At 41.4% G+C, this 117878-nt stretch overlaps 6 protein-coding genes, 1 long non-coding RNA gene and 6 other non-coding genes across 17 annotated transcripts; 6 read left to right on the top strand and 7 right to left on the bottom strand.

Moving 5' to 3' along the window:
* Positions 1-3726: 3726 nt before the first annotated feature.
* LOC136753699 (leukocyte immunoglobulin-like receptor subfamily B member 4A) lies at positions 3727-21890 on the bottom strand. The gene is made up of 8 exons (XM_066710020.1): positions 21528-21890; positions 15193-15225; positions 14366-14680; positions 12495-12527; positions 9687-11982; positions 6569-6871; positions 6088-6219; positions 3727-5581 (listed from the first exon to the last, which is right to left on the bottom strand). The coding sequence occupies exons 5-8, from the start codon at positions 10144-10146 to the stop codon at positions 5343-5345; spliced, it is 1134 nt and encodes a 377-aa protein (XP_066566117.1). The 5' UTR covers positions 10147-11982; positions 12495-12527; positions 14366-14680; positions 15193-15225; positions 21528-21890; the 3' UTR covers positions 3727-5342.
* Positions 21891-54250: 32360 nt separating this feature from the next.
* Positions 54251-74546, bottom strand: LOC136753693 (deleted in malignant brain tumors 1 protein). The gene is made up of 14 exons (XM_066710008.1): positions 74043-74546; positions 66671-66709; positions 65319-65633; positions 63498-63800; positions 62631-62942; positions 61651-61959; positions 60672-60980; positions 59972-60277; positions 59591-59887; positions 57526-57834; positions 56790-57095; positions 55703-55996; positions 55268-55396; positions 54251-54769 (listed from the first exon to the last, which is right to left on the bottom strand). The coding sequence occupies exons 1-14, from the start codon at positions 74071-74073 to the stop codon at positions 54636-54638; spliced, it is 3393 nt and encodes a 1130-aa protein (XP_066566105.1). The 5' UTR covers positions 74074-74546; the 3' UTR covers positions 54251-54635.
* Positions 74547-76430: 1884 nt separating this feature from the next.
* On the bottom strand, positions 76431-76503 carry trnav-cac (transfer RNA valine (anticodon CAC)). The gene has a single exon. It is a non-coding gene; the product is annotated as a tRNA-Val (tRNA).
* A 2375-nt stretch (positions 76504-78878) lies between these two features.
* Positions 78879-78952, bottom strand: trnan-guu (transfer RNA asparagine (anticodon GUU)). The gene has a single exon. It is a non-coding gene; the product is annotated as a tRNA-Asn (tRNA).
* A 217-nt stretch (positions 78953-79169) lies between these two features.
* Positions 79170-79242, top strand: trnaf-gaa (transfer RNA phenylalanine (anticodon GAA)). The gene has a single exon. It is a non-coding gene; the product is annotated as a tRNA-Phe (tRNA).
* A 1377-nt stretch (positions 79243-80619) lies between these two features.
* Positions 80620-80692, top strand: trnaf-gaa (transfer RNA phenylalanine (anticodon GAA)). The gene has a single exon. It is a non-coding gene; the product is annotated as a tRNA-Phe (tRNA).
* A 242-nt stretch (positions 80693-80934) lies between these two features.
* Positions 80935-81007, bottom strand: trnav-cac (transfer RNA valine (anticodon CAC)). Its single transcript has one exon. It is a non-coding gene; the product is annotated as a tRNA-Val (tRNA).
* A 214-nt stretch (positions 81008-81221) lies between these two features.
* On the top strand, positions 81222-81294 carry trnav-aac (transfer RNA valine (anticodon AAC)). The gene has a single exon. It is a non-coding gene; the product is annotated as a tRNA-Val (tRNA).
* Positions 81295-81721: 427 nt separating this feature from the next.
* Positions 81722-90133, bottom strand: LOC136753688 (uncharacterized). Of its 2 annotated transcripts, XM_066709998.1 has the most exons (6): positions 89650-90133; positions 86613-86885; positions 86151-86414; positions 84584-84700; positions 83669-83789; positions 82433-82517 (listed from the first exon to the last, which is right to left on the bottom strand). In XM_066709998.1, the coding sequence occupies exons 1-6, from the start codon at positions 89687-89689 to the stop codon at positions 82484-82486; spliced, it is 849 nt and encodes a 282-aa protein (XP_066566095.1). In that variant the 5' UTR covers positions 89690-90133; the 3' UTR covers positions 82433-82483. The 2 variants fall into 2 exon arrangements, with proteins under 2 accessions (XP_066566094.1, XP_066566095.1); XM_066709997.1 differs by lacking the exon at positions 83669-83789 and having other exon boundaries at positions 81722-82517.
* A 168-nt stretch (positions 90134-90301) lies between these two features.
* LOC136753687 (leucine-rich repeat-containing protein 23) lies at positions 90302-96662 on the bottom strand. The gene is made up of 8 exons (XM_066709996.1): positions 96580-96662; positions 95289-95463; positions 94967-95076; positions 94490-94752; positions 94116-94246; positions 93834-93970; positions 91851-92055; positions 90302-90652 (listed from the first exon to the last, which is right to left on the bottom strand). Exons 2-8 carry the CDS (start codon positions 95436-95438, stop codon positions 90611-90613), a joined length of 1038 nt encoding a protein of 345 aa, XP_066566093.1. The 5' UTR covers positions 95439-95463; positions 96580-96662; the 3' UTR covers positions 90302-90610.
* Positions 96663-96771: 109 nt separating this feature from the next.
* Positions 96772-106363, top strand: usp21 (ubiquitin specific peptidase 21). Of its 4 annotated transcripts, none has more exons than XM_066709995.1 (13): positions 96772-97249; positions 97757-97970; positions 99540-99599; positions 99999-100116; positions 100782-100893; positions 101681-101803; positions 102334-102398; positions 103093-103196; positions 103673-103759; positions 104230-104308; positions 104653-104760; positions 104943-105057; positions 105451-106363. In XM_066709995.1, exons 2-13 carry the CDS (start codon positions 97815-97817, stop codon positions 105569-105571), a joined length of 1248 nt encoding a protein of 415 aa, XP_066566092.1. In that variant the 5' UTR covers positions 96772-97249; positions 97757-97814; the 3' UTR covers positions 105572-106363. The 4 variants fall into 4 exon arrangements, with proteins under 4 accessions (XP_066566092.1, XP_066566090.1, XP_066566091.1 ...); XM_066709993.1 differs by having other exon boundaries at positions 102277-102398; XM_066709994.1 differs by having other exon boundaries at positions 101630-101803.
* Positions 106364-107880: 1517 nt separating this feature from the next.
* Positions 107881-112181, top strand: LOC136753980 (butyrophilin subfamily 3 member A2). The gene is made up of 7 exons (XM_066710359.1): positions 107881-108044; positions 108668-108758; positions 109750-110088; positions 110659-110943; positions 111456-111566; positions 111849-111896; positions 112141-112181. Exons 2-7 carry the CDS (start codon positions 108698-108700, stop codon positions 112179-112181), a joined length of 885 nt encoding a protein of 294 aa, XP_066566456.1. The 5' UTR covers positions 107881-108044; positions 108668-108697.
* Positions 112182-112727: 546 nt separating this feature from the next.
* On the top strand, positions 112728-114015 carry LOC136753685 (uncharacterized). Its single transcript, XR_010817460.1, has 2 exons — positions 112728-112759; positions 113134-114015. It is a non-coding gene; the product is annotated as an uncharacterized LOC136753685 (long non-coding RNA).
* The last annotated feature ends 3863 nt before the right edge of the window (positions 114016-117878 follow it).

The following is a 117878-nucleotide window of genomic DNA, read 5'->3' as shown; positions in this document are numbered from 1 at the left end:
TTAAAAATGGGAAGGGAGGACCGGGGAGGGAGTGGTACACTGGTACCAGAATTGCTAATTGTACAAAAGAAGGATTTTTTTTTCATTTCAGTGCATTCTGTGATTTATTTTTAGAGGACTGATTGAACGCGTTGAATCATAAGTGGAATTTATAAATTAACTCCGACGTCATCAAACTCTCTTCCTGTCAAAGCGCATACATACCCCGTCATCACGCACACCCCAGCGCGTCATTCAAGCGCGCCGTCCACACCTGGCAGCCCGTCGCTCTATTCGCGTCGTTTCTTTCGCTCTCCTGCCTTTCATCCGGACGATTGCTCACGCCGATGCATTCTTCACCGTGGATCGTCGCATCTCTCATTTCCCGGTTCTTCCCCGCTGTCCTGGCGTCTTTCTCCTGACCTCGGACCGCCGCTGTCCCCCTCCGGCTTCTACTTCCTCGGCTCCAGAGGACGGGATCATCGCTCGCCTGCCCAGGTTTTTGCGGTTCACGCCAATCATTCTCGCCGTGTTCCTCTGCTCTGGGTCTTTTCCTCCACAGGTACACTGTGACGCCGCGCCTGCGCACCACCCCCGCCACCTGGACGCCAGCCGTCCCCTCCTGATGACGTCTCCGTCCTTACTCCCCGCCCTCGCCCCGCCCACTTAATAATACCACCAACAACAACCGCACTACCAAAAAAAATAAAAACCTCACTTCCCTCCTCCCTTGGTGGCTCCTGCCCACTGTCCCCCACCACCGCTGTTTACATGCTTTTGCTTTCTTTGTTCCTGTCCAGCATCCTTGAGTTCCCCCCCCCTCGCTCCACCCCCACCTTTCCACTCCCGTTCTCCCTCCACTCCCCCGGGCCCAGCGCCGTCCTCCATGTCTACTCTACGTCCTTTTCCACTATCCTGCCTTCTGTCCGGACAGGTGTGCCACTTGGCATGGGCCGCGACCCATCCTAGGCCCCCGATGCCCCCGTCACTTTCCTTGCCATGCATGATCGGCTCATGCCCCGCAGTGCTGGCAGTGGGCCACACCCTCCCAAACCCCTCTTTCGCTGCCGCCCTCCCTTCAGCCCCGGGCAGCTGCTTCTCTGCTTCACCCCTAACCTCGTTTGGTGACCCCTGGCCCTCCATGCAGCCCTTGCAGCTCGTGCCCCTCCCCCATCCACCGCATGGTCATCCTGCAGCCGCACGGCTCCTTCCATTCCCCCCCGCTGCACCGCATGTTAAATCCCCGTTTCCCCGTAGCACTCCCTGCAGCCCTCGCGGCTTCTTCCAGTCCCCCTCACTGCACCGTATGGTTACATCCCTGTCTTCCCCCGCAGCGCGGTGCGGCTTCCCACAGTCTCCCTGCAACAGTTATTCCACCTACGGCTCCTCCTCTGGCTCCCTTCCTCATCCCCACTCCTCTTCTTCGTCCTACAAGCCCTTTTCTGCTTTCCCATGCACCCTCCTCGTGACGTTTCACCAAGGGCCCTCTTCGCCTACGGCCCCCTTTGTCTGCAGTAATCATAGGCTGTGGCCTCGTGCTGCCCCCCATCACCTGCTGCCTCCTCACCCGTGGCACTCTTCGCCCGTGGCCCCATGCAGACCATTGACAACCCCCCCCCCGCAACCCCATGCTGCAGCCCGTTTTAGCTTCCGCTGTCTACCTACCCTCCTGCAGCCCTGCTCAGTGCTCCCCCCCGCCCCCACTTTGCCCTGCCCGCCATCGCACGTGGCCCTCATGCGGCCCACATCACCAGCAGCTGCCACATCGCATGCGGCCCCTTTCCCCCATTGACCCTTGGGGTCCTTTCTGCCCGTGGCCCTTATAGCCACAACCCTCTGCACCGTTGGCCCCCATGTGGCCCTCCCTCTCTTCCCCTCACCTGCAGCCCTGTTTTCCGTAGCCCTACTTGGTGCTCTAACCCCCCCGCACCGCCTGCCTGTTCTCTCCTCCTCGCAGCAAAACCGTTTGGCTTCCTCGGTTCCCCTACGTCCCCCAAAGCCCCCTCCTCGCAGGTGCTCGAGCAACATAACGTCCGCTCTGGTCGTCTCGAACCATGTGATGCAACATGAGACTTGTTTTCATGCTGCCCTCCTACTCCTCTTTGCCCGTCCTCTGAGATGCCGATCTCTGCCGCTTCCCTTGCAGGACCTCTGAGCAGCCGCCAGTGTGTTCCTACAGACCCATCTAACCCTTTCCTCCAACAGGTGTCCCTCTGTTGCGCGGTGCTGCCAACCGATCTCCTGTGATCTTCTAAGCAACCCGGTTGTGCAGGACCTCTTCGCAGCCAGCAGCGTGTTTTCTGCAGACCAGTCTAACCCTTCCTCCAACCGGTGTCCCCATGCTGTGTGCCGCCACCGTGCGGTTTCCGTGCTTTCCTTGGCGACCCTGTCACCACTTTGTCCTCTATTCCTCCACTCCGTCATTCTTGCTAGGGCTGCTCTCCGCCTGCCAGCCCATCCGTCCGCCTGTCCGTCATGCCACCTTTTCGTCCCATCACTTGTCGTGCCCTTGACAGCATCCTTGTCCCTCGCCCCCCCCCAAACCCCGCCCTGTTCCAGATGCTACATTGCTCACGTCTCCAGGTCATGACGCATGTCCTTCTGAATCGCTCCCACCTACCGTGCTCTCTTCGGCCACCCTGTCACAACTCCACCCCCTCCTCAGTTCTGCTTGGACCCAGGGCCACCCCTCCGATCCGTACTACTGCCATTTTATTTCAACCCTTGGCTTCAAGCCTGGCTCAGTTTAGTCTCGTACCTCCTTCTGCCCTCCATTGCATCCACCTTGCGCTGGCTGGGTCCATGCTCGCCGCCCTGAGCCAGGTTCCCCTGAACCGCTCTCTTGTTCTTCTCTCCCTCACACTCCATGCTGCCCCTCGCGCTCATTACCTCAATGTGTAGTGCGGTCTTCTTTCACCATCTCGCTTTTTGGGGTTTTACCAGAACAATTGGCAAGTATCATAAACCATCACTCTGGCCACCTCACACTTCCATAAATGGATACTTTAACCAGTCTGCTGCGCTTCATCTCACAATTGAGATTCATCACCATCCACTCCACAACTCTGCGCTTTACTCCATCATTACATACCAGTCTGTTTCCTTCAAGTCTCTCTGTTCCCGAGAGTCTCCCCTTTTAACACTCAATCGTATTTCAGCCCCTTCTTCGCCTTCATCTTCCAGGCTTCCTTCCTCGCCTAACAGATTAACAATCTTGCCTTTAACACCCTAAACTACCCATCAGAAATTATTTCAAACCAGCTCGCCTCATTCCCATTAACTCTCGCCCTGCCATGCAACTCTATTACTCCAATGATAAATCAGAGGCATTATAATTCAACACTCATTCATCTAATCAATATCCATCTTCTTCCACGGCACATGGAGTCTCATGGATGTTGGTCTTCCGATGCTAAAAAATCGCATTCCTTCCAACATTCAGGAGATTCAACTAGCCAAGCTAGACCTTGCTCTTAAAAACCTGCATAGGCGGTACAGGGAGCCACATTACTTTTTGGGGTTTGTATAATAATGCATACATGCATATACTGTAAATTACTGAGATTAATGCTCTTTAAGTATTATTTAGTCTTAATTGTGTGCTATACACAAAAGATCATAAACAGTATAGGCTACTAACTCAATACTTATCCAATGACATTTTAAATCACAAACACAATCATTCTGGAAAACATCTGTGAAAAAGCAACTCACCGTTTCGCTTTAATCAAAGTCCATGCATCCAGATATTATTTACATCATCTTTATTTACACATTTTCTTCAAAAAAAGGTACAGATGGTTGAAAACCAGTTTGTGATTTAACAACACTCCATCTATCCCCCATCCTGTCCAGTTTCCTGAACTATTTCACTCCTTCCCCATTCTCACTCAATTACATTAATTATCACGTTATCAAATGAATAATAATTGAATTATTTATACTCAATGCAACATACAGAAATATAAGTTAAATAAAACATATAATATTATAAATGTTTATGAATACATACATTGGCTCCTACAAATATTATTATCTGAAGATCAGGAATATGGATCATGTACAAACACAGAATGTCGATCAAATTGAACCTGGAATAACACACATTCTACCGAGACAACTGTAAAAATGTAATAACTTAAGAATAGAAAATACTCAATATGAATTATTCTCAACAAATGCACAGTATTTAGATCGTCAGACTATCGTTTTAGCCTGGGTGGAAACATCTGGGTGGAAAGACTCCCCAAGCTTATTTGTAACATTCACACATTATTATCTTGAGTAAAACACACAAACATAGACACACACAAAACATGCCTATGCACATGCTGAACTTAATATGTGTATTTTCTAAATATTGTAATAGTATAATAATATAATAATAACGGTATAATCAGTATTTTAACATAGTGAAAATGCAGTATTATGGGATTTAGTTTATAAGACAGCTTTGTTGAAAAACTTAAATTAAAATGTGAAACATCGCACAATAAACATTTACTATAATGTACGTGTTGTTTAATTTAAGTTGAGCATTTTGCTAAATAATTGTTGTTTCTTAAGGATATGCCTGAGTGTCCTAATGCTTATTATGACATGGTGTACATGAGCCAAATACTGTAACATTTCCCTGGGGCTAAATCCCAACCTAAAATATTTTCGTACAAAATCCTCAACGTCTGACATCGTTGTTTTGTCTCCTGTATTCTAGTTCAGTTTGTTATTATGTGACAATTCCTTAACACGTAATAACGTGATTGTTATAACGTAATTACGTGATATATATATATATTTTTTTTTATGTGGCAGCAATACGCTTCTGTAGTGCATGACACATAAATGTAAAAAGTAAAAAATGCCTTCATAATTCTGTATATTTTTGCAATAGTAAATACATTAATGATAAAATATTTTTCTATATAATACATTTGAAAAGTGAATACAAAATTAGAAAATCTATACTCAAAATATAAAACATTTCAGAACATATAATAAAAAAATGAATGAAAAAAGCATTCCTGCCAAATGAGACTCAATCTCGGCCAAAGCCCCATTCAAATGTCACTATCGTGTGTACTTTGTTTAGTTGAATAAAGAGTGTTACTTAAACCGTGCCGTACTTATCAATGGCCTCTTTCCAGATTTGGCCTGGAGAAAACGTATGAGACTCCTGTTGATTCGACCCAGTTAAGACGGGTGTGTAAAGTTCGCACTGTCGCTCTGGTGGTCGGAAAGCTTAAACATCACATCGTTAACCCAATTCAAATAAGTGACACCTTTACAGCTTGTACATTATCACAGTATATTCCAGCTTGACCAACACATTACCAGGTTCGACCTAAACATTACAACTCAAGCACTTAGCCATAGTTTTGGTATATATTCTCTTCTTCCTCCTCTATATCTCTGCAAGCCTGTGCCTTCATGTATGAGGGGTCTGAGTTCTCATAGTCATCGCTGTCCTCATCTTCCTCTGCGTAATCAGGCTTCCCTTTGAAGACCTCTGCGTTCACGTAATCATCCTCATCCTCATCATCCTCAAACTCGTCCTCATCCTCACTGTGCCTGGACTGGTTGCATGTGTAGGTGTTCATGGCCACTACAAATGGAAGGGGGGAAATACATTGCAAGGGTGGACCAAAGGAGCCTGATCATGTTCAGCATTCTCGGGTGGAGGTGGGGTATGACAATGACAAAACTGTGCAATCTATAGGATGCAATTTATCCTACAAACGGTGGATGGTGGATCCAGCCTTAATAATTGTATTGAATCTGTTGGCATCATCCTTTGTAATCTTACCTCCTCCCAACAGATAACACCACAATACAGGACACTAGCCACAACACATTTGCAGCATTTTTGAGCAGGCATTGAAGGATCTGAGCTTCCTTCATAGCCTTTGCTGGGCCTTTTTTAAAACCATGGACTAATATTCACTACCAACAACAGTCTTATTCATGAGTTGACTTATCTAAGCTTTGCCTCTTGAATGGACATATCATCCTTGGCCTTGTTCAGTTTAGCACATGCTTGATTACCACCCGGTCTGTCCCACAGTGTCCTGTTGGCAGTGGAGCTGCATCATCACCCTAAGCGTTACTCACGTATTATGCTCTCTCTCTTCAGCTCTGTGGCTTTCCTCCTTTTCTTACGCATCACAAGGATGATGACAAGGAATATCACCACCACCAACAGCACCGAGGTCACCCCGGACACGACTGGGAGGAGCAGAGAGGCTGCAATACACACAACACACAGGCTCTCTCACTGGGAGGTTTCATCTTTCAGTACAGCTTACAGGTCAACTGAATAGTATTTCATGAAAAACAACAACAAAGCACCATTTCATTAAGTTTGTCGTGTTTCTGTGGGGAGGGATGGTGTTAACTATTCTACATGTCTATGTCCGAGGAGGGTGGACAAGCACAACTTTTGAGTAGATGTAAGATACCCAACCCCATAGGAGCTCTGCCAGATAAGAACAACCTCTGGAATTTCAGGCCACATAATAGCAGAGTCATATTGCATTAATATGACCTGTCCTTGTATTTAGACTATAAATGACTGATCTTGTGGACATAGTACCTCTCACTGTGATGACCAGCACATCACTTTCAGGAGAGGAGAAGTTACGAGTGGACACTCTTGTGTTGTAGCGGCAGCTGTAATTCCCCTGGTGGGAATACTCAGCAGCAGGAAAGGAGAAGGTGGCAGAGTGATTGACAGCTGGTGTTGACTGGATGGTGGTTCCATTGGGCTCAATCCTCATCAGGTGAAAGGTGCCCCCTGCGTACTGTGGCTCTGTGGAGCAGGTGATGCTGAAGCTCGTGCCCCTGGTCACTTCTGCAGCAGGGAGGCTGAGGGAGATGTTGGGCTGCTGAAGGACCACTGGAAATGAGGAGATGCTAATGAACAAACAGAAATCAACTGTAAAACCAAGTTGGAAAACATCATCCCATCCTGTAGAGAAAACTAGAGCAGATGGAGCTCAATTAGATGAAGGGTGTAGGACTGTAGGGGATTGTCCCCAGGTGTCCTCTGACTGAAGACTCAGCCTGGTGAGTGTAGCGTTATGATGGGGTATTTTGATAAGAGCATTTTAGCTCGTGAGCTGAAGCACTGAGCCAAAGAAGACCTCTCCCCCCAAAGTTATCAGATTTCCTTAAAGCGTGGGACTGGTTTACATCAAAGTGACAATCTGGGAGGATGGCACCGAGAATAGGCCAAATAGTTTGGAATCCTGCTGTGAGATATCTGGGGAAGGGGGCCTGTAGGTAATAAAAACTCTTTGAAATGGACGAGAGCCGAAATCCCGACACAGAGCTATGAACCCGGGCCAACCGGCATTTCCAAAAGATGGCATGGATTGACATCAGTCATAAATCAAGCCCCCTCCAATAGGACACTGGGGGCTGAAACCGAAATCCAATCTCACAAACTCAAGAACCAATCACCTATTGATCTGACAGACGTATAAAGGACAGCGCACGGTCTCTCTCTCTCTCTCTCTCTCTCACCTGAACCAGTAACTCGCTGCCACAGCTCAACCTGTAGCTCTGTTGCCAGAACCGGAACCAGAAACCAACCAAGTCTTTGCCAGAAACTGAAGAGTTAAACTGGGAGAAGGAGATTGAGCCTTACGAAGAATTCTTTTAAAGGACTTTATTAAATAAAGAACTTTACAGACTGCGCTGCCCGCCTGTGCCCACCTGATCAGTGGAGTTTTACAGCTGGACAATTGACTAAGTCGACTGAATACGAAAGTGTCAGTCATTTAAATAGCTATTGAGTCTTAAGAAACTCTACCCTTGGAACGAACAGGGCCCTGCTTTCCTCAAAGACTTTGTCTTCAAGTAACTACGGTGGAAACCCTGCTTACAAAGAAGATTTTGTGCACAACCTTGGAGCCTTCAAACCAGTGGAAAATCTGTTTGGAAACGACTCTACTTTCGCAAAACCCCAACTTCCAGGTGCATCGACTGAGTGGAAGTTCTTGGACAAAGCCGAACCGGACTGCCTTTGTTCCAAACCACACGGACCTCGTGCCGTGTGCTGTTATCTGAGCCCGAAGCCAGAGAGGCCTCTCTGCGACGAAGTTCAGATAAGTTTAACAGTTTGGAGTTTGTGATTCATGACATTTGAGAAATCAATTAGAAATGTTAATCTGTGATTCATAACTCTAGAATGTGTAATATCATTTAGTTTTCTTAAATATAAATGTGTGTTGCATTAAACTGTTTTGTTGATAATTTTAGAAATAAAATCTGTCAACACCGAGAAATATCTTCTCATTCCTGTTTAACTGTTTAGTCTGAAATTGACACAAGTTAATAGACATTAGATTATTGGTGGCCCTGCCTATCCTTAATCATTGAATAATAATCAGTTAAGGGAAATTGTGGTAACAAGTAATGATAGGATCTTTCTCGGCACCTAAACGTAAATGAAACTGATATATATATAACAAGAAGTTACCTGACATAAATACTAACCTGCGTAGTTAGTTAATGTCTGACTAACAATACTAATGACAGACTCACCTTCGTCTTACTAACCGGTATTGTAGTCAATGTGTTTATAACCATTTTTGTTTAACAATTTGTGTGATATCATATGCGATCCCATGGTCTTTGATTTGGTCACGGAAGTGATTTGTCTTTGATTTGTTGATCTAGAGTTGAATTTTAATTAGTTTTTCCCTTTTGTATAATTAGTGTAGTGCTACATTTAGTCTTTGTTTTTGAATAAATTTGACAATTTATATCTTTGGAATTGGTGTCTGCGTCCAATTATTACAGAAATTGAGTTCTGCAAGATTCCAGGATTCGTGATAAGGTGATACTATAAATTCACTTCTTTAATTGAAATTTATAAGTGTACCTTACACTACATGAGCATGGCCTAATTTTCTGTACCTATCACAGCCAGACTGACAGAATTGCTCTCTGGGGATCTGAAAGTGCGACTGGACACTTGTGTCTGATACTGACAGTGGTAATTGCCCTCGTGGACAAAGTCCAGTGCAGGAAAGGTGAAGGTGGTCAGGTGAAGGTGGTCGTGCCAGAGCTGTCTCTCTGTGATTGGCTCAGTGACCCAGAGAGGTGCTGGAGGGAAAGTGTGCCTCCTGAGTGCGGTGTGGAGATGGAGCAGGTGATGCCAACACTGTGCCCCCAGGTAACCTCTCCAGTTCGAGCACTGAGAGAGATCTGTGGCTTTGGGAGAAGCATTGGAGGAGAAATGCATGGATTGTATAGTTAACATACCACTCGTTCAACAGTTCAAATCTATTATACTTCACTTCTGCCATACTTCTTACCTTAGGAAAAACTGTAAAACTAAAGGAAAAACATTAAAAAGGAAGAGCAAGTATTTCTAAATTTACTGAAATTGATATTTTCTCTTTCATTAAAAATATATATTGTTTTGATAAAGGCAATGTTGCTGATCTAATTACATGGTAAGAACATTGCTAAACCTAACTTGCATAAATGAGCTGGGTCAAAATAAAACAAGACAAGTGTCGGTGTCAATAATTGTATGTTGGTAACATGAATATACATAGTACAGAAAACAAAAAAATCAAAGATTAATGTTTAGCCCTGAGGAGGATTTTGACAACCTGTCATGTTTCTGCATTTTTCTTATAATTGGACTTTTTTGTATAACATTTAGAAATGAAAGAGAATTAAAGTCCTCAACTCACCCATGGTGATGGTTATAGAGTTGCTGTGAGGTGACCTGTAGGCCTCTGCGCCCCCCTGGACTCTGTACCGACAGCTGTAGCTGCCCTGGTGCGACGGCTCCACATTAGACACATTCAGCTCCACTGTGGTCTGTGGAAATTCAGCCCTCTGGGTCACAATGGGGTTTCCGGCCGTGTCCTGGTACAGGTCAAAGTCAATGCTGGTGTAGAGCAGGGAGGGAGCAGTGCAGCGGAAATGGACTGTCTCTCCGGGAGCAAACACAGAGAACAGGGATAGCAGAGAGATGGTGGGCTTCTCAAAATCAGCTATAAAAAATGGTTCAAAGTCATGAATGTCATGTGAGTGTGCAAAGAGAAATAGGTTTGTGCTGCACACAAAGTGAACATACACAGGTTGGGCACTAATTGTTTTTACAATACTCAAAATCTCACTTAATTTGCAATTCATAATCAGTTTCATAAATAGTAGATTAAACTTAAATTACATCCCTTCTTACTTAGTCACTTGTTAATCAGTTACCAAATTACCATGGTGTGATGTTTAAAGTTCAAATCTGTCTTTCCTGCCCTGTTCAGTCAGACAATTGTCCACTCAACCTTCCTGCATGACTTTACAGAAAGGTAAATGCCTACCATTTTACATTTAAAAATGACATCTCTCCCAATAACTACAGAGTTAAAGATACCAAAAATAGATTGATATTAGCAAATGTCTGGACAGGTTTTAGTGTCAACATTTAGAGGTAGACTCACACCCAAAAAATAGCAGAGGTGCCAGCCAATGGGATTAAATCTGAGAAAATAAAAAGATGAACTTTAAGCACTCCAAGATTAAAAATACATTGTATTAGGCAGAAAAAGAGAACAAGCAATCCGCCAACATTTCAGCTTCATCAGAAACATGCTTATAAAGTGTTTGGCAATTGGCAATTCATCCCCATGACAATTCGCCCCCATCATATGCATAAGCCTTTTTTAACCCAGAGTGCATTAACATATTGTAGAGCCATAGAACATATGTATATATACACTACCGGTCAAAACTTTTAGAACACCTCAGTTTTTCCAGTTTTTATTGAAATGTATGCAGTTTAATGTCTCACTGTACTCTGAAATTAAAGCATAGAACAAAAACAATTGGAGATACAAAATAAATCATGGAATCATTTTGTGTAACAAAATGTAACCCCTTAAGCTGACAAACCCCTCTGGTCCCTTAAAAGGCACCACATCCGTGTGCTTCTCTTTAATCCCATGTGCACTCTTCACTGTTGTGTTGCTTGCCAAGTGTTTGGTATCCCAATTTTGGAAACCTAATTTTTATTTATTTATTTATTTAAATCTCTGGCAGTTCACCGCTTTGTAACATTTCAGGTTATTCACTGGACTTGAACTGCTTACATTTCAATATAAACTGGAAAAATTGGGATGTTCTAAATCCTTTGACTAGTAGTGTATATACACTTTTTATAATGTATTTATATCTTTATAAATGTGTTTTTGAGACTAACTCCAATAATTCAGTCTTCTACAACTAACCAATTACAACAGTTGGCTGCAGTGTATTGACTATTTAAAACAAGTTTGACATTAAAGTTTGCATCTCCGCTGGCAAGGTGGCTAACAAACACTGCTGTTGATGATATGGGTTCGATTTCAGACGTGGGGAAGTTAATGCACTCATGGTTACAAATGCTCGTGATGAGAACGTATGATGGGGACAAACTGTCATAGGGATGAATTGTCATGCAAACAAATTGTTCCGGAGATTGATGCGGGACCAGTTGACAGGGAAGAATTGTCACGGAACCCAATAACAGAGGGTATTGGGTGAGTGTGGAAGATTCACAAATTCAATTATATTTATAAGGCTAAGTACACTGCTTTATCCTGTATCCTGTGTTTTCTGAGAAGCAAAAGTCCAGTTCATCCCTATGTTCAGTAGTGACATTTCTGGAGACCTGAATAAAGTGACTCTTGCCTGAACACTCCACACCAGCGTCTTCACTGTGACCACAGTTATGTGTTCCAAATGGTTGGTGTGTACACTGTGTCAGAGAGGCCTCACTGCCTGAACAGCCCACGTCATCCAGCCAGATCTGTCCACTCCCCTGTCCAAACTTGGCTTTTCCTGGAGCAGACACAGCGCCTCCACAGCCCAGCTGTCGACACACCACTGCAGCATCATTCAGGTCCCAGCCATCATCACACACTGTCCCCCACTGGCCACTGTGATAGACCTCCACTCTCCCAGAGCAGCAGCTGCTCCCACTGACCAGTCTGATCTGGTCACCACCTAACAACAACACACAGGACTGTACTTTCAGGTAGGGCTTGGGACTGATAAGAGACAGAGAACTATAGGTTCAAATACAGTAACAAACAATACATTTGATTTAACAGACACAATTAGAGGCCTTTTTTTCCTGGGACCTTAAGAGAATGGAAAAAGAACTGTGTAGTGCATTGTAATGAAGTATGAAACGAATATAACAGAAAAAACTGAAGACATTATATGAAAAGACTAACAGAAGTTATTGGATCTGTATGTCTTTCTTGGTTTTTTTAAAGTTATTTTTAATGTGGTTAGAGTTGGCTATATTATATTGGAGAAAGGGAAGCATGCTTGATGGATTATCTGAATCAAGCCCAGTGATCAGGCTCTCCATCACCCGTGTCCTCCTCCTAACTGTACAAATCAACTGTAAAAAGGATTTTGAGTTGCATTCTATACATTTAAAAAATCATCTCCTGAACTTTGTGAAGGTTAAACTGGTAAGAAAACCACTAAACTGCAGAGACACTTACCTGCCACCGGGACATTAAATCCAAAGAGGCCACCTGGGAGGAGACAGAAGCAGAGCATCAGTCCCTCTGTCTGCCGCCACAGAGGAAACAGAAACCCCTCTGTGTGAAAAGCACTGTGCACTGCTGTCTTAAACACATATCCTCTCACAATAAACAAGCTGCATTAAACACACATTGAACACTCACAATGATACATCTCCTGTAAAACTGACTTCAGCTTCTCTAAAATCAGCTTCACGGTGGAGAGTACATGCTTAAAGTCTGAAATGAGGAACCTTGGTCTCTCGCTTTGAGTCAGAATTCAACATCAGTAAAGATGTTCAGAGTTGTAGTTAACTGCATCCAGTGTCATGGTTTCCTAACATGCAAAACAGGCAATTGCATCACAATTGGACCCCAAGGGGCCCCCTGATGCCTAGTAACAGTGTTGCAATACAAGTTGAATTGTAACTTACAACAAATTCCTTATTTTAAAAAAATGAAAATGAATGTATTGTTAATACCACTTTTTATTTTTAATGTAGCCATTCTAAAGCCTTTCTGTTTAGTGATGCAATAAGGTCCCTGCAATGTGATGCCGTAGATCTTTGTTCAAATCCCGCAATCAGAATAAAGTTTTATTTTAAGTTAGAATCGTCATAACCTATAAACCAGAAAGTTAAAAAAAAACTTTGTGGGCTATTTTTGTTTCAGTATTCAGTATTGTTATGCTAGGAAGTGTGTTTGTATTCATAGCTCTGAAGTCACAGGAATCATGCCTACACCCCGTGTAAACAAGTCGAGAATGATGTCTGGTATTTCCATAGTTTCTATAGGAAGCCTGCTTAGTTACAAAATGTACCCGGAGATATCGATAAAAAGTAGTGAGATTAAAGAGTTGAAAAGACTATAGCTGCAGTGGCTAACTATGATTTAATGAAAGGCTGTTTTGGAACTGTTGTAGGACATTAAGAAGTATTCGATCTAAATTAAACGAGACAGTAAGTGATCAGGTTTTATTTATGTAGCTACTGAATTGAAGACTTACTGTATCTGTCATATAAATATTAAAGCGCTATTTGTTTTAGCACCGCTTAAGCAGTGATTTCCAAAATAGAACTTGTTGATGACAATCTTTTGTCAGTGACCTTATTGATTGTGAATAAAAACTCGTGATGAAAAGTGTGTGGCAAGTTGACGGGATATCTAGGCTTCATTAATTGTTTATAAAACGAATAGTGTACATTGCAGCTCCGATGCAATCATCGTTAAAGCCAGACAGTCATGTTGGTATTTTTGGCAGGAACCTCACATCACTGAAATCACTGGAAAAATTGGGATGTTCTAAATCCTTTGACTAGTAGTGTATATACACTTTTTATAATGTATTTATATCTTTATAAATGTGTTTTTGAGACTAACTCCAATAATTCAGTCTTCTACAACTAACCAATTACAACAGTTGGCTGCAGTGTATTGACTATTTAAAACAAGTTTGACATTAAAGTTTGCATCTCCGCTGGCAAGGTGGCTAACAAACACTGCTGTTGATGATATGGGTTCGATTTCAGACGTGGGGAAGTTAATGCACTCATGGTTACAAATGCTCGTGATGAGAACGTATGATGGGGACAAACTGTCATAGGGATGAATTGTCATGCAAACAAATTGTTCCGGAGATTGATGCGGGACCAGTTGACAGGGAAGAATTGTCACGGAACCCAATAACAGAGGGTATTGGGTGAGTGTGGAAGATTCACAAATTCAGTTATATTTATAAGGCTAAGTACACTGCTTTATCCTGTATCCTGTGTTTTCTGAGAAGCAAAAGTCCAGTTCATCCCTATGTTCAGTAGTGACATTTCTGGAGACCTGAATAAAGTGACTCTTGCCTGAACACTCCACACCAGCGTCTTCACTGTGACCACAGTTATGTGTTCCAAATGGTTGGTGTGTGCACTGTGTCAGAGAGGCCTCACTGCCTGAACAGCCCACGTCATCCAGCCAGATCTGTCCACTCCCCTGTCCAAACTTGGCTTTTCCTGGAGCAGACACAGCGCCTCCACAGCCCAGCTGTCGACACACCACTGCAGCATCATTCAGGTCCCAGCCATCATCACACACTGTCCCCCACTGGCCACTGTGATAGACCTCCACTCTCCCAGAGCAGCAGCTGCTCCCACTGACCAGTCTGATCTGGTCACCACCTAACAACAACACACAGGACTGTACTTTCAGGTAGGGCTTGGGACTGATAAGAGACAGAGAACTATAGGTTCAAATACAGTAACAAACAATACATTTGATTTAACAGACACAATTAGAGGCCTTTTTTTCCTGGGACCTTAAGAGAATGGAAAAAGAACTGTGTAGTGCATTGTAATGAAGTATGAAACGAATATAACAGAAAAAACTGAAGACATTATATGAAAAGACTAACAGAAGTTATTGGATCTGTATGTCTTTCTTGGTTTTTTTAAAGTTATTTTTAATGTGGTTAGAGTTGGCTATATTATATTGGAGAAAGGGAAGCATGCTTGATGGATTATCTGAATCAAGCCCAGTGATCAGGCTCTCCATCACCCGTGTCCTCCTCCTAACTGTACAAATCAACTGTAAAAAGGATTTTGAGTTGCATTCTATACATTTAAAAAATCATCTCCTGAACTTTGTGAAGGTTAAACTGGTAAGAAAACCACTAAACTGCAGAGACACTTACCTGCCACCGGGACATTAAATCCAAAGAGGCCACCTGGGAGGAGACAGAAGCAGAGCATCAGTCCCTCTGTCTGCCGCCACAGAGGAAACAGAAACCCCTCTGTGTGAAAAGCACTGTGCACTGCTGTCTTAAACACACATCCTCTCACAATAAACAAGCTGCATTAAACACACATTGAACACTCACAATGATACATCTCCTGTAAAACTGACTTCAGCTTCTCTAAAATCAGCTTCACGGTGGAGAGTACATGCTTAAAGTCTGAAATGAGGAACCTTGGTCTCTCGCTTTGAGTCAGAATTCAACATCAGTAAAGATGTTCAGAGTTGTAGTTAACTGCATCCAATGTCATGGTTTCCTAACATGCAAAACAGGCAATTGCATCACAATTGGACCCCAAGGGGCCCCCTGATGCCTAGTAACAGTGTTGCAATACAAGTTGAATTGTAACTTACAACAAATTCCTTATTTAAAAAAAATGAAAATGAATGTATTGTTAATACCACTTTTTATTTTTAATGTAGCCATTCGTTAAAGCCAGACAGTCATGTTGGTATTTTTGGCAGGAACCTCACATCACTGAAATCACACGTTGTAACACGTGAAAACAACATCGCAATGGATTGAAACGAAACTTGTCCTAGTAATGTTGTGTAACTGGATTTGACAGAGCGTGTTGTTGTCACCACCATTGTTTTACCGGGACGGTACATTTTGTAAATTGGAAGTTGTAAAATGTATTGTTTTGAATTGCTCTGTTTAATGTAAATTTGAACTTGTAATGTTTGATGCCTTGTACTGAACTGTATTCTTGCACTTTGTATTGCGATTATATTTTGTAAGTCGCCCTGGATAAGGGCATCTGCCAAGAAATAAATCATACTAATAAAGGGGTCGAGTTGTAGAGCGGCTACATCGCTGCAGTATTGTGGGAGTTATGATAGTCTTGAGGAGGCAACTGGGGTGAGAATAATCTGATCCGGGAGTTTGTCTGCGGTACCACGGATATTGTAGTCCCGTCGGCAGTGGACGGGTGTCTCTGGGTTCGCAAGCCCCGTTGTGGGCTGGGTTTCTGACTATACATTTATATTGTATTGATGGGGAATATGTGGATGGGTTTTTATTAAGCATATAGCCATTTAATTAGTATTAGATAAGAGTTCAAACTGCAGTTTCTTAAGAGGTTGTATTGGGAAAATGTTTATAATGGTGTGATTTATTCTTATTTTTATTTTTTGGCAGACGCCCTTATTCCAGGGCGACTTACAACATGAATGCAAAACAAAGGGCAAAAATACAGTTCAGTAAAGGCATCTTTATTGTGACAGATTATTGGTGTGATTTATTTATTGAGGTGAAATTATTATTGTTCTCTTCACTATATGAATTAGTTTGGGTTAAGTACAATATCACAGTGCATGTATAGTATGGTTGAGTTAAGGACTCTTTGAATGAAGTTTGTGTTCCCAATTGTGTGTTAGTGTTGCTGATTTTAATTACTAATTACTTTGTAAAATAAAATGCCTTAACTTATGCTGGTTGCTGGTGTCTTTGGGATATATCCCATTTAAGCACTATAGAAAATGAATCTGTGGCCTAGCCTAATAAGAGCTGATTGAATATCTCAGGTGTTAATTGTCAGCATAGCCTGACTGGCATAGTTGGAAGGAGGTTTAGATTAATTGATTACAGCTGGTTTGTGTGCCTGGTTGGCAGCAGTCCTACAAAATAACCCTGACAGCTGGAGGTAGTTATGGAAGAGGGAAGAGGGAAATGCCAGGAGCTTTTTACTAAACAAATTAAATAGAAGCTGGGTACACTGTACAATTTAGGCAATGGAATACAATCGCAGTATCACTTGACAATCCATAAAAAAGTCAATATCCATTAAATAGTTCAGTTAATTTCAATCAAATCAGTCCTCATATTTGAAGCAATTGTTATGATCTAACAACTTATTGCCTTCACACAAATACTAAAATAAACAACAATGTAGGCTAAGTGAAAAATAACTACAATATAAATATCAAATAAACCAACCAATACAGGACTGCAATTCCAACTATAAAAACCAATGTAAACTCTTCAATATAAACCCAGGATTCACATTAAACCAAAAATAGGTTAATTGCTGTTATAGATCAGTTGATTGGAATAATGTAATTAATAGGATCCAGCACTGTTCAATCACTTGGCCCTATTACACAGATTGATTAACAGCAGTATGTTTTTAAGTTTAATTCAAAAGTTCATGAGTTAGTTAAAAAAAAACACGTATGAACAAGGACTAGCATAAAACCATATTAAAACAATGAAAGCATTCAAACAATTGCACAAACTCCCACAAACAATGTAAACGTATAGATTTAAAATGGAGCCAGAGAATTTCCCTTCACTTGGACAGCTTCTCTCCCAGGATTTGGCACAGAGTTTAGTCAAAACAGGCAGCCCCAACCTAAACTGAGCTTGGGCTGATTGGGGCACCAAAATTTGACAAACACACCCCTGACTGCATCTATAGCTGAGAAAGATATCAAGCCTAATGATTAACCACATTCATCTTTAGTCTACACTGGCCCACACTTTTCTCATGTGTAGCTTTGTTGTATTTGAAAGCCAAATGTTTGCCAATAAATAATTATATATAAACTGACCAAAGATTTACACATGGACATATTGAAAAGTGTGGCCAGTTTATGTATAATTGTACAGGAAAACATTGAATGTCTAGGTTAACAAGAACAATTAAATGGTCATGTGGTCATGTGGTCATGTGGTCCTATACCTTTACATATCTGCATTGTGAAGCAACATAATGCATTGCTAAGATGTATGCTGTTCAGGATGCCCAATAGTCTGCATCATAGTACAATGTTATTATTGCGACCCTGACTTTGTTTCTCTTGATTTGGAGTCCCTGGCATCTCATGAAACATGATATGTATAGTAAAACAGTGACATCAAATGCTCTATTAAAAATCAATTCAACAGAAATGGCACTGTGTTCTTGTACACAGAAGTTTGGCTCATTGTATTTGAGAGGCTTCATGTGAAGAGACTATGTGAGTTTCTTAGCTTTTTTCCCCTCCTCATTCAGAACGAGATACGATGTCTTTGCTGTTCCATCTCAACAGCATCTTTTAGGCAACGAGAGAAGCAACAGCTGTTGGAGACCTCTGTGCTGAACTGAAATGTTAAGGCTGGGTCACAATTGCTAGGAAAACCACTAAGCTGAATGCCAAAAAAGTTGCTTGCTCAGCAGACGGAAGGACATTTTTATACAGAAGTAATCCATGTTTAATAAGAAAAAAACTGTGAAATGCAACTCAAGGGACAAATTAAATGTATAATTAAGGGATAAACATTATAAAAATATCCTCTAATTTAAATATGTCAATATGAGTTTACTTGACTATGTTGCATAATCCTTACTTACAGAGATGAGGGTTAATGTATATAAGATGAGGGTGTTTAATGGGATATTAAGTGAGAATGAAAGGACAAATGTAAAAACAAAGCACCCAGACATAAATACTATGAGGAACACCAATCTTCCGAAACCATATTTGAGTTCAATTAACGTGCAGCAGACACTGCCCACAACAGTGTGGCAGTTACAATTATGTTACAATAAATAATTATTTTAAACAGAGTTCCAGCACTGAGTCACAAAGGTGACGACACGATCTACACACTGTCGAATCAGCACGGGGCTTCCTATTGTAGCACCAGTTAAAAACAATTGGGTCCAGTACAAAAACGGTAAACCTGCAGTCACATCTCAAACAATAAATATAAATGTAATTAAGCATTGATAGAAGGTGACCTCCCCCATTTTCCATCAGGCTTCTTCTGCAAAGCAAGCCTCCTCTATACACCAATCTTACGGTAGCGTAGCTGAGACACTTATCAGCACCTCAACCCAGGCAACTGTGTGCAGAGCATTGCAAGACAGATGGGTATCTCTTATTACTCTTATTACAATTGCTCTTAAATTGGCCAACTGAGAAATAACAAGCATGTGACATGAATGATCTTGTCTCCTTGGGTGCTTTTCAAAATTCATCACATAATTCAACACTGCCTGGTAAATTAGCCATAGGATTAGCCTGGTAAATTAACATGGAGTGACTGGTTTTATTTGTTTTGCAGTACTTTCCTATGCCGTTAGAAAGTCTTCACTGGCCTTTACTACACTCTACAATGAATACACTATGATCTACGGTAATACAGGAAACCACTGTATATTTCTGAGAGTCATGTTGAATGTGCAAATCTCTAACTGTAAATTGAGCAGAGCAGACATTCATATTGGCTGAGCAGTGACCAGTGTCCCTTATTTGAGTTGGGAAAACTCATGCGCTTTATGACATGAATGGAAATCGGTGAATACTTTTAAGAGCCACTGAATGTGCTGACAATCACTAAAAGAATATGCATTTTCTTCCTGTAAACGGAGAATCTTCCCTTTTCTTAGCAGCCCTGAGAATTACTTTAAGTAATTTCACAAAAAGAGCAAAGTGTTGAACATGAAAGTTACTAAGAATACTTCCTCTTAAGCATTAAAGACACACTGCTTCTTACAACATACATGCATATAGATTAACAACACAATCTTTTCTCTCATAGGTATGAAGAAAACGTAATTTGTTGGCTTTATCCTGTACCATAGCTCCTGATTTGAGACTCTCTCTGCCTGCACTCAAATCCGTCATCGTAGCACCCTGATCTGTTCCTCCATGCCATTGTGGATGTTTCTGTCTTCCTATCTTTCAAAGGATATCCTATCACCAATCCACACTAAACCTATCCTGGCCAACAACAACAACAACAACAAAAATGGCTGACTTTCAAACTAAAAATGGAGAAATACAATGGCCTAAAACAAGCACATCAGAATCAAGAGCTTAGATTTTGGACTGTGTTGCAGATATGGGAGTCTGCTTGTTTCTTTGTGGGGGTCCGGCGGTCCCGCCCTTTCAGCCAGACTGTCGTTCCCCTAAGGCATGCAAGTAAAGCCACATGCCATGGCTGTAAAAGTGTAATTTTCTCATTTCTAAATATGACCCCACATTTAGAGACAGTAGATGCAGCACACATGAACCACATAGCTGAGTTAATAAAGACTTCCTTTCACCAGTATTCAGACCAGTTCCTGTCAGCACTTTTATTTTTAATTTGCTTTAAATGATGAATGCACCACACCTGATTCATTTGTTGAGAAAGTCGGGACCTTTGTTTGAACTCGCAAAGCTGGATTGTGTTTATTCAGGTATTTATTTACTACTGATCAGCTTTCTTTCAGGTTTCTAGTTTCCTGGTGAATGGTGGCATTGCTTATATGTTTAGTCATTGCCTACATGCATACAATCGTTGCTATATTGCACTGGTGCCAAAGAATGGGAGACCCTCATAGCTCTACATCCCTCAGAACAACCTTTCAGCTCTGATGTACGTCTAACTCCTAACATTTTCCTGAGCAAAATCAGGCAGACAGATTGTGCTTTGTATTTAACTCTGTTGTTTAACTGCACACTGAATAGATCTTAGGATTTGTCTACGCAGGGCATGTCTCTGTCTCTGCGGATATTCATTCCAGCTCAGCTCTGATAGTCTGCTGTTGCTGACCTTTTCTGCATTTTTTCAGCACCTTGAAACATCTTGAAATTGTTCAAGATCTGTAAGCAATATCAACAAGTTTCTAATTAAGTAAATAACTGCAAATAAGGGTACAATTGAGGGACAGAGAAAATCATCCTCACGGAGCAGGGCTTTGTAAAAAGGGCTTACTGACAGAATTAAAAATGACAGTGTAAAGCTTTGTTTCCAATACAAGGTGACCATATAGTCCTATATCCCAAGGAAGCTTGGAGACATATTGGGATTTTAAAACCACATTGAAACTAATAGGGATTACAGTTTAAATGAAGCAGTACAATAATCTTTGTATTGGTGCTCAATTACCCTGCATAGTAAATCGTAACAGCAGAATGTAATACATTGATATTAAAGTACATGGATTAATTACTCAATTTTCTTTTCTTCTTGTTAGCAGTTAGCAGCACTGCATTAGAGTCACTCTTTGTCTGTCAATCATTAACACAATGTATTTAAAACCTAAGGTGCATTTCAAATCAGAAACAATTTCCAGCTGGTCAGTGTCAACTTATTATATCAATATTGATCTCTATGAAAATGTAGTGCTTAGTTTGCATATTCAGTTCTTTCCATTCAAGATCACCTTGAAAATGTAGTTTCCTATTTAAAATCCACGTCTCATTAAAGTCGTTTCTCAGACACACACAAAATAGCTTTGAAAAGAAAGGGCAACTCACCGAGCAGGAGAATGAGGAGAACCTTCATCATCCTGGTCTTCAATGACAATCCTAATAGAAGATAACTGCCACTACAAAATTGACACTAAGACTGGAGGTCACAGTTCTACAAAACCAATACAAAGACAGGTCACAGTACTACAACACTGACACAAAGACAAAGGTCACATTGCTACAGCACTGACCCACACACACTGAGAATAAAACCCTAGATGCAAAGAACACTTTTCCCTCCACAAAACTACAAACTGCATGGTGTACATACAGCTATGAGAAAGAAAGAGAAAGAAAACACTTTCCTATTAATTTATTTTAAAGACTACACTGTGTTCCTCTTTTACACAAACTTCACGCATCAGCAGAACACATGAACACTGCAACCGAAACTGAAGAACAACTGTTTCCTATATAGGCCACTCCCTGTGGTCTCTCTGTAATTCTCTTCCAATGAGCATCATGTATAACATCTCTCGTTGAAGTCAGAGAGTCTGTTCTGTGTCAAGATGGTCTTATGATATCGACACCATGAAAAACTGTCTCTCCCATGCATTTGGACATCTTACTCTCATGTCACTCAAATATGCATAATGGCTGATGCATTAAACTTGAATGGCATTCACATTAAACCATCACTTTAATATGTTCCTTTCAGATATATTCTACATCCTGAAGCTCTTGAAACAGAAATGTCGGTCTTTTGGGTTTCATGTGGATATCATGATGTCTTTGGAGCATAATTCAAGATATAAGTAGGTTGCATAAATCCTTGTACCCTTAAGTTTCGCATTTTCTTACAATCCCTTCAGTGCACAGTGATTTATGAATTTGTTCGTCCTTTGGTGAAGACGACAGCTGGAGAATTCAACCTTACAGCGTACAGTCAGAAACTACTGGAAGGGAAAAGGGGTGGACTCCAATCTTGTTAATCACTGCTTGTTAATCAGGACACAGCCTCTGATTTGCCTTGCGATCAGATCTTTATAGGGAATATCTTTTGTGGCCTATGATTCCAGGTGGTGATCATTCTGTGTGCTCTGCATTAACAAGACACCTCTGTGTTGGCAGTGCCTCTGCATGCCTGACCATTTATTAGTTTGGTGGGCCACTCGACTCCCGTGTGGGCTGGTCATCCTTTGTGGAATTCCGGGCCGCAATTCACCAGCACCCCCCACTTTGCCAGCCCCCAGCCAAGCTGTTTATTGGTTTCCTGCCATTCTCCCCTCTCTTTCTCCTTCCGTCTTTGAAAGCTTCTGGAGAAAGAGACTGGACGTATTGGATATATGCTCTGTTTTGAGTTTTGAACTTACTAACTTTGTTGCCGTTTACTGTGGTGCCCCTCTGTGTGGTCGGGAGTGTGTCCCGGAAACCTGGAAGTGGACAATCAAAATGCGATGAACATTGATTCCCTTGTGTGCACCTTATCTAAAGACCATTACCACTCACCTGATGGGGAGCTCCCACAATAGCGGCCATAAAGAAGAAAAGACAAGGTATTCCTGTGGTAACAACAGAATTTATTCTAGATAAAGCAAAGCACTACTATAGCATTCAGATTAAATGAATTACAGTGATTGTGTATTTCTGCCTGTGAAAAAACATATTGGATTATTAGCATATTGATAGACCATGTGGAGCATTGATATGTAATTTTTTACTAGATTTTTTTATTATTATTATTGTATATTTGCACTGTTTTCTCTATTTTACGGATTATAAATAAATATTTGAACTTACCTACGTCTATTGTGGTGTTCCAGTCCTGGTCCGAGCCTGTGCGGGGTGTAGTGGCATGAGTTCCCTCCCTCGCAAAACAAAGGGTGGCGTGGTCGATCAGGTATGCCAGCTAAATTGGCCACCATTAGCTGATGACAAATGCACACCTTGTTTGTTTTGACATGAAATCGTCATTTGCCACATTTGGCAAAGATACTAGCAGCTGCAGCGGTTCTTGTGGATAGGCGTAATTTTAGTGGTAGTAGTGCCAGTAGGTCATATTTAACCTGATAACTCTTACACCCTGCTCCATGTGATTACAGTTAAACTGAATAGCATACAAATACAAATTTTAACAAATATCATTAAAATAATTATGGCGTGCCAAATATGAAACAGCACACTTTTTTTTCGAGTGTGTTTTTTCACAGATTTAACTTAAATCTTGAGTTTTTTTTCCAGATTTAGTAAATACTACAGCTGTTTCCTCATTTATAAATATTTAGTTAAAAAAAAACTTAAATACTAAATCTTATTTGACAAAATAGATATTTAACTTAAATCTTAAATCACAAAATAAATATATAGATTTAAAATTTGTAATGTTATATTATAAATATAAATGCTAAATCTAAATCTAAATGTTAAATCTAAAAGTTAAATTTAAATGTTTAATGTGGAGTCAAATATGTAGCTAACATGCAAATACAGGCCCGCCCCTCTGGTTAGGTCAGCCTCTCACAGCAGTGGGGCAGGATATGATCTCTGTAAATGGGATGACAGCGAGTGGAATGTATAATTGTTTCTGTTATTCCGTGAAACAAAATCCCATAAATCCATAAACACCACATTTTATTTATTTGTGGAATCAGGTCTTAAAGCCTCAAGAGAAAAAAACAGCAAACTTTCCAGCTTTCATCAGTACTTAGGAAGCGCAGCTCGCAAAGCTTAGTTTTTATGTTATTAAATTAACTTTGGGGAAATTAAAAACATGTTGAAACGTCATTCATTCATATCTTATGAGGCATTCGAAATTAAACTTGTCAGAATCTCACGATCTTTTGTATATTGAGTGTTTTATACATGTGTTTCCCACAATGCATCTGGTTACAGGCATGACTGGCCACTCTCACAGTGCGCTGGTTCAGTGAGTGACCACTGATGACCAGGACTGTATGTTATTTATTATAAATACAATAAGAGTGACCACTGATGACGTGGACTGTGTGTTATTTATTATAAATACAATATGCTGGTGTGATTGTGGGCCAGTGTCTCAAAGGGGGAAACGATTCTCTGCGAGTTTATACTTCACACCCTGGTCAATGGTCCACTGGCCACTCACTGTATATAAAGCCCAGCCCTGTTATTTAAAAAGTTGATGTATTTATAAATGTGGAAAAAACTGATTTTTTTTTTTTTTTTTAAAGTGTGCACTGTTTTACATTTGGAGCCCCATAAATAAATGCATTAAAATGACAAGATAGGTACTACTACATATAATCATTGATTATTGTATTCTAATAGGACCTAATATATATCCAACATGTAGTGAACTATAGGAGCTACATAACATGCTATCGTTTCTTAGTGCCATAGAGATGTATTTTATTAGAACATCATAGCTTCAATCGATGATGTGTTAATAAAGTGCTATGGGATGGCATGGTAATCACAATTAAAACAAAAACATCTGTATGTAAAAACAACAATAACAGTCAGTCAGTGTATAAATAAGTCACTTACACTGAAGTTTAAAACCAAAAGGTTGTGAGTAGCAGTAGTTTTATGAAGACTACAGTTTCTTCTCTCAAATGCACAACTTAAATCGTCAATATTCAAAAACTTACCCCGCTTCTTCTGCCAGTAATGACATTCAGCCTAGTTTGGAAAAAATAACACAACATTTATTTATTTAGAGTAACAATGGGATTGATTGGGCATTAACACTGTGGTTCAGTTAAGTAGTTCAGTCAACTGAAGTAGTCTGGTGTATTAAACAAAGTGTGAAAATGCTCCATTGTTCTGCATACAAAAGTGAAAAGAAAATATGATATTGCCAGCCTCCCAGATCTGAGACATCAATAGGAAGTGCAGTTCCTCTTCCGCTCTTCCTCTCAGTCCTCTCTTTCTCGGCAGGTGTCCCTCTCTACCGCTAACATAACTGCATAGTCCAGTGGATCTATATGGCTCTGTCAACCAAAGAATAATCCTGGAGGATCGCAATGTCTTTAGGGACCCAAATGCCTAGCTAACGCACAATGTTGCCACAACGTTGTATCTACGAAATTTATCAATTTACACAAACGCTGTGTGTTAGCTGGGTGGAGCAGTAAGTATTTTATTTACCCCGGTTACAGTGGATAGGAAGAATTCTCCCCCTCTGCCTTTTTCACATTTTGTGGTCTTACAAACTGACATTTGTGTGCATTTAAATGGATGTTCCCCCTTTATTTTCCAAAATGTCAGGTTGCAACACAAGCGAATACTATACTTCCTATTGCCACTGTATGGTTTCCATTTGGCATACATGGGCTAATATTGTTAAAAGGCCTTTTGCAGCATAACCACGGCTATTTGTATCATGTTTACACATGTTCTATTGGTTGCTTGTGGTCATCCAGCATATTACACAAGGAAATCCTTGTATGCTAAGGCAGTTAGTGGCAGTCAAAGCCAGACGGAACCTGAGGTACAAAAAAGACCAACGATATAGCCCCATCGTTGGCAAAGATAGGATTGGCATAATGGCATTACAATACGTGTCTGTATGTGAATTCCTACAAGTTAAAAATGTTAAACTTAAAATGGTAAAGACAGAGTGGGATCCTGACTGGACCCCCAGGTAAAAACAAGATCAAAACCGACAAAGTTTGTATAATTCTTTGTCTGAATAATAAGAATATAGAGAAGAAATTGATCATAATGGATCAAGAAAACACCAAAGCAGTGAAATAATTGAAAGAGATTATTTTACATCTTATTTTAAATAATAATAACATAGTAAATAAATACATGATAAGGACTGTTTGAGACACTGCAGGGTCAACAAAACATGCCACTAATATAATATTCGAATTATCTTTGGATTTCAATGTGGATGTGCTTTGTGTGTTTATGTACATATATAGTCTGAAGGTTATGCAAGGTAAATGTCTGTTTTGTATGTATTGTATTTTTAATATTGTACATAGTCCAGAATAAGACTGAGAATGGAAGTAACCAATAATTTCAGAGTTATATTTAAAATTATGCAGTTATTGATGTTTTAACAACAGATTAATGAGGATCTAAACATTTAAATGTATACAGAGTGCATAAGGCATCAGAAATGAGAAATAAAAAATATATTATATTATAAGAATAATGTTAAAGTAATACAAAATATACACTAAATAAATAGATTAATAATAATAATAAAAGTAAATAAGTAGTCACTGTGTCCTCTAAGACTCATAAGGAGAAGAATTTGTTTGTTAAAAATCATATTATGGACACATTCTCTAAAGTCAAATTAAAGGAAAATGAAAGGCTGAAATACACATGAGCAGCACTCTGGTGCAGCCCTGACAGCCTGATGTAAAATCCAGGCAGGAGAATGTAAACAATATAGTGACATATGCCTAGCATAAAATACCTGAAATAAAATTTAAAATTAGACCTTTTATGTAAGATGAGTGAATTAGTTAAAGAGTAAGAATTTTAAGGATCCTGTAGAAATCCTGTAGAGAGAGAAGAGAGCTGCCTTGTAACTAAATGCAAGTGTACTACTATAAACCAAGCAACATTGTCAACAAACAGTAATGCACTGGGAAATCAATAATAGTTACATTACTAATGCTAATAATATTGATGTTGATACAGATGAATGGGAAAATAACTACTATTATCTGTCTTCACATGAACCAGCAACAATGAATTTTCTCACATTTATTCCACAGGTTCTCTACCCACAAGCCATGACACATCAGTGCATAGTCTCCCCTCTCACATTGGCCTCCACTCTTAGTGCTGTGGCCCATAATCCGTCCTCATGGCCACTGATGCCAGTGTGTGTGGACAGACAGGAGGGAGGGGGATGGTGGAAGCATACAATGTGTAGCGCCCGGGACCTCGGCGGGGCGGCTACGGGTGCGAATGAGGGCAGCGGCATTGTGGGAGAGAGCAGCCAGACAGTCCATTTCAAAATACATTGTTTTATTAATTAAAATGTACACGTTTTTGTTTAATTAAAATCAATTAAAATACAAGGTTTAAAATGGTTTAAAATACACGAAACACAAACACAAACAACCAGCGAACAGTGCAGGCGAAAGAATCAGCAGTGGGGATTATAAAATCAAAGCTGCTCGCCCGTCCTCTCTCCTGCACTGTTTACCTAACAACTATTAACTATGTTGTTGAAGGAGCTGCTGTAATAATTATTAAAATGGTCTCACATATTTAAGTTAGATAAAACAAAAGAGATAAGCACATTGTTTTGAAAATTTGACAGCTCCACACAGAAGATATGATGCAGCTGACGACAGCTGAGTGCTGTACTGAAATAATTTGTGATACATTGGAATCAATATTATTATTATTTTTGAATTGTTCTTATACTGGAAACCTTATAGATTGTGTGAATGTCAACTACTGTCCATGTGATAGAGATGCCTTTTATAAGGAGGATCTCTGATGTTGTGCGAACCACACATTGTGTCTTCAGATGACCGATTTATTCCACATGGCAGATATGCACATTTTGAGCCATGTCCTGAAGGAACCGATGTGTGACCCGTAGTGGCAGAGGTGCATATGGAGAAGACACTGGTGTTCTCGTTGAGACACAGTAGGCCGAGGGCGCGGCTTTAAAGACAGCCTCACGGCATCTTGAACAGACCGATGTTGAGGTCCCCAGCGCTGAAGTGATGCTTGACTTAATGGAGAAATAAGTTAACATACTATGAATAAAGGCTTTCCAGATTATAGGAATCTGCAATATATTGTGAAACAGCTCAGATGACGTCCGGAGTAGCATATATTCTTGTATTGATAGTTTAATTTATAATGTACTTTTGGTGGAGATGTCAAATTATTCAAATTAATAGAATAAAAGCCATGAAGTAAGAATAAGTCCATTGCCCTTCTCTTGAGATTTGTAGAATGTATAATGTTTATAAATTAAAACAGAAACATATGTAAACTGAATTTGTAAAAGTAACATTTTGCTGACTTTTGGATTCTCTTAGAAGCAAAAAATGTATGTATTATGTATTTAGTTCCTGGGGATTGACCTTTATGACCTGGGGCAGGATGAAACATAATGTGAGATGCATGGTGAAGCTCCAGGAAATTGTAGGTGGCCACTGCAATTTCCATAAGAGAGCTCAATATTCGATAAGGTGTAGTTATGACATCATTGTTTGCCTGACCAGGCAAAGAAAAATACATTCCTATCCCGATTATTTGAATACCTCGCCGTACATACATACACACCTCGTAGGTGGCAGACTGGGATGGATGGGAGCTGAAAATGCAGCACTATACCACCTGCCCCTCAGGAGAAAGAACTGACAAACATGATTCTTTGGCTTCTTTTCGCTTCACTTTATTGCCAACAGGTGGAATTGTAGAGCCGTTATTAATGTTTTATATAAACTGTATTATGTTTTATATTGATAATAATACGCAGACTGAGCAAAGTAGATTGATCAAGCTAGCAACAGGCAGTTGTTTAAGGGCCTATCCTCTGGACATTCTCCTTTCCACTTTGACTTCTGTTTACTATGATAAGAGAAATGGCCCACGAATGTATCCCCATGGGTTTATCCGAATGTATCGCCCATGGGTTTGATCGTTTGTGAATTTCCTGTTTCTCCTCTCAAAGCTAAAGATGTTACCTCATTGTTAAGAAAACCACAAGATCGTACAGTTTGTATTCTGTAACAGGACCAGACATCTGCCTCCATGATGGCCTCCTCCCTCGGGAAGGGCAGCCTACAAACTTTGCAGAGCTTGCATCTTTTGAAACTTTTGATTGGATGAACAGCCACAACATTCTATGTCATTTTCCTATAAAGCTTCACTCATGTTTGTAAACATTAAGTTCTCACTGAAGGAATTCCTGACGTGGTGCTTCCAAGCCGGCTTGATAAAAGTCCTATTTGCTTTATCTCAATGACTTTTCCACTTATTTCCGAGACGGGTTCTTCAGTAATACTTGGCTTTAAGAAAGAATAAGGTGGTGGAGTGACTGTCTGTGTTAGTTGACTGAACAGTGGTCCTAAACAGTGCCAGGTGAAAAGTACCCCCTTGGTTAAGCAGCTCGCTGGAGCAAGTGATACTGAAGCTGTAGCCCCTGGTTGCAGAAGAGGGACTGAGGGAGATGTTGGGCTGGTGAAGGTTGCCTGGAAAAAATCTGTGGTCACTGTGAGACAGGAGAGGTCGAGACAGAGATGTACTTTCTCCTGACGTGTGAAAAATACTCCCAAACACGGGACAATTTTATCAATAAAATCACTCTCTCCATCCATTGAATTTGAATTTGAGAGAGGAAGGTATATGCACATTATACAAGCAAAAAAGCCAGTAGTCTTATTATTCTCCACTTTTTAGTTATTTTTTATTAAAATAGCTTAATTTACAGTAATATTCTTAATTCCTGCAGTTACAAGAGACCAGGTTTGATTAAAAAAGTACATTACCTTCAATGTAAGAATGAGATTAGCGATAGTATGATACACGTTTCACAGACTGGAAAGTATACAACTGGAACGTAATTCATTGTGAATCAATAGCTACCTTTTGGAAATGACTGTGGAGGGAGTTTGCATATTGAAATGTTTTTCTTTGTTTATGGAAATAATTACACGTGTGCAACACCTGTTGTGTGAAGAGCACTGACTGACAGAAGGAAAAAATATATATTTTGAGCCTGCCAGTTGGAATAAGTAACTAAATAAACAAATAAATATATAATTACAACATAGTTAAATAAAAGCCACCACTTCCATCTGCGAGAAATGCATTTTGGAAACTGAACATTAATCATTGTTCCACCTTTATAGATAGAGACAGAGCTGTGCTGATGCAAATATTTTATTATATCGTTTTGTCACACAAGCTGCCTTAACAAATGGGAAGGCATTGGAATAAAATCTGCTCACAGTTTCCAACCTCCCACAGCATCAAAAATATTTTCTGTGGTTTTCTAAATAAATATACAAGCACATTTTGAACCAGTTCCATTACACACACACATAAATGATAGTTCTCTCCACCTCTCTCTTAGCACAAGCCCTGAAGAGCTTCAACCAATCCCTTGTTCCTCCAGCCTGATGGTCACTCATGGATCCTTTCCTCATCAACTCAACATCTGTTCTCAACACCACCTACAATACGGCAAAGGACAGAGATATCTGCAAGGACAAAACTGCTGGTTACATGTTCTTCATGATAGTGGAGTCCATCAGCACCATTGTGGGTATTCCAGCCAACCTGAGGACCCTGCAGGTGCTATGGGGGAGGGTGGCCGAGTCCTCCACTTCAGGTGTCTTCATTGGCCACCTTGCAGTCCTGGACACTCTGTTTTGCCTGTTCACTGTTTCAACCTAAACAACCCATACATCTTGGGAGCTGTGATTTTTTTCTTTGTGCTCAATGAAATCGGAGCTCCATTGTTCCTCTGCTGCATTTGCCTTGACCGCTATGTAGCCGTGCTTCAACCTATCTATTTCTTGTGCTACAAAGATCTCGCATACAGAGCCGGCTGCTCAGTTGCCGTTTGGTTCATTACTGTGGCCATCTCCATCTACTTGACCTACCAGTCAGGTAAACAGGGTTCTTACATCACAATTGGCATGCTCTGGAGTGCCTTTGCATTGATGATCTTCTGTAACCTCTCCATACTGTGGGCTCTTTGACGGTATGACCTTTTTTTAAATGTAACGTGAAATAAATTTTAATTCTCTGCTCTTCATTAGTGAATATTTGTATTTCCCTCTGGAATGCAGTTAAATACATTTATAATGTGCCTTTACTATGTTTTGACAAAATCTTCTGAAGTCTACACATTTGTGCCAATAGTTGATATCAGTGGGAGACTTGTAGACTTTGAACCAACTTAAAAATGTAGCTTCTCTGTATCATTTGAGGTGAGTAAAGTTTATAGTGCTTTCTGAAAAGCCTTAGCATAGGAGAGTTTAAAAAATTTATGACTGCATTGGATCGATGGTATCACTCTGTTGGGTGAGACTTTTTTTTGTACCCTCCCCCCACCTGCAGTGGATTCTCGTTTGACAATTAAAATAAATAAATAAATGCTTTAAATCCATTGTAAAGACACACAGACTCCTGGTGGAATGACTGGTCATGGTCCACATTGGAAACAATGACATAGGAAAGGGTGGGCTCCAAGATTGTGACAATCGAGCTTCCTTTCCTTTCTGATGCTGGGGATCAAATAGAAAGTGATGAGGATTATTAAAGCATACTCTGAATCAAGATGCTGTATACCTGAGACACTGACACTTGTTCTTAAGTTACTATATATATGACAAATCTGTTGTATTATAAATATGTAGGAAATAAAATGTTGTTAAGGACAAATGTTACAGTTCTTGTTTATTACTGCCATTACAATTTTATTACCTTTGTTATACTTTTTTTTTTCCCTTTTGTTCATGAGACGGGTCACATGACCATCTAAAAAGTATATACACCCATCAGCCATAACATTATGAGCACTGACAGGTGAAGTGAATAACACTGATAATCTCGTTATCATGGCACCTGTCAGTGGGTGGGATATATTAGGCAGCAACACCTTTTGACACTACTGTGTTATCATCAGGGCTATAAATATCTAATATGCGAGAGTGCGGCTACAAAATTATTTTTTCATTATATATATAATACATTTGAAATGGACATGATTTCGGGACCTTTTCTCATATACAACTGTATTTAAATCATAAAGTGAATAATACAATTAATATGTAAAATAAAAATCAAATGTAATTATTATTTGTTAATACTGTATATGTTACGCACAGCTGTCATTAAAGTCGAGCTGCTGTGATGTTGATCCACACAATGTATTTGAATGGATCTGTTTGTCTTTAATGTGCAATGATGCAGTCATGCATATTGCGGAGTCATTCATTCTCTTCTGATTGGTCAGATTGTTTCCAGTCGCGGCGCAATAATCAAGACAGGAGACCGTTTCCATCTGAGCGATGCTAGATCTCCTTAAAGCATGTGGAGCTCCTACTGAAATACAGCAGCTCTGCGATTTGCGCTGAAACACCAACACACTTTATATTCATGTCTGACGCAGGACGAGCCTTTAGAAGGATGCGACTGTTAAGGGCGGAGACATGATCCAAATGAGGGAGAGTGCAGCTGATCTCATTCAACCCCACAGCCTCTGAATGCTCAAAAACAGCCTTTGTTGCCGAATGCATCAATCAGAACAATCAATAACTCGCTCTGCTGGTCCTTCAGCAAACAGAGACCCTGATCTGAGAGGTTATACCGTGTGTCTCAGTGCGGGTGTCCGGTCCGGTCCGGTCCGGTCGCGGGTTCGAGTCCGTCTTTGATCAGGAAAAAAAAAAAAAAAAAAGAGCTGATGCGCTAATGACGAGAGAGGGGCGGGTCTGTGCCGCGGATCCGGCTCACTGATTGGCTCACTGCAGCGCTGCTCATTATGTTACAGTGTGATTGGTCACAAGTATCTAGCAAACCTGAAACATGTTCATTCCACGTATATGTATGTAATTCCTCTCTCCAATTATACCCCGTTTTCACTGTCCTTGTTCAGCTGCCAGCAGCGTTTCCACTCATTGTCGTGGGTCCAGCTGCCCTAGGAAGGGACTGTGAGATACGAAAGGTCAAACAGCAGTCTGGGAGACTGGGATTTAGTGTTTTAAACTGGAGGCTGAAATAACGCTAACATTATTATTATTATTATTTCTGGGCAGACGCCCTTATCCAGGGCGACTTACAACATAAATGCAATACAAAGTGCAAAAATACAGTGAAGTACAAGGCATCAATCATTACAAATTCAATTTACATTAAACATAGCAATTCAAAATATAATACATTTTGCAACTTCCAATTTACACAGGTAAGTACAGTAATTGAGGTCCTACATCCTGGATGGTGAAAGCTGTCAAGATGTAGGGTCACAGTCAAGGGCTACAGGAAAGGGAGCAAGGAGGAAAACCAATCAATGATTGAGAACTGCAGATGGAACAAAAACACTAGACTATAATTAGTCCTTCTTACTCTTCAAGTTTCTTTTCCCACACAGTGACTTATTGTGCAGGAGTGCATTACTGTATGGATTAATACAAAGTGTTACCAATTTTTTATTGTAACACCAGCCAGTCTGTGCATAATCTCTGTGGACTTTTTTCTGTGCATAGAAACAACACGCATAGATTTTCAGGAATACCTACATTTGCCTCCATACATTAAGATTATTTCAATATTAGACTCCCCATTAATTTGCGTGATATTAGAAAAAGTGTGTTTCCCCCAAACATAGAATTCTGTTTGAAAATATTCCTGCCCTTCAGTTTAGACATTGTTAGTCAGTGATTCCTTCACAGTGGCAGTCAAACGCTCACCCACACCCTCCAACTAAGCTCAGTCAGCCTGTTATCCCAGGGCTGAATCAGTGTCCAGCAAGCACTGAAAGATACAATTGATAAATGCAAGTTTCATATACACCTTAAGCTTATATATAGTGCCTCCAAACACTGGATACTTCAGGTTGATTCAGAAAATGCCTCTGTCAGCTTCATAGAGACACTCAGAGTCCTTGTTGGGAAATTGACAAAACCTCTGGCATTTAATCTGAATTATCTCTCATCCTTCAATAGAAAACTAGCCAGAATGTCATTCAACTGGATTATTAGTACAGTCTCTTTTGCAGTGCTCTGCAATCAGCTTGAAGCTGATTTATTTTAATTCTTATCTCACATTCTTATCCTTTCGTGATCTGTTAATAACAGGATGGATAAAAGAGGCTGCAAAGTCAAGATAAAGTCTAACCATTATGCATGTGTTAAAGTCAATGATGTCACTGTTGAGTACAGAGTCTGAGTAATCTGAATAAACAGAAAAAAATAAAAAGAAACGGGTGTCCCATACATATAATCTTACCCCAGCTAGCTATGTGTCTTTTATGATGGCATCTTATGGTTTGGATTGTATTGGCATCCATCACACAACTGATCTCTGCCCCTGATCTCTGTCATGAGTAATAGATATAGCATTTGTGAATATCTATGCTAATGGTCTCAGTTCCTGGCTGATCACAGTATCTTATGTTTTTAGATCAAACTTGACCTCTCAATGATTCTATTAACCCAGTTATTGGATTGATTAGATATATTCAACACTGTTCTGGGGTCTGTCGCTGCAGATCACAACAAATATTGTTCTGATTCAAGGAGGTGATACCTATGAAACATCCTAAAATACTGTAACATTTACCTTTTCTCTCGGCTCTGTTACGTGTCCACGACTCTGAAGAGAAATGAGAACGGAGGTGCAGGATGCAACAAACAAGAACTTTATTTGCATTCAGGCTGGAGTGACGCTCTCTCTCCTCTACCACAACTAAATTCTGGAGTGGGAACCGGGGAACCCCTCTTTATTAGTTTGGCCCTGTGACCGGCTCCCCCAATCACGCCGCCCCCGTGTTCCCGCGCGGGGTCGACCCCTGAACTGACCCCCACAGTATCTAAACAGTTACATAAACACAACAAAATGAACATAAATACATACGCACATACTGCACAAAAGGCCCCCTCCAGTCGTGGATTGTTACAATACTATAATTGTAAAATATTAAATTGATCCACAATATTGGTTAATCAGAGAAGAGACATCACTGGGATCTGGGATGCAAGAAAAACATCATCAGCTCTCCAAACTGTGGATCTATGGATTATTTACCTATTCCTCTAATAATAGAGCCACCATAATTGGAAAATTTCAAATATCCATTCACCTGACTTGGGCTACATCTCAAACTGACAACAAAGTTAAACAAAAGATTGTGTCTGATATGACAGTGCAGGGTTGAATTATTGAATTACACATCCTCTTACTGCAATATTGATACAGATCATTGCATGTCCTAGTATGTCAAGACAGTGATCAACATGATAGTATTGAAATATACAGAAGTTGAAACCAATGGTAAGCAGGCTAATGGTCTCATGGTTCACACATTATTCTGCAGATACTCGCAGGTTACAAGTTTTCATGAGGTTTCTTCAGCATCTCTAGACACACACAGAAGCAAGTGGTGTCAGCCACTCACACCAAGAGCCCCAACGCTGAGCAGCGAGTGTTAGAAAATGTCATGCACCATTTTTCACTGCACTTCCACTTCCATCTCCTCCTGCGGCCCACAGGGTTATATCTCTCAGTTGCTTGACATCAGCTGACACTAGGTGTTGATACTGAGACAACAACTGCGTTTGGGAGAAGAATAAATGACTCGGAGGAACTGAATATTCAATATTTATATATAAATGTAATTTAATTATTGATCCACTGCTCTGGCATATATATATATATATATATATATATATATATATATATATATATATATATATATATATATATATATAAACAAATCAATTTGTACCTATTTGTTTTTCATTGTGTGCCTTTGTTCTGTTTTTAAACCATCACAGTCATCGCAACCATCAACCCAACACCCCCGATTTTAGCCTTTTGTTTTGAAACACTGCAACGTTGCATTATGTACATATTATGGATACATAACATTAACAGAGCTAACTTACTTTATTAATGAGATAGACATCAATTGTTTTGTTTTGATTATTTTGCACGTTATATTTTGCAAATGATACGTCAACAGCCGGCGTGACTGGCCTTAATCACTTTATTATTGTTATTGGTTTCTTTCACTATTATTTTCCTTAATTACTTTTGAAATGGTTTGTGGTTTGCTCGTGCGTTTAATTAAGTTCATGGCCAAGTGCACATTCGGACACATTCTCACACGGACTCACCCGTATTGCGCTGCCTGATTATCTGCACTATATAAGCTGCCAGATCCGCATCTGTAGAAGAAGAGAAAGACAAAAGTGACATTAATGCATAGTCCTCAATGTTTTACATGAAACCCAGCTCTGCTGTATTTATGTATTCATTAATTTAACTTGTAAATGGACACTGACTGTCTCTGGATTGTCCTGCACACATTCACACAACACAGCCTGAACACCGGCCAGCTGTTCATACAATATAATACCATCGGCTGCTGCGATCCGATTATTATCCTTCAGTTTATTGTAACTAGTCAGGCGCTGCACCGGTCCTGTGAAATCACAGTGTTTAATGCAATCGGATATTAACTGTAAGCACTACAACATTTCAGTGTTTCTGTACGTGGATTTCACTCCATGCTGCTAATAAATTTGTGATTACGGACGCGTCCAGCACCAGCAAGTTAACCGGCGCTAAACACGGCGCGTCCGGACGCTCAGCCAGTGGAAACAGCCGTTTAAGCGTCCGGGGCCGCCAGTGGAAACGGGGCAAATATGTGTTCTACACACACTCACAGATTATTTTGATCGGGTTGGTGTTCACAATTTCCTCACAATAAAACCCAAGACATACAATTCAAATATAAAATAATTGTATTAAAAGAAACAAGTTAAAACAAAAAGTTAAATTCTCCTTAATATCTCAAATAGCAATAATTAAACCATCAGGGACACCAAGGGAAGAACTAGGAGGACAGCAATAGCCTGATATATATATATATATATATATATATATATATATATATATATATATATATATATATAGATAGATAGATAGATAGATAGATAGATAGATAGATATTTAAATATATATATATGATATACATTTAAAAGTTGCTTATGTGATGTAATTGATGTGGAAGAATGGTATGCATCTCACCACAACAACACATGACGCATAAAAGGAAGTTAGTTTTTTTTACAATTGCTAGGACCCATTTCTCAATACTTAGGTCACTTTTTCAAAACTCCTCACACAGTTCCCCTAACCAACTTTTAGCTTCGCACAGCAGTTAATTTCACATCCAAAATGCACTACAACAACCAAAACACTTCATACATATCTCAAATCAACTCATTCTTCCATAACACTAGCAAAGGTTGTCACCCAACAAGCACACTTTGTCACTCATAAAACAATGACCTAAAAAACACTAACAGGTAGCATTACACAATGTAGTAAATTGGCTGGTTTATTCAATTTTGTGTTGTTAGGTTTTGAACTTAAGTTTAACAGTTTTGAAAAGAGTATGTAAACATGTACAAATTGGCCTCTTGTAGGTACATAGAGTTTGATGGTGGTTGTGTCTGAGTGAGAAAATAATGTGATTTGAAAGTCATTGAATGCATTTTGTGCCAAAGCAATGCACAATGATCCACAGTTCAGCCCACATAGACTGCTGTTGTGCTCCCTGTATGAAGAGTTTTGAAAAAGTGACCTAGTATTGAGAAATGGGTCCTAGCGGTTGTAAAAAACTGTAAATGAGTTTGACTTGTTCACAGTTTTTCTTGATTGCTTAAACACATTTGGCCACTCTGACACCACATTTTCAAAACGGCTAACACACAGGCTAAAATTGAAGCTCACTGGCCAAAATGACTAAATGTTGTTTGCAAAATGCTCTAATATTATAGGGTGGTAGATTTAAAGATACTCACCCTTGTTTTGGTCCCGGGAGCAAGTTCAGATCCTCATTCGTGACACTAAGTGAAGAACCCGTCTCGGAAATAACTGGAAAAGTCAGGACCACGTCAGGAATTCCTTCAGTGAGAACTTAATGTTTACAAACATGAGTGCAGCTTTATAGGAAAATGACGTAGAATGTTGTGGCCGTTCATCCAATCAAAAGCTTCAAAAAATGCAAGCTCTGCAAAGTTTGTAGGCTGCCCTTCCCGAGGGAGGAGGCCATGATGGAGGCAGATGTCTGGTCCTGTTACAGCATACAACTGTACGATCTTGTGGTTTTCTTAACAATGAGGTAACATCTTTAGCTTTGAGAGGAGAAACAGGAAATCCACAAATGGACAAACCAATGGGCGATACATTCGGATAAACCCATGGGGATACATTCGTAGACCATTTCTCTTATCATCTTCTCTTGTCCAGAGGATATGCCCTAAACAATTGCCTGTTGCTAGCTTGATCAATCTACTTTGCTCAGTCTGCATATTATTATCAATATAAAACATAATACAGTTTATATAAAACATTAATAACACCAGGGGAGTTACAGCTGCCACTATGAGGTGACCGTGTACACTCGTAACGTCTCCTCTCCGGAAAGCGGTATACTGGTCGTTACGGTGAAAGGTAAGAGGAATATTTGTTATGGTAAAAATCCAGCAAGAGCACTAACTACTCTTGGCTGCTGTCAGACTTCACCCTCTGCTCCTGGAGAGCCTCAATCCATCCAGGGTGATACAGTGATATGTGTCTTCAATGGACCTTGATCTTTATGACTTATTTCCCAGTTGTGATGAGTTCTAGTCCAGCTAGCTGCAGGGAAGAGGAGGAACTGGAAGACATCTATGAGAACGTGGATGTGCTCTCTTACTCTCCATATTACGAGGATATCCTCAGCGAGCCTGATTACCTGAACCCCGATTTCATCAAAGCAGCAGAGAGTCCTAGCAAATGGGCAGAGAAGATGGAAGAAAACCCATAAAAACACAGGAAAACCTGCATGTGAGAAATGAGCCTAACAACAGGGAGTCTTCCATTGTGCCCTGCCAAAACCAGCCAACCACACTAAAAACACAGTGAAGTGTTCCTGCTATCTAGGATATGTACACCTGTTGTCTGTTGTGTGTTGAGGTACCGATAGAAGTACATATATTTAACACAATCATTACTCAAGAGCCACTTTTGAAAGTGTGTGTGGAGATGGATTCTAAACATCTTTCCACACGGCATGTGTCACTTCAACACCTCCGTGTTAAATGGTTTTTGACGCTGTAAGTTGCTTATACATGGAACATGTTAAAAAAGTAGACCACAAACGCCAAAGCTATTAATGCAAAAGCAGAGATAGTGGACAGTGAAAACTAAATCCTTATACTCATTGCATTTAATTATTATAAATCAGATCTCATCAACAAAACTCATATATATTTCATTATTTTCATGCTTTTTTGTGGCTTTCAGATGCCTGAAACCTCCACGGCCACTGTGAAAGCTTCAATAGGAAGTACTGTAATCTAAAAAAATTATTGACACCCAGCTTTCACAACTGTTTATGCCACCCATCCAGTGTGAAGACTAAAACTGCTGTTCATAAGAATTTGAGAAGTTATCAAGAAGGAAACTGTCATTCTAAACAGGGCTCTGTGATGTTAAAGGCAACATTAATCAACCGACTGCTTTGAATTTCATTGTCAATCCTCTGAATGTGTTTTTAAAGCATCAGTGTTACTGTTAAAAAATTATATTAAAGAATGGTGTGCTTTTCAAACTCTCACACAACTGGGTTTATATTTGACAACAGGTGCCATCGCTTTTTCATTATCATAGTTTTATTACTGTTGTTACATAGATACATAAATGGCTTTTAGTTACATTAGCACCCAAATGACGAAAATGGATTAGAATGGAGTTAAACAATGACACTATTCCTCATCTTGTGTGTCAGTTTTGGTATTACAACAGACATTGGTTACCACTGAGCTAAAGGGTATTCTAAATCTTTATTCTGGACCAGTTCAATTGAATCAGTCTGCCAATTATTGAATCAATGAATGAGTCAATATTCACATGACTTTTAGCCACTGACTGAGACTGCCAGTTAAACCTGAAGGGATGGAATTCACTGAAGTTGTTTGGAAAGTTGTCCAAGAACATACTCCTGTAACATAACAAGACACACTTGATGGAGACAGGTATGTAGCAATCCTTTCTTTTTTTTCCTTTCCTCTTTCATGTCTCTTTCAGACAGATAAGACGCAAAATCTCCAGGCTGATGCAGGACACGAAGTCTGTACACCTAACCAGAGACAACAGCAATACTAAAGCTTGTCATTAAAATACAATATTCAATAATCCTAGAACCCCTTAAATTGTTGAAGCCGCATGGAATAAAATCCGAAAATCACAAACTATACCATAGAAAGCCAAATTAGTAAAAAGAAAATAAACTTCAGAAGAGTTAAGAAGAGTGGTAGTAATGACAGTTTCACTAACACAGAACATATGTTGTGGGGAATACATGTCGAAAATGTATAATGTATAAATGTCCATTTTAATATAGATCTTCGGTACTACTGTAGCAGTGAAATATAGTGGAAAGCAAAGTGGTCTGCAAAGAAAAGGGAAGAAACTGCAAATTCTTTCAGTGATGTCAGAGATAATTCAGACCGGAAACTCACTTGAATTCAACAGTGTCATCAACAACACTCTGACCTTCCCATGGCCTTTAGGTCAGCTCACTGCAGAGACTTCAGCACAGGTTCAACTCAAGCATGCACTTGATTAATACACACAATAAATCAACAGCAATAAAGAGACATTCCAATCAGCCAACTATCAAAATAAGGAATGAAAAGGCATAAACAAAGGTGTCATGTTGTGCAATTGCTTTCACATCCTTTTCCCCAGACTCCACCTGAGAACAATTATATGTAAGAAGATCATGCATCACGTCACATCTGTTTATCCATCACTTAATTCCTTTGTTGCATTTACTTTGAATATCCTCTTCAATGTTTAACAAGGGTCCTCAATTTAGACTAAGAATTTATGCTCCACTGTGGAGTTGATTTTTATAGCAGTTGAAGCCACTGTTTGACAGGCGATGCATAATTGTGAGTGACCTGTGTTTAATGCAGCTTGTTTATTGTGAGAGGATGTGTTTAAGATAGCAGTGCACAGTGCTTTTCACACAGAGGGGTTTGTTTTCTCTGTGACGGCAGACAGATGGACTGATGCTCTGCTTCTGTCTCCTCCCAGGCGGCCCCTTCGGATTTCATGTCCTGGTGCAAGGTAAAAAATGCAAGGGAAGGATTCATTTACAACTCTGCTTCGCTAATGATGATGTCTAAATTTTATATTAATGTTTACATATATTTTTTTATGTTTTCTTTAATTTGATTTATCGAAGGCCTTGAAGGCCTAGATGGTATGCCACTGAATATAACCAAGTCTGATCACATTATGACTAATTTAAACATATGAAACCAAGAATGACATACAGATCCAAGGACTTCTGCTATTCCCCTACAATGTCTACAGTGTTTTTCCATTATATTTCATACTTCATAGTTTTCCTTTTCCATTCTCCTTAAAAAATTGTTTATGGTCGGGACCAATAAGGCACTTTGGGGGGGGGGAAAGTGCAGCGGCTCATACCACACCCTGACATCCAGCTTTCTGCTCTCTGTCTCTTAATAATTCCAAGACATTGACCCTACCTCAAAGTACAGTCCTGTGTGTGTTGTTGTTGTTAGGTGGTGACCAGATCAGACTGGTCAGTGGGAACGGCTGCTGTTCTGGGAGAGTGGAGGTCTATCACAGTGGCCAGTGGGGGACAGTGTGTGATGATGGCTGGGACCTGAATGATGCTGCAGTGGTGTGTCGACAGCTGGGCTGTGGGGGCGCTGTGTCTGCCCCAGAAAGTGCCAGATTTGGACAGGGGAGTGGACAGATCTGGCTGGATGACGTGGGCTGTTCAGGCAGTGAGGCCTCTCTGACACAGTGCACACACCAACCATTTGGAACACATAACTGTGGTCACAGTGAAGACGCTGGTGTGGAGTGTTCAGGTAAGAGAGTCACTTCTTTTGATCTCCGATATTCCCTGTCTATCACACAGAGGTAAAATAAACTCTCACAGTTGACTAAATCCTTAATACATAATCTTTTTTTAATCTAGCTTTCTTTTTTATTGCAAATTTCATAGAAAATGCAAAATGGTGCTGTATAGATGTAAGCAAAAATCTAAATCAAAGAATGCATTTATTGCATAGGTACAGTAAAGCTTCTGATAAAAGAGTGTAAACCCCTTGTTTCTCTTATCAATCAGAAGGTATATGAAAAGCAGTTAGGAACATTGGAGTTGTTCCTTTCTATAAAGGAACGATGAATGGTCCACAATGGCTGGGGTACAGTTGTTTAACACCGTGTTAAACAACAAAGAAAAATATTTTGAGTGAATCCATTCGCATACACACATACAGTACTGTGCAAAACATTTAGGCAGGTGTGAAAAAATGCTGTAAAGTAAGTGCTTTCAAAAATAGACATGTTAATACATTATATTTATCAATTAACTAAATGCAAAGTGAGTGAACAGAAGAAAAATCTAAATCAAATCCATATTTCGTGTGACCACCCTTTGCCTTCAAAACCGCATCAATTCTTCTAGGTTCACTTGCACACAGTCATGGATTTTGTAGACATATTGTCAGGTGTATGATTAAACAATTATACCCGGTGCTAATGATCATCAATTCAATATGTAGGTTGAAACTCAATCATTAACTGAAACAGAAACAGCTGTGTAGGAGGAATAAAACTGGGTGAGGAACAGCCCAGCTCAGTTAACAGGGCAGTTGTACTGCATCAGCAAGGTCTCTCCCAGGCAGACAGGGGTTTCCCCGATGTGCTGTCCAAGCTCTTTTGAAGAAGCACAAAGAAATGGGCAACATTGAGGACCGTAGACGCAGTGGTCGTCAAAGGAAACTTCCTGCAGCAGATGAAAGACGCATCATGCTTACTTCCCTTTGCAATCGGAAGATGTCCAGCAGTGCCATCAGAATTGGCAGAAAACAGTGGGACCCTGGTACACCCATCTACTGTCGGGAGAAATCTGGTCAGAAGTCTGGTCCATCAGGGAGGCATCTGATTGGCCCCAAATGTATTGTGCAGCATGACAACAACCCCTAACATACAGGAAAAGTCATTAGGAACTAGAAGTCCTGAAAGTGATGGTATGGCCCCCACAGAGCCCTGATCTCAACATCATAGTCTGTCTGGGATTACATGAAGAGAGAGAAGCAGCTGAGGCTGCCTAAATCCACAGGAGAACTGTGGTTAGTTCTCCAAGAAGTTTGGGCCGAACTACCTGCCGAGTTCCTTCACAAAATGTGGCAAGTGAACCTAGAAGAATTGATGCTGTTTTGAAGGCAAAGGGTGATCACACCCAAAATTGATTTGATGTAGATTTTTCGTCTGTTCACTCACTTTGCATATAATCTATTAACATGTCTATTTTTGAAAGCATTTTTACTTTACAGCATTTTTTCACACCTGCCTAAAACTTTTGCACAGTACTGTATATATAAAACTTGCAATTGGAATTAAAAACCACAAACTAAACACAAGCAGATAAACTAAAACCGTGATAATTGAGTCTGCAAAACAAAACCAGCGTTAATAAGCCAAACCATGTGACAGCCAGTTCTACACGTCACAGAAATAAAATTTAAAAAATGCACGTTTCCCAAAACTGCTTCAGTTAGACACAATACACATTAAACCTAATCAGTTTAATATAAAAAATAAAACAAATAGTTAAAATCTATTTAAAAGCAGATAAAATAGTCAACTAGAACTCAAAAAGTCCACTTGGTGCAGCCGGTACTGAAATGCACGTTTCACACAGTTACAGAGAAACGTTGCTGTTGCCGTTACCTTTTCTACATTAAAATGATATACACTAGTGAGAAGCCAGTGTTTAAAAGCAGACCAGTGAACAGAAGCTTAAAATGAAAATAAACCATTACAAACTGCTGGCCGACACTGGCGTTCAAACCTTCCCGTAATAGTGAACCACAAGATCCCAGAAACGGGCTTTTCTTCCCTTTTTACACAGGGGCTCCAGCATCATCAGTGGTTAACCCTTCCCCTCCCACCGCACCATCGGTACTGCTACACACCGAACTGCCATTTTTAAATGTACGAGGTAGCCTGTTAACAGTAGCAATAGTGTGTGCTTTCATTAATGACAGAGGCAAGCAATTTGAATTGCGGACTCCTAAAGTAAAAATGTTCAGCATCCGAGTGTACTAGGGACTTGGATATGTAATTGAATTAGTAGTGAGCCAGTCAACTGAGAGCATTTTACATCTATAAGTTACATTTAAAATCGAATCATATATGGTGTATTTTCAGTACTTAATTCTCATTAATCACAGTTATTCAATCAATGTTACTGTTTATTATTATTAATAATAATATTTTAATTTCTTGGCAGACACCCTTATCCAGGGTGACAACATAAGTGCAATACAAGAATACAGTTCAGTACAAGACATCAAACATTACAAATTCAAATTTACATTATACAAAGCAATTCAAAGTATAATACACTTTACAACTTCCAATTTACACAGGTAAGTACAGTAAGTGAGGTCATACATCCTGGAAAGTGCTGTCAAGATATAGGGTCCTCTTTCAAGAGCTACAGGAAAGGGAGCAAGGAGGAAAACCATCAATATCAGTATTAGTAACGCAAGAAGCATGATAAAATGCTGTGAAGTGCTGTCTTACAGGGGATTAAAAGGACTAATATTACTAGTACTGTCTGAAAAGATGTGTCTTGAGTAAGCGCCGGAATGAGGTCAAGGACTCTGCTGTTTTGATTTCGGTTGGAAAGGCGTTCCATCATTTATGGGCCAGGGATGAGAAGAAGCGGCTCTGAAGGAAGGAGAATGGAGAGGAGGTAGAGTTAGTCTTCTGGCACTGGAGGAGCGCAGTGGTCTGGAGGGGATGTATGGAGAGACGAGTGCCTGAAGGTAACTTGGTGCAGTGTGGTGGAGACAGCGGTAGGTGAGGGTCAAAGTCTTGAACTGAATGCGTCAAAGTCTTGAACTGAATGCGTGCTGGTATCGGGAGCCAGTGGAGGGAGCGGAGCAGTGGAGTAGTGTGTGAATCGGGGCAGAGAGACACCAGACGAGCCGCAGAGTTCTGGATGAGCTGGACCGGCAGGTACTAGTTGCAGGCAAGGCTGGCCAGGAGGAAGTTGCAGTAGTCCAGGCAGGAGAGGACCAGTGACTGGATGAGCAGCTGAGTCGAGTAGTAGGGGAGGAAGGGACGGATCCGGCGTATGTTGCTCAGGAAGAATCTGAAGGTGCGTGTCAGCGTGGTGATGTGCTGGGTGTAGGAGAGTGCAGGATCGAGGGTGACTCCTAGATGTTTAGCGGAAGAAGGAGGAGAGCGTGTGGTGGATTCCAAGGGGATCTAGATGAGAGATCAGCAGAAGGTGAGGAAGAGTGGGGGAAAAACAGGAGATCTGATTTGGAGAGGTTGAGCTTGAAGTGGTGCAAGTGCATCCAGGTGGAAATAGCAGACAAGCAGGAAGAGATGAGAGAGGGGATGAGAGGGTCAGAAGAGGGAAAAGACCGGAAGATCTGGGCATCATCAGCATAGAAGTGTATGGAGAAACCATGGGATGCAATGAAGGGGTCCAGGGAGTGAGTGTAGAATGAGAACGGGAGGGGACCCAGGACGGAGCCTTGGGGTATGCCTGTTAGGAGAGGTTTTGGGGTGGATGAGGAGCCTCGCCATGTCATTTGGTAGGTCCGGTCGCTGAGGTAGCAGGAGAACCAGGTGAGAGCAGTCCCAGAGATTCCAAGGTCAGCGGGGCAGGAGAGGAGGATGGAGTGATCGACGGTGTCAAATGCTGCGGTGAGATCAAGGAGGATGAGGACTGAGGAGAGGGAGGCGCCCGAGCACAGCTGAGGGAGTCAGTGACAGCCAGGAGAGCCGTCTCAGTGGAGTGAGCTGTGCAGAAGCCAGATTGTAGAGGATCGAGGAGTGAGTGTTGGGACAGAAAGTCAGAGAGCTGATGGTGGACAGCATGCTCAAGGGTCTTTGAGAGGAATGGGAGTAGGGAGAAAGGGCAGTAGCTCTGAGGAGAGGTGGCTTTAAGGGTTGGTTTCTTGAGGAGTGGGATTACAGCAGCTTGTTTAAATTCAGAGGGGGAAACAGCCAGATAGGAATGAAGAGTTGAGGAGGGATTTATATACCTTGATTTATACTGACAGGTATCTTAAATATAAGTAATCCACTTTCTCTACTTCAGAAGTTAGTAGCATTTGTACATTTTGTAACAAAATAGTTTGGTTTATATATTTATTTTTAACTTTAATGTACCCACAGTGTAAAACACATCCAGATTCATCTAGGGATCTGAATGATATGGAATACATGTGATAACTCTCACATTTAACCTGCACAATTCCCACATTCACCCAAATATTAGTTGTGCCTGTTCCCATTTACCTCATTATTATTATTATTGTTCCTTGTTATCCACTCAATAAGCACAACTGTCCCTTGTCTTATTGCCTCACCTGCTCCCTGTATGTATGCCCCTCTGTTTGCATTTGTTCTCTGTGCAGTCTTGACTACTCTTAGTGTTATCACTGAGCGTTTCCAGTTTCCAGTTTGTTGTCTCTGTGATTGACCTGTGCCTATTTTCCCTGTTGTTCGACTCCTGGACTCCAGTTTGTATGCCAGTTCGATAGACCTTCTGCTTGAAACCTCGACCATGATTCTTGTCTAGTCTACATTGTTCCCTTTGCTTGCTCTTGACCGCTTGTGAGTCTGACCTTCTTTCTGCACCGCGCACCTGGGTCCTCAAACCCTACTGTGGACCTTCATCACAATAATCCACTATTACATATTTTCTGTCTGTGTTCAGAACTTATATTTTTAGAATGGCTGCTGATTGGATGGCAGTTTGGGCCCCATAATGCAAAGATTGTTTGAATCTGGTCTGTGTGAGATTGTTGCCTCCTAATGAGAAAGTTTCCACAGTTTGGGAGGGCTCCCGTCTTGGCTTAACTGTGAATTCCCCCCCAGTTCACCACCAGATGGTGCCCTTGCTCCAGTTCTATAAAATTCTTTAATCTCTCTTCAATCACTCAATTATTGAATTATCCTGCCTAAGTCATTGTTACGAGCTCCCCCCCCCCCCCCCTTTTTGGTCTAGGATCTAGGGGTAGAAAGTGTTGGGGGGGAAAACACAACATAACGTACTTGCACAAGCGACTGGGGAAAGTTTGGTGAGAGAAGCTAGCAGTGGGGAGACAGATGGAGCAATGGACAATGGTGTAAGATAATAAATATTGTTGGGACAACAATAACTTAAGACCGGGGCATGACAAATACCCTGGATAAAACAAAATAATTAACAAATACACAGATACAAAGGGAGTACGAACACACGGGTGTCAAATCAAAGAAATAATGAAAATCCCAACCTATTTAAGCCCTTACGGCAGCACCCTCCTAGTCTAGCCCCAAAAATACACATTGCGGCACGCTGCGACAGACAAACCTAGTGTGTTTCAACAAAACCCACTCCTCTGTGATGTGAATGTAAGCCCTGAGGCATCTTATCTACCTACCTCGCCCTCCCCAGGCTTACAACAGGGATGGTTGACAGTGGGATTGACCCAAATAAGATGTACACAAAACAATACAAACGAAACCCACAGGTATAACAATAGCAGACGCACAGAGGTCTGGACAGCATAGACAACACCTTCAGAATGATGAGCCTCCTGCGGGACGAAACGGGAGGGCTCAAGTAGTCACAGAGCCTCCTCTGATTGGATGACCAAGGACAGCACGGGAAACAAACGGACCAATGATGAGTGATGAGGGAGAAGCCAAGACCTGAGAGAGATGGGGAGAAACACAGTGCCAACAAGAAAAAAATGACACCGCTCAGACTGCACAAGTGCGGGGTCATAACAGTAATTTATCAATTACCTCACCTGTATCTCATCTCCCAGCTAATCTGCTCCTTCATATTATACCCCACTGCTGCCTTACTCCTTTGTGATGTTTTGTTCTGCCTTCTCCGACATTTCTGAGCCTTTATTCCTGAGTTTTGCCTACCTGTGTTCCTGACCTTTGCTTTCTCCTTTGACACCTGATACTTGGATTTCCTGTACCTGCCCGATAGCCTGATCTCTTGACCTCACACCTGTTTCCTTGACTCCAAGTACTGCCTTGCCCTAAATACTCCTGTTTGCTGGTTCCTGACCTTTTTATTGATCCATCCCCTGTGCTCTGCACCGGGGTCCACTTCCCCAGTCATTCCAGCTGTTACAGCTCCTTGGTCAGCCATAAAACAACTGATGACTTGCTAAGTGTCTTTGAGTCTGCACTGCTGTCATCGAGAACTGTCCCAAATCTGCTGCTTGTATGCTTTAGCCCTCCTGGTTGTAGCGGGAAGGAAAGCTCTTGGTCTGACAATGCAGGTCTTACATGACACATTGTGTGCATGTGATGATTTTAGTGCTTAGGTGATTATATATACTATTTTGCATAAAAATGTATGGGTTTGCAAATCTTTTTCATTTCAGTTCTTTCAGGAGTAATATACATTTAAATATTACATATTATTTCACTTCAGATCATTTCCGGATCAGACTGGTCAATGGGAATGATCAATGCTCTGGGAGAGTGGAGGTCTATCACAGTGGCCAGTGGGGGACAGTGTGTGATGACAGCTGGGACCTGAAGGATGCTGCAGTGGTGTGTCGACAGCTGGGGTGTGGGAGTGCAGTGTCTGCCCCAGCCAGTGCCACATTTGGACAGGGGAGTGAGCCCACTTGGCTGGATGATGTGGAGTGTTCAGATACTGAGGGCTGCCTTACTTTTTGTAAACACAGAGGATTTGGAAAAGAAGACTGCAGTCACAGTGAAGATGCTGGAGTTGTGTGTTCCGGTAGGAATGCCACTTTTACTTGGTCTAAGGTCTAAAGAAATTTATATAGATTCATTGTAGTATTCAATTTTAGCATTATTTCGACAGGAATGCTACACTGCAGTTAACTGAAACCTGTAGTCATTGATGTTTGTAACAAAAGTCCCCCTTTAGTTGGGGAAAAATACCTGATTTATTAATGACTGCATACTGTGGACCAACTCTCTGTTTTCAATCTAATGTCCACTGCGTATAAATCATCCTAATAAAATACCTGAAGAATCGCAAAGTGTATCTGAATCCAGAACCACAGCAAACTCCTGACAAGTTGTGTCCTGTTGACAGATGCCATGAGGAAGCCTTCTCTCTCCTTGGTCACGTCATATTCTGTATTTGCACCTGGAGAGACAGTCTGTTTCCGCTGCACTGCTCGCTCCCCCCTCTACACCAGCATTGACTTTGACCTGTACCAGGACATGGCCAGAAACCCCACTGTGACCCAGAAGTCTGGATCTTCACAGATTCAAGTGGAGCTGAATGTGTCTAAAGTGGAGCCGTCACACCAGGGCAGCTACAGCTGTCGGTACAGAGTCCAGGGAAGCTCGGGGACCAAGCAGCTCAGCTCGCAGCGACTCTGTTCAGATTTCCATTGGTGAGTGAGACCATACATTATAATTTTTCCCATAGATATGGTCTCAGTTTAAATTACATTTTGTATGATTTTTTGGCAAAGTACTTAGATATTAAAAACAATACTAGTAAGAGATATGACGGTAGAAATAAAATACTTCAGACCTTGTCTACTTGTTTACTATTTTAATCCAGAGTCTTAATATTAAACAAACTTAAGCAGAGATTATATACATTTGCTATATGTTATCCATTAGATGTTCAGTGGTGTTAACAGCTCTGTATACAGTATGTATTAATAAGAGCTATAGAATGAAGCATCACGTTTCTCCTCCAGTGCTTCTCCCAAAGCCACACATCTCTCTCAGTGCTCGTACTGGAGAGGTTGCCTGGGGGGACAGTGTTGGCATCACCTGCTTCATCTCCACGACCACCTTCACCTTTCCTGCACTGGACTTTGTCCACAAGGGCGATTACCACTGTCACTATCAGACACAAGTGTCCAGTCGCACTTTCAGCTACCCAGAGAGCGATTCTGTGATAGGTACGGAAAATTAGGCCATCCTCATGAGTCTTCAGTCAGAGGACACCTGGGGACAATCCCCTACAGTCCTACACCCTTCATCTACTTGAGCTCCATCTGCTCTAGTTTTCTCTACAGGATGGGATGATGTTTTCCATCTTGGATTTGATTTATGTTTATTCATTAGGATCTCCTCTTTTCCAGTGGTCCTTCAGCAGCCCAACATCTCCCTCAGCCTCCCTGCTGCAGAAGTGACCAGGGGCACCAGTTTCAGCATCACCTGCTCCACAGAGCCACAGTACGCAGGTGGCACCTTTCACCTGATGAGGATTGAGCCGAATGGAACCACCATCCAGTCAACACCAGCTGTCAATCACTCCGCCACCTTCTCCTTTCCTGCTGCCGAGTATTCCCACCAGGGGAATTACAGCTGCCGCTACGACACAAGAGTGTCCACTCGTAACTTCTCCTCTCCTGAAAGTGATGTGCTGGTCATCACAATGAGAGGTACACAAGATCAGTCATTTATAGTCTAAATACATGGACAGGTTATATTAATGCAATATAACTCTGCTATAATGTGGCCTGGAATTCCAGACGTTGTTCTTATCTGGCAGAGCTCCTATGGGATTGGATATGTTACATCATCTATTATTATTATTTTATTTTATTTTTCATGGCAGGGCGACTTACAACATGAGTGCAAAACAAATTGCAAAAATACAGTTCAGTAAAGGCATCAATAACTACTAATTCAATTTACATAAAACATAGCAATTAAAAATATAATACATTTTACAACTTACAATTTACAATTTACACAGGCAAGTACAGTAAGTTAGGTCCTACATCCTGGACGGTAAAAGCTAATTGCTGTCAAGATGTAGTCACAGTCAAGGGCTACAGGAACATCTACTCAACAGCTGTGCTTGTCCACCTACATTACACCGAAGTAGACATCTAGAACATCATACCTCCCTACACAAAAACACTACATAAACTGAAGTAAATAGTGTGTTGTTGCTGATGCTGATTAAATACTATTCAGTTGACCTGTAAACTGTATTGGAATGAAACCTCCCAGCCCAGTGAGAGAGCCTGTGTGTTGTGTGTATTGCAGCGTCTCTATTCCTCCCAGTCGTGTCCGGGGTGACCTCGGTGCTGTTGGTGGTGGTGACACTCCTTGTCATCATCCTTGTGATGTGTAAGAAAAGGAAGAAAGCCACAAAACTGAAGAGAGAGAGCATAATACGTGAGTAATGTTTAGGGTGAAGACGTGGATCCACTGCTGCCAGGACACTGTGGCACATGATGGGAATGCAAAATTTAATCTGAAAAGACATGGTGGTAATCAAGCAAACTGAGCAAGGCCAAGGAAAAATATGTCCATTCAAGAGGCATAGCCTAGATAAGTTGACTCATGAATAAGACTGTTGTTGAAGTATATCAACGCATACACTATGTGATCCAGAAGAGTGTAGGAGAGATGGGCCAAAAATATTTACCTAAGTAACTGTTTGGGTACAATATTGATGGGATTTTTGGACAACCAATAGAACTTTTCACTGCTGGGAAAACTAAAACCTCAATTTCAGTTTTCTTTTCACACTTTTTCCCCTTCCCGTTTGCACTGGCAATGAACACCAATGCATCTTCCCAGTCCAAACACTGTGAGGATGAAGAGGAAGAAGACAAGTATGTGAACACAGAAATCTTCAAGAAGAAGAAGCCTGATCATAAAGGCATGGCGAGGACAGCGATGACTATGAGAACATAGACCCCACATACACAAAATCACAGGCTTGTAGAGATATAGAGGAGGAAGAAGAGAATATATAGGAAAACCAGTAACGTGCTCAGTACATTAAGAGGGCAGGACATAGGCAGAGTCCAGTAGATACTGTACATATCCACTAGATTACAATGCTTAGAATTGCCGAACATCTTGAAAGAAAAAACATACAGGGGGTCAAAGTACATAAAAATACAAGACAATTTGGTTAAATAACAGCCTGGTGGCAACAATAGGCAGGGGGCTTAATATGTTTTGTCTTGACTTCTTGCATTGTGTATAATTAAATGTTCTATGCAATTGCACTTTTCCCCTGTAGGCTCGCACGCCACCTGGCCAGGAGAATGACAGGGGAAATACTGAATACTTAAGTTTCTATCTTCTGAATGTACCACTTGTTAGTATAGTTACAATGTTAGTGTACTTTAAATAATGAATGTAAAACATTTGTGATTTAATTACCCTTAAGTGATTTGATTTGACATATTTACCAGCTACCTTACCTACATTAGCATAACATTTGTTTTTTAAATAAATGAAACCGAGCACTTTATAAATAATGTCTCCCTAGTGTAACGCTTACATACGTCTTTATATATAAATACTGATCTCACCATAATGCAATGTAATCCAGCATTAACTCATTCGCCAGTGTGAGGTAACTTTCACAAAACAAAATATCCATATTTGCTAGTCTTTAGATATGTCCAACAATGTATGACTTGAAGTTTTAATTTTAAAAGCATTATAGTTCACTCTCATGTATTACAATCGAACTTGGCATCAAAAATCCAAAACAGGAATGTCGCATAATGTTGCGACTGAGGGGCCATTGTGTTCCGGTTTGCTTTTCCCCCTCACGTTAGGAATCGCGGGTGCACAAAATATAATAATTTAATCTTAATTGTAAACTACTGAAAATAAATTAATAAACATATCCAGTTTGGGGTTGTTAAGCCCCCTGTACTACCCCCAAACTCCAAATAGCAATTTTATTAAAGCAATAAGAAAACTATAGTGAATAAGTCGAATAAAAAGGCAAATGTTTAGTAAATTAAACCCTTTTCATAACAAATATGCTATAGGCCTATCATGTTTAAAGTAACTGTTAAAATCGTGTGAAATGGAAAGAGGGTATTACTGTATATTTTTTTAACTGTAGGTTGATTGGGAACCTTTTTTCTACCACTAACCCTCTGTTCACAACTCAAGTGGGGAAAACATGAACCACGTTTATCCATCTCAAGCATAAAGCCCAGAATAGAAATGCTGTTTCAACATCAGACTCACCCGTCTCATTAATCTGAGTGAGTAGTAGATGGAATAAGAATAGCTTTATGCATGGAGAGATTCAGGTATGTAAATGTAAATGTAAATGGACAAATAAAAGTGTATGAAGTTAAATGCAAATATGTCAGTGTATACATCATTAAGCGTTAGGGTTTCCCAAATGTATAGGGGAAGGCGCCAGCCAAAAGGTGGTCATGTCCTGAGCCTAACCTACCCTCTAGATGTTGCACTTGCTCCGTCTATTTTCGTGATTCTCCCTTCTACTCATGATTCAATCAGTGTCCTCACCTGACCCTCTTCTCTCCTATTTAAACCCTATGCTCCCAACACACCTCATGTAGTCTTGCTCGCATTACAACCCTGAGCCTTATTTAGTGTTATTCTAGTCCTGTGTGCCAGACACGGCCTAGTTCTTTGTTATTGTTTGTTGGGTTTCCCTTACTGACCTGTTTGCCTGATCGACTGACCTTTTGCCTGCCCTTTTGACCACGACTACCGGACACTCCTTTTTCCTTGACAGATGCCACAACAGCATTGTTATTTTTGGGTGTTAACACTTTAGTTTTTTTAATTGGGGTTGATAATGTCACTTTTTATAAACCGATCTATTAGCTTAGAATAATACATTTTTCTAGTGTGAACATATGGACACATCATACAGTATATTGTCCCATTAATGAAGGAGCTTTTTTGTGTTAATGCAGCAGAAATGGTTTGAGGGTTAAAAATGTTCACATATATTCTAACCAACTCCAAAGCTGGGTACCTGCATGTGCGATTGAGTTTTCAAACAAGGAGCTGCAAAAAATGACAGATTAAAAGACACCGAGAACAATCAGTGCACATGTATCAACACGGTTTGCAGGCCCTGAAGGTCATTTTACAGTCCATGCATTTTTGCTTATACATTTAATTCTGTTTGTCTTGTATATTACAAACATGTAAATGCTCCCCATTTCATTCCTCCTTTGTTCCTTTGGCCAGATTAAGTTAGATTGTTAATCAGCGCTTTACTTTGAGAATCATAAATACCCATCAAACATTATTATTATTTTTATTTCTTGGCAGATGCCCATATCCAGGGTGACTTACAACATAAGTGCAATACAAATGTGCTGTAACTAATTAATCATAGCTAGAAACTATTCCCAGACACAGGCAGGGATTTTGTGCAACATTTTTACAATTTGCATTTTTGACCGTTGATGTTGATCTTCCAGTTGGTTATGTTTATATTTAAGACACTCAAAATACTGTTGTGTTCCACTGAAAACCTCAAAGGGGACAGAAGACAACTTTTTTGGGGGGTTTTTGTTCTGCAGTATTTTGTCACACGAGCCCATTGCTGTGGCACCGTGTGGCCATGTGTTCCTGTCAGGCAGGCGTCTGCTCTCCTCCTGTTCTCTGCTAAACCCCTTGCGTGCCTCACATTCTGTCTTCCCCTAGTGGTTGTGTCTCGTCGGTCTTCTCAGAGACAACCTCTGTGTTCCCGGGACCCACTGCCAGTTCCTCATACTCATTGGAGCTGGCCGCTTGCGGTGTGTACGTTGTCAGCACACCTGGAGACACAGAGCGAGAGTTTACGCTGGTTGGGAGTAAATACACACCGGCACTAAACTTCTGTTCCAATCTTTCTCTTTCTCACTCGGGGGTAGAACTACACAGACAGTGCCTTTCTACAAATGTATTCCAAATGCAGCTGCCTGTAAGTGAATGAAAGAATAAAAGTGCAAATAAACAAATACTGGTTCCTTCAATTCTTCTATGTGTACTACTACTGCTAATGTCTTGTATTTTTTTTTCTTTTCACTTTCCTTTTTTCCTGTCCTGCTGGGCTGGAATTAACTGTTGCTGGTTATCCTCCATAATAACAAACACAGTAACAACTAAACTAACACACTGTTCCAATACATTTCCATTCAAAAATCTAATTAAACTCATTCCACCTCCTTCAAAAAACTTCACCTGCTCTACATAGACCTGGACCAAATTAGAGTGAGACCTGAAGATGACTTGAGACTTAAAAGCAGAGAGAGGAGTGGCATGGAGCTACTTACATACTCCCCTGGCCCTCTGTTCCTGTTCTTTCCTCCTCTTCCTGCACACCAGACAGACCAGGATAAGGAGGATCAAACAAATCAGGAAGACTATCAGCATCCAAGTGACTATAGGCTTCACCAGCGACTCTAGAATAAAATCATTTTATTTTAATCATAATGAGGGCACTTATAGTGTGGTGCACTCCATTGCAGAACAGAGTCCATCTAGATGTGGCATCATGGCACTGAAACAGGGCTGGCAATGCATCACCTCATACTGGATCACAACATTTTTCATCGTTTCATAAAGAAGCCTATTCTCTCCCAAGTTAGGACTGACTGGTAAGGGTTTTTGAAAATGAACACCTGTATAATACTGTATTTAATCAACAAAACAAAATGTTTATAAAGAACACACTATGAACATGTGGCACAATTTTAACACCAGCTCACCTCTAACAGAGACGGACTTATGTTCACTTTCCAAGGAGCTGAACTGGCGACCGGACACTTGGGTGTCATAGAGGCAACTGTATTTCCCCGCATGCATGAAGTCCGCAGTAGGAAAGGAGAAGCTGGCCGAGGAGCCGTCGGTGTTGGCTGAACGAATCACTTTTCCATTGATCAACAGATGAAAGGTTCCACCTGGGAAGTGCTGCCTGGTGGAGCATGTGATGACATAGCTGTAACCTCTGGTCACCTCTCCGTTATGGTCGCTAAGGCTAATTCTGGGTTTCTGAAGGTCCACTGGAAGAGAACAGAGTTCATGGTCAATCAGTGCTCTCTGGAAGGCAACAGAGAGAAGAACCAATGGGGTGGAACTGGAGAAACGTTCCACTGGAAACCAATGGGAAAGGAAATTGGGTTAGACAATAGGAGGGTGGAGGGTAGGAGTAGTCTACCTGTAGAGGGTGCTCTTGAGAAAAGACCAGTCTTGTATGTGTAATTGACTGCATATAAGGCTGTTTTCACTGGGAGTCCAGTAAAACCCAGTGTATCGAGTCATTTGTATCTATTGAGGCTGAAGAAATCTGTCTAGTTTTAAGAATCACATGGGAGCATGTCGACCGAACTTTGTCTTGACCTCCCTCTAGACTATTTTCTTCGTGGGTTAATCGGAAAAATATAAAATATAAATTTGTAATGTACATCTTTTTCACAGGAAGCAACAATGATAGCAGGATGGGAAGGTGATTTATTTCTCTTCAGGTTCCCTTTGGAGAGCTTCTGAACTGTTACACAAGTCAGCTCGGCCTGCTAGATTAATACCAGTTTTGGGGGTGCAGGGGAATCTTGTGCTTACATTAGGGTAATACTTTCACCCGGCTTTGTCTGAAACACAGATAGGTCCCTTTTTAAAAAGAAGTCCATGCATTGTACTCCTCCAGCTGGCTTTGGGGATCCTGTTTTACAGTTTGGGTGTGGTATAGATAGAGAGTTGGGTGAATTGGAACGGTGGCTTGATGATGCATGTCTGATCACAGGAACACAGAGAAGTCCCCACAATGTGGCAGCTTAGTATGAATGGTCTTCAACTTACCCACAGTGATGTTAATGGAGTGGCTGTGATTTGAGCTGATGTTCCCTGAGCTCCCCTGGACTCTGTACCGACAGCTGTAGCTGCCCTGGTGTGACAGGTCCACATTAGACACAGTCAGCTCCACTGTGGTCTGTGGAGATTCAGCCCTCTGGGTCACAATGGGGTGTCCAGCAGTGCTCCTGTACCAGTCAAAGTCAATGCTGGCGTAAAGATTGGTGGGGGCAGTGCAGGTCAGAGTGATATTTTCTCCAGGGAGGAGGGCAGTCACAGGGGAAAGCAGGGAGATTAAAGGCTTATGAATGACACCTGGAAATCAGATATCAGAGTCAGTTGTTGATACAGGCCGGGTTACAGAAGTGTGCATTTATATGTATACATTCACATGCTTTTAGAAATCAGTATAGTCTCAAAATCTGTTCCAGTTAATATTCAAAATCTGTTGAATATGTTCTGTATGACGTTGTGAGAATAAATCTGCCAGAACCTAAATCCTGATTTTGAGGAATATGTTTTTGTTATAGATGAATACTTTCTATCTCCTTTATGAGATTCCTACTCATTTTATATACAACGCAGGTATTTTGTAGGGAGAATGTCTTAAGTGTTTTGTCGTAATAATTCATGATTCTAGCATTCTAGAATCAGCTGAGTCATTCTAGAGTCAGCTGAAGCACCAAGCACTTAAAACAACCACCGCTTACTCTGTCAAACGTTAGCAGTGCCAGTTGAAACCTACCAGAACCAAAGCAGATCACAGAGGCCTCCTTCCCATGGTTGCAGTTATGACTCCTCCAGCCCCTAGGAGGACACTGAGAGAGCACAGTCTCCCCCCCATCGCACTCCACGTCACTCAGTAAGATGGGTCCACTGCCCCGCCCATAGACAGCTCCACCAGGGGCAGACACAGCAGCCCCACACCCCAGCTGTCTGCACACCACATCTGCATCTGGCAATCCCCAGCCATCCTCACAGACAGTGCCCCAGTCTCCACTGTGATACACCTCCACTCTCCCAGCGCAGGAGCCACCCCCTGCCAGCCTCACATCTGTGACCAAACACAAACCCCACAGTGCCATCAACAGATATCCTGCCATCTCCGTGACTCCCGTTCACCATCCCTTTAAAATGAGAAATAAAAGAGGATGGAACCCATCCAAATCATCTTCTTAATATACACCAATCAGCCATAACATTATGACCACCTGCCTAATATTGTGTAGGTCCCCCTTTTGCCGCCAAAACAGCCCTGACCCGTCGAGGCATGGAATCCACTAGACTTCTGAAGGTGTGCTGTGATATCTGGCACCAAGACGATAAGTCCCGTAAGTGGCGAGGTGGGGCCTCCATTGATCAGACTTGTTTGTCCAGCACATCCCACAGATGCTCGATTGGATTGAGATCTGGGGAATTTGGAGGCCAAGTCAACACCTTGAACTCGTGATTCATCAGACCAGGCCACCTTCTTCCATTGCTCCGTGGTCCAGTTCTGATGCTCACGTGCCCATTGTAGGCGCTTTCGGCAGTGGACAGGGGTCAGCATGGGCAGCTTGACTGGTCTGCGGCTACGCAGCCCCATACGCAACAAACTGCAATTCACTGTGTGTTCTGACATCTTTCTATCAGAACCAGCATTAACTTTTTCAGCAATTTGAGCTACAGTAGCTCGTCTGTTGGATCGGACTACACGGGCCAGCCTTTGCTCCCCACATGCATCAATGAGCCTTGGCCTCCCATGACCCTGTCGCCAGTTCACCGCTTTTCCTTCCTTGGACCACTTTTGATAGCTACTGACCACTGCAGACCGGGATCACCCCACAAGAGCTGCAGTTTTGGAGATGCTCTGACCCAGTCGTCTAGCCATCACAGTTTGGCCCTTGTCAAAGTTGCTCAGATCCTTACGCTTGCCCATTTTTCCTGCTTCTAACACATCAACTTTGAGGACAAAATGTTCACTTGCTGCCTAATATATCCCACCCACTGACAGGTGTCATGATAATGAGATTATCAGTGTTATTCACTTCACCTGTCAGTGGTCATAATGTTATGGCTGATCGGTGTATATATATTGGGCAAGACGTGGGGATAAAGCCCAGTGAGGCTCTGCCCCTCCCCAGACCCCAAGGGATGTGAACTAGCAGGGGAGCACCTGAACCTGGCCTGCTGTTTCCCCACAACCAGCTCCCCGACTTGATAAAGAAGACAGACATGACAGAAGTAACGGGTTGATTTATTAACTTTGATTATGGTTGGATTGGTTGCTGTTTGTCGTGTTTGTTTATTTCTCTGTGTAGAGTGGGATCTGCGCAGTATGTGAAGTTAGGCATTTAATTGCTTTTGTGTAGGTCTCTTTTGTTCAGCCCACTGAGCACTGTATATATAATAACTCACCTATCTGCATCCAAACTCGGTTACGTGTTTCCTAGACCCCTCCTGACGTAGCCCCGGTACCGTGTCCAACCCTACACAGTGCCACAATATTTCTACACACACACACTTGTTTGGTACAGGTGTGTCAACCCAGATAGCACATTCATGCTATCAAAACAAGTCACAAACAACAATGCTATCCTACCCCCCAGAGAGTTTACTGCACTGAATCTACAATGGTTATCCCATGGTTTTTCCCATAGCGATACCACACACATACTTTGCTGTGTCTGTGGTTTTCCATGTGTTGTATTGTGGCTTGCCATACCTCACTGTGCTTGTACGTGACTTTACTTGCCATTTCTTGATTTTGCCACAATGTTTTCCATGGTGTGTTACAGAGACGAGTAAAGACAAGCCTTAGGATTCCTCACCTGTCACTGTGACGCTCTCAGTTCTGCTGACTGAAGAGTTGAAGGTGCGACCAGACACCTGGGTGCTGTACTGACAGGAGTAATTCCCATCGTGGGAATAGGTAACAGCATGGATCTTGAAGACTGCAATGTGGTTTGTGGCTGGCAACCACTGACTCCCTGACAATGACGAGTGGAGGAGTTTGAAGGTGCCTCCTGGGTACTGCGGTGCAGTGGAGCAGTTGATATTAAGGCTCTGTCCCTTGGTCAGGTGTCCAGTAGGTTCACTTATGTGGATTTGTGGAATGGATAGATCCACTGGGTGAGAAAGCCGGCATATGTTATCACACCAGGTTTTGATCAGTGCACACTTAAGACTTATCTGTGTTTTGGTCTACTCACCCACAGTGATGTTAATGGAGTGGCTGTGATTTGAGCTGATGTTCCCTGAGCTCCCCTGGACTCTGTACTGACAGCTGTAGCTGCCCTGGTGTGACGGGTCCACATTAGACACATTCAGCTTCATAGTGGTCTGTGGAGATACAGCCTTCTGAGTCATAATGGGGTTTCTAGCAGCGCCCCTGTACCAGTCAAACTCAATGCTGGTGTAGAGGGCATAGGGGGCAGTGCAGGTGAAAGTAATCTGCTCTCTCAGAGTGAAGGAAGGAGACGGGGACAGCAGGGAGAGGATGGGCTCTGCTATTGCACCTGTGAGAGAGGTAGAAGAACAGTAATTCTGGGGTATCAAAGACTATAAAAGTGAATTATATTAGTAGGATAGTGGATGATTGCAGTTTGGGTTCCAACCAATATACCAGGAGACAGTCCAGGCTGCAATAAATTCAATATGAAAAAATAAATAAACAAGTGTATAACAGTATAACATCCATGCATGCTTCAGGTCTCACCCGTTCTATCCATCCACCTATCCATCCACAGCATGCTGCTGTATGTGTCATGGAGAAGAGTTGTTCCATCTTAGGGAATCCACTCCATGTTTCCCAGAAACATTTCAAATCAGCTGGAAGCAACCAGCAACTGTCCTCATTAAAACAACAACCGCTTACTCTGTCAAACGTTAGCAGTGCCAGTGGAGACCTACCAGAACCGAAGCAGATCACAGAGGCCTCCTTCCCATGGTTGCAGTTATGACCCCTCCAGCCCCTAGAAGGACACTGAGAGAGCACAGTCTCTCCCCCATCGCATTCCACGTCACTCAGTAAGTTGGGTCCACTGCCCTGCCCATAGACAGCTCCACCAGGGGCAGACACAGCAGCCCCACACCCCAGCTGTCTGCACACCACATCTGCATCAGGCAATCCCCAGCCATCCTCACAGACAGTGCCCCAGTCTCCACTGTGATACACCTCCACTCTCCCAGCACAGGAGCCACCCCCTGCCAGCCTCACATCTGCAAACACAGCCAATAAACAGACTCTTGATTCAGCCAGTGGCAACCCTGTCCCTTAACCCTATCACTAGCAACTAGTTCAATGAGGAGACCCACCCAAGTAACATTCATTATCACAAGATCAGAAGATAATGCATCCCCAGATGTGGTGAATTTCATCACCATTATCCCAAAATCACTAGATATTTGATGCTGCGATTTTGAGAAAAGCCATCGTCACTTTCATTCTCCCAGAGGTTTTGATAGCTGTGAATTTAGACATCTGCAGGGCTTCCCATTTCCAGTCCTTGGGGGCCACAGCTTATTGTGGTTGTCTTTCCAACTGAGCATCTGATTTTATAGCTTAGCTCATAAGTTGCTTTATTGCTGTTAGCAATACATAAAAGGAAATATACTTTGTAAACTGCTTTTGCTTTGATTCTAGCTGAACTGCAGATACTGCAAACATAAAATAATATAAAGAAAAGATCTGAAGATGTTTTTGAACATTTAATGTGTCTTATAATGTAATATTAATGAGGCAAAACATGTCAATCTTATGTGTGAACCAATATGGGGTCAGAGAAAATGTTGCCAGTGTTTCAGTAGTGTCTGGCTGAGTAAAAGCCCTCCTCTTGAGACTCACAGGCCTCAGTCTGAGTTTTGCTTCTATAGACAGTCTCCAACCCACCTGTCACTGTGATGACAGCTGTGTTGAGTGAAGTGGTTCTGACTGTATGACCAGACACCTGAGTCTCATACTCGCATCTGTAGTTCCCATCGTTGGAGAAATTTGCAGAGGGAAACGTGAAATTGACAGAAAGCTCCACTTGCACAGACTGAGAAGCCACCTTCACCTCAGTGCCCCCTGTGGACTGGAGGAGATTCAGCTTCCCATCGGAGTGCTTGGAGGCAGAGCGGCAGGTGATGGAGAAGCTCTGTCCCTTGGTCAAGTCTCCTGTAGAGGGGCTGCTAGAGATGGTGGGTTTCTGCACATTCACTGGGAGAGGGGGTATGTGGGGGTGGGACACACAAAAAGCGAAATGCATGAGAGGGGAATGTGTCTATGAATCAAGTGTAAAGGAGTCAGGCAATCAAGAGGTTATAAGTCAGGCATCTGATAAAAGGAGAATCTAATATGGTCTGAATTTCCTCGATGACATGACTTAATCGGACATATGAATTATCAGGCTGTTTTGAAAGTGTAATTGGCCCCCAGCTAGGATCCTTTAGTCTTGGGTCATAGCATGTAAGATGCTTTTATATATTTAACTATTTTCTCTTAAGGCAGTTAATACAATGTGAAACAATGTGTCCTATTTTTATTATTAGTAGCATTAGGATTTTTAGTTGTCTGTTTCAGAATGGCCACTTCAGGTTTGCAGTGACTGTTCGTTGGACTATGGCTTGAAACCTTGAACCCTGATGACTTGAGATTGTAAAGTCTTATGATGAGGCTTTGGCTGAAACACAGATGGATCCCTTTAAAAAACAAATGCCCATGCATTGTGTTCCTCCAGCTGGCTTTGGGGATCCTGTTTTACAGTTTCGGTGTGGTATAGATATGGGGAATTGGGGAATTTGGGGCGGGTTGATGATTCATGTCTCATAATAGAAAAACAGGGAAGTCCCCACAGTGTGGCAGCTTAGTATGAATAATCCTCAACTCACCCACAGTGATGTTAATGGAGTTGCTGTGATTTGAGCTGAACGTCTGATTGCTCCCCTGGACTCTGTAACGGCATCTGTAGCTGCCCTGGTGTGACGGCTCCACATTAGACACAGTCAGCTCCACTGTGGTCTGTGGAGATTCAGCCCTCTGGGTCACAATGGGGTGCTGGTATCCAACAGTGTCCTGGTATAGTTCAAAGTCAAGGCTGGTGTAGAGGGGGTTGGGGGCAGTGCAGCGGAAAGTCACTTGGTCTCCAGAGATGACGACAGGAGAAGGGGGCAGCATGGAGAGGGTGGGCTCTACAATCAGACCTGCAGTAGAGTTAAAAGAAAAAAAAGAATACATAGCAAGTCAACGAGTTTTCCCCACTCAAACTGAGTATGATTGACATGTGTTTGGTTTGTGTCTGCAGTAGAATAAGGAAGGATAGTAGTGTGAGGGTTGAAGTAACCGAAAAAGAAATCCATATAACAGTGCCTTTGTATGTTTTTTAAAAGTCACCTACATGCATTTACTGCAATAATTATAGTGGATGTCTTTTTCAATTTACATTCCTATATCTCTTTGTGAAATAATCACTTTTTGGTGTGTTTTTTCCAATGTTAAGCACTTATTTTGAAAGCTCATTCTGCAAATACAATGCATTCTTTAAAACTGCATGGATAAAAATTAAACTGAAAATACACTTTGTAAGAAATTTTAATATATATATACGAAACGTGGGTCGAGATATATCTCGGACACAGGCTGACAGGTGTGTGTGTGAAAATAGTACATGTAAACATTTGATTTCTGCTTCTTATTGAATTCCAGCCCATGTGTTCTTTCAGAATAGGCTGCTTTAAGTGGCTTTCTTGCCACCTCACCTGAGTTGACACAGATTACAGCTGAGTCCTCCCCACTTCTACAGGCCTGACTGCTCAAGTCTTCAGAAACACAATGACACAGTCTCTTCTCACTCCCAGCACAGTCCATAGCTCCCAGTGTCATATTCACACTGGCCTGTCCATAGGCAGACACAGCAGCCCCGCACTGCAGCTGACTGCACACCACGTCAGCTTCTCTCAGGCCCCAGGAGTCAGCGCAGACCGAACCCCACTCTCCTGGGTTGTTCACTTCCACCCGCCCATCGCACTGGCTCCCTCCGCTGAGCCTTAGCTGGATCGATCCTGCAGAGAGCGAGAGAGACAGAGAAAGAGAGAAACAGAGAGAGAGAAAAAATGAGACACAGAGAGAGAAGGAGGGAGAGAGAGAGGGGGGGAGGGAGACAGAAAGAGAAAGAGAAGGATCAGGGGGAGACAGATGGGGGAGATTGAGGGTTTCAGCTCTCAGGATCAAGATGTTGCTTTGAAGTTGTTTTCTTATTGTTTTTTGTTTTAAACAGGAAAATAAATCAAAGCTGATTGCATTTTGGTGCCTCTAAACATAAAGTGAACAGATTTATAGATTTGTATTGTTGTTGCTGTTGTTAGAAAACATCTCCTTACTTCCAATGTAGTGCTAATGAGTTAGTTAATGATAGGATAAGTTCTAATAAAAGTCTGAAAATAAATTGCTGCAAGGCTAAAACTGCCCTTACTAATATGCCTTCCCTGTCTGTGACTGTGCATGATGAGTCCTAGCATAAGAGCCTGCCACCTGTGCCTACAGCATTTGTGTTATTCACACAAGGTGGCAAATATCCCGGTTTAATGTGTAATGTTTGTAGTTCGTCAGCAGGGGGCAGACTGCTCAGAAACAGCTTTGACTTGCCCTCACATTTCTTAACTGATCTTGTATGGAAGCATATAGAGGACTTATTTCAAATGTTAATGCAAAATGGAACATGATTATGCAATCCCACTATTGCGTAATCATGTTCCATAAAAGCACACATTATGTGGGACAATATCCATTTGCATTTTCATTTCCATATACTAGTACACACATTCACAGACAATACTAAAACGTAAATGCAAAAGCCAATTGCAATTGCATTTTCAAAAACTTCCCCCGCTTTATGGTGGATTTTATTCAAATTATAATGTATTTGTGAAAATAGGAAAACAGCACCCCTCTTTGCAGATACATGTCAAAGCTCTTATGCCGTTTTCTGGATTAAATGAAAATGCAAATGACAAACGCTATTGTAAATGCATGGTCAAAGACTGCTATTACAAAAGCATGATCAACCCACTTCAAGATGTACTTTATTCAATTGATAATGCCATTGTGAAATGAGAGAAACAGCACCCCTCTTTGCAAATGCATGTCATAGCTCTTACGCCGTTTTCCGGACAAAATGTAAATGTAATGTCAAATATAACCTTTTGCCACTTAAATGTGTCATTTAATTTGATTAAGTATAGTATTATTAAGGTAATACAATCATATGCTACTATAAAGTAATTAAATCATTAACAAGTCAAATTATTAATTAACAAGTCAAATCAATGCTGTTGTGGAGAATAGGAAGGGGCAGTGCAGGTGAAATTGAGTGTCTCTCTAGGTGTGCACACAGAGTATGAGGAGAGCAGAGGTAATGCTCAATTACAGCTGTCTTAAAAGATACCTCTTTTGAAAGTCATGTGAGTATGGAGAGAGACATAGGCTGAGCTTTGTTCCATTATTCATAGACCCAGACTACGTGTAAAAGTGATCACTGCGGTGGAATAGTGATTGCAGGGAGGGAGAGTGAAACATCTTACCTGAGCAAACGACACCAGCATCTTCACTGTGACCACAGTTATGTGTTCCAAATGGTTGGTATGTGCACTGTGTCAGAGAGGCCTCACTGCCTGAACACACCACGTCATCCAGCCAGATCTGTCCACTCCCCTGTCCAAGCTTGGCTTCTCCCGGAGCAGACACAGCGCCCCCACAGCCCAGCTGTCGACACACCACTGCAGCTTCCTTCAGGTCCCAGTTATCATCACACACTGTCCCCCACTGACCACTGTGATAGACCTCCATTCTCCCAGAGCAGCAGTCAGTCTCATTGACCAGCCTGATCTGGAAGCCATCTAGTAACAGAGACACACAAAATGGTATCCACTGATGAAGCCCAAGAGAATCAGGCATCTTCAGGCCTGGCCCGTAGGATATCCAACCAGTCTGCAAGATTTGTAAGGTCTCTGTAACCAATGGCTGAACATCATTTTACCATTTGATTATTAAGCAAATAGCAAGGAATTCAGAGCTTGTTTCAAATTAAATCTCACTGCAGCTCTCCAGGCTATGAAAGTGTGCACCAGTCAGATTGTAGAGCAGTAATGGCAGTTTATCAAACATTATATCCTGCATGCACTTCTGGATGACATAGTTCTACAGCTTGTATCATGCTTAACCTCTCCATGATTTCTCTTTCCTCTTACAATGGTGTACTGCAGATAACTTTTATGAAAGCATGGTTGTAAAAGTGCATATTGTTTGCTGGATGTATTTCAATAGATATTTTTGCTATTTTGTCAGTGTTGCAAGGTACATCTTTCTCTCTCATTTAATAAATAGGTTGTCCTCCACGCAGTAAATGAAAAACGGAGAAGTTTAAAAAACTTAGATTATTTGTCTATTATTATTTGTCTAATTTAGGTCATTTCATAATGATAGAGACCTCTTCCTAGCAACTGAATATCAATGTTTCAGGCTGGGCATATCCTGCACTAATTGAGAAGAAGTTATGTGAAACCTGTTGACCAGATGACCACAGTGGTCTCCCGACTCTGGTCCAGGTGAGACCCAATCCAGATCATTGTATAGTTCACCCTCAAATCACCACTTTTCAAAGACAGAGAACATGTTTGTAACTGCTGCATGAAGAAGGGAACTGTAGCTTTTGAGACCTTTTTGAAGGGTATTGTAGTGTTTGCTCCAGATTCCCTAATGAAATGAAGAGACTGCATTTACCAAACTAACAAACAAACACAAAGCACTTCCTTCCATGATCAGAAGGATTTCCAAGTGTTCAGAAATGGGTGATGTAAAGGGTGACCTACAGACCCTACTGGATTGGGGCTTCTGCAGGAGCAGGCCTGGATACTCCCTGGGATGTCACACCTACCTGCAATGATGCTGACATTGCCGGTTCCCAGCAGCAGGCCTTTGAGAAGGAAAGAGAAGAGGAGAGAGAAAACAAACATGTCAGCACCATTATGGAGAATGAATCATCCAAAGGCAGAAGTAAATCTCAGACATGGAGAAGTGTGGTGTGGAGAAGTGCGGTGAAATCCAAAAGAACTGTAGTGAAACCCGGCTGAGTATCAAACTGTGGAATCAACCAGCAACGTTAGCATAAACCTCCCACACACAGAGAAAGGCAAAACCACAGTGGTTACACTACGAGGAAGTTGCATTACCTTTCTGACTGAAACCATCCTGCTATCGTATCAACACTAACAGGCTGACACACCAGGCTTGTGGTATTAAAGCATGAAAACAGCATCAATGTTTTGAAGATCTAGGCATAATAGAAAAGCAGAATACAAAAGAAGTATAGAATAACCTAACACAGCAAACTTCTCCCTTAAAAACAATATTGACTTCAGTGTGACAAGCTGATTTGTGCAGTGCTGCTACACTCCATGAGCACTAAACATGAAAACTATAGGAAACCTCACATTGTTTAATGTACCTTAAATAAACATATTTTGACCTGCAAGCTGCTATTGAACTGTTCCTTATTCCTTTGTATGTTGTGTAGCGGTACATATCTAAATAATCCACTCCATTATGCGGCAACAACCCAAGGTCAGATTATGACAGCTCCTCAGATTCTCTGGTTATCTCCGGCCTTTTATTCCAGTTTTTTCAACCTGAATAGATTCTGTTCCAATTATACATGACATACAAAAGGTAAGAGTACACTTCCATAGCAACTTATAGACAGAGGTGGAAAGAGTATTGAAAAATCCTACTCAAGTAGAAGTACAGTTACTTTGATGAAATTTGATGTCACATGATGTCTCCAAGCAAACACTAACACATATATATATATATATATATATATATAGTGAGGGAAAAAAGTATTTGATCCCCTGATGATTTTGTACGTTTGCCCACTGACAAAGAAATTATCAGTCTATCATTTTAATGGTAGGTGTATTTTAACAGTGAGAGACAGAATAACAACAACAAAATCCAGAAAAACACATTTCAAAAAAGTTATAAATTGATTTGCATGTTAATGAGGGAAATAAGTATTTGACCCCTTCGACTTAGTACTTGGTGGCAAAACCCTTGTTGGCAATCACAGATGTCAGACGTTTCTTGTAGTTGGCCACCAGGTTTGCACACATCTCAGGAGGGATTTTGTCCCACTCCTCTTTGCAGATCCTCTCCAAGTCATTAAGGTTTCGAGGCTGACGTTAAGGACCTTAATGTGCTTCTTCTTGAGCCACTCCTTTGTTGCCTTGGCTGTGTGTTTTGGGTCATTGTCATGCTGGAATACCCATCCACGACCCATTTTCAATGCCCTGGCTGAGGGAAGGAGGTTTTCACCCAAGATTTGACGGTACATGGCCCCGTCCATCGTCCCTTTGATGCGGTGCAGTTGTCCTGTCCCCTTACCAGAAAAACACCTCCAAAGCATAATGTTTCCACCTCCATGTTTGACGGTGGGGGGTGGTGTTCTTGGGGTCATTCCTCCTCCTCCAAACACGGCGAGCTGATTTGATGCCAAAGAGCTCGATTTTGGTCTCATCTGACCACAACACTTTCACCCAGTTCTCCTCTGAATCATTCAGATGTTCATTGGCAAACTTCAGACGGGCCTGTACATGTGCTTTCTTGAGCAGGGGGACCTTGCGGGTGCTGCAGGATTTCAGTCCTTCACAGCGTAGTGTGTTACCAATTGTTTTCTTGGTGACTATGGTCCCAGCTGCCTTGAGATCATTAACAAGATCCTCCTGTGTAGTTCTGGGCTGATTCCTCACCGTTCTTATGATCATTGAAACTCCACGAGGTGAGATCTTGCATGGAGCCCCAGACCGAGGGAGACTGACAGTTATTTTGTGTTTCTTCCATTTGCGAATAATCGCACCAACTGTTGTCACCTTCTCACCAAACTGCTTGGCGATGGTCTTGTAGCCCATTCCAGCCTTGTGTAGGTCTACAATCTTGTCCCTGACATCCTTGGACAGCTCTTTGGTCTTGGCCATGGTGGAGAGTTTGGAATCTGATTGATTGATTGCTTCTGTGGACAGGTGTCTTTTATACAGGTAACGAGCAGAGATTAGGAGAGTCCCTTTAAGAGAGTGCTCCTAATCTCAGCTCGTTACCTGTATAAAAGACACCTGGGAGCCAGAAATCTTGTTGATTGATAGGGGATCAAATACTTATTTCCCTCATTAACATGCAAATCAATGTAAAACTTTTTTGAAATGCGTTTTTCTGGATTTTTTTGTTGTTATTCTGTCTCTCACTGTTAAAATACACCTACCATTACAATTATAGACTGATCATTTCTTTGTCAGTGGGCAAACGTACAAAATCAGAAGGGGATCAAATACTTTTTTCCCTCACTGTATATATTGTAACTAGGTGAGGGGCCGGGTCTTCGATCACCGCTATGTGCCTGCCCTAATGCTCTCCTTTGCCATAGACAGGACCATGGACAGCCGGTGGAAAAACACTGGCAAGGCAGCAGAACAGCCACACCTGCCTGTGATTACTAATCACCCAGACTGCAAGCAGGTGCGGCTGATCAGTGCAGGCTATATAAAACCCTGTGGTTTCTTCTTTGTTTTGGAAGGTGGGGAGTGGACAGAAAGACAAGGAGGGCCAAACAAACAAACAAACAAACAAACAAACAAACAAACAAACAAACAAACAAACAAACAAACAAACAAACAAACAAACAAACAAACGGGATGACAACTTGGACTGGCTGAGGACCTCGAGCGGTGTTTGGATTGATCTGGAAGACTATGACCCTGGTGAAGACCCCTGGAACACTTTTGACCACGAGACTGCCTAATCCCTCAAGACTTTTGTTTTTGTCTGTTTTTTTTTTTAACCCTGGGAAACAGCTTAGCTGTCCTAGGCTAGTTAGGGATTTTGTTTTGGGTAGCAGACCATCCCTGCTACAGATAGCGCTCCTTACAAAGAGCTAGGCTTTTGTTTTCTCTTTTTGGTTTCCCAATATCCAAGGTGGAACGAAAATAAACCAACAGCCTGGGGCTGTATTTACCCTCTTCTGTGGTTTGTGTTGCTGTATTTTGACATTGTTCCTGCCTAACATTCATTGGCTGCTGTAGCCCCACCCTGCAACTCGTTACTATATATATATATATATATATAATTATTGCTCAATCATGGCCAGAGTGCAGAAATATGTAACACTAAAGTAACGGTTCTATTGATATAAATGTTTGTGTTATTATTTCTAATTACCAACTTACCTAGAACACCAAAAGAAATGTTGATATAACTGTATTGTTAGTTTATTGTGGGACAGAGAGGTTGTATTTGGGACAAACTGAAATGAATGACAAAACGGAATGCCCATTGACTGAAGTGGGGAGTGCAGTGCCCACAGACTACAATGGGGAAAACAGAAGGACAGTGTATATCTCCAAATCCCACACAGGAATCCTAAAATCCTGAATATACTTTCATATAAAACATCTGTGCTGTTTTCTGTGCATTTTCGATAATCCAGGCCTGTCATTCCATAGAAAGCAGCAGTCATTCCACTTTTATGTTTTATATTGGGTTATTTTAAAGAAAGCTTATTCAGGATTGTAGGATTCCTGTGTGGGATTTGGAGATACAGACCACCCTTCTGTTTTCCCCATTGTAGTCTATGGGCATTCCACTTCCCATTGAAAATGGATGTATTGCATTTTGATATAAATCAGGAACGTCAAATGTCGTGTTTTGTCAGAAAAAAACAGTTTTTAGCTTTAAAATGAGTTATGTCTTGTAATCCTAAACTGTGTATACTATGTGGAAATGGTACCCTAGGAGTATATCCATAGCAAGAACTTGAATCATGTGTGGAATTGGATTCATTGTCACGGTATGCACATATCTTAGAAGACGTACAATTATAAAACAAATAACTAGTTGTAAAATTATGATTAAAATCTGAAATATGACATAGCCTATAGTCAGGGGCAGCGGCAGGGTATGGCTTGGTTGGGCTACAGCCTTCCTGATTGATAGGGGATCAAATACTTATTTCCTTCATTAACATGCAAATCAATGTATAACTTTTTTGAAATGCGTTTTTCTGGACTTTCTTGTTGTTATTCTGTCTCTCACTGTTAAAATACACCTACCATTAAAAATATAGACAGATCATTTCTTTGTCAGTGGGCAAATGTACATAATCAGCAGGGGATCAAATACTTTTCCCCTCACTGTATATATACACTCACCTAAAGGATTATTAGGAACACCATACTAATACTGTGTTTGACCCCCTTTCGCCTTCAGAACTGCCTTAATTCTACGTGGCATTGATTCAACAAGGTGCTGAAAGCATTCTTTAGAAATGTTGGCCCATATTGATAGGATAGCATCTTGCAGTTGATGGAGATTTGTGGGATGCACATCCAGGGCACGAAGCTCCCGTTCCACCACATCCCAAAGATGCTCTATTGGGTTGAGATCTGGTGACTGTGGGGGCCAGTTTAGTACAGTGAACTCATTGTCATGTTCAAGAAACCAATTTGAAATGATTCGACCTTTGTGACATGGTGCATTATCCTGCTGGAAGTAGCCATCAGAGGATGGGTACATGGTGGTCATAAAGGGATGGACATGATCAGAAACAATGCTCAGGTAGGCCGTGGCATTTAAACGATGCCCAATTGGCACTAAGGGGCCTAAAGTGTGCCAAGAAAACATCCCCCACACCATGACACCACCACCACCAGCCTGCACAGTGGTAACAAGGCATGATGGATCCATGTTCTCATTCTGTTTATGCCAAATTCTGACTCTACCATCTGAATGTCTCAACAGAAATCGAGACTCATCAGACCAGGCAACATTTTTCCAGTCTTCAACTGTCCAATTTTGGTGAGCTTGTGCAAATTGTAGCCTCTTTTTCCTATTTGTAGTGGAGATGAGTGGTACCCGGTGGGGTCTTCTGCTGTTGTAGCCCATCCGCCTTAAGGTTGTACGTGTTGTGGCTTCACAAATGCTTTGCTGCATACCTCGGTTGTAACGAGTGGTTATTTCAGTCAAAGTTGCTCTTCTATCAGCTTGAATCAGTCGGCCCATTCTCCTCTGACCTCTAGCATCAACAAGGCATTTTCGCCCACAGGACTGCCGCATACTGGATGTTTTTCCCTTTTCACACCATTCTTTGTAAACCCTAGAAATGGTTGTGCGTGAAAATCCCAGTAACTGAGCAGATTGTGAAATACTCTGACCGACCCGTCTGGCACCAACAACCATGCCACGCTCAAAATTGCTGAAATCACCTTTCTTTCCCATTCAGACATTCAGTTTGGAGTTCAGGAGATTGTCTTGACCAGGACCACACCCCTAAATGCATTGAAGCAACTGCCATGTGATTGGTTGGTTAGATAATTGCATTAATGAGAAATTGAACAGGTGTTCCTAATAATCCTTTAAAATATGTAATCACGATTAATCACATGATTGTCATGAGTTAACTCGAGATTAATCGCAACTTAATCGCACATTTTTATCTGTTCTAAATGTACCTTAAATTAATACTTTTCAAGTTTTTAATACTCTAATCAACATGGGCATGGACAAATATGGATGCTTTATGCAAATCTATGTTTATTATTAGTGAACCCATACTCAACATAGAGTATAAAGCGATTGTCCACAACTTTTATTAAAAGCATGCTTTGGTTATAATTAAATTCCATGTAGCTGCACCGCTCAGTTTATGGGTCAGTCAAGTGAAGTCAGATGTGTAAATCCCGCCCTCACGACAAAACAGCGCCAAAACTCGTAAAAAAATCGAAATCTCTCTCTCTCTCTCTCTCTCTCTCTCTCTCTCTCTCTCTCTCTCTCTCTCTCTCTCTCTCTCATGACAGCCTACAAAATGTGAACTGTGTAACGAATGCCTTTTTAAAAGTAGCGAAGTACAATATTTCACTCAAAACATACTTAAGTAAAAGTAAAATTACCAAATTTGAAAAATACTCAAAAAAGTACAAGTACACAGAAAAACTACTAAATTACAGAAACTAGAGTAGTTGAAATTCGTTACTTTCCACCCCTGGTTATAGATTAAAACAGGTTTGTTATCTAGGGCTAGGTGAATAAAACAAGCAGTTCTCCTCTTGAGCGCTCATTGAGTTTAAGGACAAGACACAAATCATTAATCATACCTTCGGCAAGACATTACGACTAGTCCAGTGATCTGGTGAGTATTACAAAGTGTGCCAGTGAAAATAAAACATGTTCGTCTGTCATATTTCAAAGCACCCTTATCACAAGTGGCTGTTTCCTGTGTGATATACAGAAAACATCAGAGGTAACCACCACATGTCTATAGGCAAGCCAGTCTTTACTGTGCAGTTAGGTGCTTACAGTAGGAATCTCCAGCTCTGGCCCTTGAGAATTCCCCAGTGAAATCATGTTGCAACGTCAGGTCCATCTTTACCGATTAAACCGTGCTAAACTGGATTCAGTCTTGGCTCTTTTGTTTGATTGTGTGATATAAAGTATGGCTTGAGACAAAGCAGAAGACATCCAGCAGGTTTTGTAGGTTATTTTAATCAGCAACCAAGTATCCAATTAAAAAACAACAACAAACAAACACAAAGCACTATCTCTCCACACCAGCAGCTTGAGAAGCCCTTTGTCATGGGACTTTATACTCGTTTTTGCTTTCATTTCTAAAGTACAACAAGATAAAGGAACCCAGCAAACCACATAACATTGTGGCACCATCAAAATAAAATGACAACAGAAGAGTATCACCTTGTAGCAGCACTGATTTCTAAGGAATGTGATCTAAAGATATTCTACAAAAATACTTGACTTCATTCAAAGGAAATAAAATTCACAAATGCTAAAGTACATGAATTTGGAAGGTGGCTTTGAAATAGATGAAACATATACAGAACCAAAATTCGAACGAACTATGCCTCACACAACGTTGACAGAACCAAATGCTTCCTGGTAAAGTATTTAAAAGAAAAAACAACAGATTATTAATGGGCTGCAAGACAAAAGAAAGGGAAAAAAGTGATGCACTTTTCAAACAGAAGACTTTTGGTCTTCAGGACCAGCTTAAGAAACACCTGTTGCAGTTGCTCAGTCCTGTGTCCACCATGGCCCAACAGATCATCTGGGTTATAAACTTTTTGAACAATGCTTGTAATTCAGGATGCAGACCGATACTTCACTTGGGTCCATCTGGCACCGATGCCTGGCATTAATAGGCTTGTTTGTAAAATTATAGACTTACAGCCTGCTTCAAAAGCATGGTGACTTACCGAGCAGCAGAATGAGAAGATTCCCCATCATCTTGGTCAAGTCTAGAAATCCAAACAGGTGTTAACCACCACTGGTACAGAGAGATGGGTGAAAGCCACACTGTCACTCCCTCATTCGCGCTCAAACTGATGAGCGCTGTCTGTACTTGTGTAGCTCTCAGCACCAACTCCAGCTGTAACTGCAAGACAACTTCCTCTTGGCAGGTCTCAGACTATTGATGTTTCCTTTGTGACATCATGCTCACAAAATATATACATTTCACCAAACCTACAATAAGAATAGAAAATAATAATTGTGTGATAAGGAGTAGTTAAAGCAAAGCAGTAATACTTACATTAGTGGTGCGTACAGTGGGGTCAAAGCAGCATGGATACCCACAGCAGAGACGCAGCTGCAGTAAAGAGTCCATGAATAGGTGCAGATATAACAAGGAGCAATAGTGGGGAGCAGATAAGTGCAACTTACAAAGTTACAACTTACAACTTACAAACGCATGAGTTTTAGTGCCATTTGTCTACTAGGGTGTGGCTGAGGTATTACAGGTATTACTGGTTTGTGAGCAGATTTTGGATCAAGGTGATCATGGACTGAGCAGTCACCACCCCTGTGAGTGATTACAGCACTTGGGAGTTATCTGACAGATGCTTATATAGGCCATACAGCACCACTTTCAAGGATATGAAGAATGCAATGTGATAAACATTCAATTGTGTATTTCTGACTTAAAACTTAAAAAGTGCTTTTGTGAGGATGCAAGGTGTGCCATTGCATTACGATTAATAAAGTGAGTAATAAACCAAAAGCCTTTGAAAATGCTTAAGGAGTTGGAGTGAATTATGCTTTACACTGGTCCCACAGTTATGTTGATTAATCAAACGCATGAGGCTTGCACGCAGTGTGAGTGTAGGTGGGTGACTTCTGCATCAGTTTGCTGTACATTGCAAGTGCATCAATATTTTGTATCTGTTGCCATAGCTGTGTGCTCGAAATGAAAGTACCGCGCTGCTTGGCTGGCAAATCAAACAATCTCTACCGCAGTCTTTTCCTTTCATTTGATGTGGCAACGAGTTAAATCCTCGCTGTCTCTGTTTACCCTACTGTTATGACCCGTTACTAAGCTGTGTGGCTTTGCTGTGCCTTCCTCTTATTTGGTGTCATTTAAAATAAATTGAAATTAGAGTTGCCCAATGTGGTTCCCCACTTAAAATGTGATTATGTGTTGATAAATAGGTCTACTAAACATTTGTTATTTATAGATGTTTTGTGTTTGCCATTTTTAAATATTATCATCGGTAACATTAAAATATCTACACAGAAAAAGGTGTAGATACAGCTCTGGAAAAAATTAAGAGACCACTTAACATTGATTTCTAAACTTGGAGTGGTCACTTAATTTTTTCCAGAGCTATATATTTGACTATTATGCAAGAAAATGCCACAAATAATATAATAAAATAATGATGCGATTATTAATAACCGAACAATACACATTCTAAGATATTAGAATTGAGTAAAATGTATACAAGTAATCTTAAATGTAATTGTATTCATGTTGTACTACTAATTAATATATATAAACAATAACAGAAATAATTACAGTCTCCCTGTGCGAAAGTCCATTTACTCAGTCTGTCCGCACTGCAGTGTCTCCCTCTGATTGTCACTGTTCCTGCCACTTGAAACAGGACCCCATCCTTTCTGGGGCGTGTCTCTTCAGGGATACTGATAGGGAATAAATGCCAAACCACGGCTGTGAACTCACAAGTTAACACCCTTCTCCAGTACAACTTACAGGGCCCCCAAACAATACAATTCAATACAGAATTCACATAATGCATTAATACAAAGTACAATTTAAGAATTACAAAAGTGCAGAAGAACACTTAATAAAAATACAAAGCACACATCCTAGATCAAAGAGGAAACAACTGCAGACATGATGTGAAGTCCTAAAAAAGAGCCAAGGCAGATGTCTCAGTAAACAATAGGAGATCTAGAAAGCAGCGTTATAGAAAGTGCACAATCTCAAGAGTGCTCAAGAGCTCAGGAGAATATGTTGTCATATTACAAGTACAGTCTGAACAGATGTGTCGAGTAATCACTCAAGTCACTCTTGAGTCACCCTGCTGTCCTGACCTCTGTGGGAAGGTCGTTCCACCACTTAGGAACAAAGGATGAAAAGGAGCGGCTCTGGAGGAAGGGGAGCTGAGAGAGGGCAACTGTTGGGCAACTTATGGGATAATATGCTTTCAGTTGGAGCAACTACATAAAACCAAAAACGAAACTAACATCACCAGTACAAGTACAAACTAGTATCTGGTTTTCTAAGATATGCAATGCCAAGAATATAAAAAAACAAATTGAAATAAACTCTATAGAGAAAAAGATGTTTCCGCCCGGTTTCGAACCGGGGACCTTTCGCGTGTGAGGCGAACGTGATAACCACTACACTACGGAAACTTAGTGCTTATTATTGCAATACGGAAACCTGACGTACTCGCACACTGTCAGTGAGAGTGAGTATTATGACTTTCATTGTTGATCACGTTTGATCAATTTAGCCTCTCAAATCAACACTTGACTTGCATACAATAAAATCCATAGATATAAAACACTTCAAGCATATCACACAATGTTAGTTTAAATGTTTATTATCACCACCACAGTAAAAAGGCATTTTTGACAAGAGAAAACGAACGAACGGGTTATGGGCAAAAGACAAGACGCAGGCATTTTCACGTCCTAGCACCATAAGTGATACGCGATAAAATGTTGACATATTTAATTTTATATTCCATAAAACTACTTACTGTGGACTAACTTACACAATGATTTTTAGTAAAGAAGGATTATTTAATATTTAATTTTTTTCACTCTGAATACTCAAAATGTCCTGAGGTTTGACTGTCCCCGGAGGTGTGCAGTTATAAAAACTCTGAATAAACTCAATCTTGCATGCATGGAAAATGCAATATAAGGATCCTAAACTGATTCTACAGGGGTTTCCTATGCTAGTATATCACACCATTAAAACAAATATAAATTTCCATTTTTTTTCCCAAAATCAATGTCCTATGGTGTGACGGTTAATCATTTAAGCATTTTTAAGCCGACTGCACTTAATATTGGACAACAGGAAGTCAGCATGTCTTAGGAGGACCCCCTGCACATGCATCAAGATAAGTCAATCTCTTAGAAATATAATATAATCACCATCTATACTTCCCTGTAGGGCGTGTAATTTTTTTGTGTCTTTGGTGTGACGCATAGAATAGGAATTTATAATATTTTTTAAATGGCCTATCTTACATTAAAACAATGCAAAAAATAGGTTTTGGTCATAGTAACAACAGTTACACATATATATTTTATATTTAAACTTGTTATTGCAACAACAATCATCATATACATTTATTTTAAGAAAATGTTGTTGTCACACCATAGGACATTTTCAGGCCATAAATTAAATATATCCTGCCCAAAAAAAAAGGAATTAGATCTAATGTGGACAAATATATTTTGCCCTCCAATAGGAGGTTAGTTTTGGTTATCTTACCTTACCTCAAAAATCAAGGCTTCACCACAGAACATGGCCATTCTTATGTTCAATATTGTCCAACAGATAGTTAATGAAAATAAAGTCCAATCAAACTTAAAACAAGACAGCCTCCTAGTCTTAACATGGCTAGAGGCAGAAGAACAGTCTCTTACAGAGCATCGTGGAGAACAAGCCCAGCGTCCACAGCGGAGCTTTCAGTCCAGTCCGTTTCTTCTCTAACTCTTCCAGCTGCTGCTGCTGGGGACACTAACACCGTGCGAGCCGGTCTGCGCAGGCGCGGTAGCTCTCGTGTTTCCACCAGCGCAGCACATCTCTTCCATCACCTTCCATGTTGGGATTGAGGCGCAGGTAATGCTGTACTTCATTGTTTTCCTCCTCCTGCTCCACAATGTTTTCCCACTCTTCCTCAAACTCGGCCAGCGCTCTCTTCTTTGCTGCGTGGCCTGCAGCAACAGGTGCAAGACAGACCTGCCCGCCGCTGCATGAATCATAATTAGTTAGCCCAAGGCCAAGTAGGCTATGACTAATACATTAATTTAGAGGCCTATTTAATACAAGGGTAGTGACTTGGTGTGGTTGCCTGTGCAAATAAAGTGAAATACTACTACTACTACTACTACTACTACTACTACTACTACTACTACTACTAATAATAATAATAATAATAATAATAATAACAACAACAATAACAACACACGTAAAAGAAAATCTCACCGGCTGCTTGATCAGCCCCTTGCGCCGCCGCCCTCTCCTCTCTGAAGCGGGCTATCTGATGTCTCGCCAGCTGATGGATGTCATCCCTCTCGGCGTCAGAGAACATCCTTAATTGATTGAACTTCGGCCGTAAGAATATGGCCAGTTTGTGAAGTGGCTGGATGTGGACTTTCTTCATTATGCACTCAAGGTGTCTTTGGGAAGGAGTCGTTTGCAGGACAGAGAGGATCAGATTCATTGCACTGTATCATGTAAATTGCAATTTGTGAAATGTATTTTGACTTGAACTGCATTGTATTATTGCGCTTATATAGTTTAAGTCGCCCTGAACTAAGACATTAATAATACATATATAACAAATATTTCACTCTGGTTTATAAGTCATGCTCTCATTTTGACAGGGCTTTGAATTTGGCATGTATGTCTCATTCATTGTAGCCTAAAAAGAGACGGGCTTTGCAATAATTTATCAATCCTCAATGCACGCATACACGCATATCTGCAGAGTGACAGGCCCTGTCGGTGAAGATCTCTGCATCCTGGGAATAAAGAAAACGGGACACGTCCCTGGGTGGGCTTGAACCACCAACCTTTCGGTTAACAGCCGAACGCGCTAACCGATTGCGCCACAGAGACGGCGGCGAGAGGAGACGGGCCGCGCCGGGCAAGAGCGTCCTGGCAGGCCGGCATTCTTTAGACAGGATTAGAAGGTATAGAATGGACTGAACTGAGCAGAAGAGGCTGCAGGACCTGGAACAAGTCTCCGTCGCGTTGCTCTGCCCCGGCCGGCTGCTGGCTGCTGTGCTAGGGGAGTGGACTGGGTTTCCATCTGTCCCCAGGAAATGTGCAGGAGGCCGAAATAGCTCAGTTGGGAGAGCGTTAGACTGAAGATCTAAAGGTCCCTGGTTCGATCCCGGGTTTCGGCATTTTGCTTGGCCTCAGTATCTGCTGCACAGCTGTAAGTCTGCAGAACAGACGGAATCCGTGACTATTCAGTCACTCCGCTTTATAAGTCATGCTCCAATTTTGCTAGGGCTTTAAAATAGGCATATATGTCTCATTAAGATGCCACTCTTAGATACAAATGGTTCTTTGGGGTTGTATATGGCACTGAAGGTTGCTTTGCCCATATTTATTAAACCATTGTCTGTGAGAGGCGCTATATAGAACCCGTCTGCAGAATTCCGCACCGTGCCCTGCTCTCATTGGTCCACATCGATTTCGCTGCGGATGGACAAGAGTTGGCCGCAAGTCTTCCATGAAGGCCACTTCTGACCATACTTCTCTGCTGGACATCTTCTGATTGCAGAGGGAAGTAAGCATGATGTGTCTCATCTGCTGCAGTCAGTTTCCTTGGCCGACCACTGCGTCTACGGTCCTCAACGTTGCCCGTTTCTTTGTGCTTCTTCAAAAGAGCTTGGACAGCACATCTGGAAACCCCTGTCTGCCTTGAAATGTCTGCCTGGGAGAGACCTTGCTGATGCAGTAGAACTACCTTGTGTCTTGTTGCTGTGCTCAGTCTTGCCATGGTGTCTGACTTTTGACAGGAAACTGTCTTCAGCAGCCTCACCTTGTTAGCGGAGTTTGGCTGTTCCTCACCCAGTTTTATTCCTCCTACACAGCTGTACCTCCCATTTCTGGAGATAAACGGTTAATTCGTGTACATCTATATACAGATGAATTTGAGATAGTACATCCCCTTTGAATCGAAGAAATCAATTAATAAACCTGTGCTTTTTATTTTAGCATTGGGAATCTAGACCCAAAACACAGATCCCAGCTAAGACATATACATGTATGCATTCTTGTCAGACATCAGCTTCTTAAAGAGAGATATTTGTTTCACCCTTCCAAAGGGTCATCAACTCAGGCATGGTGATATTAAAATGCAGGTTTACTAGTATTCAATGCAATACATTAATGTATATGACAGAACAATACAGAGCCTATTACATTACTTTAACAAACATGATTTATTCTACACAACTATTTAGTATGAAATGATGGCACTGCACATCACCATTGATCATTCATTTGTAGTAATGATTATATTAATTATCTTAGATATGGCACAGCATCGCTGACACTGCCAGGGAGTCGTGGCGTGGGGCGTGAGAAGTGCCAGTGAGAGGACGGTGGTAAGAGGCGCCGGAGAGGAGCCGAGCCCCCGCTGAAGAGGGAGCTGGAGGAGCGAGAACCGGTCTGTCGATAAAACAATGCAATGCGCCTTATACACTGAAGGAGCCGCTGAACGACTCTCCTCTGTGCCGGGACAGAGGGGGTGGATGACGGAAGTGTGCGAGGCCGAAATAGCTCAGTTGGGAGAGCGTTAGACTGAAGATCTAAAGGTCCCTGGTTCGATCCCGGGTTTCGGCATTTTGCTTGGCCTCAGTATCTGCTGCACAGCTGTAAGTCTGCAGAACAGACGGAATCCGTGACTATTCAGTCACTCCGCTTTATAAGTCATGCTCCAATTTTGCTAGGGCTTTAAAATAGGCATATATGTCTCATTAAGATGCCACTCTTTTGAGGACGTGCTTTACATTGACAGGGTCACTGTGTTCTGATTGTAATTCGACTGAAATGTGTGTAAAGATGACGTAACTGAGCACAAAAGATGTTTCCGCCCGGTTTCGAACCGGGGACCTTTCGCGTGTGAGGCGAACGTGATAACCACTACACTACGGAAACTCGCTGGGACAATTCGCTCCTCTTTTGTGATTCGGCCGCTATAGACCCTTTTCAATTTTCAACTCTAGGGAACATAATCCATGCCAAAACTGAAGATAAATAGAGAAATAGAGAAATAGAGAAATAAATAAATAAATAAATAAATAAATGAATGAATGAATGAATGAATGAATGAATAAAACACGACAGATGACGCACTGTCTCTTCTCATCCCGTTTCCGTAGTGTAGTGGTTATCACGTTCGCCTAACACGCGAAAGGTCCCCGGTTCGAGACCGGGCGGAAACATCTTTTTCTTTTTCGTCTTGTGTTTTTGGAAACTGTGATGGGAATGAAAGATACGTATTGCTTTGTAGAGATCAGACAGTACCATTTATCCTTACATTTTCAAAGAATGGGATTTGCGGATTACATGTGTAAACAGATTTACACTTAGTTTACGTAAGGAGGACGTACGACAGGCTGGCGACGTAAGTTACTAATGAACAGTTTAGCTCTGGAGAAATTGTCAAATCCCGCTGTTGTTTTACCAGAAAATGTCCTGTCTGTCTTTTGTGCGTCTGAGACTTCATTTGTACTGTATCTGTCATTTTCATTTCCCAAATAGTATCTCCTGATAATAGTGAGACTATAAAAAGTAACAAAACATAGTGACACTGTTTGGTAAAGTGATTGTGTTTGTTCGTTGATAAAAACACCACCACCGACACACGTATAAAACACAGCACATCCACGCACAATTTCATGTGCACGTCTTTATTACAAATAACCAATGACATGTCACAAGTACAGCATTGCGTGTGTGCGGTCAGTGTGTAAACAGCACATGTCAACGGACGAGGCGCAGTGAGGCTGTTCACACACTGGAACAGCGGACATGGTTTTCCGGTGGGTTTTCTCTAGGTGGGGAAATCCCATCTCCTTTTTCCAGGAGGAAGGTGTATCCTGACTGCTAATCCAACAGACACAAAGCATTGCAGAGGCAGCAGAGACAACTCTGCAGTTAGGAGCAGCGAGCAGCACCCATTTCAAGGTGTGTCTACGAAGCCTACAGGTTTTTGTTCTGCACACATGTATATCTGTATTTATACATTTATCTTGCTGGGCTGGTCAGGATGATAACCCTCAGAGGCGCAGAGCCTGCCCAGAGAGCTGCCTTGGCCTTATGTAGCAATCCACGAATTTCTACCTCACGCCACAAGTCAGGGTTCCTACTGGAAATCCACTTCATTGCCCATGTAGATGTTACACACTTTCCCTGTTGCTTGTGCCCAGAAATTCGCTGTTCACGTAATCTTGCTCGCTGTCACTGTCTCCCACCTGTCTAGACACATTGGGGATGGTCATCATCTCTGTGTCAATGTAGTTGTCTTCCTCAACCTCCTCGGGAACAAAGTTGACATTACAGTAGTCAGGGGCGGCCTGCCAGCTGCCAGGCTGTGACTGGTTGACGTAGTCGGGCTCAGAGTCCGAGTCCTCATTCTGCCGGCTTGCGTATGTGGTCAGCTGCACTGCCGGGACAAATTGTGGGAGAGAGAGAGTTTATTTCCTTTGCTTCCAGATTTTACCTGCCGCCTTTGAGCCAAGAATGATTAATTGATATCTAGGGGTTTTGGTGTGTATAATCGGCCACAGAGCAATCACAGTGGCTTCCCAATGGAGATGTGTGGGTTGTGAGTTGTTAAAAAGTTTGGAAGCCAGGTGCCATTGTTGGCATGGTCACTTCTAGGCCTAGACTAAATGAAAATATTGAGCTCCCTGCGAATTACAAGTTACAGAATTGAACCCTATCATGTTTTGATTTATCAGCAGCCAAAAGTGCATTCAATAAGGTTTGGAGGTAGTTGATAAGGGTGTATAGGCTGACCATTGTTACTGGGCACTTTACCTTTGTACACTTTATCTTCAGCGACACTGATGTGCATATGGCCAGTGTAGCTCAAAGACACCAAGCACATTTTAATAAGTGATGTAGTGGATTGTAGTGTAAGATCTATGGGCTCAAATTAGCACCATAAGTATCGCATTCAAAAAAAAAAAATCGCATTAAAAAAATATATATTGTAAAAAAAAACTTGAGAAAAAATTGATGTTGAGATCAAAATTTATAGAATTGTAAACAAAAAAAGGATCGAAAGCAAAAAAAAAAAAAAAATCGAGAGCAAACCTCGCCTGCAGTCCCTGTCTTTGCTTGCGATGCTGCAATGTTTGCTTTTGCCGCCAGTTTCTTTGCTTTCGATTTATTTATTTTCGTTACGAGTTTTGGCGCTGTTTTGTCGTGAGGGCGGGATTTACAGGGAGGCGTGAATCCTGGCTCACCATTGGTCCAGCAGGTTTGAGTGACGGCTCTTCCTGACCCAATCAGTGAGCAGGTGGGCTGGTCTGACAGTCACTGCGACACATCTGACGTCACACTGACTGACCCATAGACTGAGCGGTGCCGCTACATGGCCTCGGAATTTAATTATAAACAAAGCGTGCTTTTAATAAAAGTTGTGGACAATCGCTTTCTACATATTACATGTGTTTATTTCATACAGCCTTTATTCGCATCTTTAGCAATGGCGCCAGTAATTTTGTAGGTGACTGTGCATATATATATATATATAGTGTGTATGTGTGCATGTATGTATGTATGTATGTATGTATGTGCGTTTCTTACCTAAACATAAACTGGCACATCACATGCTCTGAATACGATGCCCCTCCATTTGCCTCTTGCTGAAGGCTGTGATCTCCATCAGTCTGGCGCTGTGTTATCTGAGCAGCTGAATGAAAGTGCTCTGCAGGTGACATTAATATGAACATGATATTAAACATGTCACTGTGCACGTTTCAGTGCTGTATGTTTGGGCTCAAATGGCGGTGATCCAGTGACTGTGCAGCTCTTGACTGCAGGTCTCTGCGCATACAGGGTGTTTAATGAGTCGCTGCTGTTGAAACCGAGACAGTGGATTCCCGTCCCACACAGAGATCACCAGACCAGCCCACCTGCTCACTGATTGGGTCAGGAAGAACCGTCATTCAAATCTGCTGGACCAATGGAGACCCAGGATCCACGCCTCCCTGTAAATCCCGCCCTCACGACAAAACAGCGCCAAAACTCGTAACGAAAATAAAATAATCGAAAGCAAAGAAACTGGTGGCGAAAGGCAGGGACTGCAGGCGAGTTTTGCTATCGATTGTATAAATTTTGCATTCGATTTTTTTATTTTTGATCTCAACACTTTCTCTCAAGTTTTTTTGTTTTGTATACAATATATATATTTTTTGAATGCGATATTTTTTTTTTGGAATGCGATACTTATGGCGCTAATTTGAGCCCATAAAGATGGGGAAGCACTTCAAACTACTATAGTTTTTTTACTTTACATCTGAGAAGTGGAGTATAACCAGATCTGCCACTTGAACATAATCACTGTTTTAGGCCGAGAACAGAATCTATCTTTGAGAATGAATCCCTTTTGGAGGTATTGGTGTTTCAGAAGGCAGTCTGTGGCACACAGAAGGATGCGTGGGTTGATCACACTATTGCAAGCACCCGGGAGCTTCGTCTCCTGTGCTACAGGTGTCTTACCCGGATCTCTCCTGCTCGTCGACTTCTTTTTACAGATAAGGCAGATAACCGTCCCCAGGAGAACCAGGAACACAGTGCCCCCCGCTGATCCAGCAATGATGAAATTAAAGATGGGCTCTAAAAATGAAAACACAGTTGTCTTTTTCACCCCTCTAATAACTGTGACCTAGTGTGCTAGCTCACACCGTTTTGTCTCTGACATTGGCAATGGGACAGTGTCAGGCATAATGAGTTAATGGATTTTCAATGGTTTCCTATAGGAAGAGATTGGAAGCAAAACATCAGTACCTCAATAACCGCATTTTAAACTGTAAACCTTTTCTATAGTGAGTTGTGGCAGTCTGGGACAGCAAGTGGCTTCCTTGAGTGCCATCAAAACAAACAACTGGAAGAGATTATTGGATCAGCAAAGCTTTTCACAAGCCTTTCTCTTCTTTGTAACGTACTATAAGTTCTCGGAGTAAATGACAACAGCTGTAACACTGTTAAGGTGTGTCCTGGTCAGATGTCACATTGATTACTCTGATCGTGTTCCTTTCATTGAACGGGATGTGCGTTCTGTGCTTTTACAGTTTACTCAGAATCGCGTATTTGCTGTATTTGTCATTAAGATGCTGCACACTTCCTGTCAGTGAGGAAGTTGCTTAATTTACCAAATAACCCAATGTCTTAGAAACAAAATGACAAAACCGCTTCTCGGTTCTGTGGGACATTAATTATATCTCATTAGTTTGCATTCCTTACAGGGTTCATTGTGTGCCTGAGCCGGTTATGGTGACGTTGCTCGCCTAGACTTTGAAGAGAGAGCGGACACCTGTGTCAGGGGGCCTGTCTTTTGGTCTTTTGAGGTGTGCTTTTCAAATCCAAGCATGATGTGACCACACACCCTGCACATCGCTAATACTGTCCTGTTCTGTGAGTCTGCAAAGTCCTGACTTCACCAGAGTAGGAGCTGTATGTGCATATGATGAGATAGTAGGAGGCGTGAGCTTCAAGTGCAGCATAGCATGAGAAATGGACTTCGAAGCTAACTCTCTTGGTTAACATTTGTGGTTTGGTGTAACGTGATGTGAATCGCATTTGGAATCTGTCTGTCTTTCGTGTGCTGAAAGAAGGGCGCACAGTGGCAATTGGAGCGGACTCCTTTAGAATGCAAGGGATTGTGGGAAGGGACCAACACGAAGGAGGAGCTGAGTTATGGAGCTATAACAAGGGCGTAGAAAGAGACGGAGACAGAAAGATCAGGAAGATCCACTGTACATCTTTAAATATCCTTGCTACCCCTCTTTTGTAACAGTCTCTCTTGTCTTTTGGTCCTCAGGTTACGACTCTTATAGAGAACCTGGTTAATGTCTTTAACAGGAATATATGTTTACTTTTTAAATGTAAGATGCTTTATGACTGATGGTTTGAAAAAGCAGCCCTGTAGTCATGGTACGACACCTTGAAAAGGCGACCAGCTGGCCGGACACTTCAACCTTCTTGGGACCTGACTGACCCCCTGCTTCAGATCTAACCCTCCAGCGTGATTAGATTCGAGTCATTTCTGGCCTAGTTGGTTTCTTACCTCTCTCTGTGAAAGTACGATCAAACAGGGTTATATTATAGAGGCAGCTGTAATTCCCATGGTGGGAATAGTTGGCAGAAGGAAAGAAAAAAGTGGAGCTGGTGTCTTTTAGTATTTGGATTTCACTGATTCCATTGGGATGGACTAGTTTTAAGCAGTAGTTGCCATCTGGGTGCTGTGGATCCTTAGAGTATCTGATGTTGAAGCTGTAGCCCCATGTCACTTCTGTATCAGTGGCATTGTTGAGGGGCTTCTGAAGGTCCACTGTGAAAGAAAGCAAATACCAATTCACTGTGTCATTGCAGCACTCTCAGACGGCAGGGATCAGCTGCAGGTTCGCCCTGATCAAACATTGAGCATAAGCAGGGAACTGGGCAAACCGTGAGGAACAGCCCACACTACTTTGGCTGTGACTCTACACAAGAAATACCTGAAGAAAATAAATTGAATTGCTCAACTCACCCACAGTGATATTAATACAGTTGCTTTTATCAGTCCATCCCACTTTCTGACAGTAGTAGCAACCTTGCTGTGACTTTCTAATATCCCACTGATTCAAATTTGCACTGGTTTGTGTGTGTTCAACTATTGTATTGCACACAATGTTAAAACAAAGCTCGGTGACATTGCGCTTTTTGTCCTTGGACTGTTCAGTACAGCTGAAATTGACGTGTTCTCCAGGATTCAAGGCGGATGGGCTTGAATATAAGTATAGTTCAGCACTGACACAAGCATCTGTCAAGAGAAAGAAACAAAGAAAGAGGAGTTTAAAGGAAACTCCCGTCAATCTTGTCCTGCTGGGCCAGCGGTGGCTTAACCTTTGTAGTTATCAGCCTGCAATGGGAACCAGCATCAAGTTGTACATCGAGATCAGCCTGATTAACATGTCACCTTTAAATGAATCCCCAAGGTGAACAGTGACACACAATGTTCAGGGAGGGCCTTCCGAGCACCAAATCACCCTAATAAAGTGGGGGCAGCAGTCAGGGCTCTGGACTCTGAGGACTGTGGGTTCAATCCCTGGTGGGGGATGGTACTATAGAGCAAGGTACTTTCGCTTGATCCAAAAAAAAAGCCCAGCTCTGTTAATGGGAAATTATATATAAATATAATATGATATATCGTAACACTTGTAAGTTACCCTAGATAAAAGCATCTCCTAAGAAATATAATAATTTCTGCTTAAAACTAAAACCACAGCTCCTGTTAAACTGTGAAGGTGTGGCTCTGGTTCTTGTCATCAGACTGCATTTGTTTTCACAGTACAGGATTTATAATAATCGTTCATATCTAATACAGCAGCCTAATCTCCACATTTAAACACAGCGCAGTCCAAGCAGGAAAACACAATCTACAACTTCAGTCCAAAGAAGAGTAAAACTGAGGGGTATAATTCTCTTAATGAACAGATGGTGGGCAGTTTCAGTAACAGCAGGACATATATAGCCATAGTTACATCAGTTCTATGTGTAATGAAGATAGAACAAGCACAGTTTTTGTTTTTTCTTTTCTTTGTGGAAAGTTAAAGTGTTATAGGTGCAAATGGTTTGAGCAGCAATAATGGAAAGCACACAGACAGGCATGCATCGTACAACAGAGGAAATACCACAAACAGAGATTAAACAAGTTCCACTGTATGTTGCTTTGCACAACTCAAAGGGTGCTCTGCTAGTTTACCACAGTGTGAATCTATGTGTAGCTCAGCGGCAGTGCGTTTCAGAGCAGACTTTGCCATGAGCAGTGAATGCAAGGACGGCGAGTCTCTAAAGAATAACGCTACTGATGCTCTTCTGCAAAAAGACTTGTCCTTCCTCTAAATACCCCAGATCCACCAATGCTGCTTCTCTTGTACAAAGAAAAAGGGAACAATCTTAGTAGTTCAACCACAAGCAAACAACTGTGTGAAAATAAATAGTGAAAGAATTGGTTGTCACAAATAAAGAGCTTTTTATTTTTGTTCTGTCTCTCACATTTAGCTGTGATCTGTCAGAAACCCTTTTTGGGAGGGTTTTGTTTTACTTTTAGTTTTTAAAATTGTATTGTAAATTGTCTCAGTAAACCACCAGCTAGCTGTAGTAAGAGCCCAGTAAGTTTAATAAGTAAGTTTACCAGCCCAATTGTCTCCTTAACTTTGTTTTAATATGTAATCTGTAAGTCGCCCTGGATAATAAATGCTAATAAATACATTCATACATACATACATAAATACATAATAATATATGGTAGCTTTCTGTAAAAGACATTCACAGAAACCAAGCTGGTGCAAATATGGAAGTTATTCATCTGTATGGCAGTGAATAAAATATATATGTATTTGTTTTGTTTTGTTTTTAAAAGGTGTGAGAAAAAAATAGCAAATTACAGAAGGTGTCAGAAATGAAGGAGAAAAATGCATGAGTGGCAATGGGTAAAAAACAGAGAAATAAGAGAGGATGAAGGCAGGCCAATAGCAGGGATCAGTTGATCAGCAAACACATTAAATAATATCACAGTAATTCCTTTGAATGCAGACTCATTGTAAATGCCTGTGGAAGGCAGGGAAATGCCACTAATACAGTACATGAATAAATAAATACATTAAAACGTATATGAGAGACACACAAGTCAGTGAAGCAGTTGTGTGTGGCGAAATCATGACCTTTGCTTGGCTCATATCTGTACATGGCTGAGCTAGGGAGAGTCACAGGTCTGATTTATATATTTATTTCTTCACGAAAAACCCAATATAGCTTTAAAACTGCACATAATTATGTTATTATTATTATTATACTTACACTTATACTTACAACATAAGTGTAAAACAAAGTGAAAAAATACAGTTAAGTAAAAGGCATCAATCATTATAAATTCAATTAAACTAAATATAGCAATTCAAAATACATTTTACAAATTCCAATTTACAATTTAAACAAGCAGTAAGTAAGTGTTGTAAGTCGCCCTGGATAAGGGCGTCTGCCAAGAAATAAAAAAAATAAAAAAATAAAAAATATAAATAAATAAATAAATAAATAAATAATAATAATAATAATAATAATAATAATAATAATAATAATATTATTATTATTATTATTATTATTATTATTATTATTATTATTATTAATAATAATAATAAAGTGAGGTCCTACATCCTGGATGGTAAAAGCTAAGTGCTGTCAAGATGTAGGTCACAGTCAAGGGCTACGGGAAAGGGAGCAAGGAGGAAAACAAAATCGAAAACACAAGAAGCATAATAAAACTGAGAAGTGCTATCTAGCAGGGATAAAATAATATAATTGTTCCACCCAAAACCGGAGCACTTATTTTATTATTATTATTTTTATTCTTTCGAAAAGGAAAAGGGAAAGAAAAAAAAGTGCAGGAGTATAGACAGCAGGAAAAAATGGAAGGAAAGGGGAAGGATGAACGAAGGAGAGAGACATGGTGGAGGGGAGAGAGAGGAGCACAGAGACGTGCACAGATCGAGCGCTCGGTACAGGCACAGGCCCGCAGGCAGCCTCACCGGTCAGCAGCAGGAGCAGCAAGTGCAGCATGGCTCTCATCCCCGAGACAGGAAGGCAGTGTGCCGTCTGATAAGCAGCTCCCAGACGCGACTGGCCTGCGCGGGACCAGCAGCCGCAACTGTCTGCGTGAGCGTGCTGACGGGAGTTCCTCTTCTCAGGTTTGACAGGGTGCCAGCCATCCCTTGCAAAAGCATCCGGCCTCTTGCTTTGAATATACGCGATTCACAGCCCAGTAACAAGGCCATTTCACACTCACACACACACACACACAAAACAGTGTATTTGTGAGCTGAAAATGGAAATGTATTCCTACTTGTGGTTTTTGGTGGGGTTGTTTCTGTTTTTGCTAAGTGCTTTGAGATATTTTATTTTGTATATAGGATGCTGTATGAGTTTGAAACAGGCCAGCTCCATAAAAACGTAACCTGCCGGGTTGTGATATATGGATAAATTAATTAAGTACAAGAAAGCAAGAAAGAACACACAGAAATTCAATCTTGTCTTTAAACACAAACATCCATTCACTAAACTATGCCCTGAAATAAAATGACAAAAACAACACAGACCTGGGTCCCAGCTGCACACAGTGTTAAGGTTAGTGGAAGTGCCAAAAAGGTATAATTAAACCATTTAATTGATTTAGTAACGCATTATATTTTATTGGCTACTAAAGAAACATGGAGCAATGAATGGCACAATGCACACAGCTGGCTCTGCTTCATATGTACAACAGGTATACATTTCAGGAAGGGCAGCAGATAATTTTCCCCAAACAGCAAGAAATAATTCTAGGAATAAGAATAGGAAACAGAGCACATACACATCCCATATTGGGAAAACAACGACACCCCAGCCACATGTTCTGACCTCGTTCTCGTCCTCGCCCATTTTCTTGATTTAACCCAGGTTAAAAGGATAAGGTGTTAAAATTAGTGCAGCAGGAGGTTTGACCAAAGGAACTCAATAATCATCTTGTTCTGTAACGTCTTCGTCTCCAAATTCCTAAAAGGAGAAAAAGGGGAAAAAATTATAGATAATAAATATTAGTAATTATATCAACCTGTATTTAGCAATATATCTATATAAACTAAAAATAATTAGAAATCGGTATGAACTCACTTCATCAGGTACACCAGGGGGTCCCAATCCTGGTGCTTGTTGTCACCCTACTCTACTGGTTTGTGTTCCTACTGAGCTCTCAATTACTTAACTGAACATTAATTAAGTTACAGTCATCTTAGATTTGACTTTTTAAATTGTGTAATAAAATATTTGGTTCTTTAATAAGTTCTTTATACAATTATATACTTAACTTAAAACCCCTACTGTTTAAAATAATTAAAAGTCTCTGATTTGTAGATTAAAGTCCACAAAAACACATTTGGTTATACATCTCCATACATACTTTTTCTGTCTACTATACAATAGACTATATAAATAGGCCTATAGGTCTCTGATTAGTGTCTCGGACAATCTACTTTTTCCTTGGATTAACATTGAGCTATAGCATGAAAAGCAACATGTGAAGCGACTTCCTCTTCTGTGTGAAAAGAGCGTGTGCAATTCACAGCTCCCTACATCAATTCCTATGCTGCATTCGAGGAAAATTAAAAAAGCATTCTGGAGGGTGATTTTAAACGATTTTAGGATTGTAAACTCGTGCCATTCAGTCACACCTCTTCCGGACGAGTCAAAGGTGTACTGTAATTATATACCATAATACAAATAATAACCTTAACAACAAAAACACTAATTATAGCAATCATAGTAATATCGTTATGATGATGAGGATGATGATGATGATTATTACATTTGAATAAACTCATTCTAATCTACACCTTTGTTGCGTCTCGGCTGAAGGTCACAACATCAAAGTCACAGGAATACAGCCTCTGAAAGAACTGCAAGTTTCCATTCCTAAAGCAGTTCCCCATTCTCCCTCCTGAATGGACATGATTCAGAAAACCAGGGAATTGTATTCAGTCGGTCAGTTGACCCTGAGAGGTAAGTAAAGGCACTGTTTAATTCAAGATGCTATATTGACTGGAATATATGAACCCGTTGAAGCTGTTTGTTCCAGTGCAAAGAATTGAGCTAAACTTCCAAGTGGTTTAGGAAATTGCGTTAAGGGGAGGGGGAGGGCTAGATGTTCTGCTGGGCTGGGGGGGCTTCCCGGGAGGAGGATTGTGGCCTGACTGACCTGCTGACGCTCGGCCACTTCGCTCCGCTCCTCACTGGTCACTGCCTCCTTGTCCAGTCTCTCCAGCAGAGGGAGCCGCGCCAGGATGCGCAGGCGGTAGTCCTCGCTCTCCGCCAGCGGGTTTTCGGAGAGGACTAGGGCTCGCAGCGTCGCCGCCACCGGGGCCAAGGAGTGGAGCTCCTGCTGGGCGACCACCAGATTACCCCTGAGAGAGAGAGAGAGAGAGAGAGAAAGGGAGAGAGGAGGAAGAGGAGGGATTTTGTTATGGGAGGAGTAAGTGAGTGAGAAAAAAAGTGAAGGAGAGTAAGGGAGAGAGAGAAAATGGAGTGAGTGAGTGAGGAGGGGAGGGGAAAGAGAGACCTAGTTTTCACAGTGTGTTCTGCTTGGTAGCATTTTGTTTCTCTCAAGATGACATGAGAAAGACTAGATGACATGGTTCCCTGATTGTGTGAGAATACACATCCTTATTGCCCAAGCATGTAATCTCTGAATCTACTATTATTACTGAGAAAGCTGAGATCTGTAAGGTTTTTAATCAGCACTTCAAATCTGCAGGTTCCTTATTTGAAAGAAATAGTGGCAGCGCAGATCCTGTTCTGTCAGTTGACTGCCTTCCTGACTTGGTGATGCGTACCGGCCCTATGGATGAGTGTTCGATGTCAAGTGTATATGAAAATGATAATAGACAGGGCGTCTCCTTTCGACAGTTCTCAGACACTAAGGTTAATGCCTTCCTGCCACAAATCAATAGGGGCTGATAACCTGAATCCTTAATTAAGAGTGCAGCTCCTCTTATTGCGGATGTAATAACTCATATGTTCAATTTAACTTTAGTAACAGGGATCATACCCAAAGTGTGGAAGGCAGCGCTAGTGCTACCCCTTCACAAAGGAGGTGACACTAGTAATTTAGGTAATTACCAACCTATTTCTAGGCTCTCGTCTTGCAAACGTACTAGAGTCTTTGGTAAACAAGCAATTACGTTATTTCCTGTGTGATAAAGACATTCTGAGAATGAATCAATCAGGGTTCAGGCCTAAACATACAACAGCTACAATGCTTGTTGTGAATGACATTGGAAACTCATGGGATGATGAAAGTTGTGCTGCCATGTTTGTGGAGCTTTCAAAAGCTTTTGATACTGTTGACCATGCCATTTTGCTAAATAAGTTCTCTACAATAGGTTTGGGATCTGATGTGTGTCTGTGGTTCAGTAATTATCTCCACGACAGAACCCAAGCCATCTGACTATCTTGAGCTACAAAAGGGGTTCCGCAAGGCACTATAGTAGTCCGTTATTGTTGATCACTTATATAAATAACATCAATGATGATATGATAAACTCTAAAACTAATTTATATGCTGATGATACTGTCTTGTATTCCATCATACCTACTATTGGCCAAGCATTTTAAAATTTGAAATCTGATTTTGATGTATTACAGAAAACACTCTCTGATCTAAAGCTGTTGTTTAATGAACTAACAGTGCCACCGTGTGTGATTGTCTTGTTCGAATGCACAACTTTATTAGGGGTTATGATAGTTGTTCAGTTGCCAATTACATTACTATTCTCCAAACGGCCATCAGTGGTGTGGCTGGCTGTGGCAGGGAGGGGGTTAATTGTCCCTCCCTGCCTGCTCATGGACTGCAGGTGGTTGGGGTGATTGATCATTTAAGGTCAATCAACCCCAGCCACCTGCTATATAAGGAGGCCTCAGCCGGCCATTAGGGAGTTTTTGTTTGTTTTGTATATAATTTTGGTTGGCCCTTGTGCCGGTTTACTTTGTTTATTTAATAAAAGTCGTGTTTTTTTCGTTACCCGCGGTCTCACTGAGACTCCATTTCTGGCCACCCCACCACACTGGCCTGACATCCCATTTGACAAAGCGATCTCTTGTGTTTCCCCGTGCGTCTCCTGATAGGCTCTTCAGCCTGGCTGATGATGACGGGGAACGGGACCTGCAGAGCCGACAGCCCTACCTGACATTGAGGTACTGCAGGGATGTCATGCCCTCGCCGAAGCCCTGTAGAGACTCGATGCGATTGTCTCTGAGGTGCAGGGTGGTCAGCTTCCCCAGCCGGTCCAGCCCCTCCAGACGCTTGATCAGGTTCTGGGCCTGTGGGAGAGAGAGTGCATGGAGTACTGGGAATACCTCAAACAGACTTCGATCACCTACACCTTCTTTGGATTTGTTTTTGTTTTTTAATTCTAGTCTTTTCAATTCCACCCCCACCCCACTCCACCCTCTACTGAAGACGCACCAAGTACAGCCGACGCAGGTGTGGCAGGTAAATGCCATCGGTGGTCTCCAGGCGGTTCCCTCTGAGCTCCAGGGTCACCAGGTTAGTCAGACGGCCGTAGTCCAGGCCGGAGATCACCTGGATCCCGTTGCCTGGAAGAGTGGAAGGCTCATGTTGGAGTGACGTGTTGGTCAGTCACTATAGGTGCTGGATTAAATCTAAACTTTGACCTCCTCCCCACTAACCGCCAACTACATACCTGTACTGTACAATTTAGTATATACATAAACCAAGAACTGAGTGCAGGTAACTATTAAACTTAAACCTAATTCAGTTCAACGGGTAGTTGAATAAGCCTCCGTAACATAGCGCTCAGTTGGAGCGTCTGCACTGACCAGTCAGATTGAGGCTCTCCAGGCTGGGCCCTCCCAGTCCCTCCGTTTCCGTGATCCGATTGGACGCCAGATTCAGCCACTGCAGGTACTCCATCTGGTCCAGGGGTTGGCCTTTGAACCCCGCCAGCAGGTTGCCGTCCGCCTTCAGCCACAGCAGGTGAGAGAGGGAGACCAGAGGCGAGAGGTCGCGCAGGTTGTTGGCGGAGACGTCCAAGAAACGTAGGTGGACAAAGGTGCACAGTAAGTTGAGGTCTGTTAATCCCCTAGATAGACAAAGATTGAGGGACAGAAGAATATATTAAAGTTTTCAATCCATTTAGATTCCAGAAGGCCGACTAAGATCGTTATGGAATTAATGTTTATTTTAATGGCTTGTGTGCTTGTACTTGATGTTTGTTTTGAACATGAAGAGGACACGATGGGAGTGTTATGACCCACCACAGGTCAGGGGATTAACTGCTGCTGCTGAAAACTCACTTTTCCTTGAGGTCCAGTTTGATGAACGCATGTGTCAGCCCATGGCCAGTGCGACACAGCAGGGAAAGGTTCTCAGAGATCATTTCCGAAGTCAGGGGAAGGTTCTCCACCTGAGGGAGAGAGAAGATGCCCGATCACACCAGACTAACATAATTATCTTGGGTTTATATAGCACCTCTCTCCTGGAGGTATCCTGATGTGTTTTACAAGGAAGATGGGGACTGACTTCATCCATTGCTTTGAATAATCATCTCTAATTGGCATGATGTGTGTCTTTGTGTGTAGGATTGCAGGCCAGGTTTGACACGCAAATATCAGTCACCTTCTCTTCCACTTCGGTCTCAGCCGCTTCCTCTCCTTGCCCCTCCTCTTCCTCTTTCTCCTCTTCCTCTCCCTCAGAGTCCAAGGCGGATGTGGTGATGGCAAACTCCTCCACCTCGCCCTCCATCCCTTCTTCCTCTGGGTCTGACATCACTTTGTCTCCTTGCCCTCTTTGGCTATTGAAGACATTCAGGAACAGAGGAATGACAATCACAACTAAACAAAATCAGGCCATATAAATCTGATACTGTATTGCAGTGGAGAAAGAGAAGTTTCATTGTAGCCCATTGCACTACATCAATAGTTTACCTACTGCTATGCTTACAGCCGTCCAAACCCCAACCCTAGGATAAACACAACTTTCAAGCTAGGCCCTCACAAATCCAGACTCAATTCAGTCAAGACAGTAGAAAAAGAAGGAACCACAACCTTTTGTATTGAATCATTTTTAAATGTTTTGATTTCTTATTTGTGATGCTTGTCTTGCAGGGCACACTTGAAAATTAGACATTGGCTTCAATGTAGCTTTCCCTGTTTAAATAAAGTATTAATAAATAATACAAAAATAAAAAAGTTGGGGACTGGGGACTCTTACCCTGTCTATCCCAGACCAAAATGTAAACTGCATTTTAAGACTTTAATTTTGGTGCATAATATTGCCAAATTACTCAAAATAATGCCCTCTGAACAAATTAACATAACCCTTAGACTTCATTTTTATCTTTACTTAACTTGAGAAAGTTTTAATTTTTGATTTTCCTTTTTTTTTATTGTGATTAAAAAAAAAAAACCATATATCTCTATGTCAGTTAATTATTATATCGAATTATAATTGACCTTTGTCTGATTTGGAAGATACACACATGAGGGGGGATGAAATGGCTCCTATCAGAATGACCCCCCACTGCAGCAAGACGAGCTGAAAGTGTGTTTTCTTAAGTTTTTCACGGAGGACATTATTTTATATTAGGTAGGTGTGATGGTTGAAAGGTTGAGTAACACAGTCTGAACTTTTTCTTCTTGCTTTTCAAGATTTCCTTTCGTACATCGCGACGTGTGTGCTAACGTCTTGTTATTCATGTGAGCAGGTGTATGAAAGGATTAGGATACTTTGTTACAGGTTTCTGTTGTGTGTTGTTTTCAGAGACGATCACACTATGTACAGCCTGATTACATGCATGAAGTCATGAGTGTTTCTGTTCACAAAAGCATACCTATATAAGTATGTATGTAGGCATGCATGAATGTGTGTATTTCTCACAGTGTGCAGTAAACAGTGATGACACGCTTACCTGTCTCGTCTCCGGATTCAATGTGTCGGTGAAGACGGTTTACTCTCGGCGTCAAGGAGACGACCACTGTTTGGGGTTTGGATTGACAGGAGAAGTAACCAATGGTGTGGGCGGACAGGGAGAAGGGGCGGGCTTTCTTGTTAAAGAGACAGACGCCGATATTGACCCATGCTGCCGCCATGCGGGACTGAGGAGGACGGCGGTGTCACTGCGGCGCCGCGGAGAAGGGCAAGACATGCCAGCAGTTTAGTGCGACACGTTACTGTACATAACGGGAGGTTGAGCCGCACAGCGTGCACTTTTAAATTGTGCACAACATGATTACAGTTAGGTAATTACCTGAATTTGCCGACTGTGTCCCTCTGTGTGAGGGAGACAGAGGTGTGACTAAATATAGAAAGAAAGAGAGTGGGAGGACGAGATTAGAAAAGATTAAGACAATAATCTTCTAAATTCACAACAGAGAGAGAGAGAGAACAGACACTGCCTGTATAGACATAACACTCCTCACCAATTTACTGCCTGTGGCTCTAGTGCTGCCTTGGACACCTAAACTGAGGAGAACAAAACCATCTGTAGCAGCAAGGGATATAACCATTGTTAAAACACTGGGGTTGTGGGCGATGGGATTAAACTTCAAATCTTCTAATCTGTTTTCTCAACATATTAGGTAAGTACAATGCTGTGTTTGTATTTGTTTGTTAATATGATTTTTATTATTCATTATTATTGAATTGATTTACAATGTTACATTATAATAATCTTACTCATGGTTTATCATTTTAATATTGTTTAAGACAGTTGAAACTTCTAACACTGTTGTTTTTGTTAGTGTAAATATTCATATTAATACAAATACTAAAGTAGGCTATGGAAGCATAAGAAAATCAAATACTTAAATTGATTTGAGATATTTAAGACCCAGCTAATTCAATTAATTAATTAGTGTCAGTGACTTCAGGTGGAATAAAGGCTGTTACATATTTACCATAGTGAAGTTGTCTAAGAGTAAGAGGCTGGGCTTTCTGAACTGCACATACATGCACATACACTGTGAATGTTAGTTTGTACAGGTGGTTTGAAATTTGAATATGTGGATGTAACAGAATTTGATGTATGTGAAAGAATAGTTTGTTTGTTGGAAAAAAAAAGTTAGTTCTTTGTATGTTTGTGACAGTATCATCGCTGTCTGAGGACCCCCCCAGTTACCCATTGTCGAGGGGACAGGGAGGGGGATGCCAGGAGCTGCTGCCACAACCATGGAGGACTCCTGCCAGGCTCTGTGTCGCTCACTGGTTACCCACAATACCTTGCAGCAGGAAGGGACGGACATTTCCCAATCTGTCTTGTACACCTCGCTAATGGGGCTACTGCTGGTTACAGAGAAAGAGGTGAGAATCAGTGCTGCCCCAGATAGCACCCCCCACCCCGCCTTTTAGTGATTACCTTTCAATCTGTGCAAAAAAGAACCCCACTCTCACCACAATAACACGCACACACACAAACACCATCACGAGATCACCCACCCAGTGTTAATTTTGTCTTAATTTGGTTGATTTTAGTCACAGTCTCATTAGAAGATTGTTGTATAAGTCCTTGAGAACATTGAATAGTTCTAAAGGCACGTGTGTGTAAGAGACAGAGAGAGAGAGAGAGTGTGTGTGTGTGTGTGTGTGTATATAAGGGAGTCGTTCTCAGAGTTGTGCCTCGTGCCACGTTGCTTCCCATGTTGCCAATGTGACAGGGCTGCTCTGAGAAGTACAAGTTTAGCATCAAGAACCTGACCTAAGTGCTGACTAAATTAAAACTGCTAGCACCCGCTTCCACAGCACATTCGAGCACATGCTCTCACACGTGTGGATCTGTAACCTCCACCCCTCCTCACCGCTCGCCCTGCAGCACCAAATGAGTTAATAGGATGAGTTAGGATGACCTCTGAGATGTACGGACACTTAATCAGATCAGGACTCTAAGTAAGGATACTGCATATTAGCCTTCATCTTTATAGGGGTTTGCGCTTTAAAAAAAACAACTCAAAATGTGATTTCAAAAATGTTCACACAGTGTGACAAAAAATGCATTTCCTATTGAATTTAACCAATTGTTATAGCGCCCACACACATACACACACACACACACACACACACAAATACTCACTCCAAATGCAGAGGTGACTGAGGAGAAGTGTCTAAGCTACCAATCTTTTACCTCACGTCACTGCAGTCTCTTTCTCATACTGGGGGATCAATGAGGTGCTAAGCTGGGGTTTGCAATTCTCAGCAGCCTACAGACATCTGCTTAAAAAAGATGATCTGGACCACAGATGGGACTACAGTATATGGACTCAAAGTGGTCCGATGAGGGTATTCCAAAGTGATGATCGATAAGAAACAAGTCCCCATCCCTGGTACCTTTGAAACATAGAAAAGGCTGCCCACTCCAGAAAAGATTAAATTTGCCTCACGGGTCATGAGCACATGGTAACTTGTCCTTAAGAAGTTGAGTAACAATCCACCCCCCCACCACCGTCTGTCACCGATCACAGTTACCCTGGAATGTAGCTGCACCAAACCAAACCTCCCAAGGCATTTGAGAGAAATGGACTCGAAAATCGCAAATGCCTTTTGCGGTCTGAAATTTAGAAACAATCCTGTGTGTCTTAAATATAAAAAGATTCTTGAAAAAGTGATTTATTTAATTTGGGAGTGGTCACCCTGGAGTCTGGGTGTGTAGTGGACGCCCGGCTGATGTCTAAGAACTTCGAGAGGTCGTAGAACCACATCTGCGGTGAACTGGCTGAACTGAACTGGTGCTCTTTGATCCAATGAAGAATGTTATGTATCTGTCTTCCTCTATTTGAATTATGATGGATTATTTTTTTCGGTCTGTAGTACTGTTTTATGTTTTAAAAACATATGATGTTGTGTTCCTGTCATGTTTTCGCCCCTTGCCCCCCACAGAAACAAGCCAGTGTAACTCTGGGGAGCGGCCAGCTTGGGATTTGCAATGTGGGAAACACGGTGAGATTCCCTTCTTCTGATTTACACACCTGCCTAACGGAGCCAGAATGAGCCCATGCACAAAAATCCATCGATAAATGCTAACATATGTACACCGATAATGATTAAATAAATGCATGAATGAATACACAAATAAAGAGGATGTCTTGAAAATAAGGAATAGATTCTAAGCTCACAGTAGCAGTGTGCATTCCTAGAAAGGCTGCTAGTTTGAGGAGAGGTGAGTATGACGGCAACAGAGGCAAGCTCGAGGTTTCTCCCCTTCTTCCTTTGTGATTCTAACAACATGCCACGTCACGTCTCGCTCATTGGTATTAATTGTCTTCCATGTCCATACTGTCACTGTCTGCGCTGCCTGACTCACTGTCTCTGTCTGTCTGTCTGTCTGTCTGTCCACAGTGTTTCCTCAACGCCGTGCTGCAGTGTCTGTCTCACACTCTGCCTCTCAGGGATTACTGTCTGAGTGAAAAGTATCGGCAGGAAATGAGCTCCCAAAAAGACCCTGAACTCATGGATGGTACATGGCCCACAACACTCTCCCTTCTCTCATTGCCTCCCCGAGCCCCCATTATGAATCAAGTAGATACACACAGCCCCAGACATCCCCTGGTGTTTCTCCAACTCTTTTAAAGTCTACAGAGTGTTGATTTTCCTTCTTCACAACAAATCAATACTAACCCTCGCTGCTCTGTTCTTGATTAGTGTTGTTTGCAGTGTGGTGGAGCCCATCTTCATGATAAAGAGTGATGAAGTGTGTGCAGTCTATAGTTCTGTGACATCACTATCAGCAGGCACACCCCCCCCGATGTGCCTCCCCCCACAGACGCACACACACAATTTATCCCTGACTCCATACTCTGTACAGCAAGAGAGAGAGAGAACTTTTTCATGGAGAGAGGTTGGACTGTCTTTCTCATTTTCTGCTGTTTGTCTTTTAAATCTTTAAAAGCTACCTCCTGTAAAATAAATACATCATCATAATAAATAACAGCAAGGACTAAATTCATATTCTAGTGGATTAACTCAGGACTTCACATCAACAAAGGAACATCATTCGCAAACTGCTGAAAAATTCAGTCTCCCAGCTCAGACCCCTGTGGTGTCGACGGTTTATTTTGTACGCTGTATAGATTGGGTTATTATTGTAACCCTTTGCTGTTCTTCTGTCTCCTGTGTTGTCAGCCTTCTCCAGGGTTCTGTCGGACCTCTGGGCGGAAGAAGGGGCAAGCCCAGTGCACCCTGGGAGATTTTTCTCCCTGTTCAAAGAGTCAGTGCCTTGTTTCAATGGCTACAGGTAGGACCCGTGGGTATGCAATAATTCTTCAGTGTTTTACTCTTAGAAAAGTACCTAAAATATCCACTTTTAGCAGTAGAAATCACCTATTTGTATTAGATTTCTTGAAGCTGTGCCCTCATAGGATTATATACATAGAATGCAACTTAGCTTTCTTTTTTCTAGTGCACAATATTGATCAAGTGTAAGGGTATCTATATTAAATCATGTTTATTGGTCAGCATTAATAGCAATCTTTCTGTGGCAATGTAAATGCAGTGAAATCTCATGATATATGTTGCCAGAGGCTTATATAAAGCACTGAAATATATCACAAAAGAGCATTTGAAAAACCAAGCTTATCTCGTTTCTGATACGTGTTGTAGTCAAAACCACAATTTGAATTAGCGAATAACACAGATTCAACTCAGAAAATCTGGGTGTTGTAATGTGTGACTGGCACTCTGTACAAATCTGTTACAATTACACAACATTGACAAATATCAGTTTCTGTGGTCATTTACGCAAAACAACCAAAAGTCAGTTTCCTCTAAAGTGTCCCTAACTTCTGCAAATTGAAGCTAATATCCTAATTAAGGAGGAAAACGACTGTAATTTAATATTTGGTTGTGCAATACTCACGTGGTTTTGTCATGTAACTGGCCAGTGTGAGTAAGTGTGCACCTGGGCCAGTCTGATACTGCACAGATTGCTTTTTGTCTCATCACACAACAGGTATGCTTTTTTTTTCTCCCAGTCTGAAATTTCCTTATATCCCAGTTCCCTGCATTTTCCCCTCTGTGTGCAGCCAACAAGACGCCCAAGAATTCCTGCGCTTCCTGTTGGACAGACTCCACTCCGAGATCAATCGCCGGTCCCCACGCAACCCACCCAGTGCTGACCTCCCAGAGAGCAAACGCCAGCAGCTGAGGTGAGGGGAACATACCACTGACCGATCGGCCTTGTAATAACAACTGGGGCTAAGAGACTGAGCACAAAACAGAGCACATTCAGACACTCACTCGTACCTGGTGGCTCAGTCTGGCGCATGGGGCGCTGCAATACTGATGACAGGCAGAAATTCAGATGTGCTGTGCTTGGTACTTCCTTCTGCAAAACAATCCCAAAGAGACTGACAAGGGGTGTACTGTAAATCTAAATGTAAGCAAGGAAGGAGCATTAAAGAATGACAGGGGAAACGAGAAGTTCAATGACGGCGGAAACACTGCCAGCAGCAAGAGTTGGTCAACGTGGTTGCCGAGCGGTTCCGAATCTAAATACACAAGCCAGCGCTATAGTCAGCTTTACGTTCACAAGTATAGGAAGTCCAGAAGGAAGAAGCTTTTCATTATTATTATTATTTATTAATTCTTTGGTCTGTATAACTCTTGACTTTGTTCACAGAACCAGTGGCCCTAAAATAGATGCCCTGCTCATATACTCTTCCTGTCTGTCCCTCAGGGTGGAGGAGAGAGCATCTCTGATGTGGAACAGGTATCTGGAGAAGGACGACAGCAAAATCGTGGGTGAGTTGTGCGTTCATCTTCCTCATGTTTAAGCCACAGTCCCTAAAGGTGGAAGTCGAAGCACGGCGGCATCTTTAACCCGACTAGTAAGCAGCTTCAGTCTCATTGTAGAGCTGCCAGAAATGCTGCAATTATTGAATAAACATAACCAAATCTTAAACTTATTCTTAAATTACAGCTCATTACTTGTACATGGAAAACTAGCCTATTACAAGTTTACCTTTTACATTTCCAATAGGTTCTTTGCACTTTTAACATGGGTTTGCTGTGGTTTTACTATGGTTGTACATTGCTGTCCTATGGGCTTGGCATGCTGCACAGGACTATGGGAAAGCGATGCTATACATGATCATTATTTCTAAGTGGTCTTTTCTGTATTTCACTGTGTTTTTCTCGTGGTCAAGTATAGTAAAGCACGGTGAAAACATGCTGAACATATGAAACCAGTGCACAATGGTAAAACCCTTTTAAAAGATACCAAAAATCTGACAGTAAATTTACCAATATAAGCTTGCATAAAGGTGCATTCCCACTGAGCTACAGAACTGACTTCGTGCTGTTTTTTTGGGGTGAATGCTGGTGTGAAGAATTTGGGACTCTGTCTCAGTACCTCTGTCCGTCTGCATTCATTATCATTGTTTCTCTCTCTCTCTCCATGTGTCCATTCCTCCCTCTCTGTCTGTCTGTCTGTCAGATCTGTTTGCTGGGCAGCTGCGCAGTTCCCTGTGCTGCTCTACCTGTGGTCACCAGTCGACCACTTTCGATGTCTTCTGTGACCTCTCTCTGCCTATTCCCAAGGTACACCTGTCTCTCTCTGTGTTCACTCTTCCTGTGTATATCAGGGCAGGGAGAATGGGTTAAACGGCCCCTGTCTCGCCCCATCTGTCTGCCACAGCTTGCTCAGTTTTGTTCAGACCTCACAACCTCATTTGTAATGCATATTATCACTGTTTATCTTCACATTAAAATGCATATATAAAAGATCTTGTAAAAGATGCTTTGCTGATCAAGACAATAACATTGATTTGAGCTGTCTGTTCACTCAATCACTGTGATTGGCTGTGGGAATGGTGAACAGCTGATTGGTATTGATCACTATTGAGATAGTGCTCCCTATTTGCTGTGCTATTCGTCTTGGCCAAGATGCGATGCTTCATTAACACATCGATGTATTTTAATCTCGTCTTTCACACCCCGACTGGTCTCAAAGTGCCCCAGTGACTATGGGGTTGTATATTCACCCTTCGTTGATCTGCTGTCTGTTGCCGTTTTAGAGAAGTGTCTCCGGAGGGATTGTGGCTCTAAAGGACTGCTTGGATCTCTTTTCCCAAGAAGAAGACCTGGATTCAGAAAACACACCTGTACGTACAAAATGGGATATGGGGGGCTGAGAATTCACGTCTCAGTTTTCTCCCTTTGTTTTCATACCCTTGTCACTTTTGTAAGATTTCACATTTCAAAGGGTTAAACAGTAAGGTTCTGTGAATGAGGTTTTTCTTCAGCACATGTGGGTGTTCTAATGATGATGCAAACACACTGGCTTTCAAGATAGTTTGCATTAGTGGGAGGAGTGTCACTGAGGCTGGATGTTGGCGTTCAAATTTCTGACGTGTGCCACACATTGTATGTTACAAACACCTTGGCTTTAAAACCCCAATCAGCATACTGAAGAGTGGAATAAGAACAATTATTTGAAACATGTTTTCTACCAGATGGCAGATGACAGATAAAGAGATTGAATGACACGTTTATTTAGATCTCTTCCTCCTCCTCTATGTTGGTCCTTATAATTATGCGTGTTACATATTGTTCTGTCGCTTTTGCCTTCCAGATGTGTGACAGATGTGGCAAGCGGACTGAGGGCACGAAGAAACTCACCATCCAAAGATTTCCCAGGATCATTGTTCTGCGTATCCTTCCAGGGCAGAGGAGGGTGGTCTGGGATGTAGGAGAGTCAATGGGTTATAGACTGTGTAGGAGCTGTCCAAACGATAAAGTGCTAAAAAACAATCCTTGTTGCTGCAGCACTGCAGTAGTTTGGCTGATCCCTTGTAACACCATGCTAGCTTATTATTTATTTTTATTTTTAATTCTCAAGTATTAATGTTGCTTATTCCTTCACCAAGGCTTCCGACCTTGCTTTGTAGTCTGAGATGAGAACATTTGCCAGTTGCCCGTATGTGTCTGAAAGTGATTGTGTGAATAGATTGGGATTTTTTGTTTTCCGGCCCTTGACACTTGATCGCCGCTTCAGATCTCAACCGTTTTGCTACCTCTCGAGTGTCCATCTGCAAGAGCACGGTCTCCGTCTCCTTCCCCCTGAGGCAGCTGGATCTGAGCTGCTACGGAGCGGAGGGCACAGGTAGTTCTCTGTACATCTCCACACTGCGTTCTCATTCATTCTTATCAGCATAGTGTCAGCATACATAAGCTGCCATCTTGCCCATTGCCTTCTTAGAGATGCCAGGCGTTTTGACACTATTTCTGCATGTTCTTCTTTTCTCTCTCTCTCTCTCTCCCTCTCTCTCTCTCGCTCTCTCTCAGGACAAGTGCTGTACAATCTGTATGCTGTGTGCAACCACTCTGGTACTGTCAACATGGGTCACTACACAGCCCATTGCCGGGAGGACATGGGCTGGTACTGCTACAATGACTCCAGGTACTCCTGTCATGCAAAACACTTTGTCGTCTCATGCACATTGTGGTCACAACCGGCAGTAAACTGCAGACGTAATTTCTGTCATTCAGCAGTTCGTGATATTGTGAGGTCCTGATTAGAGTAACTGTCAACTAAAGGGGTCTAGACAGACAAACTCTCCCACTGCAGACAGATATTATCAAACATGTGCTGAAGAGGACAACCTTTGTGGATTTGGTGCAGTCTAACTGGTTCTGCGCACAAGTTCAAAATACTTACATTAGTTTTTTATTATTTTGTCTCCAAATTGCTCTTCCTGGTCTTCATGTGACTTTAACTAGAATCCCCTTACTTGAATAAACAAACTATGACATACTGGTTCAAAAATCATTGTCTTTATCGTCTCTTTTCCAGAGTCAGTCCAGTGACAGAGTCCCAACTGCAGTCAAACCAGGCCTATTTACTCTTCTACGAGATGGACAGCTGCGATCTCAGAAAGGCTCAGAAACCCCTTCCTGCTCAGACCTCACTGTGAAAATCTGCGCACCCTTCTGCCATACCAACGGCATGGGCCATAGAGATCGAGAGCCAGAGAGTGAGGTAGAGCAGATACAATTTCAAAGTACTTCTTGGCTATCTGAAATTGCTCTGTCAGGTGCAGATTACTTTCCATTTCCTGGGGGCTCTGATGGAGATGTGTCCTGTCATTATATTGGCAGCCAAGCATGCTTGAGAGGCAACCCTGCCGTTCCGCTGTCACCACTTACCAGTTTTCTGTGTTTACACAACCATTGCACTGGGTCGGACTAAACACGTGGAGGCAGGAATCAAGTCACCAAACTCAGGTTGATGAGAGCAATTTTCAGTTTCAAGTAAAGTCTTGGACTCAGTTTACCAGGGCTTCTCGTTGGAGCTGAGACTCTGGAGGTCCTTCAAGAAACGGCCACATGAGAGGCCTGCACTGAGAATTGGACCAGTGGGCGTGAAGGAGTGGGCCGAGTTTCTGAGTCTTCTGTCTAGTGCGTCACCTTTCTTGTGTTCGTCTGTTTCAGATGTAAGGCCGTTTGATCTTGCCGTTTTTATCAGTTGTGATGAGAGCTGGGTTGGACATTAGTGACCACTGCAGCTTGGTTAACCAGCTTGTTAGTTACTGGGAAAAAATCTAAAGGCATCTCATATCCACAGGTCTGTGATGCCAAGGACAGTTATAATTAGGCCTGAAAGAACAGGTTCTCTGGGGCCCATTCCACTGCCCCTCTTGCTTTGTCTTAATAGTCCATTAAGTTGCTCTGCCAATAGCTGAGCAGTAGAGCTTCAGAAAACTAAATCAAGCTCAATAGCACAACACCAGTTCCTAAACAATAGCTAGAACAGAACTATAATTCTCACTATCTGAGATCACAGTGACTCATTTACTTTCGTTTCCCGTCTCTGGTGTGCAGTTTACCTTAACTTATCCTACACAGTCTGTGACAGTTATATAGAATTGACATATTGGCCAGGAAAGCATTGCTCCTGGGGAAATTGCCATTGAATCTGATTCTTTCATATCTCCAGCCCTGGTACTTTTTTGAACAGAACTGCCTTGTGCACAACTGCTGAAAAGACTGATAGCATAATACTGAGATTATTGTAGAAAAAAATTATAATAGATGATTGTATCTGTGGTACTGTTTGAATAATTTATTTATTGTATCTGTGCTGCTGTTTTCTTTTGCTGTAATGACTGTAATTCCTGTTCAGGTTCATGAGAATGAGAAATAATAAGTACAAATAATAATAATAAAAATAATGTCTGACTCTTGTGCAACATGAGTAGTGGGTCTTTTTGGTTAAGTGTCCAATATTAAAATAAGACTGCATGTAGAATTGAATTGTTATGTCTAAACACAGTTTTTAAACAGGCTGATCTTAAAATTTGAAAATATCTATCAAGACCATAACCCCAGATATATTCGCACACAAAGACTTGTATAGTCAGTCGGTTAAGTTGACACCATTATTGTTTTCACATAACTGAAATCTACAATTAAGTCTCATAGACTTAATTCTTCAAAGATTGACAAACTTTGGTCTGTGACCATAGCTGCTCCTGATCTGATTACAGGCTTCATAAAGAGCTTGTGATGCTGGTCCTGGAGAGTAACCATCAATGAAGAGTACCAAGCTACTACACAAAGGTATCTCCAACTAGGCCAGCTGTATTAAGCATCGCTTCGGAGAATATCAGTATGTCATAATAACCCCTCATATTTCTGTCTGATCTCACTCAAAATGTAAATGTAAAATAACATCATAATTTGTCATGGTTTTAAATCTGTTGTTTTCAGTCCTGATGTCTCGAGCATTGTTTTTTCGAATGGCACTATATTCTATTAAGAATGATTTACTGATTGATTGATTCATCGATGAGTTGCACCATCTGGTGGACTCAGAGCAGCAAGGGGCCAGCCATGGCCCATATGGATGTAGTCACGATAGCTCATACTAGAAAGGCTCTTCCTCTATTTTTCCCAAGCCACTCTCCTTTCCCTCAATGGGCAAGACAAAGAGACTAGACCAAGGAACATGTCCTTTAAAAGGGACAGTCAGATTCTGGCTTTTTCAGAAGTTGGTGGAAAGCAGATCAGTATTATTTCCCCCTTGTGTTTTCTGTCCCCCAGCAGCTGTGGGTTTTACACCGGGATCTCAAATAAAGCAGCAGTGTCTTCTAATTGTAGGTGACAGTTCTGAGCAGGTTTCATTTTCTGTGCCTTGTCCTCCTTGAGAAAATGAGACCATAAAGTAATACGATCTGCAGTCATAAAAATCCTTACCTAGGCGCAGGGAGTAAAATCCATAGTCCATACTTGTTTGTTTGCTACAAATGCAGGTAAGTGATTTCATCTGAAGTGTTGGGACGAGTTTTCGGTGGATGTTTTGCCTCGAGAGTCTTGTTTTTTTGCGGAGCTCGATGCATTAATTTCAGGCAGAATTTAGAGGGGGACCATCACACTGGCAAATTAAAGGTATGTTACCTCTCTCCTTGTTTATCACTGACTGACCTGGGGCAGTGAGGGTACATGAGATGGGACATGGGATGGGACATGGGACAGTAGGCAGTTTGCAAAGATTGATACATGTGTTCGCATATACCTGTCATGCGACTGGGCCTATGGAATCTCAGTAACGAGTGACTGATTGGAAACAGATGTAGAGAACACGTAGTTCTTGAAAACACTCTCCGATCGAAAGGAGTGGAGTTTAGATCTTTATTTTTCAAGGGGCCATAGACCACTATAATCCCAGCCTTTTCTGGGAGTGAGTTAAGTTCAGTGCTTCCCCTTCACTGCTTGAAGTTTCCTTTACAATCACATTTGTGCTCTTGTCTATTGTGGTCCAGGCTATTTGTGCATTGACTGTTCAAGTACAGTTGTGAATACAACACCTTTACTACTGAATAACTTAATTGGTCAACTCAGCAGGCTTCCCTTGACTTGTGTATTGATTTGACTTTGTTCAACACCCTTAAACTCAGGGAGCTGATTCAAATACCATCAGGATCCTGCGTCTTCAGGGTGTAACTGTGACGGGTTATGCTGTGTTGCACACTGAGCGGTCTATGTGTCAGACAGCAGGGTTTGTCTTCCAGGAGTGATACTGTAATCCCGGTGTGGGGACCATGCTGAGATTGAGCGTTGCTGGGATTGTGACTCTGCTGCAGGTGTGCAGGGTGACAACAGGTGAGGCCAACACTGAGAGGAGGAGGATGGCATTCAGAGAAGGCAACACACACATCCAACCAAATAACACTGTAGCAACATTATAATGAAGTAAACACAGAACACTATAACATTGTGGCAACACCAGTACTCTTCTACAATATGTCAAATCCAAAATACAGCTACAACTAAACCTAACATTAGGTTGCCAGAATTAAATGTCTAAACTGAGTAGGAACTGATCATCTGTTTCAGTTTGAGGCTTGTCGAAGGGAGGGGCTGTGGAACAGACACCTCAGCCAATCTGCTGAAGGTCAAAGTCTCAAGGTCCTTCTAGAAATTGCTGCACTTAGAAAACATTCATTTTCTCCATCTTAATCTTGCTCCTGATTTCTCTCGTGCTGTTTTCTTGTTTGTTTTGATCCTTCACGCTCTCGCTTTCTCTGTCTGCCTTTCAAACTTTGATATTTTATTTTTACTTCATGGCACCTGTGCAATGCAGCTTTAATGTATTGCACAGGTGCCATGAAGTAAAAATAAAATATTTTTGATTTTGCGGTTTGATTTTTAACCAGTACATTGTGGCTTCTGATTATTTTTTTTACTGCAACAGGATACAGATTTGTAGTCTGCCCTTCGCCCATCGGTCAATGTTTTGATTTGGTCTAAACCTTTGCTTGATGGCTAGGTGCTGCAGTGATAAACACAATGCTTCTGTTATGAAGAACCATATGGAAAATGTACACATTTAAAATATATTGATCACATAAGGAAGTTTCTTCTTTCAGATCCAAATTTGGCCCCTTGCCTAAAGATGCCACCTCAGCAAGTGACTGAACTGGCTTCCACTCTGTCTTTCATAGGAGACCCAAACTCCAGGGCTTGTAGTTAGGGACACAGCAGCTGCCATTTGCCCTGGATGGAAGCTCATACTGAAGATCTCAAATTTCTCAATCCTCAACTGGTCTCTACCCTTTCTCCTTCCTGTCTGACACCTCTTCTCTTCCTTCAGAGTCCTTCGCTGTCTCAGTTCCCACCGCACCCCTGGTGACTCGGCTGGGCGATGACCTCACAGTGCCCTGTCACCTCTCGCCCGCTGTCAGCGCTGTGGCCATGGAGGTGCGCTGGGCCCGAGAGAGCGGGAGAGACCCTGTGCACGTGTACAGGCAACACCAGCACACACAGGGCAGGAACTTCTCAGGCAGGACTACCCTGAGCAGAGCAGGGCTGGAGAAGGGGGATGTGTCTCTGCTGATTAGGGACCTTCGAGTGGCAGATCAAGGGCGCTACACCTGTTTTGTGGATTCAGGCTCCTTCTATGACAGAGCAGAGGTGGAGGTGAAAATCTCCAGTGAGTGTTTACTTGAGAACTGTGTCAGTGCAGTGAATTTAATCAAGATCTCTTTTTGTAATGCAGGGGTGTGTGGTGGGATTAGGCCTTGGACTGAGTGTTTTGGGGGGATTGTTTCATATTCATTAATAATTGCGGCTTCCGAATTAGGAAAGATTTAAAGACAATGTAAGAAAAAGAAGAAAGACAGGAAAGTGCTTAACAGTACATGCCTGGCTACAGTAATTAATTAAGTCCTCTTGAAGGAATGAAGATGCAATCAACTGATTTAGGTCCCAGGGCCCCACTGTGCTGCTGGTTTGTATTCCAACCTTTGTGTTGAATCCTTATTTCAAGTAACAATTTGTTTCATAGGAGCTTTTAAAACTTTTAAATAGCTGGGGAAATATAAGCACATAATATGCAACTGTTTTTACATTTACCAGTTTTTAAAGACCAAGGTAGGAAATGGTTTGTTCAACGAAGGTTTCAATGCAGGAGCTGTGTTGAACACGAGCTGCAATCCACTGGTCTGCATTTACTGCTTCCAGACCAGAGCATCTGTATTCATCTGTTGTTCTCGCTCCCCAGTGACTGGCAGTGCCCCCCTGGTCTCTCTGGATGGGCACCAGAGTGGAGGCATCGCTCTGTCCTGCGAGTCCGAGGGCTGGTACCCCCAACCAGATGTCCAGTGGAAAACCAAACCCAGAACCACTTTGTCAGCTGCCCCCAGGTCCCACATCACCCGAACCCCAGACGGGCTGTACTCTGTCAGGAGTGACCTTCTGCTGCCGGGGCGGGCAGGAGGAGCAGTGTCCTGTGTTGTGACACACGGGGGAGACAGGACACAGGTCCAGTCCAGGGTCTACATCAGTGGTCAGTAATTAGAGTTATAAATGTAAATCCTTCTCAGGATAGGAAGTCTGTGTGATTGGTAGTTGTGCTTAAACCTTTTTTGAGTTTTGAGTCCTGTCCTGGGGAGTCTTGCCTTGGTAACCTAACTTAAGCCTCTATTTGAAGTGGTAAAGTACTTTAAACTCTTTCAAGGCAGATCTGTTTAATAATTGATAGCACTTATGATTTAAATTTACTCCAGCTCCTCCTTTATGAGTCATGATGGGTTGAATGGCCTCCTCTCCTTTTAAACTTTCTTATGTTCTTATATATAATTTATGTTGCTTGCCTGCACTCAAACAGTTGCTGTTTCTGTGAAATCCTGTCTCTTCCTAGTTTGTTTTTAGTCAGTTTTACCAAAAGCATTTCTGTCAGCAGTAAGGCCATAAGATTATGAAAAATGTAATGGCAATCCTATTCTGAAACAGTGGAGCATTTTGTAGCGGTTGCTTTTTATTTATGTAAACACTTTTATCTTTTTCAAATTTTTGCAGATGAGTTTTTCATGCCTGGCATGACCTTGCTCATTTCGCTGATCCTTTTTTTTTCTATATTTGTCATCATCATCATAACATTCCTCATCTTTTACTGCAGATTGAGAAAGGGTAAGGTTTTGTATATATTGTACTTATTTAGTATTTATTATAGCAAAACCAAAATATAAATATGGCTTTTCACAGAGCATATATTTGGATTCTGAAAAATGTTTTTTTTTTAATACATCACCTTGAAATGTTAATGTAATTTGTCTGTTGTTTTAAAACTTCTAACTTTTGTACTTTTTTCCTACAGATGCTCTACTGCTCTAAAATGAAAAAATATACCACAGTATACTACATATAACTGAAATACAGACAAATAACTTGTCTGCTTTTACTTTTTTTTAGACAATTTGAAGACAAAGGATGATATTTTGAAGTTAAATAATGTGCTAGGTGAGTTGTCTTTGCACTGTTGTTCAGTATATGATTTTGGAGCCTTCTTGCTTCTACCCAATGGAAACCTACCATCAGGTATTAGGCCTGTAATTTGTGATTGGCTGCTGTGTCAGAATTGTTTATACAGACTTTTTGGACAGACAAGGGCAGATGAAAACAATACATCCTGATAGTGGAGAACTGCAAGCCTATTCTCAGTGGTGCCTATACTCAGGTGCTTCTCTCTTCTGCTCGAAAATAGAAAATACTACTTTCAAGTACTTGTTTGAAGTCTGCAATTAGCAGGTGGATCAAAGTTTTGATTTCATGTGACTTTTAGTCATTCTTGCCTGTTTTGAATTAATGTGAGGATCAAACTTATCAATTGCTTAGCGGGGAAACATTATTGCTGAATCCATGAAAAGGATGACTTATGCATAATTTTAATCATTTTAAAATAACAGCCAATTCAGATTATTATTATTATTATTATTATTATTATTATTATTATTATTATTATTATTATTATTATTATATGCATATGTATGCAAGTTTTCCTATTGGAACAGAAGCTGAAATAGATAAAGTCAGATACTTTTCACTAAAATTTCTGTTTGTTTGTCTCTTTACAGGTGCACAGAAAGGTAAGATTATATTCTACTGCAGTAGATCAATCAATATGTATAACAGTACCTCATATACATATACATAATCTCCTTTTTCTAACCTGAATTCACTCTTTAAAACTTGAATGACAATGAAATGAGCCTTCAATAAAATTAATACTAATCGATTGTGGATTGAAAGTACATCACTTATGTATTTGAACATCCATTTCGTTGTTTCTTCTACAGAGATAGAGGAAGCTCGGAAGTATAAAGGTAAGTTACAGAACATAAACCAGAGCAGTTACTGAGAGCCTCCAACAATAAAAGCCACATTCACCTTGGATTGGGCCATATAGTAGCGACATTACTGGTTTCAGTCTGGGCTATATTATATCCTTCTGTGAGCTGAGTTCCTCAAGGGGCAGCACACAACTGACAGGCCCTCCAGGGTTGGATGTGCCCAAGAGCAGTTAGTGTTTCTTAGGCTGAACACATAACAGTGGAGTCATATCAGTGTGAGCCACATTAGTGCCCCTGTAATGGTGTAGCTTTGAGCTCTCCGATACTTTCCTTACTGCATCTGGAGTGAATATACAATGGGCATTTGATTGAGATATTTATGTTTTATATTGTTTTCTCTTTGGAAGAAACAATAACATTGGATCCTAAAACAAGCCATCCAAAGCTGAGGATATCAGAAGACAGAAAACGGGTGTGTTTCGATAAAAATCAAAACGGCATCAAGGACAACAACAAACGATACAAATACTGGTCTGGTGTGCTGGGAGAGCAGGGATTCTCCAGTGGGAAGCATTACTGGGAGGTGAAGGTTGATGGTTTGGACCACTGGGATCTCGGGGTGGCCCTTGAGTCTGTAAACAAAGATCTGATTGGTGACATCCAGCACCAAGATGGCTATTGGAGCATCTGGTTTGTCTACAATGAGTACTGGGCTCTGGATATAACCAGGCCCTCCATTCAGACCATAGGAACGCTGCACACAGTGGGCGTCTATCTAGACTACGATGCAGGGCTGGTCTCTTTTTATGACGTGATCAACAAGCTTCGCCTGTACACTTTCCACAGTGAATTCAAAGAGAGACTCTACCCATTCTTCAACCCATGGGGCTGTAAAAATGAACTGGTAATACTCTCAGAGGAGGAGATCCAAGATCGATCAGATAACACTACAGATATAACACAAGGACTTTTGGAGTAAAATCACAATGGAAGCACTTGTCTTCTTCATACTCCCATTCTTACAGGGCAAGATGGGAATGAAGCTCAAGAGCTGTCATTGTGTCGCCCAATTTCCAGTCAGAGTGTATGCTAGAGTCTATAACCGCTGCACCCTGTCCATTTTGTAATTATGATCCTGCCACAATCAGAGCTGCATTTTTAAAGATTGCTATGTTTAAATACAAGTATTTTTTTGTATTAATTGTGTTGTAATGGCTTGTTGTATTGCTGCTGTGGCTGTTCATTTCTGTAATCAGTATTAAAATTAATCACAGAGTAAATATTGAGAACCCAAGGCAGGTAAAGTTTCTCTCAGTGCAGTCAGGGAAATCTGGTCACCCTGAAGTCCTTCCTGTCCTCTCTGAGGCTCGGCTGTGGCAATAATTATTATTAATGTAATCTGTGTCCTGGAATCTATAAAGGTTAGGTTCTCATCTCTGAATGTACATTACATGAAGAAACACTGAAAAGTGACTAATATAGCAAATATCAATTTCCCTATGTTTCCCAAATGACAGTGATTGAGGCAGACTGAGACATTTCAGCAGAGAGGGAAGATTCACAGCTCTACTCTCAATCTCCTCTATGCTCATAGTTGTATTGACTATGGGGAGCTTCTAAAGCCTGTCCTGTCTTTAAACAACACCAGGTCATTGACTGGACATGCCCACCTTGCTCTCCACACCCACACACACCACCAGATACTTAGTTGTGATCAAAGACACTTCTGTGCAGTCAGTGCTGTTAAACCGTTTCTAACAATCAGCCTATATTATCCAATTGAAAGTACCCATAAACCACTTATAAAGATTAGTCAGATGTTTATTCTTATAATTTTACATTATAAATAGGCAGCACTGTGCAGTAGTGGTTAGGGCTCTGGACTCATGACTGGTAGGTGGGGCAGTGCTGTTGTACCCCTGAGCAAGGTACTTCACTTAGATTGCTCCAGTGGAGAGCTAAGAACAATAAATTGTTAATAAATGTCACCTCATATCGCAGTGTGCTGTGAGGTACATTATTTTGCCAAGGTGAAGCCTGAAAATTAAACAGGAAAGAATACAAAGGCCATGATGCCTGGTGGCCAGAGTGATCCATTACAGCAGACAGGTTAACGGTTCTGTTTGAACTAAAATCATTTGTCAGGGTAAAGCATTAGAATCACATTGTAAAACCCGGTAAGTTCTGCTAACAAGTTGAGGCAACTGATTGCATCTGACTTTTTGAGTAATGAAACTTAAAATTGAAAGGTACACAGTACTTACTATTCTTAGTTAATATAACTTTCAAGATTATTTAAATAATACTTTAAAACAGTATAACAATGAACTCAATTACTTCACCAATTAAAACTCAATACATTGACTTAACTAGAACATATAATTTTATATAATTAATTAATGTGTTTGTGTTCTGCTTACCGATTTAAATTTTCTTACCCTATTGTTAAAATTAAGTTGTGGTAACTTCAATATATAACTTGGCGGAACTCAAAAGAGAATTGTACAGTTAATATTTTTTTCAGGCAACTGATTACCTTGGATTATTTGAGTAGCACTAAATCAAACTAAATAATGCATGCAATATATAAGTTAACAAAAAAAAGTAAAACATGTTCAAATGCACAAAAGGTTAATAATTTGAAAACTGTTTATAATGCTGTCATAACCACAAAGTACTTGAGAGGACCATTACTTTACACAGTGCAACTTTGCTTTTTAGTTTTAAATGAGGTTACAGTGAATTGAAGTACTCACCTCCCTTTGACTTTTCCAATTTTTTTGTAACAACACTCAAGTGATCCTGTTTCACTGAATCCCAAATAAATGCCGAACTCCTACTCCCTAGATTCAACTAAAATAAATTAATGTAATATAGCATCTCGTGTAGAATCAACATTTATGAACTGAAAGCGACTAGTTGACAATTTTAGTTTACAATTAGTCTGAAAAATTAGACTTTAGACAGTTTAACAATCCAATCTAAAATAACCCATCTTCTCCTGAGTCAAGAAAATTTGAAGGCATTTTATTTACATTGCACAGAGATGTTAGGATAAGTGTTAACAAGGTAAAATCAAATAAATTAACTAAAAGACAAAACTCATCCAGCCTATGAGAAGACAAGGTGGGATTATTACTCAGATCTACAGAGGAAGTAGGAGTCTATTTGGAATTCAGAAATTGACTAAGACCATTTTGAGAGCCTCCAATTCCAGATGGTGATCTCAAATAAATATTTACAAAGCGTTTAAGGGCTTTTCAACAATAGAAATTCTCTAGAAAATGCTTGCCAGAAGCATTTCTGCAACCTAAAAAAATAGATCAAGTAGAATGAACTGCATTAAATGATTATCAACAAACTAAAACTGGGCTAAATTATGTGATCAAACTAAAACATTTGTGGCCTGTAAAGCTCTTTCAGTGCCCTAAGATTACACAAAAAAGGCAAGAATTAGATAAATGAAACTTATGCACTGGCTGCAAACTCAAAATGTCTTCAACAGATCAAAACAATGCATTCAACAGAACCCAGGAAAATTGTGTATTTGGTCAGTCATTACACATGTATCAGCAAGTCATCCTTCAAAGTCTGCAGTCTTGGCTTAAGTTTCCCGTCTTCTAGGCCCAGAAGGATTTTCTGAATGAAAGTGTTGACCATTTCTTTTGGATAACTGCGATGTAAAGCGTTGATCAAACCGAACATTAACAGAAAAGCGTCAGGCAGTCTGTGTAGGTTGGGCACCATGACTTCACTCTCCAAGACAATGGAAATGTGATTGGGTTGAAATGGATTGTCTTTTCAGTGTTGTCACTCACACCTTTAAGGATAGCGACCAGTGCATCACCAACATCTGGCTCATCAGAATCCTCCACCTGAAATGCACAAATGACAGGATAATTTGCATTTAGAAGACCAAGGTTAAAACTCCAGTGACTGAAAGCTTTAAAAACGTGCTGTATAACAACCAGAAACTAATATAACATTGAATTGGAATGTGCATAACCAACATACACAGACCAGAGGGACACAAAACGAACCCTGCATGTCTTGAAAAAGACGTCCTCGCATAGCAACACAGGAAGGACATGGAGTACAGTGGTGCGCCTTGTATGGACATAATGTTGGTCCTGAATAAGTAATAATCCCAAATCCATCATCAACATCAACCCCAATCCCTCACACCCTCTGCACTTTAGAGATCTGACAAGATTTGACAACTGTTAGCAATATGCCATACATTCCAACTAGCTTATCAGAGGTCTAAGTGGAGCTACTGGCATATTGCTACACCTGTGTAATAGTGTATGCATTGACCATCTTACCTGAAGATCATGAATCCTCAGAATGTCAGCTAAAGCATCAGATGTCTGTCCTGTCTTTGATGCCCTCTGTCTGTATAAGGTCATCAAACAAAGAGTGTGGTGGTCAAGCTGTTCATAAAACACGTTCGTCAAGTTTTGGTTTGTGATCCGTTGGACCTCTGCATCCACCTACAGAAAGAAGCAAACAGGTGACAGTATTCAATACATTTCATTGATCTTATGTACATACAAATTAAATGGAAAAACTAAATATTGGCTAAAAAGCAAAGTTGTGCAATTTTACCTGAGACTCCAAACGTAGAGCCAGCACTCAAGGATCTCCCTCACAGATGGGCTATTGGTGACTACCTCCTTCCGCCGCAGGGCAAAAATCATCTGCATCATCCTATCGATGAGGGGTAGGGTTTTCTCCATCTTCCGAAGTTCTTTAATGATCTCCAGCCTTTGTCTTTCAAGACTTGCCAAGTCCTGTTCTTTGGGGAAGTCAGGCAAAAAGTTCACTTCTGCACACTTGGATCTCTTTATGTCTATGTGTGATGGTTCATTCTCTGCATTATTTCTGATTCTTTTTCCTGCGTTTACACTGACCTCTTGACACCCTGCACTCCTCAGCTTGGTTCTGTAGTTACCCATTTTGTATTTTATGCTGTTCTTCCATCCATACCAGCCAGTCTCAGATCCAAGCTCTTTCAGGCAGGGGTGTTTGGAAACAAGTGCTTCAGCTGCTTTTGAGAACTCTCTGTCACTTGGGTAAGCTTTGAAGCTGTAAATAGTAGCTGCAACTTTCTCTAAGATGTCGTGCTTTTGATCTCTAGATAACTGGAGAC

Source organism: Amia ocellicauda, chromosome 7, assembly GCF_036373705.1.
Source record: "Amia ocellicauda isolate fAmiCal2 chromosome 7, fAmiCal2.hap1, whole genome shotgun sequence".
In the NCBI taxonomy this organism is placed as follows: Eukaryota; Metazoa; Chordata; class Actinopteri; order Amiiformes; family Amiidae; genus Amia; species Amia ocellicauda.
Note: the sequence above shows the minus strand (reverse complement) of the source record. Positions and strands in the feature narration are given on the sequence as shown.

What these genes read in the sequence shown, in the direction of transcription:
- LOC136753699 (XM_066710020.1), bottom strand. Translation starts at nt 10,146, where the DNA reads ATGAAACTGATTATGAATTGCAAATTAAGTGAGATTTTGAGTATTGTA. An exon ending in CTCTATAACCATCACCATGG is followed by an intron (nt 6,872 to 9,686) that starts GTGAGTTGAGGA and finishes CCTCATTTCCAG; the next exon opens with TGGTCCTTCAGCAGCCCAAC. An exon ending in GAAGAGAGAGAGCATAATAC is followed by an intron (nt 5,582 to 6,087) that starts GTGAGTAACGCT and finishes TTCCATTTGTAG; the next exon opens with TGGCCATGAACACCTACACA.
- LOC136753980 (XM_066710359.1), top strand. Translation starts at nt 108,698, where the DNA reads ATGCTGAGATTGAGCGTTGCTGGGATTGTGACTCTGCTGCAGGTGTGC. An exon ending in GTCCAGGGTCTACATCAGTG is followed by an intron (nt 110,944 to 111,455) that starts GTCAGTAATTAG and finishes AAATTTTTGCAG; the next exon opens with ATGAGTTTTTCATGCCTGGC. An exon ending in GAAGTTAAATAATGTGCTAG is followed by an intron (nt 111,897 to 112,140) that starts GTGAGTTGTCTT and finishes GCTCGAAAATAG; the next exon opens with AAAATACTACTTTCAAGTAC.
- LOC136753687 (XM_066709996.1), bottom strand. Translation starts at nt 95,438, where the DNA reads ATGTCAGACCCAGAGGAAGAAGGGATGGAGGGCGAGGTGGAGGAGTTT. An exon ending in AAACTGGACCTCAAGGAAAA is followed by an intron (nt 94,753 to 94,966) that starts GTGAGTTTTCAG and finishes TTGTCTATCTAG; the next exon opens with GGGATTAACAGACCTCAACT. An exon ending in AAGTGGCCGAGCGTCAGCAG is followed by an intron (nt 90,653 to 91,850) that starts GTCAGTCAGGCC and finishes TTCTCCTTTTAG; the next exon opens with GAATTTGGAGACGAAGACGT.
- LOC136753693 (XM_066710008.1), bottom strand. Translation starts at nt 74,073, where the DNA reads ATGATGGGGAATCTTCTCATTCTGCTGCTCG. An exon ending in TCTTCTCATTCTGCTGCTCG is followed by an intron (nt 66,710 to 74,042) that starts GTAAGTCACCAT and finishes TCCTTCTCAAAG; the next exon opens with GCCTGCTGCTGGGAACCGGC. An exon ending in TGTGATCTGCTTCGGTTCTG is followed by an intron (nt 60,278 to 60,671) that starts GTAGGTCTCCAC and finishes CCTCTCTCACAG; the next exon opens with GTGCAATAGCAGAGCCCATC.
- usp21 (XM_066709992.1), top strand. Translation starts at nt 97,815, where the DNA reads ATGCCAGGAGCTGCTGCCACAACCATGGAGGACTCCTGCCAGGCTCTG. An exon ending in AGACCCTGAACTCATGGATG is followed by an intron (nt 100,117 to 100,781) that starts GTACATGGCCCA and finishes CTGTGTTGTCAG; the next exon opens with CCTTCTCCAGGGTTCTGTCG. An exon ending in TCTCTCTGCCTATTCCCAAG is followed by an intron (nt 103,197 to 103,672) that starts GTACACCTGTCT and finishes TTGCCGTTTTAG; the next exon opens with AGAAGTGTCTCCGGAGGGAT.
- LOC136753688 (XM_066709997.1), bottom strand. Translation starts at nt 89,689, where the DNA reads ATGAGAGCCATGCTGCACTTGCTGCTCCTGCTGCTGACCG. An exon ending in TCGTACTTTCACAGAGAGAG is followed by an intron (nt 84,701 to 86,150) that starts GTAAGAAACCAA and finishes TTTCATTTTTAG; the next exon opens with AGCCCATCTTTAATTTCATC. An exon ending in GACGAGCAGGAGAGATCCGG is followed by an intron (nt 82,518 to 84,583) that starts GTAAGACACCTG and finishes TTGTCCCGGCAG; the next exon opens with TGCAGCTGACCACATACGCA.